Source organism: Blennius ocellaris (genome assembly GCF_963422515.1).
Source record: "Blennius ocellaris genome assembly, chromosome: 7".
Taxonomy (NCBI): domain Eukaryota; kingdom Metazoa; phylum Chordata; class Actinopteri; order Blenniiformes; family Blenniidae; genus Blennius; species Blennius ocellaris.
The window spans coordinates 5838614-5965843 of record NC_137656.1 but is presented as its reverse complement, the minus strand read 5'-3'; the positions used below and the strand labels follow the sequence as shown (position 1 = coordinate 5965843).

The window sequence follows — 127230 nt, the reverse complement described above, 5'->3', positions numbered from 1 at the left end:
TTGAGATCTGGATAAAATCGGTGTCCCGGGTTGCATCTAAAGGGGATAGATGGATATTTATTTAAAAAAAACGTAGTTAAGGACTAAAGAGGAAAATCTACAACGCCTTCTAAAAGCTGATCGCTCAGCAAGGAGTTTTAACCAAAAATGATAAATGATACATGATAAATGTACATTTATCATGTTGCTGGTAAGAAGTAGAGGAGGTGGAAACTGTCCATTTCACCGCATATCTATTAGACAGTCGCACATCATAATGGTTGCTAAACTGAGAAGATGAGTAGTCTTGAGTTTGTGTCTATTCTTCAATTTTCCTGAATTATTTCAATAGTTTGTCCAGCAATTATTTTATTAAATTTTTTTATTTAACGGGTTTATTTTTGGGTAGTTATATAAACTATAGACATTTAATTATGGTTAAGTGTTAAAGTTGATCTTATTTGTAAATGTATCATAAATTTAAGGACATGCCCCAGAAGAGTTTTGTAATTTTGTGCAACACAATTGCAACGATACTGCCTGGTGAAGACGGACAAGGTCTCCAAACGCCCTGCGGTTGCTGCAGATGAACCCCCGAGGTAAAGCTTGTTTGGAAACCCGTTGGGAAAGCAGATAAAGACACAGCTGCAGCAATAAATGTTTTTCAGTCACTGCTCTCACACATAATGGCCTCAGATCCAGCTCATATCTCCAACATGTAACTGTGGTCACAGTAGTTCTACAGAAACAAGATAAGACCTCAGTGTTGCATTCAGGACCCGACCCCACCCTTCTCCAAACATTTTCCTTCTGCCAACATGCCAAGCAGAGCATCAGTCATTTCTGTAGCTGGGCTTTGTGTCAGGCTTACTGCTGTTTTAGTAAACCTTGTATTTAAGAATGACAACCAAAAAAACCACTGACATTATTAGCAACAGAAAAGGAATCTTCACCAAAGACGAGAGACTTTTCACATTTGAATATATAGCCTTCAGTCACAAGTGAATGTTTTTGATTTGAATTTGAACAAAGAGTAAAGAGACTAATGTTGTGTAGTGAAGTAAAGCATTACACGGAACACTCATGTGAATACTCCTAAACCTCATTGTTATCCTCATTATCATTGTTGTGAGTAACACATGTTATAGTGACGTGTTGTTGCATTACATGAAAATCCATCCATCCATCTTCTATCTAAACCGCTTAATCCTGTGCCGGGTCGCAGTGCGCTGGAGCCGATCTCAACTGACCGCAGGCAAGGACAGGGTTCCCATGAAAATATGACGCACGCGTTGCCAAGCTGCAGAGCTGCTGTTTCTCTCTGTGCTGCTAACTGAGCCAACTCTTAGCTCCATCTTCATCTGAAGAGAAGCTCTGTTATTATCTCACTAAACTCTTGCTTACTGGACGAAAATTCTTCCTGCACTAACGTGGCCCTACTTGCAGGAACAGAAAAGAATTTCCAGAGGAGAGTAACGAGCTACAGTAGGTGTGATGTATGATGGTCGCGGGTTCAAATCAAGCTGACCGATTCTGTGTGCAGTTTGCATGTTCTCCCTGAGCGTACGGATGTTTCCTGAGTATGTCGCAAGGCATGCCTGTTGATTGATAATACTGGGATTTCCTGTTTGCCCTGGTGAAATATTTTCATGTTTTTAATGTATGATTTATGTGCGATTTGGAAAATACTACATGTAAGACGTCTTGTGAGAATACTGTATTATACCTTTTTAACCTATAAAACATTTAATTTAGTTTTTGGGCATGTTAGTCCTTCTGAAGAGGGCTGCAGTATGTTCGCTCTATGTTTGCTCAGTTTAAGTTTTTGATGGTGCACTTGTCATTTAGTGTATTTGGTGTTTAAATGAGTAAACTTCAAACTTTTTCGTGCTTGAGATGGTGGTGGAATATGAGTGTGTGGTTGGAATTCTCTGTGTATTTGGCCTGTGATGGACTAGTGACCTGTCCAGACTGCAGCCTGATTTTACTGATTTTTATTTTAGTCATTGGATAAAGCTGTATGGAAAATTGATTAAACCGATCTTAAGACTGGTGCAACGAGGCCTCACTTCAAAGTTTTTTTAAAGAAAGATAGAAAAAGACAAGTCACGTCCCAATCATGTCGTTTTCATCAATGCTTTGTGTGTTGCTGCGACCACTCGCTGTGTTAAACAAATGACAGAACAACTGTGTTTTAGTTGCGGCCATTAATCAATTCTTACCTGACTAATTGTACTTTGCAATAATTTCAATCAACTCCCTGTGGAAACATAATCAATGTCCTTGAGGATAATCAGTTGTCATACAGTGTCACACTGCTTAAAGTGTGAGCTGGAAATTTGTCCTAATTCCTTGGCTTTGTTTTGGACTTAATATGGAAATAAACCAGTGAAGTTAAAGTTCACAGGGGTATAATAAAAAAGGCAAAAAAACCCTGTTTTTTTTACCTTAGAATTGTGTGGAAAAAGATTCAATTAAAGAAGCGTTGTTGTATTTCAATACTAAACAACATTAATGCATCGGTGTAAGCATTGCGATCGGAATTGATCCACATAGTTTTAGTAAAGCAACCAAATTGCTGTATGATTTTTTTTTTTAAACTGGTGTTAACGTGGATGAACTTTAAGGAAAACATGATCATTTCATTCAAAACTTGTATTCAATCATCAAGAACAAAACTATTTCAAACAGTTTTTAAAAAGTGAATTATAACGCGTTTCATTAGTTTCATATGTGTGAATATGACACTGATTGATTGAAAAGAACAAAAAGTTCTTAATTACGACCAAACAGTTTAGAAATTGTGTAATTTCAAGTTACACAATAACATACTTACCATCTGATACAGCAACCACAAGAGAAGCCTAGCCTAAACGGATTTAAAATTCTCTGTTTCTATAAATGCAGATGTCTGATATCAATTAATTGATCAAAATAAAACACAATATTTGGCTGCCAGTTGTAGGACCTATTATGATTTGAAGCATTGTTATCACTTATAACCAAGGCCCCCGCCTGCATGCCGGGTGTTGTCCAAATGTAAATACGTTTTCAACCTGAAATGAACCCAGCAGCACCTCCGCAGCAGGCGGATGACGCACGTCGTACATTGTTGACATACCAGCCAGGGACCCGTCCCCCTGGGGACCATCAGACGACTCTAATAACTTTAGCATGTGCTACACTTTGTTTTTGTTGTACCAGTTGCTCATTGTTGTGCGGACATTCACACTTCCACAGGATGCAACAGGTGACCCATCCTCACATATCTACACTTTCGCAAGATGGACGTGGATTTTGTCGTTGGCACGTTGTCAATGAGGAAGCTCTGTAAGAGCTGAGGAAAAGGAGCATGTGGTGCCTCAGAGATTAATAAGGAAGCGGGAAAATTACAACTTTTGAACGGGGAAAATACGTCCGAGTGCTGTGATATTTTTTATGATTTAACTGGTAAAGTGGGAAGTTTCAGAAATCTCAGTGAAGTAAGCATGACAGATTATGTGTCAACTGATTTGACAGCTTATTCTTATTGTAGTCACGCTACCAACTGGGAGGCGGGACTTTTCCCCAACAGGATAACTATTAGAAATTATGATTCTCATTAGAAATTTAATTTACAGTATTTCTTCCACAGAAAGTGTGAGCTATTACATTTTGTGGTGCTTTTGATGACATTAAATGTAACAAATGTAGTTAGGAATGACAGGCTTGTGAATTCTACAGAAAACAAGTTCGGCCGGTTTCTGGTTTAAAAACTGCAGAACGAGTCAATCAGAGTATCTTTTTAATGCATACAGTGGTGATTTGGAGGCATTTTCATTTCTGCACACTAATTTCACAAATGTAATAATACCTCAATGTTAACACTGCTTGAATTTGGTTAGCACAGTTTGCTTTTTAGTTGTTTTAGATTAGGTTGGTTCCAAGACAGTAACAAAGGTCTCTTGGATGTAAATCATAATTCTTATCCCTCTTTATACTTCATCCTCTATCTTCCTACATTGCAGCTCCAATAACTACATCAGCCACAAGAGAGCAGCAAGCATACATTTAACCCTCTGGCATCCATATCCATATGAGTGAGAAGAAAATAGTCTCTTAATGACCATGTAGGTATTGATGTAGATGGATGAGAGACAAACCCTCTGCTAAAAAAAAAAAAAAATCAAACACATCATCGCTAAAGAGCCGAAATAATTGAGCTGAAGTAGCACTCTTCACTCCTTAACTCTCCCTGTAGCTTGACCAGTCCATTTTCAGATGACCTTGCTCTATTTGGTGATTACAGGTAATGGTCAGACCGGCTGAAGTGCAATACAAACTGAGACAATGTAATTCTGCTTTTTTGCTGATCAATAACAATTAAAGGGACATTGATTTTAGGGAAACCCTTGCTTCAGGGTTTTTTTCTTTTCTTTTGGTGTTAACAAAGTAAGACATATCGCACATATAAATACTTCTATCTTCTATATCACTGTCTTATAAAATACGATTCTTAAAAAGTTGGGTCAATGTGTAAAATTTAAATCAAATTTATGATGTAAAGTTATCAATTTTTTGCAATATATTTTACCAAATTGTACCAAAAAAATTAGGACTGGTCAGAAGAAAACAATAGATTTATAATATTTCGTTTGTTTTTGTTTTTTTATATCACTGTAACCAAATTGAGTTCACAAGAAAGATGCATAAAAAACTAAATGATGATGGGGCTTTTCAGTTACGAGGTCTGTAATGTCACTCAGCATGTAAGGACAACAAGGAAAAGTGCCTTTTCAAGTTCACAATAATGTTTAATTGTGATTGAGCTCTACAAACCATTACATCACTTAAAAAAAGAAATGCTGTTATACTTTGTCCCAATTCAAATTAGAGGTATAATTTAATATAGCAAAAAATCAACAGTCATGAAAGATTCTCACACTTTTTGAACACACTTTAAATATTGACATCGTCCAAAATAAATCTGAAAAACCATTGCATATTGCTTCAATACTGCCAATAAAACCTCAAAGTTTTCATTTTCATTCTCATCTAAATCACATAATAAACAAAGCTGTTTCCATTTCAGTATTTACAAGTAATTAAAGGGATACTAAAATAAAGTTCAAATGGGTTATTTCTGCTTATTGCAACCAGAAGCCTGTTCCACGCCTCAGCCTTGAGTCATGAAAAGACACTTTATTGTGATTTCTCTCTGTAATTCAAACAGAAACCGGTGTCATTACAGAGCTGAGAAAAAAACCAACAAAGATCTGACCCCATGTATTTCCACACATCTGCTGGCAGCATTACTGTGTACCTTCAAACGGGAGCGGAACCTTGACGTCTTATTCCCAGGTGCTTTGTTACACCATCAGCTGCGCCCTCATCCACCTGCTGAGGGGAGAAGACGTAGTCAATGAATCTACAATCCGTAACCTGACTTGAACTACTGATATTGTTAATCAATTATCGAAACCAGTGATTCTCAAACTGCCGTACAAGTATTGAAGTCTTGTTTAGTCTATTTTAATTATGTCCCCTTTTGAAATAAATTTCAATAAATATGAATATAAATGAAAGGCCGCCATTTTATTTTGAATGTAACGCCACTACATCAGTTGATTTTGGTAACGTGAACTCTTCATTAAGATTAAGATTAAGTAGTAGTCTTAGATAGTTACCCAAATTGTTGCAGAGTGTACTTCACTGTACATTGTGAGGTGAAAGAGGAGCCAATCAAGCGCCATAAACAAATACTCCCGCTCCAGCTGGCCAAATACCTTCTCTGTATAAAGTGAAAGCACAACGTCTGCTTGTATGAACCATAAATGCAATAATAACCAATTATATAAAAATTATAAATTTCGATGTAATGAAGCCCATTATGTAATAACTTGCCCATAATGAAATTGGTTATTGAAGGGATAATCATAATACATAAATAGAATTGCATTTCTTGAAAATAAAACTTTACCAGATTTTGTGCATTTTGCTCATCAAAAATAAGTAAAGTGCATGCAATAGGTGGCATACTCATTCATTGATTCATTGATAAAACAAACTATACTGTAGTTTATAAAAAATAAAAAACAAACTGGAGTATAATATTGCATTATTGGTTCCTACTTGCCTGCAGGGGTCAAAAGGTCACAATACAGCACTTAGAACAGATGTGTCATGTTATAAACCCTGTTTGATCTGCATCTATTATCTTGGGCATCCGTGATTCTAAGTGACGCGATAAACTTTCATGACTGTCCTGTGGTCACAGAACAGCTTTCTAATCAGAGGATAACATTCACAGTCTGGTAGATCCCTCATTTTGGGTTTTTTTTTTGTTTTTTAAATCTGACTGCATCAGGGAGACAATTTCCTGTTTGAAGTCATTTATTGAAACTGAAGACATAAAGAAGGTGGCCAACTTGGATGCAAACTGTATGGGAAATCCATCAGGACCAGAGGTGGAGACAGTGCATGGGAATTAAAAATGATTTGTGGAAATTTGATCAATTACTTCTTCATCCGCCCCAAGGACAAACACTCAGTTTGGGAACAGACATCGCAGCTTTTAATAGTGGATGACATAAAGTCTTGCTGACTTGATTTGCTGTTCAAGTTTGAGGTTTCTTGCATCAGATGGGTGTTTGTGAAGAGACGGGAAAGATGTCGTGGGAGTGTAATAATCCCACTGGGAAACATGGAGTTAGACACCTGCACTGAATCGACTCCACCCTGACCAGACACAAGTCACTCATCAGACACAGGCTCCAACGATAACGACTTTTAAGAGAAGGATTCAGACTGCAGCAGAATAATGAACTCAAGCACATCCGGGGAAGTACTTTAGGTCTATGGAGCGCTGACTGTCGTTTCCTTTTCTATATAGGTGTTTCATCTCAACTGCTCTAAACGTTTATGGAGGCACTTGAACACTGAGACGCACTCATAAGACAAGCAGATCTTTGGAGCATTGCATCATCCTCGCTGTGATAACATGAATTTTCAGGTTTTGCACAAACGTAAAGAAGTAGATCTGAGGGCTGCTCTCATTATGGACGAGAGGCGAAGATCCAGCTACTTTGCAGACGAACAACTTTTGACTAACGCAAACATATATAGAAACTATTTGTGTTCTTCATTAGACGCCATTGTTGAGAAAAACATAGTTCTTTATAATGTGTGGCCGCAATGGAACTACTTAAGACCAACACTACATTAGTAATTGAATGCCAATCTGAAATCGATTCTAAAGTTACCATCACAAAGGTTTCATTGCATCCGCTACTCATCGATTTAGTTTTCCATGAAAAGATTTGTCGAACTGCAGAGCTGCTGCCTCTCCCTCTGTTCTGCCAAACACTCACCTTCGGCATCAGCATTGTCTGAAGCTGCTGTGTCCAGCGACGAGCAGCTCTGTTACTGTTGAACTGTTTACTGGAAGAACAGCCTCCTTTAATCCGGAACTAACTCAACCCTTCAACCGGATATTATATGTAACACTGACACAAGCATTAGTCTTCATCCGCAGTACCTGTGATACATCAAGTTCCTTTAATGGGTGACTGTGGCTCAGGTGAGAGCTTCTTCCAGTTCGATCCTGAGTAAGACACTACACTGTTCCCAGAGGATGTTGAGCACTTATAGGAGCTGATACGTAAAGCACTCTGTGACTCTCGAAACAATGTTACTTCATATATACTTCACTTAAATAGTACCTTTCGATTGCGTGAGCAGCCCCAAAGTCTCACACATGGAGGCTGCGGCCATGCAAGGCGCTGTCACTCCAATGGGAGCAGTTTGGGGTTCTTCGGTATGGGGACAGGTCAACAGTGGTAGAGATGGGAATTGAACCCGCAAACGTCCAATTGGGAGACAATCCTCTACCAACTGAGCCATGCCGCCCCAGGTATGCTTATTGATCATTTACTATCAATGCTATTTAAGCAATCTGCTGCATGTCTGTACTTCATCTCACCTGTTTAATTGGAGCTTCTCATAAATGAGTATATACATCTGTTAATTGATGGACTTCTTCTATACGCTCATCATTTCGGCAGGTGTAACAAATGAGACAAACACATGTAATGTTTGTTAGTTAATTGCAAAAGTAAAGTAAATTCACTACTTTTGGAACAATTTTGTATCTTGAATATCTTGCACAACACGTTCTCCACTAGTATAATGGAGTATTCCTTTTTTGGTAGTCATTGTGAAATAAGGCTGCACAAGTTTACTTTTCCTGTTGGTTTTTACAACCAAGGAATTAAAGGACACTATATTATAGTTAAGCCATGCCACTCTGCTTTTCACTTTTTGTCAGGTTTACCTCTCTCATCCCAAATGACTGGATTTGAGTGGTTACAATAGTCCAAGCCAGTCATAGCTACATAAGACGTGCCACATCTCTAAAATATAACTTCTTCCCTTTTTTTTAATGAATGGAACATTGAAGCTCTGATGTTGTAAGAAAGCACACCTAATAGTGAACGGGATTGGTGCACAACATTAGAACACTAGTTCCTCCTGTGCACCATGAGATTAAATGATGAAAGTGTTGATCCACACTCACTATGCACAGAGGGAACAAAGGGGAAATTATGGCTAATTACCTAACACGGTTTCACCTCTTGCTGTCATTTCTCTGCAATCAGCTCTGATAGAGGGAAGTGATTTCATCAACGTGGCCCCATGATCATCCGCAACCATCACCTCCATTAAAAAGAAATTCCAGATCCCAGTTAATTGGTGGGTGTTTTTTGTTTTTTTTGCTGGTTGTATATATTTGCCTCCACGAATTTTTTTTTCGGTGGCTCTGAAACTCTCCTGCGAGGCGGGTACGGAGAGTGAGGCCGGGGTGGTCCGCCTGGTCCAGCCTGCAGCATCACATCCTGTCTGAGTGCGCAGCAGAGGAGCGGCTCCGCGCGTGACTCACTTTGGGAAGAGACGCTATATGGTGCAACTGCTTTCACTCACCGCCCTGCAAAACTTCATGACTTTGGATTATTATTTTGCAAAAAAAAAAAAAAGGGGGATAGAAGAAAAGGAAACATGACCACTTGGATTATCCGGACTTTTTCCCCGTGATGCTCAGAAGAAACTTTTATCGGACAATGTTTTCGCTCCTTTGGGGAGGCTCTCCATGTATGAAGTATATGCGCTTTTTTTTCTCTCTTTTAATTCCAACAGGCCATCACGTCTCATTTCACTGCCTCCAATATTTATACCCTAGCTGGTAATTAACATAATCTTGCATTCCTGTTAATTTCGACAAGTGAAGGACAACACGAATCCGGATTGCCACCCAAACGCAGAATTTTTGGCAGTTCATGAATGCAGCTGTAATCACGCTGGGGAGCCTCGAGTACATAAATTGGTCCATCACGAGAAAGAGACAATCAAGCTCCTTTATGTCTCAAGATCAGCTGCAGTTTCTGCACATTGTCTGTTATGAATAGACCGATCTCCAATTGAGCCTCTTCACTTAGGAGATCTTTTCGATTTTCGATTATACAGCTATTGAAATTAGGATGTGCCGCTCTTCTCCCTCCCTCAGCTTGGTGGCTCGGTTGGCATTTTTTGATTGACAGATGAAATTGACACTCGGGTTGCCTCTTATCAAGCGAAGCATTTCAATCCACCGCTAATTGCAGATATAGTGCCATCTTTTCTTTTCACTGCGTGTGATTGCATGGGAATACAGTCTACTATTGCGCACAAGAGCAATGATCGATCACATATAGTTTTTTTCTTCTTTTTTTTTAACACCCCCAACCCCCTCTCCCTCTCTCTCTCTCTCTTCTAATTGCTTCAAAATTTCTTTTGTTGCCAGGGTTTAAATGCAGGAGAAACTGTTATTCGTTGTTTTGGACCGGATATAATGTGGGTTGGGGCAGAGATGCGTAATGCGCCGAGCGAGCTCCATCTCATCTCCAAATAGGCAGCGTTCAAGACCCGAAAATGGTGAGTCACAAACATCTGGGCGAGTTTGAGCTGCATATCTTTTCATTTCTTTGTCTTACAGACGCTCTCACCAAACTTTTTTTTCCCTGCGTAACGTTATTCTCTGAGAGCGCAGGTTTGCTCGGTAGGAGACGGGGTTGCCGTTTTCAGACCACAGACGGAGAGCAAAAGGCGCAAAGATACATAATTTAAGATATGACGCAACAGCTTCAGGCTGTGATGTGTTAAGAGTGGAGCTGAAATCAAAAATGTGTACGCACTTTTACTGAACCAAGAAAGTGCATGTGCAAACAGGTAACCGTGACGGAATTAATAAATCAAGAGCTGTCACGGCAAATAAAATAATTTTCATCATCATGGAGTAATTTTCCAAATTAGCTCTACTGGACAGACAGAGAGGAAAGAACAACGGAAATTATTTTCGTGTAATATACATGACTGAAATGCCTTTTTCCTGGCTTCTTTCCCATTTTCCCGGAGCAGTCTAAATCCGAGGTGAAGAAGGAGTCCGGGGAGTGCAGCCCTTCCGAGGCCGCCTGTCTTTGCTCTCCGGCGGCCAAGAACCAGTGCGCCAATTGCGGTATGGATATCCAGGACCGATACCTGCTAAAGGTGAGAAATACACACATTAAAAAAAAAAACTTTTAAAAAAACCCTATATGTCTATTTGTTTTGGACGATTCATATTTTATTGTATTTGTTTAATAGCTACTTTGGCCTCACTTTCGCTTCTTAATCTGTCTGAAATTCTGACTCCTTTCATTTGCTCTTTTAAAAAAACACACAAAAAACTATATTGATTAAAAACTAATCACTGACATTAATTGAGGGTATTTAATGTGGTTTTTTAAATTTTATTCCCACTCTCACATTGATGGCCTTTTTGCGTGGATGTGAATTGGATGTTTGTGGCTCCGCAGGTCAACAACCTGAACTGGCATCTGGGCTGTTTGGAGTGCTCCGTGTGCAGAGCGTCTCTGCGCCAACAATCCAGCTGCTACGTGAAAAACAAGGAAATCTACTGTAAATTGGACTATTTCAGGTAGAGCACGACTCTGCCGCACGGATAACATCTTTTAAACAGAAACACACTTCGGAATCGCCACACTTGTACAGATAAATAGAAATTAACGCAGTCCTCCGATCATTTTCTTCTTCTTCTTCTTCTTCTTCTTCTTCTTCTTCTTCTTCTTCTTCTCCTTCTTCGTATTATTATGGGTCTTTAATTAAGAATTATTAAAACCTCTTTTAGTTGAGACTGCTAAATTTAATCAAATTAACCAAAATGTCATCATTACGCAATTCAGGTCATCTCGACATTTGCTCAATTCTATTACAACCATTTCTTTTATTTGATCGTTTTGAGTAATTTATTTACAAATATACCTCGTCAATTTTCTGGATGATCGAAGTTCCGATGACATTTAAACATCACATTTAAATATGGCGACGCGTGGCGATATAAAACTTAAATTAGATATAGCCAATTTGTATAGCTAATAATGTGATTTATATGAGGGCTAACGCACAGACAAATATTAGCAATGTAAATACACAGAGGAGATTAAATGCACTTAGAAATGTAAATACTGTAAATATAAACACACTTAAGTAACACAATCCTATAGAAGGCCCATTAACACATTTATAAAAACTAGTAATTAAATATACAAGCAACATTAAATACAATTCTAAAATTGAATGCTCTAAATGTAAATACAGGTAACACTGACCAGTATACTGATATAATGTCTATACAGAGAACAATCAGATTAATAAATGAACAGACAAAACACAAAGAAAAAACAAAGCAGAAGAAAGATTTTGAGGTACATTATGTAAAAATGTGGTCAGATTTCTCACAGTATGATTTGTCTATATTCAATTAATGTAATCTCCATTTTAATGTAAATTATTTCATTGATCTTTTAATGTAATATATGGCATTGCATTACATTTTTAAATAATTTTAAAATCTGTAAGACAATAATTTAAAAATGCAAAGATTTTGTGTTTTTACAGAATAATTCTTTGCATCATTCCTTTTTTTTTAACCTTGAATGAAAAGAAACAATTTTGCACTAAAGAAAAAATCTGTTCTGCTGTATTTTAACTATGTGATTAATTCTTCAACATAGTTTGACTTCTTTCTGGTTATTTTCACTGGTAATTGATCTTTTTTCTATCCAAGATTACGTTTGGTATGCAGCATAGCACCATTTGTCTTCAGCGGTGATTGAAGAATCTGTTCTTTCACTGTGACTCACTGAAACCACGGGCACCTTTGTGTTATTAAAATGAATTCTGTGTTCAAGCCAGTCAGACTTAATGAGCGCACCACTCCAGAGAAAAGAGCCGGATCACCAATCGGCTGTCATGTTGCATTTCAGGGCAGGCTCTGGACTTCTCATTCTTTTATCAACAAATCACAGAAGCTCAACATGAAATATGAATAATTGGTCATTTTATTTGATTGATTTATTTGTCATCTATGTTGATATAATATGTGATTTTTCCCCAAATTGACTTGATTAATTAAGAATGGAAAAAATGAATAGTTTCATCTTATTAGCTACTTTTATTGCGAAATATAAAACCTTATTAATACAGTTTTTAATTTGTTTATTCTTTCTGCTATTGAATTACCACTAAGAGGCAGGCACATGGGGAATGAGGATTAGTTTCCACTGGTGGACATGTGGAACATCTGACAATCTATTTTTTGCTTTTTGACTGAGTCATGATATTTACTGTTCAAAATGTCCTTTGATTAAGTCCTTTTAGTGCCAAACCAATGAAACGTTAATGCTTTTAAATGTGTTTGGGGGTTTTTGGGTTCTACCTTTTCAGGCACCATGTAAATCCTGTGACTCAACCCTGCAGCTTGTAACTGTTATGGGTTTGCTGTTATAATGTGAGATTGTTCCTTCCAAAGGTGATGAGATTAGTCAAAAACTCAGAACCTGCATTTGAACTCTGGAGATGAACTGAGATAATCGGCAGGTAGCTTTGAGCGTACTGTAGTTAGAAATCACAGCAGAGAGTTTGAATCCCTTTCATGGAAAAAAAGAAAAGATAAATGCGACACCGATATCACGGTCAAGGAAACCATGTAATTAAAATAAACTGAAGGCCTTTGTGCCAATACAGTGCATTGAGTGATGCTTTTGTTTCATGTGACCATACGGATGAGGCCTTCTGAGGCCTTCACAGTAATCAGGTGTTGAACCTTTCAGGGTTGCTCTTGAAATGTCTTTCTTATTGCCCCTCCCAACAGTCACATGGACCTTCCACCCTGATTATCGCGCTGCTCTGATTTAAAAGAGATTCGCTCCGTGACTCTCACCCGCTCTCGTCCTTCTCCCTCACAGTAGGTTCGGCACGAAGTGCGCACAGTGCGGCCGGCAGGTGTACGCCAGCGATTGGGTGCGGCGGGCCCGGGGCAGCGTGTACCACCTGGCCTGCTTTGCCTGTTTCTCCTGCAAGAGGCAGCTGTCAACCGGGGAGGAGTTCGGCCTGGTGGAGGGCCGGGTGCTCTGCCGCAGCCACTACGACATCATGCTGGACAATCTCCGCAGGGCGGCTGAGAATGGTAAGACCACCCATGGGTTCAGACCGGCAGGTTTAACCACCCTACATCGGAAGTTTACATCAATTCACATCAAATCTGGCTTCTCAGAAAATAAGTTTTATTAAAAATGCTGCAACATTTCTCTGGTCTGGCCAGCATGGTTAGGGGTTTTGACATAATAAGACGTACATTTGGAAATCATGCAATTACAATGCACATTTTCTGGTATTTTCAGACAGAAAATATAAATGAAACCAGGTTGATGGCTACTTGGATCTGGACTTATGCTGCCTGTTATAATGTATTTATTTCTGTTAAGTGTTATCTCCTCCATCCACTCTGACTCTCACCATACACAGACTTTGTCTCAAGCCTAATAGTCATGTTTGGTTGAATACTGGCTTTCCCCCCCATGTCTGGTAAATCTTTTCATTCAGGCTGGAAGCGTTGTAACTGTTTCTTTATGATTTTGCGTTGACATTTTTACGAAATCATGTCTCTCACACTCATCACAAATTCAGTTTTAAAAAGTGTGTTTTCATAAGCTAACTGATTGTTTGAACCTTTACTTGTAAAATCGTGCTGGGGAAAAAGTATCCCTCTGAGCCCAAGATGTTTCCCTGGTGCTGCACCCACTCAGAAGCTCTCTGGTTTGAAAACCTTAAATCACAATGGTTGCCATTCAACACTTACAGCAGGTGTATTCAACCTCAACATTTGGTTCCTCAAAGAATATTTATTATTTTAATAGGGTGACCAGGAGCTGTTTTGTAATCCTCCCTTGTAAAATATTTGATAAACGGTGAAGGTACGCTTAAAGCACCTTAATGGGGGTTTTCATAGTTTTGGATGAAGAGTTTAACTTCACATTGTGTTTCATTTTATAAGATATTATAGCTGTTTGGGTCTTTAGGTAATATAAAGCATAACTGTTCTACTGTGAGTTTAGTGTTTTGTGTTCGACATATCTAGTCTTTATTTATAACCTTCAATTGTTCCACCTGTGACACTCATGATTTTGACTTGTCTCCATTACATTACATCCTGTTATACAAATGTATGTTTTAAAAGAATAAGTGACAATTTCCCTCTCTAATAATTTCCTTTCAGCATGGTTTATTATCAGAAAATGAATGGAAATAAATGTGCTGGGGAAAAAAACACATGACCCCCTAAATTTCCCCCCTCAGAAGCTCTGGCACACTCTCAAGAGGAGAACTGTTCCACACTTTTAAAAACCAAATCGGCACAGGGACAACATGCAAACTCCACACGGAATAGCCTTTGAGCTCAGAAGCTAAGCCCAGCCAGCTCATATCTCACAGTCTCCAAAATGTCACTTTCAGTGTTGAAAAAGTTTCCCATGGTGTAAATACTTTGGATTGTGCGGCTGTTAGCAGGAAAACGGTCTAATTATACTCCACAAGCTGTTTGGATAAATCCTCGATTTTCATGAAACAAACTTTGAGGAGCAATCCCAAGATTTTTTTTTTTGTTACTTTGAAGTTGTGGAGCTGCACAATCTGAGTTTGGTGAATGATTTCTGTGTGCCTTCAGGCACGGGGCTGACTCTGGAGGGAGCGCTGCCCACTGATCAGGACTGCCAACCAAAACCGGCCAAGAGGGCGCGCACATCGTTCACTGCTGAGCAGCTGCAGGTACGTGCTGCCCGAGGTCCAAAGGTGTGTCTTCAAATAGGATCGTTTGTCTCATGTGTGTGGATTTGTTGACTTTCGCAGGTGATGCAGACTCAGTTCGCTCAGGACAATAACCCCGACGCTCAGACGCTGCAGAAACTGGCAGAAATGACAGGACTGAGCAGACGAGTCATACAGGTAGGTGGCAAATAAGCAAATGTGGTATCAATGGTAATTAATGAACATAACAAAAGGAGAAACATGTTTGATTTAGCTTTATAAAGTTAGCTGCATTTGACTGAGGGATTTTATTAGTCAATTATATCTTTATTATTTCAGGAAATTTGTTTGCAGTTGAGAAAAACTTTTAAAATCATAACATAATCAGTGAGTCATTTATATTTAAGCAAGAGCAACTTATAGAAATAAGGCAGTGTCAAGAGTCATAAGTGTAGAGTGCCATAAATGGTTGCCTTCTATCCTGGGGTCCCACACCTACAAATCACCTTCTATAATCCAGAGAAGTGCTTGGAGTATGCAAACTCTCCTCATACTTTAAAGTCTTGTGCTTTTATGAGATGGTAGGAGTGGGTGTTTAGCTTCACTGTAATGTGTTAGCAAATCATAGATGAAAGAGGAGGTTTGTTGCCCTTCTAGCAATCTGGGGGTTTCCAATGGGGAAAAGAAAAAGGTTGGGAATTCCTTGAAAATTAATCACAGAGATTGTAAATCAGCTCCATAGTTACTTCTACAAATCCATGTAATTTCTTGTGTCATGTTGTGGAAATCTGCTGACCTGATCAGTTGTTGAACTTGTTAAAATAATTCAAAACCGGTTTAAAAAAAAAAAAAAAGTTCAGAAGAATGAAGAAAAAGGGTAGATTTGTAATTTGTCTCCAATTCTAATCATATTATTTTGATTCAATTTAAAACAACATTGCATGTAATCACCACTTAAAGCTCATTCAAAAAACATGTCCAATATATTTTTCTCTCTCTACAAAGCTATACTATATATATATACATATGCAGCAACAATTTTAGAGGATTCATTAAGAAAATTGTAACGTTCAAACAAGCAATAAAGAGTTCTGTTCGCAGTCTTGCTGCAGCCCATGAAATCTTGTTCTCCCAGTGATCTGGGGAGCTCAGTGTATTGAGCGCAGCGGTCACGCTCGCTGGATGTTCACGTGTCCTGTCTTATCCCGGAGGTTTGGTTTCAGAACTGCCGCGCGCGGCACAAAAAGCAGCCCCCCCAGAACGGCTTCTCCCAGAGCGCACCGCTGTCCCGAATGCCGCCGTCGCTGCCAGACGATATCCACTACTCCCCGTTCAGCAGCCCGGACCGACCACACCTGCTTGCCCTGCACGGATACCTGGACAGTGAGTGTCTTCCCTCTGCTCTGTGTCACTGCATTCTCACAAAGCTTATTTTATGATCTCGCAACGTTTCAACCCCGTGATTTCATTACATCTTTATGACACACAACTGTTGCGCTCAAGTCAGAAATGATGAAGTTGAGTATGTTTTGTTTATGTTGTTCCACACTTATCAAAGGCTGAGGCTCATTTTCACCGACATCTGCAGTAGTTTTAGGGAAACTAATCAGAATTTGACATAAAAACATCTGGGATCAGTTTTGAAAACATGATGCACTCTTGTGAATTAAACCACCAATAATTTATGGTTCGAAAATGAGTCTAACACATTATGCTTCACATTAGCAGGAGCATTCTTCATAGTCTCCCTGTGACATCGTCCGAAAGAACAAAAATATGATTAAAGAAGGGCTGAAACTTTTGAAGCAGAACTCGACTCCTTCAAACCGAATATAAACAGTGAACATGTGACCGGGACTTTGAAACATCACCTGGATTCTTCAGAATAGACTCTGACTTCATACTGGAAGTCTTCAAATTCCACTTGAATTCCAAAAGAAAACTTGTTTCCTTTGAGATGCAGGCATAGATTGATTTAACCTACCTGAACCAGGGTTTGATTTCCAACCCCCAACCGGAACCAGGGTTTGAATCCCTTCCCCCCATCCTTGACCAAGGAAGTTTTTCTTTTCCACCATCACTTGCTTGCTCATGTGGAATTGTTGGGTTCTTCTCTGTAAAAGTCCCTTGAAACGACTGTGTTGTATTTAGGGCCATAGAAATAACATTTTATTTAATTGAGTATAATTAAAATTGGACCGTTTCAAACACCTCAAGTCATAAAACTGCACTGGGACTTTAAAGAATACATTTTTATTATTTCCACCATATCTGCACTGTTAATGTAGATGCGACAAACCAACCAAAATCCTTTAAACCTGATCTTTCACTAGGCTTTGGTCACACGTTATCTTCAACACATGATTGAATAGCATGTGAGAGAACCACAAAATCTTCAAAAGGCACAAGGTTCTCCCTCCACCTGATGTTTATTTTGTCCATTCAGAGCTACTGTAGAAACACGGTGGAGCAGCATGGCTGTCTTTCATGTAAGTTTGTAAAAACGATCATTTGCTTCCGGTCATGCTGCTGGAAGTGTAATTTTAAATATTACTTTTTTGCTCTAATTTGAATTGTTGCACTGCAATAGATGTTATTCAGAGAATTAATTAATGTATCTCTATAGCATCAACATTTAGCTCCGTAAATTCAGCATCTGGCCATATTTATATTTTTAATCACAAATACATTTTGAGAAATGTTTGTTTTGGTTTGGTGTGTCAGAGAGATTATAAATATATATGATGTTGCTATATGGAAATAGTTGACATTTTAGCTTAAAATATTCTTTATTTACTCATTTTAAGTTGAATAAATTGGTTTTCTTCAGTTTTAGATAGTGTAGATAGTGTTACTTTTCATGTAAAGTGAACATAATTATAAAATTTAATAAACGATTAGTTGCATGCAAAAAGTGCATTGCCGTGATTATCCGGCCTTCATATTTTTTTTTAAATGATATCTACTCGCGCAATTATGTAGAGAATTTAAAAATGTGTGGTAACTGGTGCAGGTGCAGTGGAAGAAAAAAAAAGGCTGCGGGGAAATTGGAAGCAAGCACATTTGAAATCAAATGAATTAACATCAAATGCATCTGTTGAAGAGTATCAGGTGTGAAAACTGAGCAAGTTTGACCTCTGTGGCGACCCCTGTGGAAAGGAGCAGCTGAATAGATGCTTGAGATCTGTGTCGCTGTTTTGGCAAATACCACATGCCTATGAGGTGACGGTGATGGAAGGAAAGTTTTGAAATATATTTTGGCTTTAAGGTGAAGGAGTAATGTAAAACCATTAAAACGGTCATGTGGGGGAACTCTGGAACTATCCATGTAATAGAAAAGTGCAGTGAAGGTTTGAATTAAACTCAGCCAGTCCCTGAAGAATCGAATGACCATGGTTGTTATTGTGTTTTAAAAAAAAAAATGTTGAGTGATTGATGATTTTGTGTATTATTTTGTTGATAATTTGCGGTGATAATTTAAAAGCCGTTATAATTTTTAGAGGAAGTGACAATAAATCAAGTACTTTAAACTGCTTTTTCTGTATTGTCAGTTATCGGTCAACTTCGATACAGGGGATTCAGGACAAACCTGTCTTATCATTTATGGGAGGCCTCTCTCAGTTGTAGAGAGAAAGGAATATCTTTCTCTCTAAAACTGACAAAGGCCTCCTTCTATTTGCTCTGGACAGATGTGTGACACATGTGTTTATTCCCAATCTTTCAGGAAAAAACAGCATTAAGGACTTGTTATTTTCTTACTTGAATGGGCAGAAAATCATGGTAGCTTGTTTTCTCTTGCTCTGCCCACATTTACCTACATGAGCAAATATTTTACTGGTACCTGAGGTAATAATAAATCAACCTATGCTGAAGGAGGTAAACTTTTTTGTTGACCATTTGAATGCTTTTCAGAGTTTGCATCACTCGTTGCTATTACTGTCTTCAGCTGAATCACCATAAACTTGCTCACGATGCTTCCCATGTCACTTCTCTCCCTCGTGCAGGCCATCCCTTCTCCGTCCTCGCCGGCCCGGGCCACTTGACCCACCCGTCCATGTCTCTGCCACAGCTTCCCATCAGCCGCTGACCCCGGTGCGTCTACGTGTCTGTCATCGCCAGTGCGACGGTGTTGTGAAGAAAATGTTGGTTTCGGGGATGTCCTGTCGGCCACATCTGCTCCGTTCGGGGAGCGGGGTCCTCGGGCGGCTGTTTCCAATCAGTGGGATTCTTCGTTGTGAGACTGCTGGTCCAAACTGTGGCGATGTCTGCGGGCTGACACAGGAGTTACTTTCATTTTGGGGGGGGGGGAATCAAGAAGAGGACCACTTTCCTTTTTCTTTTTCACGATAACACCAAACATTGCATCCAGTCTGGAGTCATTCCCTTTTGTTTCCACCTCTCATACCAGGCATTTTAATTGCTGCAACATGAGCTTTCACAGAGGCACAAAAGAGGAGTGTCGTAGCAGTATTCCAGTAAAACCTCAGCATTTTATTTTTTATTTTCATTATTTTTTTTATCAGTGATGGGCACATTTGCAGCTTTACTGTTGTTCGTTGTGGTATTGTTGTCAGAAAATGAAGATCCTTATTTATTCAAAAACAAGCTTCACTTTTTAAAAAAAAAAAAGCACTTTTAACTGTCTTGAAATGAAAAATGAAAAAAATAATTCAGTGATTGTACATTGTAAATACTGCTATGGTTTAATAAAATGTATCAGATCTGATGTGTTTGAATGACAGATGAACAATGGACTGTCGGGCTAGTGTGCGTGTGTGTGTGTGTGTGTGTGTGTGTGTGTGTGTGTGTGTGTGTGTGTGTGTGTGTGTGTGTGTGTGTGTGTGTGTGTGTGTGTGTGTGTGTGTGTGTGTGTGTGTGTGTGTGATAAATATACACACTTATTTTTACTCCCGCAGTCACTAAATCTAAAGGTCACCCGTCAGAGGCTAAGTACCTGCACTAACCCGTCATTGAGAGCAATATGCCGCCGCAAACCTGCACATCGTCTCCAATTTACACGCCGAGCTCGACAGGAAATGGCATCAATCCCACTGTGAAAAGCGATTATGGGCGTTTGCTCTCAAAGCGTGGCCATTGATCGGGCAGTTTGTTGGCCTTTGTGAGCTCTTTTACCACAGATTATCCACAGCTGTTAACATTGATTGACGGCACTTAAGCTGCTAATGTGATGGTATTGAATGGGCGAAAGGTAATCGTGAATCAATGTGCAGTTAGTTGTTTTTTTTTAAACAGCATGAAAGTCCACTCTTTCCAAGACACTGGTGTTCACTGATAAAATATTTCAAGTTCAGTACATTTGTGGGTCGTTGTTTTTTTTTCTGACATCACTATTATCTCCATTTACTGTTGAAAGCAACTGGTACATGTAAAAGAAAAAGCTTTTTCTTTTTTTTTTTTTTACATATCAAGATTATTTTTGATGCTACAACTCTAACCCAGTACTAATAGTATGCAGATGTTAGCTGCATTCTAAGAAAACAATCCTCTGTATAGAAGTCGTCAGCACTTTTCCTGTTCTCAGTGAGTTTACAGATGGCATTTCACTCACATGCAACCTGGCTGGTGGGGAAAGTAGTGAGCTTGTAACCCACGTCTGACAATGCAAACATACTGATCACGTGATCACTGGATAGCCTAGTTAGCTGATGGCCTGTATACTATCTGTTGCTTCTTCTTTTTTAACCTCACGTATGTAAGTCTCACTCAATTTTTGGTATAAAAGGGATTTAAGGGAGGAGTTTCTTTATGGTGTAGGTTTTTGTCTTTGTATTTAGCCTTTTCTTCTTCTTTGTCTTTGTGCAAAACCTCGACACCAGTGGGCTCACCTCTGCACTGACAGTTTCAGATGACAGTAGTGTTTCTCCTGTTGCTCTTGGAGGAGCAGAAGAGACAAATTGACCCTGATCTGCTTACCTCAGATAAAAACACACACACTGGTTTCTTTATTCTGCTTAGAGATTTAATTAAAGATGCCCAAATGTTGACTGGACCAGGTGTGTGCAAATGTTTGAATCGTCGTGTTTTTCAGGAGGCCTCTCTGTGTGTGTGTGTGTGTTTGTGTGCGTGCGCGTGTGTGATTCTGTGTATGACGACGGCTCTCAGATTTTCTGAGAACTTCACCTTTAGATCAAACTTTCTTTTCATCAATCACTCCCAATCAGTTCAGTCCAGGAGAAAAACCCGTTGAGGAACACGACGCCGCTCCCTGTAAGACATTTTAGAACAAAAGCCGTCTTCATGCTGAGCAGAGATGATTATCGGGCCGACACAGTTTGGGCCACCTGCCAGCACTACACTGCAGAAACGGCTTCGCCCTCTCAGATGCGAGCGCTCGAGGCAGCGCTCAGGCATGTCTCCTTCCCTGCACAAGCATCCCTGAGTGTTTAAGCCTCCCCGTTTTGTCATGCTGTCATGCGTCCGCCTCGGTGATTGGCAGCCTCAAGTGGTTGCAGATGAAAGCGGCCCCCCATGCTAATGAATAGGCCCCTGATTGCAGAGCTCGCTCGCTCACTGAATTACAGCGTCGGCCGCCTAATGAGCAGATACACTGCAGTGCCCCTCGTCTCCGCATATTCACATTTCTCCCCTTCACGCTGATGAGCTCTCTCCTGCACAACAGTCAACAAAACCTCTGTGGAAGATTGCAATATGAGCCATCTTCATCACCACCCACACCCCCTCCCTCTCCTCCTCCTCCTCGAGTTTATTTCAGATGCTGCCATATGCTGGCATGGCCTTCTGATTTTTTTTGTCAGGGTTTTTTTTTTGTTTTTCTTGCTTCACTTGTGGATATTATTTGACTATGCTGATGATGATATGCAAAGTGTCTGAATGGCTGATGAGCATGACAATGGCTCAAGTTTCTAAATTCAAATGTAAGAAACTGAGTGATAAATCTGCCCAGAAATGTATCCATCCATCTTCTATTCTCACTTTAACCAAGTTAGGATTGCAAGGAGCTGGATCACATCCCAGCTAAGATTAGGTGAAGGGCGTTACATTGTGACACACAATCACTCTTGCATATATTCATACCTTTAGGCAATAGATAAATCTAGCAAGCATGTCTTTGGATTATGAAGGAAAGCCATAGTATCCACACGTGCAACAGGGAGAATGTGCAAACACCAAGATGGGCTGTAAGGCAGAAATCAAATGTGGCTGTGTTGTGAGAGTACTAACCAAAACATCACTGTGCAGCTATTTGTCAAAATACACAAAAAGAAATTCATAAAAACCAAAAAAAAAAAAAAATGCAGCCACAGAAGTCCTGTGTTCAAATCCTCTTTAGCCGTTTCAGGAGCCAATTGTGACACAGTAAACCTCAATGCAGATGATACACAACATTACTCCCCCCCCCCCCCCAATAAGATCTACTGTTATAATAAGACAATGAAATATCTCTGATATGCTCTTACTCCACATAAGGCTTGACAAATATTTTATCCACTTAGACATCAGGATGTGAGAGAACATAAACAAACCACTTCCTCCTTGCACAATTACTTTGGCCAACTACTAAAAAAATAAAATCCCACCTACATTTGATATCATCTGTTCTTCTTACTTCCGTCTGAGAGGAGATAGAGACTCAACATACTAAAAAAAAAGTTTTAACCTTCAACCAGCCAAACTAATTCCATTCAGAAGACTTGGTTTTGAGGGCGGTATGGCTCGGTTGGGGTAGCGGTCGTCTCCGGAAGGTGGCCGGTTCAATCCCATCTCTGCCTGCCCACATGTCTAAGTGTCCTTGGGCAAGACACTGAAACCTGAACTGCCTGTGTGAATGCAGTGTGAGAGTGAATGGTTGGTGGTGGTCGGAGGGGCCGATGGTGCAAAATGGCAGCCTTGCTTCCAACAGTCTGCCCCAGGGCAGCTGTGGCTACAGACGTAGTTTACCACCATCCCGTATGGAATAAATGAATAATGCAATGTAAAGCATCTTTGAGTGCCCAGAAAAGCATTATATAAAACCAATGCATTATTATTAATAATGTACCCTGATCTCTGGGATCTTTTCTGCACTATTATTTCATAATTCACATATTTGTCCAAAATGCTGGAGCCTCCAAGCTTACCTTAAAATTACCAATAAAATGTTGCAGCTTTTTTGGGGCTTTTTTTAATTGAATTTAACTGGACTAAAAGTAACTTTAAGTTTTTTTTCTTTTTTTTTTCTAATAACTCTAGAGGCAAGAAATGTATCTGAAGAACCCATGTGTGTGTCTCAACCTCCACATGACTCTATTCTGGATAGAGCTGATATAGACAAACTCAATATAGTTAATGAACAAATTAAAAAGTATAGGTGAAATTCGTGAACAGTGCCTGAGGCTAATAAAAAATGGCGGCTTGGAGAAGTCGGAAGGACTCCGGGAGGGGAAGTGGAAGGCATTCACTAGACTCAAGGATGATGTAAAGAATTTATTACAGATTAAGTTAAGATACGTCTTAGGGAAGTCAGAGAGAGCAAAAGTACACAGAGGACTCCCTATCCCAATTCCGAGGAGCCGACCTTCAGGGAACGTATTCATGAAGAGGGCCATAGCAGACGAAATAGGAATTCAGATAAGGATGTGTGTGGATTGTGTGCGGATGCTTTGTCTCACAAAGCATCCGCATGGGACATGATGACTTGTTTTTCGGGATAAAGTAGAAGGTCTTCAGACTGTATGATTCCTGCCAATGTCACAAAGTGTATTTCCTGTGATAAACTAGACCAAGTCAGACCAAGTGTCACGGTCAGTTTTTCTCGTGATCTTGATGCACATATTCACAGACATAAAAACTCAAGAGTTGTCAATTGTAGATGATAAAGTTCTTATCAAAATAAAACGCAATGGTGCATTCTATATTCTGTTTCATAGATAAACCTTAAAACAGAATATAGAAACACATATTTAGTTTACTCCTGTCATGGTGTGACTTTTACATAAGAGTTTGAAATCCCACCTCCCCCTGCTAGTTTTCAACATCTTTTGCTGCATTTTCCTTCAAGCAGCAGCTGCTTCTCCCTCAAAGCGTCATGTCTGACTTTAATGCCATCCATCAGCTGTTCGCTGACACCGGCCTCAGCCTGACTTTGCCACTCAAGAACGAAGTAGTGTGTGAGGCTTCAGAGCTGAACCACGTCAACAAACAGTAGTGCGACGGTTGACACCACACCAGTGAACATTGCAGGCCATGCCTCCGTTCTTCAGGAAAACTGGACCACGGTGAATTTACTTTTGTGGCTTGGGGTGTTTGGTTTAAATGTGGATATTGCACAGGCCTACCATTTAACCCGGCTATAAAAGCTCCACACAACTGGATTCAGGATCGTGTTTCTAAACAAAAGCGAAACAAAGCAAAATGAATTGATTTGACTCTATACTATGGGCCAGGACATAGTGTGCTATAGAAATTCACTGGAATAAACAGAGAGCCTTTTCTCGTGTGTAAACTATGACTCTTACAGTAGCGCACAAGAGCAGGAGGGCTGACGAAAAGTAAGGAAATGGCTGCAACTTATGATTCACTTCGCCCAGGCCGACGGCCAGCCGTGCACTATGCAAAAATAAACACAGGACTCCACAGCAGGTTCCCAGAATGTGTTTATTTTGGGGGGACGACAACGGCTTTTGAAATATCACAGCACTTGAGTTTGATTCATACGAGGCCCAAGCTGGATCTGAATCACTCCCCTGAGGCATGTTGGAGGCAGAAAGTGCTGCAGGTCAAGGTACAGGTAGTGGTACTCCAGCACACCTGAGGATGCTGTGAATTACTGAAGTTTACTTTAACAGGGGCAAGAAACCCTCTGAACCTAACTGCTCATGAATACCAGCCTATTTACCTCTGTCTTTCTGCCAAATACAAATTTAGACTAATCGAATTGTGCTTGTACCGACAGAAAAGTCCGAAAAATCAACCGCTGGACTATAAACGTCCAACACAGGTCTGGCATTCACATTTTCTCCTGGTTAATATCCTGTCAAGTACATTCAGGCAAAGATAATAAACAAAATGTTCCCATTTTGTTGTTTTTTTTGCCTGAAATGTTTAAAATGTATGGACCCAAAGGACTATGTTAGTGCAAATGCATATATCATGAAAAAAAACACATAAAATATGTTATTATTTTATTATTATTGTACATTCCCATCAAACAGTCTTTTATCCGCCAATTATTGTGGCGCAGTTGGGCATCACTCTTCCTCACCCCCGTTTCACCCATCAGCTCGGTAACCTGATTTCAAGGATATACTGTACACAGTATTTACAAGCAGAAGCAGGTTTTCTGCCACATGGTGGACAAAGGTTTTAAAAAGACAGGAAATAGGAATATGGTGATAATAATAATGTAGATTTTAATAAAAGACAAAGCTTCCAAGCTAAAAGTTTAATCAAAAATGTATGTAGTAAATGGAAAGATTGTATAATGAATTGGGAGACGATAACACATCATACATCGAATAAAATTCTTCAAATAGCATTTTATTGCCAATGAATAAAATGTAAAAATATCTTTGCAGGCACATACTTGTTAACGTGAATATGTTTTTTTTAGTTTTGTGATATGTCAACTTCAACGATTACGACAAACTCCGGAGTTAGAAAAAGTATGTCATGTTTTAAAAAGACTTGTTGCCACATAATATAAAACTACTAAGTATAACTATCCAGGAATATGCAATGATGTGCAGTGATGTAGTTTGAGATTATAAGCATCAGTCTGGTATTTGGTAATCCAAGCATCTCCTACATTGAGACCATTTTCACACAAGCCGCACTTAAATTAGTGTTCATTATATTTTCAAAAAGCATCATTAGTTTGGATAGAAATGTGGAAGTTACTGAATATGGTGATTTAAGTTTAAACAAATCTTTGGTGTTACAGTGTCGGCTGAATTTGCAGGTCTTCAACTTTTCCAACATACAAAGATCTGTCTCCATACTTTGCCTCATAAAGCGAGTGGCAACAATGAAATCTGTTGTATTATTAACAGACCTGTAAGATGTAAGAAAATAATAGGCAAAAAACAGCTATTTCGTAACTTGAGGTTTTCCAAAGTTTTCCAAACCGAGCACCCCAAAAAATCTCCCTTTTTTTTAAAACTGGGGCCATCATCTTTAAAAACCCGTTGTTAATACAAAACCAAATGTGTTTTGGTGTCATGTGACATTGTAGTTTAAACAGTTTAAATGCACATGGGAAACATTTCGAAGCCGTGGATTGACATTCATATACATACTGTGCATGTAATGTATACTGAACGTACATTTTATTTCATGTCTGATAGTTTTGGAGCTTGTATTTTGTCTGCTGAGCTCTTTGTCTTTACATTCTGTGGGGGAAAAAATCTTATCTTGGTTTTGGGTTAAGCACCAGACATATGAGTCGTAATGACTATTGAGGAGGGGAAATATACAGCTTTTTCTTAATGTTTCCCCTTTGACTTTCCAATTTTACCTCTGGTAAAAAAACAAAAAACAAAAACAAACTTATTTGCACTCATTGTATGTTTACTTGTTTTGTGCATGTGTGGTGTATAGCCCATAGAGTCTGTCTTAAAGAATAGTTAGTGACACTTCCGAATATGTATGTAAATATATATTTACTTGGAGTAATATCCTAGTTTTTCAGGCCTTGAGCAGTCAAGGTCAAATTTGTCGCAACAGACCATCATTGTGTTTATGTGATGAAAACAATAAACTGCGATGCATATTATTGTATCCCATGTATACATTTATAGAATAACAAGTAGAAGGTTTTAAAGCGGCAAAATTAGTTCTGTTACGAATATAGTCATAATTTGGTATATATTATGTATCATGCATACATATTAACTATAATCATAAATGAAATATAATTCTAAACTCGTCCGTGGGACATTTTCATTGTGCAAATGTATAGGTCTTGAAAATTCTGTATTCTCATAATGTAGTACCACTTTTCTCCACATGGCAGCAGTGTATTCATATGACATCCTGGTGATCCTTGACAAATAATGGTAAAACAACTATAGTGGCCTTTGAGTAATGCCCCACGGATACTAACAAGAGTGAGAAAACACAATAGTTTCTATTTACTTCTTATATCCAGGCAACACACTTTATATTCTGAAATATTAAGATCTGTACACAGTGGTTCAAGTGCTACCATGCCAAAAATGTATATATATATATCGCACAGTTTTAGACAGAAGGCATTATACTTTTTGTATGTGCTTCCTGTGCCAGATGGTTAATGAATACTGGGATAATAAACAGCAGTGCAGAAGCATTGCACACAGTCAATGTAAAGGCTGGTGGAGTAGAATGTAAAAAGGAAGGCACTAAACCAGATCAGCGTCACCAGGTGAGGTGAGGCAGGAGATCTTCCCTTGAGGGTGATGATTTCAGGAATCAGGAGTCATGCACTACAGCGGCAGGGACTCACACACTGTATGACAGCACTGAGAGACGTTTGACCTTATAAAGTGTGTGTGCTGGTATGTGTGTGTGAACATGAAGCCAGGTTTCCAGTTCACCCACACCTCCGCCCTGCATTTCTCTATTCATTTCTCAGGGGTCTTCTCTTTCTTTTGACTCGGCCCCTGCATTGTTCCTGCCTCCTCCTGTTTCTCTCCAGCCCGCTGGGCCGTCCTCGGGTGAAACCAGCTTCGCACATGGTATCGCAGCGCATTGTGTGCATACTCAATTCTTGTGGAGAAGGCAGCACGGGCCCTGTTTCTGGCCTGCAGGCCACACCGCTTTCTCCAATCAGGTCAGACCAACACCTGAGGAGGGTGTTGTCATTGTTAGACAGTATGAGGCCAAATATAGCCCTTGCAGTCAGATCGTGCTCTTTCCAGGAGTGATTTGCTTGTTTTCAACCAAACCTAACATCTCTGTTAAAAAAAAAAAAAAAAAAAAAAAATACAAGCAATGTTTCTGTTTCTGGGCTTTTCATCCCTGTGGAAATTTAAAAAAGAAAAAAGAAAAGAAAATAAACAACTGCCTAAAAGCTGTTCAGTTAATGATTGACTCTCTAAATGAAAGGAGACACTGATTTAATTTAATTGAACTTAATTTAATTGTAATTGTATTCCCTTCCCTCTGAAGCCTCTGCAGAGTGTCGTGTTGCATCCTCTTCCTACCAGGATTGGACACCTCAGTGGCTCCTCCCTGCTCTGCAGAGTCAACAACCAGACTCACCTGTGAAATCTGGTCAAGCGAACACAGTCACTACTACCATCAGCCAGCGATCAAGCCAGGACCTTGTGGCCCAAGGCAACTGACAAACCAAGCCCCATGTAAGTACTCTTTAAATCTATTAATATCAGGTAAATATTCACCTTTTATTTTGACCTACCAACTAATGGCTGGATGCCATAAAGGCTACTGAATCTTTCTTGTTGTAAATGACATTCATAGGGAGCATTAAAGGGCCTTTTAGGAGGTCAGGCACAAGGACCCTAAGGGACCAGGATACTCCTTGGGGAGATCTACTGTTTGAAATACTAACCTTTTTTTGTTGGGGAAATTAAAAGCAGTGCCCACAGAGAGTCACAACAGGACAACAAGCAGACAAAACGTCTGGCATACAACAAAGAGACGACACCACAAATATGTCCAATATACTGGAAGAGCGGCACAAGGATCAAGTTTAACTGCTCTTTGTGAGACTCCCATGGGGGGGGCTTTGTTTGCTCTGAAGATGTGAATTTTTCCGCATGTGTTCAATAAAAGGCCCTTTCTGGGAAACCGGCTCTATTTTATTTTGAAAGACTCTGCTTTCATGTTAGGATTGTAATGTAGATAAGGAGCTGTAGCTTATAGCCGGGCTAATATTGATGTGAACTCCTGCAGTGCTCCACCATGGCCTCCACCATGTCCATGCGCAGCTACTCGGTGCGCCAGCCCTCCCTCTCCAGCATGTCAGTGAGGGACAGCAGCCGCAGCAGCATCCACTCCAAGTCCTCCATCTCCCCGCTCTCCACCATCGGCACGCTGTCCCTGTCCCGCTCCGTCTCCATGGGCAACGGCCTCAACATGCTGGGCTCCAGCCTCTCCCTCAACGGCATCGGCGCCAACGACAAGGAGACCATGCAGGGCCTGAACGACAGGCTGGCCAACTACCTGGACAAGGTGCGCTCGCTGGAGCGGTCCAATGCAGAGCTGGAGGTGAAGATCAAGCAACTCATGATGGAGAAGGCCCCCAAAGGCCACGACATCGAGGGGATGATGGCACAGGCGCATGCAATCGGGCAGGAGGTCGGTGTCCAATGCTTTGGGGTTCAGTGTGGTTCACTGATAAAACTGATGCCTCTATTTCTCTATTGTTACTCAGTGAAAGATACAGTAAGACATCTTTACTGTTGGATGGCATGTTGTGACGTGAAAGTTGGAAGAGCGAGGACAGACATTGTGCCTCAAAACTCAGAAGCCAACGAAATAACACAAATGTGTCATTGAGACTAAACGTATGATACCAACAAATTCTGCGCCTTGTTTTCCGGTTCAGGTGAGAAAGAAGACGCTGGAGAATGCCCGACTCATGCTGGAGATTGATAATGCCAAGCTGGCAGCGGACGACTTCAGGGTCAAGTGAGTGCCACACAGGGGTTTCTTTCTTTTACGTGCCGGCGATGTGTTCACATGAGAGCGCTAGACTGCGAAGCAATGTGAATAAATGACCTTTCTGTCAGGCTGTGAAACCGGAGCTCCATTCCCACGGTGCTGGGGCAACCGGGCAAAGCCAGCCATCGGGCCCATGTGGGATGTGATGGATCGTGTGGGTCAAAAAGATACTGTTTGTTTCCGGACAGTCCACAGTTGGCAGGGTGGGGGAGAGAAAAAAAATGCAACTTGAGGCAGGAAACACCCACTGCTGGTGCTTTTCTTCACAGTGTGCTGATGGTATGTTTTGTGGTCTGATGTGAAAAAGTGACCCGTCAATGACAGTGATTCACGGTATTAGCAGAGAAGTGCATTTGGACCTCGCATGCAAATCTTTGTATTAGTTTGGGTGGTATTTCTCACACGTGTGCATCAAGTCGGAGATTTGCCAAGTGGCTCCTGCACAGTTTGTGCTCCTCACATGTCTAATTAATCTAATTAAGGATGGGAATTTACTCCCAAGATTGTCTTCAAGTACAATTTTGATGTCATTTACTTGAACTCCTAGTTTGTGTTGTTAATAAGAAGTTTAAAGTAGATTAATCTTAAATGCTGCTGTTTGAGCCTTTGAATTGGTATTTCTAATCATTTTTACAATGCAGTCAAAAATCACACCTTTACCTCAAACATTCTGGTATATAAATGTATATATGTACTGTCACTTTTTAGATAACCCAAAGCATTTTTAGTCACGGATGAGGAGATACCTCAAATTGACCTCTTGAGTGTGGGACATCTTTTGAAAATGGGGAAAACACAAGATGCTGGTTTAGCGCTCCAGATCATAAACACTGTGGGCGAGTGAATGCAGGACTGAGGCCTAAGTCAAAACAAACACATCGAGATTCTGCTACTCATTGTGGGCAAACAAGAAAAACATCTCATTGTGAATCGTTTGGACCTCACTTTCTGTTGTTTTTTGACTTTGCCTGTGATGGCAGTATTGTGTTTGAGGTCATGTTTGGGAAAAACCCAGGTGGGCATTCAGTGATACTTTTTGTTTACATTTTTGTCTTGTGAAACATTTTCTGGCAATGCAGACCTCTGATTTTAATGTCGTATCCCCCCCAAAAAGTAAAAGGGAGTGCCATATAGACATTTCCTGTTTTGCACAAAATCCTAGCTTTTTCCTTTAGAAACTTCACCAGTGTGCAGGAGGTATACTCTGGTGGCTTATGTTAGCTGATGACCTTCTTTCCTTTTTATTTGAATCGTCCCCCCAGGTGGGAGGCGGAGGCCACCCTGTGCCAGTCTGTGGAGAGAGACTGTCAGGCTCTGAGGAGAGCGAAGTCAGACCATGACCAGATCATCGCCACTCTGCGAGGCGACCTGGACAGTCTGAAGGAGGAGCTGTACTTCCTCAAGAAGAATCATGACGAGGTGAGATTCCCATCAGCCTGCAGGTCGTGTCAGACACGATCAGTCAGTGTTCACTTATTCAATGGATCTCTTCAGCTAAGAGTAGTTCAACATCACATCTGGAAAAGGGAAGGGGAAAAAAAAGACTGAGAGAGCAGCTCTGTGCCCATGTTTGCTCTCTCTCTGTCAGTGCTCCATGTCTGAAACATGATAATGTTAAAGTGTACGGACACACCCTGCGTCTTAGTAACCAAGGTGCTCCAAGACGGCGAGATAACACCATTGTATGAACGCTTGAGCCCATCCAGGCTGTGTGTGTTTAGACAGTCAGGTGTGGTGTAATCCGGGATGTAGACTCCGAGTCTGACCTGAATAGAAACACTGGATTTTGTTTTGGAAAACTTGCTTATAAAAAGATGATGCAAAGTTTGTCAATGGGGAAGAATTATAAAGAGATATGGTGACAATAATGGACTCCATATATACTTTTCTTTATTAGTTACTATTAGTTACATTGTTTTGTTTAGTTTTTTTATTATTATATTGTGCTATTCTAAAAAACAAAGTAGAATTTTGGAATTCGGTGTATGATGAGAAAACCTTTGAAACCTGTGTTGTAATCTGTAGGCTAATGGCAGCATCCTACTCTAGTTATCCTGGACTTGTGGTTTTGTCAATATCCTTTTATATTCATGGTCTATTGTCTGTCCTCTCTGAATTCTTGCAGGAGATGAGTTCCCTGAAGCTGCGTCTTACCAATGAGCAGGTGAATGTGGAGGTGGATGCCGCTCAGGGTCCCGATCTCGGGGCCATCATGGCGGAGCTCAGGGTCCAGTACGAGGGCATCGCTCGTAAGAACAAAGAGGAGGCCGAGGTCTGGTACCTCAAGAAGGTCTGTCCCTGCACTCGCTCATGCTAATCTAGATTATTACAGTAGATATGAGAGTGGTGTGTTTTCACGCGTCTCCACAGTTGGACGCCGTACAATCCGAGGTCAAAGAAAGCAACGAGGCACTGCGATGTGCTCAAAGTGAGCTCAGCGAGAGGCGTCGCTTTCTGCAGGCTCTGGAGGTTGAGCTTGACAGTCTCCGCAAACAGGTAAAGGAACATCATATGCTATACACCGGCTTTTTCCTCTAGAAGAAGCTTGTAACCTTTCAGCAGTGTTTTTCAGGAGTAATTGTAAACTCTTTAAGAGGATGCAACATTGACCAGTCCTCAAATTCTCTATCTAAATGCGGTCCTTTTCCCCCTCCTCCTCCTCCTCTGCACATATGTCAATACTCTCTATAGATAACAGCTGCTTTCTCTTGGCCAACAAAAAGCTACTACTGCGTATAAGTACTGTGTACACTTCCCTTTTATTGTGTTCCTGTAATCAATCAGTGTGACAGCACATCGACTGAAATAGGCCTGTGCGTATGTGCACTGAGATCAAACACCACGAGCAGAAGACTACCATTGGTCTACGATGTTTGCTCAACCTGATGGCGAGCACACAAATGTCGCCTATGGAGAGATCATTGCGCTGACGGTCTCGAGTATCTGGATGAGTGGTGAGGATGTGAATGGATGAGCTCAACGGGTACATTCAAGGCAGCGCCGGATGATAAAAGTGGTAACCGTTGTTGTTACAGCTGTTGCATATGAAAGCAGTGCCCTAAAATAGTTTAAAACAGGAATATATGTGATAGGATTTTTCACTTAATATTTATCTCAGAGGTTGATAGGGTTTCTTATAAACCTACAAAGATTCACATGACTGAACATGTCACCTGAAAGACCTTGTGAATAATTATTGATGTTGTGAGACTCAACTCTGTTTTCTTATGACCATCATAACAACTGTTATGTTAATATCTTCTCATTCTGAACGCGTTCTCATTAATTGCGTTCCTAAAATGAGAGTCTGCATGGAGCAGTATAGATTCAATATTTTCGAGTTTCTCAGACTTAAGAAATTGTTTTTACCCATCAAGCCACATTTGAGTGATAAACGAAACATTGACCAGCATATAATTTTAGGTTATTTATTGACCTCGGACTACATGAATGATAATGGTTGAAATCATAACTTGATCAGAAGTAAATTTTCTTTGATCAAAATAAAACAAACAAGTGAAAGGTGATCAATATAGAGGCAGGTGTAGATTTATCAATGTTACTCTTCACTAAATTATTGTACTTTTCTAGTCACTCGTCTGGAATGAGACTGGATGTTTTTTTGGTTGTTTTTTTTCAGCAGCCAAGGTTGTGACCTCATGAATGTCACACATCCTTTGTTTAATTCTCACCAAAACATGAGAAATGAATGCAATGAAAGCCGTTATTCTGTCATAGTCTGTTCACACAATATCAGCAAATACTTTCCAACTCGCAGAAGTGGAAAGAATCAAAGTATTTGTTAATATTCCCAGCTCTCTTTACATTCTTTTTTGGAAAGGTTTTACATTTACTCCCTATATATAAACACAAATATCTGTACTTCCATATGCTTACCGACTCTAACCTGGCTTGCTATGTCTTCCAGTGGCTTTCATTTCAGAGTTGCAGAAAGAGCTTAAATCATTTGATGGTATCATGTGTTAATGCTGAAGGTGCAGACAACTGTGATAGTTGCTTCAATAAAAGTTGAATAAAGTCCTCCCACAAGAGAGGTTTTAGGTTAACAAGTTTCTTTTGTTTAATAGAAAATGGGCTTTTTAAGTTTTTTTAAAATCCTGATAAAAACATGGAATACCCTGGTTGGATTTTATGTTAAACTAATGATATACATTGACTTCTAATCTCAAGAAAAGTAACTCCTTCACACTTGATAATGCACATGGTAATATTAGATAAGTTTTGTTTGATATTGTGTGCAGTAGTGATGTACCTTAAGCCATATGAAAACCCATTCTCTAATACAAGGACAACATTTGACCTCTTGTCTGTCCTGGCCTGTTGGCAGGTCGCTGTATTGGAGGGAAATCTTGGAGAAACGGGACACAAGTACTCGGTGGAGATGGACCGTCTTCAGGCCACTCTGACGCAGCTGGAGGACGAGCTGTCCCAGCTGCGTCTCGACATGCAACGCAACAAGACCGACTACGAGCAGCTGCTGCGCATCAAACAGAACCTGGAGATGGAGATCGCGACCTACAGGAGGCTGCTGGAGGGAGAGGAAATGTAAGGAGAGATCTCAGACCAGACCATCACCAAAGCAGTGTGTCGTGTAATGTGCTAAACAGGGGGGGGAGTTTGAGGTTGAATCTGATCAGTGCACTTGTCCCACATTTTTTTGGAAACTATTGTTTTCCTGCATTAAACTTGTATGGAGAAGTACTACTCTCCTGTCTGTCAGCAACTCATTTGGTTAGGGTCAGCCTATGGTGTAAGGACTGTTAATATTAAGAAAAATAATGTGGCACCAATCAATATAAATTCAACATTAATTATCAGAGAAGTTGAGACATGCTCCATGAAGCCACGCCTGGCTATACTTTTATATCCATTTCGAACATGTTACTTTCTTTGTAAATGAGTGTTAATATTTCTCTTTGACTGGCACTCGGTCAATATGTGACACACATTTTCTCTTTATTTCTTTTAATCTTACAGGGTAAAGGAAACTCCTCCACCACCTAAAAGTAAGTCGAAATGGTTTATTACGTTTTGTCTTTTTTCGCTTTGTCTTGCTATTCTAACCAGATCATGTGTGTAGTCAAGACTTTTTTTTTTTTTTTTAGCATCTGAAAACTCAGCAATGTAAAACAGCAAGTACTTGACCTAAAAACCATTACCATTACAAACCGAGAAATGAATGGGATGGAAAATATACATTGATTAGACACTATATTTAAATAAAATCATTTATTGATTGCTTAACTATCGTACCTATTATAGATCCTGTTGATCAAATTGTATAGTAATGATGAACTGTCATCAAGGCTATAATTCGGATGGTAAAGAGTAGAACGCATGTGCGTTCACTTCCTCACCCTCAAGAGACGTCTCATTCCAAGCTAAAGTTTAAGTTGGCGGCCCATTTTAAATACAGATATTGGTTGGATTTATTGGAGTATTACAGAGTATGTCTGAGTGAAGTAGCTCTTAAGGAACACTCTACTCTGTCAGACAGGAATTGAAAAGAAGCTGCTGGCAAAAAGAAGGAATGATGACTCATTCAGTGAAAATCATATGTCAGAGACGAAAAGTACTTTAAGTACCGACGGCAATAATCTAGCAGATATTCCCATATGATGCAGTGGTTAGGATTCATGCTTTTCACCCAGGTGGCCTGGCTTTAACTCCTGATGTACGAATGTCTTTATTTGAATTGTATATCTAATTTTGCTCTGAGTAAATCTGTTTTTCCTCCCACGTTGCAGAGGACCCAGATGTGAGGACCAGGAAGATTGTGAAAGTGGTCACTCAGACCATGATCAACGGCAAAGTGGTGGATGAGTCCAGTGAGGTGGAGCAGATTGAGGAGCGCAAGAAATGAGCCGGGATGTCTCAGTGACCCAAAGTGCCTACTGACTGAGAATCAGGTTGTCTTTTTTCAGGCGTCAAGATTTAATGCCGCAAGCTTGTCAAATTTACCTACATCTTGGTCCAGAAACTGTTCGCCCACCACATAAAATCCATTTACCCTTTACTACAATTTTGAAACGGTTTTACTTCACTACACATTTTGTGCCACAGATTAAAAAAAATGAATAAATAAATAAAAAATTATGCAATGTACAGCTTTCCAGACATTAACTGAGGTCCTAAACTTGTATTTTCTTTTACAATTTAATTTAAATACATTATTTCTCACATTTTCAAAGAAAATTTGATTTACTACTTCAGTGGCTTTGTGCACAATTTTGAAAATACATTTTTAGGATTGTTTATGTAATTAACATCACAATGTAATTTGACAGAATAATCTGTTCTTTTCTTCTTGATGTTTCAACAAAGTACCTTTTGTTCCAGTTGGCCAGCGCACTGCTTTTAGGTGCAGGTTTAGAGTTAGTACACGGGTAAAGTTAATGGGTGACAGAAGACCACTGGAACCATTATTTCAACAAATAGTTCAGCATTTATTGAACAGTTTTCTCATTTAATCCAAAGTAACTGCAACCAAACTACAAATGTTTTAGTACTATACTTTCACCATGGTGTGTGTTTATTTACTGTTGTAGAGGTAAAAACTTCCCCCACAGGTGATTTGATGGACTGGTTAATAATGAAAGCTGTACTCTTGATGAAATATCCCATTGTCATTTAAATCAACAGGGATATTATTGCTTTGGCTATTGTTTTCTGCAAAACTGCAAGTCTTTTATCCCACAGGTGGAATGTTTGCATCCAGGAAGAGTCAACGTGAAGATTTTGGGGGCAAAGTTACAGTTTTAAATGTCAAAAAATGCTTAATTCTGAGCTTGAATCTGTTCATCATTTATAATTCTATGTTATTTCTAGTGTCTTTAATTCATTTAAACATTGAAGTGAAGAAAATGTGCCTATGCTAACAAGCTGCTGTAGCTTTATCTTTATCCCTTATCTTAATTTCGACAAAGACTAAACTGAAATGTTTTTCCTGATACGGATCACTAATTAAAATCCCTTGGACTTGATATGTGTTTGCTTGTGTGGAAAAGGCTAATGGGAATAGTGTTCTGGAGTTTTATTTTACATGTTAAATCAACCAAAGAGGCTGTAAAGTGCTGAATAAAATTAAATCAAGTGTTTCAAATGTGTTTCCTGGATTATTTTGCCTTTCATCCCAAACAGAAACGTTGACAGATACTGAGGGAGACAAAGCAGAAGGCAGAACAAAGAAAACTGTGATTTGTAGGCAGGAACTTGAGTCCATAAGCAGAAATATCAGGTAACAGGGTGTCGTGTTTTGTTTGTCACAGTGAGTTTGTACAGTAGGTCTTACAGTTATCAGTATTCCATACTGACACCAACAAAAAAACGTTTGAAACAAAGATCTGTACTGTTGTCGTTGGGGAAACGCTGTTGAAGTGGGTCAGTGTGACGCCGTCAGATGTTAAGGAAAGGCGGACAAAAGCAGTCATGGGAAATGTGTTAAACATTGTTCCTGTCAACTCTCCGAATAGAGCCTTATATTTTCAGGTGCTTACTTTGAGGATATTTGTGGGTTTGTTTGTTGTTTTTTTAAAGTGTCTTTTTCTATACCAGGTCTCACGAAACTCTATTTGACTCTTTCGTAACAAAACACTGAGTACAACCATGCTGTCATTAAGGGATTTCAGCCACTTTTTACCTGATCACTGAAGCATCAGGTAAAAATTCCATTGGTATTTGTGTGGTCCAGTTGCAGACAAGATTGCTTAAAATATTTCAAATTAGTCCTTTTCTATTACCTGATCTGCTTTAATGAAGCATGTTGTGTTGATCTCTAAATCGTTAATACATTACAAATCATCCTTTATTAGAAACATTTCAGTCTTGATTTTAAACCTCTTTGCAGGTCCACTTTTATTTTTGATTTTATTTCCCTGCATACAGATGAGCCCACTCTCACCATGAAGAGATGATCTGCCATTCTTTAGCAATGATTATTTCCAGCTGCTCTGTGCTACAGGGGACATTATATGGGATTCAAGTCAAGGGGAAATACTTGGTCAGATCACAGTGTTCATTTTTTTTTTTTCACTTTAAACACTCTTTGGTGATTGTTGCAGCATGTTTGGCATCATCTTCATGTGGAAAATCTCTCTCTCCTGCCGAGCTGCTCGAGCCCGGGAGTCATCATCTCATTCAGCCGGGTATACAAACATCATAGTGACATGTCTGAATGTCGTCTCCTCCACAACGTCTGCAGGGCTGAGTATCCGCTATCCTCCAAAACTTCAGGTTGATTTATTTGGGATTCACTGGAGAGAGGAAAGCAATATTTCCATCAATTCATCGGTTCACGTTAAAGATGAGCCTGATCAAGAGAAGCGGGTTAAAGGGCAGGACACCACATACACACACCGGCTACTCTGGAGTCACAAAACACACAAAGAGGAGATTTTTGTGGATGGATGGATGGATGGACACACAATTGTTTAGCAATGTGAATAAATGTCACTATACATGAGAGGCTCCCTGGCATTTTCATTGTGTAAAAGCAAGAAAATCCGGTTGAAGATCCTTTGAAAAAGGGAGTGAAAACATTCCTTTTTGATTGTTTTTATGATTTCGAATTACATTTATGGTTGTTTTTTTGTTGTTGTATAGTACATGCACAACAAAAAAATTAAGAAATACATGTATTTTTATTATGATTATCTCTTCAGAGAACTATCACTGTCCAGTTTGAATGAACAGCTTGAAGCAATTCCTCCACATATGAACTGATAGAATAATGATAGTTTAAGTCATTTGATCTGTTTTCTTAAACAATTGAATAAATCATTTGAGCTGATCCGTTAACATTGCACAGGCTACACAGAGGTGGGCATGCCACACTCTGTCAATCACGTCACCACTCTGACTTTAAGAGATGCTAATGATGGAAAGAGAAATAAAACATTTACTGTCCTGTCATGTCAGTGTGAGTCATCTGTTGCCCTTCACACACACACACACACACACACACACACACACACACACACACACACACACACACACACACACACACACACACACACACACACACACACACACACACACACACACACACACACACACAGTTGATGTCTCTCCAACCTGTTGTTTTGTCGCCCTGACGAGAAACTAGTAAACCGACAAACATAGACCTTTAACAGAGCAGTATCTTCCACATCACCCAATCACCTCGCATGAGATTCACAAGCCCACAGAGACGCTGCTGACTGTTTTGTGACAAAAAGCAAAACTGCACACAAATAGGTTGTGCTGTTGCAAAGCTTAGACATCCACCCTCTCGTGTCTGGTTCGGTCACTGGAAAAAGCCTTAACAAAATGTGTCACATTGCATTTCTACTGAAGTGATTTCGTGACATAATTCTATTCAAATGCTGGGCTAATTTAACCCTATATTTTTTTAAACCAGAGCTGAGCCTTTAAAAAGAGATTTAGTCCCCTGAAACAGATCCTTAAAATAGGCTTGGAATAATGTAATACACCTGGATTCATCAGATCTGGACTTTTTGAAACAAATGTCGGCTCTTTCAATTTATTTTACCTGGATTATTTGAACCAGGAACTTTAAACAAGCTCATTTCTCAGGGTTCTGGTCAAATTTTGCTCTACTAAATGAATAAACAACATCTCAAAGGGGCCATCACATAGTCAAGGGTTACAATGTAAGTGGTTCCTAACTCCATAGTAAAGTCAACATTGCCGTCTTGTGGTAAAAGACTTACACTGCAATGAACGCTGATAAAATACAATTTACATTTTCTTCAGAAGATTTTTTTAAAGAGAATATTCCAATAATGGAAGTACAGCCATGTTATAGAACAGAATAGCTTTATTGTGATGATACAGTATATCACATACAATTAAATTACAGGTGCTGCTCCCTTATTGCATCAGCTTAAAAAGTAGACAGATTGTAAACATAAGACAAATTATCAGGTAACATGACAGGATTACATGTGACGAAGCACTAAAACACTATTGATCGGGTTAACAGTTATTTATTGATCTGATGGAACAAGGTTAAATAATTCTATATTAATTATAATTTTGTATATGCAAAACTGTATTATCAGTGCACAAATCTGCTTTATCCTTAAATTATTGTTTATAACATATAATATGCCTCATTATCATTGTCTGCCTGACATTTTAGAGAAATTAAAACATTGAAATCAAAGATTTAACTTTATACTCAAATTCATGTATATATGTACATATAAAAGAATACATTTTATTTTTATTACGGAGCTAATTTAAATTAAACTAAAGTAAACATTTTTATGTAGTGATTTCCATTTTGATATTGACATTTTATTTATTTCTTTAGTTGTTTAGTTATGTATTTTATTATTTAACTACCAGTGCGCATGCGCGAGTTTACCACACCGCAATTATTATAATGTAAGTAAGATGTATAACCAGCATACTATAAATTTTTTCACGCTTTTAAGCGTTATAGTTCTGTTCTTATGGTATTAATTACGGGTTAAATGTTGCTTATAAACCTTCTTTGCTTAAATTTGCTAACTTCGTGGGAAGCTATTAGCTACTAGCTAAACATGCTAACGCGACTGCGATTTATGACTTTAATTTTCAAAGATGTTGTCAAATGAGTGATTTGACGAGCTAATCCGTAAACATTGTAAAACTTCAGTAAAATCTAAAGTTGCTATTGATGTGTTTGTGTGGTTCCCAGGTCTGAGGGGGGAATCAGTGCCTCGCCTGTTCTTTTCCCTGCTGGAAGATATGAGGCTTTTGAAGCTTTTGTCTTTGAGGTATTTGAAACAACACGATCGCTTTCAACGTGATTTTATCTCATTAAACCGTGTCCCATTTTATCTGTTCCTACATCAGAGCAGCACCAGGCTGAATGGGAGGGTGGGCCTGCTGGGACTGCCCACCCCTCACCTCCCAGATGATCTGTACCCCCACAGTGGGAAGCTGCAGGAGGAAGCCTACAGGACTCCGTGGGCCAGAGGTATGGCTGCCAAACATGGTGCTCCCATGATAACCAGAAATGATATCAGCAACTGATTATGTTTATGGTTTATAATTACAATACTAAAGTATGTGCTTCTTTGGATAGAAAAAGTGTTCTCTGCCTGCAAGCTCTCACTTGGCAGCTCTCCGTTTGAGGATTTGGAGGAGACAAAAGAGCCAGATGTTTCACTCGAAAGGTCCCATTATTTGCAGAACAATATGTTCATGACTTTAGCATTTGTGGAGAGTTGTGATGAATACTTTGGGTGTTTCAGATTAATAGTGTGGGATGACGTGGCGATAATACCCAGCTCTAATCCCGACTCACTGATGGGTTCAGACCTGGATGACTGTCGTTTTGAAGAGTCTCACACTTCTGATCCATGCCAAGAGTCTTTTGCAGAGTGCACACCTGAAAAGAAGAGTGAAGGTAATTCATTTTCAGACTACTCAAAAAAAAAAAAGATTAGCGTCAGATCATGTTGAGAAAGCCGGCTTTGCTTTATAAAACCTGACTGCATGTGTTAAAGATCACTTCTTGCCAGAAGAGATCTTGCCCGTCGATCACCTGGCACAGTTTAGGAGACATTTACCGACACTGAAAGCTAAATTGTCACGACTGAGGATTCTCCCGGTGGCCGACCCTCTGCTCAGCTCAACAGGAGGGCCCATCTCTGAAGACGCTGTGTTCAGGTTTTTCAATCAGATCCAGCGCTGTGGTTTCCTTTTACACCTTTTCTGTTTCATTTAACCCACCATGTCGATCCTATTGTATTCCAGCTATTTCCAGCACTGTGAATCCTATGAAAAACCTTCAGATGTGGACAGCACTCCCGTTGAAAACTGCGCTCATATTCGTCAAGAGTTTGTCAAAGAGCCGCTCATCGATGAAGAAGTGAGTCAAGCATAATCATGTCAGATTGTCTGATCTCGTTGATGCTAATCTTTATCGTCGGCCTCGGTCTGTAGTCGCTGCTGCTCCCTGACGTCTTGGAAACTGTTCAGCCGAACACAGAAAACTGTTTCAGCCTCTCGAGTATCTGCGATCATGAAGCTGTTTCAGCTGAACTCCTGCATGAGCCGCGTCAAGTTCTGCAGGAGCTTCAAGGTGAAGACATGACAAGAAAACAATCAAAACACCTGCAAGAAAGCAGAAAAATCATATCGGATGTTTGTGTTTTCTTTAGCTTCTTTTTCAAATGTTTCATTGGAGTGGATTTCAAAGTACGAGGCACCAGAAGATGCTGGTAAAGAGCGCACAGTGAAAAGAGACCCCACAGATTTGGCAGGTACATGCTCATGTTACACATCTTTTATTAAAAAAAAAAAGAGAGAGAGAGGAGGACTGAACTTAAAACAAGTGTACTGAGTAATTTTGAATGTCTATTTAAGAGCGTGTCAAACTTCTTCCTGAAATGGAGCTGGACGTGACATTTAGCCCGACTTTGAAGAAGAGTCTGAGCCGTGTCTGTTTGACCACCGCTGAGCTCCAGATAGAAGAGCTGCCTCCTTTATGTCAACTGTGAGTGGGAATACCAGCTCACACCGCCAACACACTTATAATCCAACACTCACACGACTTTTCTTTTTTTAACAAGCTTGACTGAGCACTGATCGTATAAATTGTCTCATTATGCATCTCTTCGATTTGTGTATGTAATGATCAGTCCAAACGTCATATCTCAGGACAGGAGAGATATTAACTACAGAGAACTATGCAAAACACAATTTTATTAAAACATTATGTACACTCGTACACACCTCACCGGTCTCCCGGTTCATATTAGCGTATTTATTTCAACAAAATAACAGAGATCACCTTTAATAACATTCCTAGACTCAATGACGTAAATTAACGAATCATTGCTTTTATATTTCAGGGAAATTACTTTTCTTTTAGTTAAGTCTTATTGACATTATATCTTGTAACTTGTGCAGTGCATTGCCTGCTCAACTTCTATAAAATGACGTCCCTGTGTGTTAAAAACGCTGTTGACTGTCACTCAGATCTTTGGTGTCAGCGAGAACTCAGGAGGAGATGCAGGCGGCACTTTGGAGAGCAGAGAAACATCCAGACTCCGTGGTGCGATTTCTCTTAGCAGGTAACTTACACACACTAACACGGATTTGCTCTTTAATGAACAGGAAGCATTTCATTCATTGTGAGTCATCTGCTGATAGATGAATTTGACAGATTCAGAGGGCCCATTCAAAACTCTTTTGGAAACATTTTAACCGGATACAAAATCAGAAGATACAAGGAATATTTTTTTTTAATGATCTCAGGCTTAAAATTCTTCAATTGAGTGAGGATACTTGACCCATACTTGTATTTTTAAAATATATTAATGGAATCCTTTTGTGTATTTCAGCTTATAACCAAGAGGCCTCCCAGATTTATTGTCTGCTCATATCAGCCATAACATTATAACCACTGAGAGTTGAAAGGATTAAGATCACTTTGATGGCAGCACTTTGTGGTTTGGCGTAAATAAACATTTTGCCTTCAAATGTGATGTGTTAGAAGAAGAAAAGCAGACCAATTTTTAAGGTTTGGAGTCTGAGTCAGAACATTTCCAAAACGGCAGCTGTTCTGGGGCGTTTATCTGTCAAAATTAATCCAAGGAAGCAAAACTGGTTAAATACCAAAAGAAGTACCACAGTTTGTTAGGCTGCAAAGGGGGTCATGTAATGAAACTTATTATTACAGTTCAATTGAAACCTGTTTAGGTGCTGCTATTTCCAGCCTGCTGGGAGATTTGTTGACCACTAGATGTCACTGTGCATCCTGTTTTAAACACTTCCCATCTCTTCATCCCCACTTCTATAACTGATACCGCTGTTCTGATTTTGCTGTGACTTCAGAGGAAGATTTAAAAAGAACGAATGTGGAGATCTGAATTGATCTGCAATATCAACAAGGTTCAATGTGATGTAAGGCAGTGATTTATAACTGGTGGAAACACCTTTTCAATGAATTGCAGGTTTTTGCAAACAGAATTTTATTTATTCATAAAATGAATCACACTATGTGTTAAAAGCTAAGGTTGCTGAAATGAATTTTCTTTATTTTAATTAAAATGCCCCAAATAGAGTATCAAAGTAAATATTTCCGACTCTGGCAATGCCACTTGCTGGGTATTTTGATTTACTACTATACATTTTTATATGTTGGTGTACTGTGATATTTAAGCTCATAACATCAGTTCAAACTGCACAGTGTTTTCATGGAATAAAGGTGTGGCTTGTCATTAAGTGACATTTCGGGGTCAGAGCAGTTGAGAAACGCTGCTGTCAATAGTCAGTCATTCTAATAAAACACAATTAAATGTTGGATATTATCTTCCACCCGTGTACACTCATTGTTAATCACAAATTATTTATCTTAGATTTATGTTTAAGAGAGCTACTTTAATTTTTGACATTGTATTATATGTGGTTTTTTTTAGTTCAGTTTCAAAATGTGTGACTTGTATGAACAGTTTAAAGACTTGGAGTAACTCCTGATTCTGTCGCAATAGACCCATTAAATACACCTCAGGGAGACAGAATACACAGAAATCAGAGAGTGATTTAAAAAGTTGATGACAATTTTATTAAATTATTCTTGCAAGATGAGACAATGTCACAGTACACCCTTTGCATGATTGTCCAGGAGTTTGTCTCACTATGAAGTCGAACAGCGCCTTCTTAAAGGCTGATTTGTTTTGAGAAAGATCCTCGCGCTTCCTGCACTGTTGACTCTCAAGGTTCCAAAAAGTAGTGCAGAGGTTCCAAAAGTGCTGACACGGGTCACCCTTGAAACTCAGACTGCAAAATTACACATCATTCTCGATGAGACAAAAAACAAGACTTCCCTAACAACTGTATTCACAAAGATTTCTGTTTTATCTCTCAGAGTCTGAAAAATATGAACCAGCAGTGGATTTCAAGCCCCTGCATGAAGCCTTGACAGCTTTTCAATTGGAGAAGAAAAGTTTTACGCACACTGGAGACCACCTTCAGTCACAGATGAAGACGGGGGACCTGCAGGAGGATTTGTGGTGCGGCCATGTGTTCACAGAGAGCATGAGGTCGGAGTCTAACCCTGAGAGGGAAGAACCGGTGGAGGTCTTCAGGAAACTTCCTCTGGAGCGTGTGGCGGGTAGGTGTCGCATGTTTGTACTTAGAGTTTGGTAAAGGACGGCCCTGTGCGCGGGAGCTACGTCACCTTATGATGGCAAAAACACAAATAGAACATAAGATACAGTTTTTAATTTAGTGGAAACGAGTCATAGAGTGGTAACTCCACTTCAGTTTTTTTTTTTAGTTTTAACTCTTTGCGCTGTATGTCTCTTCCATAGCAAGTTAAACATAATTTTCTTCAGTTTGTTTTGTTTGTTGTTATCTCAAATGTCAACAAAATCATTTATCTGTTACAGCCTCACAAATGTAGACATTGAAAGTGTAAGAAAGTGAAATGAATATAATCTTTGTAAAGTTGCTTTAATACATCAAAGATTTACATTGTGACATTTTGTTTTTCTAAAACTGTACAGATACAGCTGATAAATAATTGGGGAATATATATATTATTTTATTGTAGGCTTTAATAAACATGTGTGTTGTCTATTTTCAGTTAAAACATCACACTCATCTGTATGCCATTTCTTCGTTTTCTCCCTGGTTCCAGATTTCACTGTAAAGCTGAATTGCTCAGACAAAACCCAGCTGCAAAAAGACAGAAACGCCTCTCGCGTTAACACTGTTTACACAAACAACAAAGACGTAACACCTGCGACTACGACCAGCACCAGCATTTCAGATGAGAAGTTTTCGGGGGCTCCTCTCAGGCCTTTTGCTCCTGCCGACATCACCAACGGAAGCAGAGACGATGGGAGGGGAGAGCGGAGCGCCACCCTCTCTGGGCAGGCCGGGTCCACCAGGACCAGTATCCCCGATAATGACCGAAGAAAGCCGTTCACCAGACATCCACCAGAGATGGACTACGACCCCGTTTCTGCCTTCATGATGCTGAGATCTCAGCCGGTTGTCTCAGTTCCTGCAACTCCTCAGAGCTCAGCCAGCACTGCAGGTACTCCGTGGACACTCGTTCTTCTAAATAAGAGCCACCTCCTTAGGTTCCCTTATATTTACAGACTAAGTAGAAACTGTTTTAATGCAGGCCGGGCCTGAAAATAATCAACATTGTTCTTAAATGGAGATGGTGAACTTAACAAGACAATGAGAAGCAATCAGAGTGGGCTCGAGCTCACAAGAAAACAAAACAGTGTATTGCTTTGTTTTAGTAACAGCGGATAAAAAAAGTCCTGACAAGTCAGAGCTACCAGCATTTTTTTTTTACATTTCAGTGCATTTTGCTAAATATATTTCCTTAAACTATATTGTATGTATACGTCTTTTTATTAAAACAAAGGAAAACATTTGGAGCTTTGATCACAGCTTAGTTTTACTGGTTTAGCAGTTTTATTCCAGAATCTTTTGGAAATAATCAAGACAACCTCATGTCATGTTTGTGCCGACACTAGGAGAGGGGCCTGTGGAGCAGTCGCCGCTGCCACAGACGCCGCTTCCGCAGACGCCGCTTCCTACAGCCCACACACCAGATGAGAGGCCAGGCCACATGCGCACAGTCATATCAGGAAAGGCTACCAGAGAGCAGAATCCCACCCCACAGTGGACGGACAAAGTCCCCGGCTGTCGGTCGGACCACCAGGAGAGACGCGACAGCACAGTAGTGCAGGTTGACGCCACAGGTGGGACACATTCAGCACAGCGTGCAGTTAAACCACACCTCCAGCACAGAACGTTGACTTTCTCAAAGAGTATGATTGGCTGAATTGTTAGAGGTAATTACACATTTTCTGTAGTAATGAAAGAACCAAAACCAAACACAAGTATCTCTAAATGCTGTTAATAAAATGTAGATATTGTGAGATCCACTTTTTATTGGAGTTTCAGTGCAATATAAAAGTACAGATCAATTCAACTCCACTTTAAAATGTCTTGTATTTCCTCAAACAATCAACCAAACTCTAACAAATAAAAAAGGATCAGGAGGTGACTTGACAATGTATACACTTGAAGAGGATCTATCCAACTTTTTTTTATTTTTATTTTTTTTATTTGCCAATCAATTGTGTTTCTTTCCATGGCCATGATGTGGCTTTACCTCCCCATTCCATTTAGATGTTTCTGCACTTTTAAAGCGAAAACGAAAATGAACATTGTCTGATACCGCTGTGTTCTCCTGCAGACAGCCAAGCACGAGCCTACCGAGAGCTCCAGGCCTTCGCTCTGCCCTGTTTGAGCTCCGCCCGACAGCTTGGACTCAACATCCCGGCGTGGGGAGACTTCAGCTGCCTGGCCCCGGACCAAACTCACTTCTTCCTCAAGCAGCAAGAACGAGCACTCCACAGGAGCCCTGCCCAGGGCACAGAGCCCGGCAGAAGTATGAAAGGTCGTCTGAATGAGACGGGGGCGGGTTGTTGGTTTTGATTTGTTCTCCACATTGTTTGAAAGTTGTGAAGTGACACTGTGCTGCTTTTAGATCAGGAGCTGCTTCTCAACCAGGTGACTCTGATTCATTCTCTGGTGACGTTCAAGGAGCTGCTGGTCAAGTGTGACCTCAGGACTGCACTGGGTCAGTACCAACTGTCCACACTACGACATACTAACGATTCAACTTTGTAAGATATGTTTGGATAATTGTCCAAAACAAGCGTGACATGGTTTACAAGCCTGATCTTTAGTTTCCGGGGCTCCATATATGAGCATATTTGTCCCTGTGCACTGCAGACTATCTGAGCAGGGCAGCTGAAGGCTGCGCAGAGAAAAGTCTGCAGGAGCTGCTGAAGAGGCAGCAGATCATCTTCTTCCTCAGTCAGAGGAACCACGAGCCCAACCTCAAACTGCAGGAGCTGCAGCGGCTGCTGGCCGAGCAGCTGCAGAGCAGGAACACCGAACACAACGTCACGGGGAAAGTTAGTTGTTCATATCTGTGCAGACACTCTTTTTTTTTTTTTATGGCTTCATTCAGTTCAGATGTACGTTTTCACTGGTGAAACTCTTGTAAAGATCCTGATTAGCTTGTCTCTGTGTAGATTCTTGTGATAATATCAGCAGACTCTGACGACAGCGGCGCCGCGGTCGTCACCAGCTTGAAACAAGCAACTGGTAAGCAGCTGCTTTCGCTTGTTTTATTCTTGTCATTGAACTCGCAAATAACTTACAACCTTACTAATAAAAAAATAAATAAACTAACCAGAACAGCCACCATTTCCTCCTGCAGTTCATGCAACATTATATGTCTGCACAACTTCACTCTTGAGTCAGCAGATGTGTTTAATTTGGAGAGAAAAAAAGTGAACCTCTGCAAATATTGTGCAGATTTGATCAAATTGCATTATTTATAGACGTGTGTTTGATTCAGGTGCTGCTGTCACTGCTGTTTATCCTCAGAAGGGCATGAAAAAGCTGAATGGTGCCAGCATGGTCAGCAGGTAATGCAGGCTTTGTGTTAGTCATTATTATATTTTGCATAAATGCAAAAATCAGCTTGTGTAATATGACAATCAGAGTTTTGGTGTACAGGGGTAAATGCTGTGTTAAAGGCAGTATTTGAAGCTGCTGCGCAGTGTCGAGATGATGTTCTAACGCTCCCATCCCGCTCCACCAGCATGCAGGCCTGTGTGTGTGTGGTTGTGTGTGAGCAGCACATTGGCCCGGACTTCCCCTGGAGCTGCTTCTCCCTGCTGGTGGAGTACGACCACCCGGGCCACTCGCCGTGGTCCACAGTCTGCAGGCAGAGGAACATCGGCCACCTCGCCTTCAACACCTGCATCTCCGACGCCGGTCGGCTTCCACAACTCTCTCGTCACTCCCACCACGCGCAGCTTCATTTTCTCTAAATGTGTGTGTGTGTTTTTCCCACAAAGAGGATGACGGCAGCTCTTGGCGTCTGCAGGATAATGTTCCCTACGTGCTGCTTGTGACGGAGCGGCTCCTCAACTGTCCACTGCTGTTGCAGTCACTCGAGTCCAAGTGAGAGCTTTAACTCATCCACACATGTAGAAAGACGGTTGCGTTTATTGGTGAAACCATTAGTATCATGATTACATTGTGTAATTAGATGTCCATCAGTGTAAACATGTCAGTTATGGTCTATAACGTGATTCAATGCTGCATTCCTGAGACTCATGTTCACACACCAGTGTTATGATCGATGCTTTAGCTGAGTGGTTCTCACCTGGTCTGGCTTCACGGCTCACCGTCAAACCTGAACGGCCCAGCTCATGAAACAGTCAGGTTTTCAAATCTATCACATGAAAAGAGTTTGAAGTCAAAGATAGTTGAATAGAATATTCAGAATGAATCTCTTTTTTGCTCGGTCAGCTGCAGTTTGATTAAAAACAAAGCTCTTCACAACAAATATGGAATAAAAGTCACCTTTACTGAAATCTAGCTTCTAAATGAAGATCCACAGACACCAACGCTTCACACACACGATGTCTTTGTCATTGATGTAATAAAGTTAATATCCACCTTTCTTATTTGTACCTGTTTTGCTTTTTTAGCATATGTAAACAAGCTGTGTGGGTCTTGTTCAGTGTGATATGTGTGTGAAAGCAGGAAGGTGTCTGTTTCAGCTTTACCATTAGTGTGTTGGAGAGGAATTCCTCACCAGCCCTGCAGATGCTCGGGGGGATCCAGAAGTACGCCGTGATCACTGTGGATGAAAACACAGTCATCGTCATTCAGGTAGCAGGACACACACACACACACACACACTACACTGAGTTTTGCATGACAATGGAATCTGAGTCAGTTAAAGTGTGTGTTTGTCTGTGCAGGAGCAGGATGAACTGTGTCAGGAGCGAGTCAGTGAGAGTCTGGTGATGCGGCTCATTGCTCTCTCTCTTCAGTACAGCTGCTGCTGGCTCGTCCTGCACTGCCCCGGCAGCCAGAGTCCAGAGTCTGTGTCACACAACCACATCCATGAAACATTACACTCACATTCACATGACAGCAACATAAAACACGCGTCAAAAAAAAACCCCCAAAAAACTGAGAAGGCATTTGATTCCCTTATTTCATACTTGCAGATTGTACACAAAGACTCACTATGACTTTCTTTGTCTTGTGACAACAGATTTCACAGCGAAGCTTTCAGCAACTTGGTGTTGCTTTATTCGTCTCTGGTGGTCTTCAATATGAAGACTGAGTTTGATCTGGATGTGAAGGTAGAGCACACGACACAATGTTCATTTTTCTGACCGTTCTGATTCATCGTTTTCCATAAAGTGTCAAGGAAACATCAAGTCAGATGTTGTTATACTGCAATACTTCATCAGTGATGTTCTCCCATCAGTTTAAATGCTCTGGAGATTTCCTGGGTTTTCTTCCCAGCAAGATTCTTTGAATGGAACTATTAATTCAATTAAAACACATTTTTACGAAACCATAATTGTAAAAAAAAAAAAGTATATATAGCCTGCAAGACCTACTAAGAATAACGTTTTATGATGTAAAAAAACAGGATTTCTGGTATCCAACTGACAGTTTTCATAAAACTCAAAGAAGCTTTACTTTACAGTTTAAAAATGTAATTGTGTAAAAAAAAACTGTTGTACAATGTATTTTTTTTAAGTAACTATGCACCTCTTTTGTTGAACATGTTTAAGCTTTGCGAGTTGACACTCTTCGAAAACCTCCCATATTAATAAATGTGCCAAATGATCCAAACACATCAACAATTTTATCTCAGCACTATTTTAGAGTAAACACTTTCCATTAGGGTGTTTTCTTTTTTTTTTTAAGGAGAGTCTTCTTCTGTCCTCCAGGTGCTGATGGTGTCAGACATGTTGGAAATGGCCAAGTGGATCAGCCAGATCTGCTTCAGCAGTCTGATGCGCAGCGACAGGGATGCTTTCAGCTACCTGAGCAGAGACTGGCTGACTGTGATGCCTTCACAGGTGACGTGAACAACCCAAACCCCTGGTGTAGAAAAGAAGAAGAAAAAAAAAGAGCTGGCTTCCACAGTCTTTAAGATCAAAAACCTGCAGCTGCACGTGTGTAGGAAGAAAAACTGATGTATGAGCAGCTTTTATTTGTGCTTCATGTAATTAATAGAAAAGTTAATGTCAATAGGCAATAGGTTTTGGTTTTTTTTCTCATTTCAGTCACACTGAACATTTTTTTAAGCTTTCTCCAGCTTAACAAGGACAACGCTGAAATAACTGTTTGCTCCACCAGCCTAAGTTTATGCCAGCGAAATTAAACCAAGTAGAAAATAAGAATTTTTTCTCCTGCCGTAATCGTCGCAACTGCATTGAAAATACAAAACACAAAGTAGTCAGAGCAAAGTGATCTCCAATGTCTGAAACAATCACACGGTGCAAATGTGTTTCCCTCAAGCTGTGTACTTGATGATTATAAGGGTCATATTGTGCAAAAATTCACTTTCTAATGGCTTTGCAATCATAATGTGTGTCCCCATACTGGGGAACGACGCCGGGGAACGAAGTGAAGAAAATCTGTCATAGCTCTCCCTGGCTTGATTCAATTTTTAAAAACTGTGTACAACACCATCAGGAAATCAGTGTAGTGTCACACCATGAACCTGTAGCTAGTTGACTTTTGTCAGACTATTTAGTCATATTTTTGTTTTGCCTCTTCAGGATGAATTGTACTTGTCACAGTTCCCATGTATCAACCCCCTGGTCGCTCAGCTGATGCTGAGCAGAGCCCCGTCCCTCCAGTGGCTCCTGAGGGCCCCTCTGCCCCAGCTGGAGGAGCTGCTCCCTGAGGTTTCGCACAAGGTCCTCAAGGTGATCCACAGCCTGCCGCTGCAGTTAGATGACATTTGTTGGGTTTCAACATGTTGTGTTCTTCTGTAATCAATTGAGATGAATACTTTGTGCTTAATTTTTACACCACAAAAACATTTGTGATATGTTTTACAACAATTTTTAGATTCTTTCCATCAATCTCTAATCACCAAAACAAAAACAAAAAAAGCCTCAGCCAGTCAGATCTTTTCAACATCTCTTGTTTTCCCGGTTCCAGCTGTTCACAGACATCACTGCCCAGCACCTGCCCAATACAGACCAGAGCCCATCTGGGACGAGCCACCAGAGCAGCCCGCCGCTCAGCCTGTGGAGTCAAACCCTGGAGCACGGTAACCCTTCCCAGACGGACTCCATCAGCAGCTTCTTGTTTGGAGCTGGAGACGTGGCGGGCAGCTTCAGCGAGCCGGATCCAGACCCCGCAGGGCAGGACGACAACTCGGATCCCAGTCTGGACTTTCTGAGTTGCTCCTTTGGCAGCTGGACCAGCGGCGATCCGTGGAGAAAGAAGGAGGAGGAGAAGCTTCCTGTGTGGACGAGCAGAGCCGGAGCAGCGGGGGGCGTTGTTGAAAGACGAAACGGTGACCATGGGTTCTTCCTCCAGAACCCAGAAAGTCCTTTCACGCTGGACTCCACATTCAGCTGGAGCCCCGTCCAGCAGCTGCCACAAAGCTCCCACATGTCCACGCTGCCCGTCGTCTGCCGTGACCTCCAGCATCGTCCCCCAAGCCTTCAAAGCGCTAACTTCAGCGGAGGCGGAGGGACGACGGCGTCTTCAGTGAACTGTGGTTCCAGACGCTGGGCGGGGCGGGAGAGGAAGAGGAGTGGAGAGGAGGCCGGCCAGTTTGGATCAGGTAAACAGCAGCCGTTACACCCGTTTCCTTGAAAACAGATATTTCCATCACGTTTCCTCTCATTTTCTAACCAGTGAAGGCCTGAAGAACCACATGCTTCCAAAACGAGTTCGCTTGTTTGGCTGCAGTCATGTCGTTATTTAAAACTGCAGAAACGTGGGAGAAGGTGACATTCCATCAAATACAGAAGAGAGACACTAATGTCTAAAAACAACTGTCCGTAAAACCCCGCGGAATCAAATATTTTACAGATTTTTTGGGGGATTGTTGTTCAGTCTTTGCTTGATTTGTGCCAAATAGTGGTTTAAAAAAAAACATTTTCACTTGTCACGCCTCCGAAACAACCTCACTTCAATCAAATGTGGCCGTGTTTGATTTCAGTAGATTAAAATGACTGGTAGCAACGAGATTAAATGAGACTTAAATACACTAAATTGGACTTTTCTTTTGCCGACCGTCAAGACAACATTTCGAACGATTAGCCTGAGCAGATTTGTGTTTGCGTTGCAGTGTTGACGCCGCTGAAGAGAAAGAGGCTGAGCTACGAGAAGATTCCCGGGAGAAGTGACGGACAGACGAGGCTCCGATTGTTGTAGCCACGAAGGAAAGATAAGAATTAATTTCTTCACTGATACAAAAAACTCCAGTTTTGACAGTTTTACAGTTTTAAGCAATTATTTTACCTTTTGGGATCAAATGTACGCTTTTTTAGGTATTTTCTGCATCGTGAGCTGCAACGTTTTTATTCGTTCTGGGTTGGTTTTTTTTTGTGAGTCTGTAGTTTCCTGGAGGGATTTGCAATTGGTTACATCGTACAAGTGTTTAAGTGTTTTGTGAATGAACTGTCCCGCACTGTTCCCCCTCCTGTTCAGATACATAACCTGCTTATGAACGACTGTGTCATATTGTTACACGAGCTTGTCATGATAAAAACACTTAATACCTGAAATCTACTTACATCGGTCTTATATTGTTAATCAGTTGATTGTGTGTTCGTACACGGGTTCCAAGAAAGAGTGACCAGGTTTTTTTTTTTTCTTTCTTCCTTCTGCAAAATCTGATTAAATATAATTATAACTGCATGCATGTTTTGCTTCAGTGTCCCGCCAGTCTGAGCATGCTCAGTAGTGCCAAGAAACAAATAGTGATTTATGGTTGGAGGAGTGGGATCGGGGGTCTTTCCCAGCTCCACTGATAACGTCTCTCATTTTAGCAGCTCCGGTGGTGGGACTTCTTTTTTTCTCCCCTCCTGCCTTCTATAGTTTAGTGAAGCAATCCCCTTATCGTGCTCTCTCAGCATGTGGAGAGAGTGCTTATCTTCACGAGCCAGCAGAGTGAAGCCTGCTCCCTCAGGAATGATCCCCAGACAAAGAAGACCCCGGGGGACATCGACTCCAAGCCTCCCCTCCCCTCCCTCCCTCCCTCCCTCCCTCCCTCCCGCCCACCCGCCTCTGGACAGCCGCTCTCATCCAACACTGGCCAGCCACCATCAATAACCCACCAGATTTTTTTTTTTTTTTCCCTTTTCTTCTTCCTTTAAAACGTGTCTCTCTTTCTCCCTGCCTTCTGAGAAGCAGTGGACAAACAAAGAGAGAAATGTTTTGTTTTGGGTTTTTTTTTTTTTTTTAAGGCGCAGGAACAAAAGCAGTCAGCAGCCTGGTCAAAGAAGCGACTGTCCGAAGCCTAATGGGCCGGTAATGGCCTCTGAGTATACTGAAGCCTGGGAATGAATGGACCAGGGAAGATATTGTGGGAATTAACAGGCTGTTTAAACGGAGGCCTTCTTTAGATGGGATCCTGTAAAAGGTCACATCGCCGTTATCTGGAATCACAGGCAGCAATTAAGCATCACCTGTGTGTTTGCTCTCCTCCTCCCAGCCGCGGCACAGGCCATGAGAAGAAACGAGCTGCATGATGAGTTACTGGAGAGAAGGGGGGGAAAAAAACGATTAACACAGAAGCACATTAACACAGAAGCAGTGTATACGGAAAAAAATAAGCACAGATGTCTGCAGATTATAAAAACTTGACTTTTTTCATAATGTTTTACAGCATATTCCCATATTGATCAACATATTGGGTCTAATCTATTTAAAAGCTATTTCAATTTACTACAGCCAATTCATGGGCTCTAAATGGATTTTTTTTTTTTTTTTTTTTTTTTTTTTTTTTAATCTCCAGTAAGCAAATACTACTGAATCATCACCACAAAAGATGCTGGAAATAGGTCAGCTGTTAGTGCAAACTTTAAAAAAAACAACCCAAAAAACATTCCATTTAGTAGAAAATCTGCATATAAAACCTAAACGTTTTTAGCACATGATGTAGCTTTTTATTGTTAATTTATATTGTGCTTCTTTTTGCATTTACCTCGGACATTATCTTCACTCCATGGAAAATGTTTTGGGGATCAACAAAACTCCATATTATTACTACATGTTTAATGAATCAATAAAAGGTGAAATAGTGAAACGTATTAGCTTCATCTACCTGGAAAATCCACAAGAATGTTCCTTCATGTTCTTCAACTTTCGTTTCCAAAGAGTTCACACATGAATGTTATAGTACTTGTAAACATTTACGGTCAACTTTTCCTCGTTTGTTGTGCCGCAATCACACAGCCGAGGCTGAAGGGAGCAGCAGTTTTTATCCCGTAACAACCTGAATGGATAGATTTTTATTGTCATTATAAAATGTATCTAATAAGATCAGTTATTACAGCTCATCCTGAAGAGACCGTTAACTTTTCTTTTATTATTTCACCCAAAAATTGAACAATTCTGATATTTCTTTCAAAAATATAAACGATAGTGAGAACCAGGACCTCCCCAAAAATCTGAACAATGAATCCCTTGTGCACTTGGACTTTCTGTAAATATTGTGATGTAAAACAAGATTAATCAACACTTGTGGCTGGACTTTACATTTCTGAGGAAACCAATGTGTCGCCATATTTATGTAGCAGTACAAACCAGTTTCCTCTCCTGCTGTACAGAGTACGTCATGGAGGTGGTTTTAGTCGGATCAATAATCGTTCAAGGTTTCGATTGAACGGAGAAGGAGCCTTGAGATTAAAGACTGGAAGTTTGATGGTTTGCTCCCTGTGAAAGGACCTTACTGCGCAGCAGCCTGCAGCTCCTACCGTGTGTATTTAAGGTGATCTTAAATAGAAGGAGTTCCACGCGGTGAAATTGACAATGAAAGCAACTTGTGATCCTAAAGTTTCACTTTATCAGACTTGTTTTTAGGACCCGTTGCCTCCGAACGTTGTAGAAAACTTACATTTGACCCTGGAGTTTGAACCTGTGTGATAAACCACAACAGGTTTGACAGATAACAACCCGGCGGACAAAAGCGTGCAGCCGGGGGGGGGGGGGGGATGAGCGTGCGCAGAACCTGCGGTGGAGCCCGGCCACGGGCCTGCAGGTGCAGCCTCTTGGACGTGCAGTGGGGCCCATGAATGGCCGATTCAGAAGCCGGCCCCCGTCGGGCCCGTCCTCCAGGCCCGGGGGCTAATCCCGGCCCCTAATCGGATTATGTAAATTCCTACTCCACACAGAGACTTTTATGGAAGGCTGCATCTTTGAAACAACACTTGAAGGGTGTAAAAAGAGCAGTGACAATTGGTTAAACTAGACGTGTTTTTTTTTTTTTTTTTTTTTTTACGGGATGAAGGTTGAAAATGGGAGGCAAGAGAGGGGGAGATGGTGTGGGGATGGTGAGGCGGGGGGGGGGGGGGGGAGTAAGGAGTGGCTGCGGGGAGGTGAGTCAGATGCTGTGTCTCCGTGTTTCCTCTGTAATTTATGTGTGGCCCCTTGGAATGGCTAAACAAGATTACCATAGTCATAACAAATCCCATATTGTTCAACTGTCAGTCTGCATGTGGTATTTTTACCTTTTGTGGCCCAATCAGGACACAAATTCAAAAGCCGGGCAGCCAGCGGCATCAGAGCCCTTTTCGTCTGCGAGGGGACGGTGGGCCGTCCATGCCTAAATGTCGGGGAGGCAGAAAGGAATCAGTGTCCACGGCACTAAGGGAAGGATCAGAGAGACGGACGTCTCAGTTTCACTTCGACAGCAATTCATTTGTCACCTTTAGAGCTAACCTTCAAGGATTAAACGAGCAATGAATCTTAAAAAAAGCAGCACAAATGGCAACTTAAAAAGTCTTTTGAATCACGAGAGCTGCGGGAAGAATTTGAAATCCCATGTCGAATGTTGCGCAGAAACACCGCGGCTATTTCCGAGCTCAAAATTTACAGACGGCATCGTCGGGGAGCCACATCACTTTGCGCTCGGTGGTGAAGCGCGAGCGAATCTATGCGTGCGGGTGTTTCAACAAACCGCACCGACCTTCACACAATGAGCGCGGTGAGAGGCGGGGGGGGGGGGGGGGGGGGGTCTCCACGACAGCACACGTCACACAATAGGGGCTCACCCTGCTATAAAATGCGGGATGCGAGCATGCAGCACTCTCATCCCTTCTCTCCCACCCTCCCTCTCCCTCTCTCTCTCTCTCTCCGTCTGTCTGTCCTCCCCTCTCACTCACTCACTGACTTCAACTCGGCGAGCATGAGAAGACGCGACTGAGTGGACGCTCACGCCGATGACCAGCGGACAGCAGCGGCTCTGCCTGTGAGACTTCTGCACGTTTCCACACACGGACAGGTGAGACATTTTGTTTCTACTGCTGGAGGACTTTTCCCAGAGAGGCTGTGCACTTTCCTTGGACCTGCAGCCCAACAGGAAATAAATCAGACGGCTGTATTATTAAAAAAAAAAATATATATATATATTTAATGTTCAAGTTAGCAGCTGGAGGTGAAAAGTAATCGTGTAAACACGTTTAAGCTGATGTTTTAAATTAAAATCCAGTTAAAATATCTTGAATAATACGTGCAAAAACGTTAGGAAGCGTTCCGATCTTTTTGGCCATGTCGGTTTCTGATTTCCCCTCCCTCCGCCCGGACTCGTTGCAGCGGCGCTCGGCACCATGACCAGGAAGGTCTTCACCAACACCAGGGAGCGCTGGCGCCAGCACAACGTCAACACGGCCTTCGCCGAGCTCCGCAAGCTCATCCCCACGCACCCGCCGGAGAAGAAGCTGAGCAAGAACGAGATCCTGCGCCTCGCCATGCGCTACATCAACTTCCTGGTGCAGCTGCTGGAGAGCCAGAGCGGTCAGCCGGCCGCGCACGCCCCCGCCGCCCTGCTCACCTTCCTCAGGGGCAACATGGAACGCCTCCACTCCCCCCCGCACCCCTGGGCCCTCGCCAGCGACACCGAGGCCCCGTCACCCGGCTCGAGCTGCGACAGCTCCGAAGCCTGGTAGAAATGTACTCATGGATGGAGATGGAGGAAGGGGGGGGCGGGGGGGCGGCTTGTTTCAGGACCTTATTTATTGCCGCCACACCGCAGGGGGGGGAGGGGGGAGGGGAGAGGGGGGTCAATAATCACTGTTGACTTGTGAAATATACCTTGCAGGTGAAACTTAATTTTGTGTTCTGCATGGATGTGTTCGAACCTGGATGTACAATATTCCCGTCATGTCTTCATGTTAATGCTCCCGGAACTAATTCAGTTTCTCCGCGTTTTGCCAACGAGGGGAATGGAAAGGATTAAGGAATTTCTCATTTCCATTTCCAGCAAGAGATTGAGCCATTATCTATTCAAACGCTTCACACAGTCAATTCTACATCCCCACTGCAATCGACTTAAAACAGCCACAGGCACTTTTTTTTTTCTTCCACCATTTTCTTCCTCTATTGACATGCTGAAGGTTTCTTTTTGTTTTTTTGTTTTTTGCCTTGAGAAAACTAAAAAGGACTTGAATTGTCAAGGTTAAGAGACTTCAGAAGAATCAGCTGGAGGAAATATTCTCCCCATTTCACACGGCAGCGTTGAGTATTTGACGGGTGATTTCTGACTTTTCAATTGGAGCTGAAGAAACCGACAATCCTCTCAGCGACTCTCCTACACACACTCCCACGTGTTGTCCTGTAACATGTTTTTTTGTAAGATACGCATGTCCTATAGCCAAAGATAAGGAACTGATTGTTTACTGTGAAGAGCGTGCCAATTATCTTCTGATACCTCTTTTGTAACTTATTTTGATTTGCTTGTGCATATATAGTATGTTATTTATTTCAACTATTTATTTAATAAATGATTGGTTAATAAAAAAATCTTTCTGCTGGGTTTTTAAATGAATGGACTCATGACTGATGCGAGTTTCCTCACATACAGATTTGTCTGGAAGAAGAGTGGAGGAAATAGAAAATCGGATTGAAACAAGAAAACCTTATAATGACAAACCTCAAAATAGAGGAGGGTGGGGTGTAAAAGCAGGAACAAAATCGAGGAGTCAAGGGAATGCCTTTTACCTGTTATTTTGTTAAGAAATCATATGAAAGAAAAACTAAAGAGAAAAAGTCCATTAAAAAATACCCCCATTGCTTACCTCACTTTATGCAGGTACGATTGGTGCAATTTCTTTCATTTAGGCCGAAGTTGCAGGAATTCAACTATTCATCTTCTACATCCTCTATCAAATAAATGGCTTCTCCCAGACGTGACGGAGTAACCTGTAAAAACACACATATGCACAAGGAGAACATGCAACCATCTGGGAGTGTCATTACTGTACTAATCCAGCAACTTATACATTTTATACATTACTTTCCTCTGATAAGAATAACCTACAATTTCAATTAAGAAATTGGTTAGTGCACTCAAAAACTCACAACAAAAAACGGGTTCCATTCCAAGCAGGGACCTTCCGCAATCCAAAGACATGTTAAAGCTATTAGCAAGTGAAAGTATAAAAACACATTTCAGTATGCAATGGGCAGAGCATACAGTCAAAGTTGGAGGCTTAAATAACATGATCAACCACTCGACACCTAATGTAAAATGTCGAGGTTATTTTTTTCTAAACGTAAAAACAAGCAGAATCTTAATTTTTGTGTCATTTGTCTGATGATCTATCCAACAGGTCACCTACTTCAGAACCAAACGCTTTCCAACCGAGCAAGCAACAGCAGAGCTGAAGTTACGAGCGAAGCCGCAGCCTCTTTGTTTGGGCTCAATTAGCCCAAAAAGCATTTGTTCCCAGCAGCCCTGCGATGTTTGTGATTGTGTGGACACAGAGCTGACCTCTGCTCTCTGGCCACTGACCGGAGGCCTGAGAGAAACCGTGCTTAACTTCCCACCCCGGAGGTCAGAGGGTCGCTTCGGAGTCAAACGCTGGCCGGTTGACCGGCATGCAGATGGACTGTTCTGACGGAAAATTGTGCTTTTGTTGACGTGAGCAGCAGCTCTGAGTTCACAACCGAGTAAATTCTCTTTTAAACTCAAATACAAACAAAACATTCATAGCTTTTAGGTGTTGAAATATAATCTATCAACACAAATTTGCTTTCAATTAAAAATGTGCTAATCACTGATTGGTTGATTTGATACACTGATGTCAATAAAGATCTGAACATTTTCGAAAGGATATGCAGCGACATCTTTTGATGTTTCTTTAAAACGTATTTGTCCTAAATCAATTATCTAAATAGCTGGATTTGTCCACAAAAAGGTTTTACGATGAGAAGAAATTAATCCACACCTTCTCAGTCCGGCTCCTGTGTGCGTTCATCTGTTTGCCAGTCGGGTAAACCGAGGTCAGACACTAACAGGCCTAATCGCCTTTTGTGGCTGCAGAAACTGTTTCCATGCAGAAAAGGCTGCAACAAACTGAGCTGAAGAGCAAACAGTGAGCGAAGGTTTCACCCCGGCTGTTAAAACTCTGGCTAATGGTGTGTAAACGGAGCAGAGGGCAGCTGGACGCTCTCGCTGGAGGCCTGCGGGAAGTGACAGGTGACTCTTTGTGATCCAGAGAAAATACTACGTAAATCATATTGAAGCGAGAGAGCGATAACTCCTGTGACTCTGATTCAGAGGAGTGCTTACCTCTTGTGCAAACATCATGAATAAATGAAAGATTGGGTTTGTGTTTTTTTTGGTTGTTTTTTTTTAACCAGCTTCTCTACACGTTCTAATGCGACACAGTGTCATCCTGAACGCTGGGTTGAAAAGGAGCCTCCATCGTATTTGCTTATACGACCATTTTAAAACAGACAGCGCCTGCAAACATGAAAAGCGTTTTGCTGATACACCTTATTTCCAAGAACGCTCCCAATCACATCGCAAGCATTTTTTCTGACCTCAACTTTCCGGCAGGATTATGAAACCCGGCCATGAAAATAATAACAAATCTCTACGCTTCCACAGAGTATATTTGCCTGATTGACTATTCTCTTCCAAGTATGTGGGTAATCGTCTATTGAGAGCACATTTCCTTATCAGCGTCTAGCACACTGTCTGAATCCGTTATCACAATGGGCCAGATCAGTGCAGGCAGCCCCTCGCTCTCTCGGCTGAGGCGCCCATGAAAAAGAATTTCTGGAGTTGGGTGCCAACCGATAGGCCCTGAGCTCTTTATCCCCTTAAAGCCAATTCACACTCTGCATGTTTAAATATCTCAGCTCAACCCCTGCCCTCCCACTCCCGTCATTGCACTCGAGCCCCCGCCCTTCCTCTCTCTCTCTCTCTCTCCCTCTCTTTCTCTCTCAGCCCTCTGCAGGCCTGCGAGTCCGAGCGTGGAGCCTGACCTGGTGCATCGGGTGTCTGGGTGGGTTGGGATGCAGGTGCAGAGATGGATGGATGGTGAGAGAGGAGGGGAGTCCTCCATTGTTGTGCTGGACAGCACCCTCTCTCCTCTGGAGCACCCTCTGATGGGAAGGCCCACTGACAATCACGCATCCTAATCTGATTATGCAAATATCTACTTCAAAAAGCAACACGCTGTAACCCTCGCCCCATGGTGGAGAGACGGCGCGGTGGGGAAGCAGCAGGAATGCCGAGGAGAAAACAGTTGCAGGCTCCATCTCAGGAAAAAAAAGATCCAACAGAAATACTAAATGACTCGATGCCGTTCTATAAGCAACATTTAGTCAGCCCCACGTGTTCCGCAGCACCAGGGGAGGTCCAAGTATGAAAAAAAAAATCTCTGTTCACTCTGAATGGCTACAGACTCTCAGACAGGCATCAAAGCCAATATTCAAATGCTCATTGTTTTTCAAGTCGTTCCTTAATCCAGCGTCAAAGGGAATTTACAATGTTAATGAGGGGGGGGGGGGGGGGACAAAGTACCTCACAGTTAAAATGTAAGATGCCCAAACAGTCCGAGGTGACATTTTCCCCAAGAACAACACAGGTTCCTGGAGGCACGTTAGCCGAGTCCCGCCTCCCAAACACTCCCTGTGAGTGTACACCGCTGGCTTCAGCTGCCAGGCAGGACACAACATTTTTTCTTCTCATCATGAATACCTGCAACATAGACGCTATTCAAAGTTTATCCCAAAATAACTTGTGTTACTACATGCTCTGCTGAGAAACACGTTGGCGTAAGAGCAACCAAAAAGTTAAAGGACATCATATGGAGCCAAACCAACCTGGAAGATGTTGGGATAATCATTGACAAGTGAAATTAAATTGTCCAGTTGAAGGGATTAGATGAAGATTTTTAGAATCTGACATAAATCTCCCTCAGGTCGTCTAGTTTCTGCGTCCATCACTTCAGAAGTTGAAAAGTCAAATGTCTTTATAAGCTTTACACTGTTAAAGTCACCAAGATACGCACACCAATGGTGACTGCTGCCATACAATGTGCTCGAACACCATTGGGAGCAACCTTGAACATATGAATCAGAATACAACCTAAAGGTTAAAAAAAGAAAACAAATATTGTGCAACCAGACTGAAGAACTCGGCCAATTCGACTTTGTATGTTCCAAGATATTCAAACACATTTCAACACATTACAGATCAAATACTGTATATTTCAGCATTAAGACTTTTTTTTGTATTTTTAGCTTTTGTAACCATCTTAGATGTTCTGCATTATCAAACCATTTTAAGTGGATTAATTTGTTTTGATCCTTTGAGTTTTTTTAGTAATTTTCTCCTTTTTTAGGTATTTGCTTAATTTCCCCATTTTGCTTGTTTTTCTTTGCTAACCTTTCTAGTGATTAAGTGTTGAAGCCATTCTAGTTACTTTAACTGTTTAAACAGTTGAGAGTTTTAGCTTTTTTTTTTTTTTTGCCATAACACAAGGGTAAATCAGCATCACTGTGAAAACAATTTAATTTCTCCACACTGAAATTCTGCATTTGCTTTCGAGACTTCTTTCTTATCGTGGAAAGTGAAATTAGTGTCCTGCTGACATTTATCGCAGTGGAGAAACCTTTGAACTAAATGTCACATTTGTCACCTTCAACTGTCAGATAAGAGTCCCTTGTAAGGCAAACATTTTTATATAATTTACAAACCAGTTTATTACCATATGTTCTAAAAGCTTTAGGGAGCTTATTCTTGATATTGATTTGCAAGGAGAAAACGACAAAAGAAATCAGAACTCTTATTCATATTCACATTTATTCTTAGTCTCTCTCTTGCTGGCATGCAGGGGAAATTCTTGCACAAACGCCAGCCTTAGATTATGCAAGAGTTTTCAAGACCTCCAATATTTTCTCCTCAATTAAATGAATTTCTCTAAAGTAACAGCGAGAGGGTAGAGGTCTGAAAGTGCTTGATACATTTCTGGATCTCTAGAGAGGTTAGACATTACTTGTTCAAATAGAAATTTTACAATAATGCACCCTTTTACAGAGAGACATTTGCCTGGGATGACCCCGTTATCTAAAAAGGTTATGCAGCATAAAAGTCAAAGTGGCCAGAGTTCAGATGTATTTAGTTAATGATTATCTCTCAACCTCCACCTGAAAAAGGAGCATCAGGCTGCAGCTCCTTTTCAGACGCCGACGCTCAGCAATGGAGCTGCGTTTCTCCGCTCGTCTCCTGCTGGTACTGTGTGCGACATGGGGAGCCGACGGAGGGAACGTCTTGGTGTGGTTCACTGATGGCAGCCACTGGATTAACATGAAGCCGATGCTGGAGATGCTGGTGGACAGGGGACACCGGGTGACGGTGCTGGTCCCCAGCGCATCCATGTTCATGGACAGCAAAGAACCCTCCCGTTTCCAATACCAACCCTTCAACGTCTCCCATTCACTAACGGAGATTGAGGCGTTCATGGAGGAGTTCCTTCAGTTCTCCATTTACGAGATGGATTATATGAACTACCTACAGTTGTACCTGCGATTCATGGATCTGATGACGACTGACTTAAAGTATTCTCTGGCGTATTTGGATGGTGTGGTGAAATCTGACGAAGTCATGACAAAGCTGAAAGAGGGGAACTTCGACGTTCTCCTGTCCGATCCCCTCATGCCGGGCAGCGACTTGGTGGCAGATATCTTGGGCATTCCTCTGGTCTTCTCCTTGCGCTTTTCCATGGCTAATAACTGGGAGAGGCACTGTGGGCAGGTACCCGCTCCACCTTCCTTTGTCCCCGGTGCCATGAGCAAACTGACGGACCGCATGGACTTCTCAGAACGACTGTGGAACTTTATATTCTACGCCGTGCAGGATGTTGTAATAAATCACATTCTTTGGAAGCCCATGGATGCGTATTACTCTGCAGTGAGAGGCAAGTCGCCAGTTGTTAAAAAGCCCAATTGTGTCTTTAACTGTTGCCATTGGTTTGGATGACTCAAAATTGTGAATTCAGAAAAGTAGTTGAATATTCAACTACTTTTGTCTTTCACAGGAAAGCCCACCAGTGCTTGTGAGCTAATGGGTAAGGCCGACATATGGTTAATACGAACCTACTGGGATTTTGATTTCCCTCGACCTTTACTCCCCAACTTTAAATATGTTGGTGGGATCCACTGTAAACCTGCTAACCCATTACCAAAGGTAAGATTGTCTTCACTACAACAGGTCTATTTTTTGGAGGGCTTTGACATTTATGTACTGAAAAATTTCAAACTAATTTGTGATGTAATTATGGCACTAAGTTGATAAAAGTTGCTTTTTTTTAATGTGAATGAAACAAAAAAAATTCCAATGAATTCTCCAAAATATACTTCATGCTTGAACTTCCTCATATTACAATTGATCCGTTGCTATAGCTTTCCCCAATCAAAACTCTCTTTTCCATGAGGATATGGAAGAATTTGTGCAGAGTTCTGGAGACGCCGGCGTCGTCATCTTCACTCTGGGATCCTTCATCAAGAACATTACCACAGAAAAGGGAAACATGATAGCGTCAGCTCTCGCTCAGATCCCTCAAAAGGTGAGAAGACTATATACAAGAGTAAATCAGAAGTGGAGCTTTAAATGGATGTGAACAGGTGTCTGCTATCCATGTGGCAAAGAATGGACATTTTTGATCTTTGCGTCACTGCCATGTTTTGAAGAAAGCAATTCACTTTTAACACCGTTTCACTGTTTGTTTTTGTTAGGTGCTGTGGAGATACAGCGGACAAAAACCAGAAACTCTTGGTCCCAACACCAAAATATTCAACTGGATCCCTCAGAACGACCTCCTGGGTGAGTGCAATTTCATTTATTATATGGTTTGAAACGCTCGTATTTCTCAAAAACATGCCTATATTCAAGATAATTTAACATCTGGAATTTAAACTGGTTAAAAGTAATCTAGATGTCAACATATGTTTGAAATGCAGAGTAATCTGCGCCAAATATCTTTAATGAAAGGTCTTCAGACGAGACTGCCGTTACAGCAGAGCAATGTTGAATATCCAGATATTTCCTGAACAAAAGGCCACAAGTAAATATTTTTAAGACATAACATTACAACATCATAATGCCAAGAGTCTGTTGGTATACTGGTGCTGATGTGAGATGACAAAGTCCCGTCATGTCCTCGAGTGACACACATTGAGGGTTTGTGGGGAAATACAGATGCACCTAAATTAATTATACCATTGAAAAGTCAATTTCAGTGATTAGGTTCAAAATGGGAAATTTGACATATTAGAGATTTAATCCACACAGGTTGATGAGTCTGCGTGATTTATCATTTTAAATCTTGATTATTGATTACAGCAAATTAAAACCTAAAATCTATGGTGCTGGAGCCAATGCCAGCTAACATCCTGGACAGGTCTTCAGTGAATCACAGAGTAAACAGAGACAGACAAGCACACAGACTCACATTCACACCTCAGGGCAATTCAGGGTCACCAATTAATCTCTCATGCATGTTCTTGGTCTTTGGGAGGAAAATAAAGTCCTCAGACTCCGTCACACTCCAATCAAACACTTACAAAGCCGTATGGAGAAGTACCTGTACATCTTCACCTAAATCAGATCCGTCACGTAACACTCATCCTCCGTTGGCGACAGTTGGAGTCTTTTTTGTTACCGATATAGAAAGATATACCGACATATTGTAAATATCATCAATTATAGCGAACTGCTGTTCTAAAAAGAACTGCAAGCTTTACGTTGAACAAACCATTTCTGTTACCGCGTCATTATTGACCCGGCTCAGGTCACCCGAAGACCAGAGCGTTCGTCACCCACGGCGGCACAAATGGGATCTACGAGGCGATCTACCACGGCGTTCCCATCGTGGGAATTCCCATGTTTGCTGATCAGCCACACAACTTGATCCACATGAAGGCCAAAGGAGCTGGAGTCAAGTTGAACCTGAACTTCATGACAGCCGAGGACCTGAGAGACGCCATCAACACCGTGATCAGTGACAAATCGTGAGTTCTCACTTGCTTTGCCGTTTTTTTGAAACGTTTTGAATTTTTGCCTATGCATGGCTTTTAGCTTCAGAGTAGAGTTCAATTGAATACATTTTAAGATTCTGGATAATGATTGTCAAAATTGCAACAGAATTTTACAACAACTAAAGGGTCAAGGACGATACTGAAACAACAAGTTACTAGGCAGTAGGTTTAATTATTAGCATAGCCCATGACACAAGCGTACAGATTTTTTTGTCATTCGTATTAAAACATGAATTTGTACATTATCCTTTGTAAATATTTTGGATGTTGGACAAAAAAACTGAGATTGGAAAACATCACGTTGACTCTATGTTGTAAACATGATGTGAAAAGGTTTCAGTGCCAGTCCAGTATTCCAGGGAGGGTTTTTATTTATGCAGACTATAAAATCCAAAAGGTTTTCAAAAACCTTGAATTGTCTTGTGTGAATGGGAAGTAGTTCTGAGGGCAAATCTCTACATTGTAATACATTGTGGCACAATGCAATGATAACTTTCATTACATTATGTTAATGCCAATTTAGCGGATTTTGTTCAAAAGGCTGTTACAGCAAACTCGGAGCTACCTCTATAGCATGTCATATGAATAACTCTCCTCTCCATTTTCAACTTAACACATTAAAAAGAATGAACACGGGATGACAGTGTGGAAATGATTGATATCAGAGAAAGTCCTGGGAGATAATCAAAGTTAATATGCTTCAATTTGACGGTGAAAGTATAAAGTTGAAAGCCTAACATTCCCATGAATTCATGCACCCATTATCAGGTACAAGGAAAACGCCATGCAGCTGTCTCGTATCCACCACGACAGACCGATAAGTCCCCTTGAGGAGGGGGTATTCTGGACCGAGTACACCATGAGAAACAAAGGGGCCGGACACCTGAGGGTGCAGGCCCACGAGCTCACTTGGTACCAGTACCACAGCCTGGACGTCTTCGCCTTCCTGCTCGCCATAACCCTGACCCTCGTTCTGATCTTCATTAAGACCTGTAGTTTCTGCTTGAGGAAATGCTGCAGCAGAAAAAGAAAGACAAAGTCGGAGTAAAAGCGTTGATTGACATTGACTTCATAAAGTATTGAGTAAACAAACGTGACTTACAATGATTCCGGTCTGAAGTGCTGTGACCTCCAAGACCTTCCCTCAAGTAGGACGTTCATTGTAGCCAGGTGTACCCGTTTTTCTAATTGCAAACACCAGTTGGCCAATCAGGATCTGAAAGGAGACTGCTCATTGGCTAATTTAAGAAAAAAAATAAATAAATCACAAGAAATTTCCTTGAGTGCCTTTATTTTGAACCAAACTTTAACCACAGAACAGTAACCACGAACAAAAGTCATGTCACACAGACTAACACAAACATTTTTGTGTCAATTATTTTTGCTGAAGCTCTTTTAATAAGTATTCAGTATATTTGTTTTATTTCTTCAGTTTTCCATCTTCTTTGGCCTTCCACAGCATCAGCTCCATGCAGGCTTCAGCGTCCTCTGCAGTGTCATGGCCACAAACTGAGAGAAACGGTGCAAAATGTGTATCGTGTCAAAGAGCTTCAATTGTATTTTCATGAACAAAAATGCCACACGTGTTTCATAAGGTTATACTAAAATGTGATTTCTTTTTCTTCCTTTAATCAGATAGTGTGGAATTGATGAACTCAGTAACACAAAAGCAGATATTTGAACTGTGGCGACCCACCACTCTCTTGGATGATCTTCCTGAGGTGGTCGGCAGTGAGTTTGTTGAGGGAAAGCTTGTTTGGGGGACCGAGACGGTGGGGAAACACCTCCGATGTGTCCACTATCGTACTGTGGACTAACTGCAGAAGAGAGACAAACCCGTATATGCCAGAATCAGGCATTTCTACGTGGGCCACAATCCATGATTTCGACACGCGAGTAGCTTAGGTTTTCTGCCGAACGCCATGGAACATTCAGTCAATCCAGCCCCATTGCATTGAAAACAAATCAGGGGTGTCCACCTCTGTTCTTATAAAAAGTAAGTGACTGAATTTTGTACAATAAAAAGAAAATTCAAAGGAAAGTGGCCATACATATTGCTCGAACAAGGTTAAAATATCTATATAGTACAGTGACAAACAGCATTCACAATACAAAAATCATCTCGTTTCATCTGAAAATCTTTTTTTTTTTTACAGTAGGCTCCTTCTAATCATCTGAGGAAGATCAGAATGAGAGACATGTGAAAGGAGCTGTTCAACTAAGAAAGCTGATGTTTAGGCATCACCTTCAGTAAACAAAGCGCCATTTGCAGGCCGTGTCCAATGAGAATGGTGTCGGCACTGATGAAACTCAGCAAGGTCTCTTGGACCTCTTTGAAGGAAGTGCCGTTACCCTTCACATCCTCTTCACTGACGCCTGAAAACCTGCACAGTGAAGGGTTACACAGGCAGGCAACAGCTGAAACAAATACAGAACTTCAAACCCACCCATAGAAATAATGAATCTTTAGATTTTAAATTTCACTCATCCAAAACTCCAGTTCTTTTAACAAAGCGGGAATACAATCAGGATAGACTCAGTAGCCTTATATCCACACCAGATTGTAATGGGTGGATACTGTCTGGTTATGACATAGTGACCTTTGTCTTGAACGGTGTGATTTACAATACTATAATCAAGAATGTGACTTCATAAACATCTAGTAAAGGTTACAGTCCATTTCACTGCATGTTTCCTTCCCAAACTGCAGGTCTGCCTATACTGACTAGGAACTGATCCATTTACCTATTCAATAATAAAGTATTGCAGTACCACCCTGTAGTTTTTTATTCTCCCACTTTTTCAGACCCAAACTGGGTGATTACTATAAAGGAGGATTAAATGTACGATATATAGGGTGACATCACAGATATGAATACATTACCTGGTATTATAGTCTATGACTTCACTGGTGGGTTTGACAAATGTGTCATAGAAAACTTGAAGATTGGAGTTGACCACGGTCACTCTGGACAGTTCCAGTCCATGAACGGTATAACACTGAAGACAAGATAGTGTCACAGCAAACAATACTTGAAACGCACACTCAAAACAGAGCTTAAACTGTTTACATAAGAGACGAGATGTCCGAACTAAATAGGATTCAAATCTGCACCCAGTCTTGGACTTAAAAGTAAAAAAAAAAAATCTGAAAACATTCTGCAACAAATGAGACTTTTCTAGAACACACACACACACACACACACACACACACACACAACAGAACACCACTGACATTACCATTTCACAATCCAAGGAGAAGACTCCAGTACAGCTGGTGTCTGAGGGACAACTGGGAGCGGTCGACAAAAACCCATCCAGGCTGAGGAAATCGTGGACATGCAACTAGTGAAGAGGATACAAAGATTCAGTAGCAACTCTAAATTAAAACTTCTTGAGCACTGAATGGTGCCTAGTACCTTAAATACTTGACACCCCGGGGCACCCATGACTCCCTCACAGCAGCTGTAGCGGGTCTCCACTCCACCTGGAACTGTAACGTTCCACATGGTCAGCCTGTCAAAACTTCGACAATGTCTCTTCGCTTGAGGCTGCTTCACCAGCTGAAGAAGGCCTGACCATAGCTATCAAACTGCATAAACAGTAATTAGTTCTGGGAAATAATTTCCCTCCTTTTTCAAGATGTTGAAATCCACAAGTTGTATAAAGTGATACAGAAAATGGATGCAAGTGAAAGCAACGAACCCTGAGAAATGCTAAACCAAGCCAAGAGAAAGGAATCGCTCACCTCTCTTTGTAACTCCTTTCCCATAGTGGTAAGTACACTCTTCCTGACGAACGTGTTTGCCTGCTCGGTTCACAGAGTATGTAGCTCCACATCGGCAGCAGATCCTCTTGAAGGCTTTAACCATCATAACAGAAGAAGCTCATCACCACAGGAACGCTTCTGATTCAAATGCTTCCTCATATATAGCAGTTCAGTGCCCTCCAGTGAAATAATATGAGAACTGCAGGGTGGGGGGGGTGATCTGACTTACGGTCTGCGTTCACCCTCTTACTGCCAGAAAGCAGAACAGCACACCCACTTTTCTCAGGGTTCAGGATCGGAAAGTTGTTCTCAATCAGCCCGTCATCGGTCAAAATATAATCTTTCAGACACTTGTACAAGTCCACATCGTCTGCTGGGAAGAAAAAAAATCATCAAGATAAACTATCAAAATAATAGAGTAGAGGTGAAATGTATTTTGAGGAATTGTCTCATCACCGTTGCTTTTAAGCCTCTTTAAGTTAAGAGGTATGTTGCCTTTCAGCCTTCCGCTCTTCACTTCCTTATTATCTGCATCAGAAACGGTGTTAATGGCTTACATTAATCAAATTGCACTACGTTTGACAGCTGCTTTTCTTCTGCCCCCACCCATCTCACCATTGGGACAGGCTTTTTGGTGTCTTAGTTTCTTCAGAGCATTCACAGCAACGCTCTGATATTTGACTTGGTTTACACTGCGATTGTACACCAGCTTCTCCTCCGCAAGAGCCTGTGAAATACAGTACGATGGAATATAAACGCCCAGGCTTAAGGGTGTCATGAGTGTCAATACTTGAGGTAAATCTCACCTTCTTAAATGCCTCGTCAACATTGGGAATCGTTTTGACGAACTCCTCTGTGAACATGTTGACGTAGCGCTGACGGACATCATGTGGAACTTTGTCTTTGGCCTCATGAGCTTGCTTCAGTTTACGCTTACCAGGCACTGACTGGAATCACATTCAGTGTTAAATGCAGAATTCATTATTCGTGACTTTTAACGGCTATGTTCAGACCAAACCAAATCATATTTTCTGTTCTCTTGCCTTGGCAGTGGATGGAAAACTTTGACTGGGGCCTGCAGGTGCTGAACCACAACCCGATGAGAGTGGAGGTTTCTGTGCCGGAGCAGGGATGAGCACAGGTGCTCCAGAGCAGCCTCTTTGTACTATGGCAACTGCAGGATTGCACATTTGACTGCCTCTGAAGGCGCTCGTCGGGGCTAGACCTATGGGCTTGAGTACTGAAGCGGGGAGGACACCCTCGGGGACAAGCAAGCGCAGATTGTTGCCCATTCTAATAACAGCCCCTGCGATGGGTATGTGGTTTAAATAAGCTGTGGAATAAGAACAGCAGCACATTTTTCCATAAACAAAGATATACTGCACTGAGTAAGTTCTCTTTGAAGTGATAGTAATAAAAAAATATTCAACATATTCACCATTATGAGGAGGAGCCATATTCAAGGTTGTTGTCAAAGCAGGGGTTGTGTTGTGTGTCTCTGGCTTCTTACGAGTTGAAGAGGCTGAGGTCTGACCACAGTTAACTGAAGCTGCCTGCACAGGTGACCTCTGTTCTCTCTGCTGGATCTTGGAAGCGAATGAGGGCTGGGAGCCAAAACCTGAGGCTGCTGGGCCACGGAAGGGGAACAAAACCTGAGGCTGAGGTCTGCACTTCGCCACTGGCTGGAAGGAGGTGAATCGCAAGCACTTAAAAACATGTTGCATAGAGTAACAATCATCTGTATCAGGCATGAAAATTGCACCTCATTTGTGGGCTCATGAGCCACCCTCTTCTTTCCTGCCAATGGTTGCGGTGTCATGTTTATTGCCGGCTTTGCCTCATCCTCAGGTCTCATCTGAAAATCACAAGTAGAAACTAGTATCAGACTTGTGTTAAATAAATGGTTCCTTCATTGTGGATCTGGAATTTGTACAAGAAACTTGCATCATTTTCACTCGGGATTTCTCCTCCGTTTGCTTCCATGAAGATCTTATAGCATTCCTCCATCGTGTCGCCGTCCGACACCTCCATGTCTGAATAGTTGAGCTCTTCATCTTCCGAGCTGATTATTATGACCTCACCCTCAGTCTTCGCCAAAGGCTGGTCAGTGAGCTCAGATGAGGATTTCACTTCATCAGTTAAAACCACGTTTGAAGATGTTGCGCAAACCTGCTGAGACGGAAAGCTGGAGCACGAGGCTGCCTCTGTATCCACCTGGTGGATTACCGATGAAGTGCAGGTCAGTGTAGCGTGACCCTGCATCTGTCTTGGAACTTCACTGGACATTTTCTTGCCGTCCAGCACCAGTAACTGAGCACTTCTCTCAGAAGTGTGGCTGTGAACTCCGTCTTGGGCAGGTTGCGCTTGCGGCTGGACTTCCTTGTTTTGGCGCCTGTGTGGTGAATTAGTGGCTGAAGTCTTAAGAGAAAGTGAAGCGGTCAATGGCTGCAGTGCATGCTTTATCTCTGCGATATTGGGTAGCTCACATCCAGTACTTTTCAGAGTGAAGTCATGGACAGACTTGGCAGAAAGATTTGATGACTGAGAAAACTTCCCTTCTCCAGTTCCAGTAGCCTTTTTAAGGGTTCTCATTTGCCTGACACGCTGAGGGGCTTCTACTGTATTTTCACCAGCTCTGCCAGCATTTATACAAAACGGATCTCGATTGATTTTGCCGCCACCTTCACGGTCAGGATTTTTAGTTGCATCGATCTTGGAAGACAAAGGTGTAAGCGTGAACATCTCAGACTTCCCCAGAGGCTGTGATGGAGCATCGAGCAAAGTGGGCACCGTTGAGGCTTCCTTTATTTGTTCTACTTCGTCATGAGAGGATCCCCCAGACAACAAACAAGCTGGCGTTTGAGCAGGATCACTCTCTTTAGTCAGCACGGGAACATCAATGATCAGAACACGGTCGTCGTCGTCATCATCATCATCATGAACATCCCATGTGACGGTCTTCTTTGGGTGATAAGCTGTTGTGCTCGTTGCTGGTTTTAAATCTGCTAGGTTTTTGACTTTCTGTCCCTCAGCTGAAGAGCTGTGACACCATAAATCTGCAGAAAAGTTGGACAGAGGGTCATACTCCAAATCAGTCTTCGGTTTCGAGTTGTCGACCACGTACTTTGTTGCATTAGCCTGTGTTTTAGACACGTTTAAAGTGCCTCTGTCAACTTTGGTATCATCCTTTATGAAAAATTGACCTGCTTTAGAGTTTTCCTGTACGATCTGGCAGCCCGATAGCCGTCTCCTCTCCACTTCAACCTCTTGCCTCACAGTTTCTATCGCCTTGTTGATCCGCTCCAGCTCATGGAAACTGTCATCCTGGGTCTCAATATCCACAGGCGCTCCAGAGGATGCATACAGATGTATGCCCTGGACTCCTGTTAGACAAATAAACAACATAGTGGTGTTAGTATTTCAGTGGGCAAACAAATAGTTCAAAATTGTTTGCAAATTAAAAATAGGCGATTCAAGTTCAAATTTACATACTGAAAAAAAAAAAAAAACTACTGCTTGCTCTTTAACATGGCTAAACTTAACAGCAGAACGACAATTTTACTTCTGTAGATAAAACCATGACCAAAATCTGAGGAATTCAAAGTACAAGTGGCTATACCGTCCATAGAAATTATTTAATTTCAGGTGCATTCTGCCTTTTCAGTCCATTCATTTTCACAATTAGCCATTAAATTTAAGTGTCACTAATCTAAGAATTCAGTTTTATTTTAAATAATATGAGGTTAGTTTATAAAGAACAGGCCCTCAATGAGGTCATGTAAAGAAAAACTAAGCTTACTCAAAAAACTCCAGGTTCTGTTTGATGGATCGAGATACATCCAAGTTGAAAATAATTCAGGGTATATTTTTAAAAAGAAAAACAGTGGAGTTTAAAAAAAAAAAGTAAAAACTCCCCTTCAAGAGGCCAATTCTTAATTGAATAACCCAAGGTTTGTTTAAAGAATCTGTCAGAGTTCGATATGAATTTAGAGTCCCGGTCAGGTCTGAAGGATTAAAACGTAAACTTCTGAGTTGATTTAAAGACTCAAATCACAGTTTTCAAACAAACAAATCCAGGTTATAAAAGCGGTTTGTAGTTTAAAGTCCTGGAAGCCCAGTGTCCTGCATGTTCCAAGTTTCCTCCTGCTGAAAACTTCTGATTGCAATGAGCTTATTGGGTTTGTTCACGAGCCATGGGACAACGCAGGAATTTAATTCACGAGAGTTCAAGCTCTGAAAGGAGCACCACACTGAATCAAAAGATCAAGATTGGAAACGATTTGTTTACATTCAAGAGAGCAACTGCCCTGCATATCGGTCTCTTCCTGCTGCAACACACGTGCCTGCAATAATGGATGATTAGACCGATAAAATTCATTGGAGTCAAACCACTAGTTTTAGAGAGGTCGGCCCTGGTGTGAGGAATTATATTTAAATGGAATTGTATTAAATAGAAAAAAGAAAAAAAAAGACTGACAATGAGCTACAGTTGGTAAATAGCTAGCTTAAAGACTGACCTGCGGAACCTACTGTAGAGGCGTCAAACTCCTCCCTCGATCCAGCGGCATGTTTAAAAAAACAATGCGGCCTCTCACAACGCCCACGGAGGGCAAGAGGACAGCTGATGTTGGCGAAAAGACCACTGAACGGAAACATGGACGACAAAACTCCACTTTTCACCCCCAAACGTTAACTTCAGTAAACTTGAAGGCTCGGCCACAAACAGGTAACTGACGTTAAAGACGTCACCCTGCCTTTTCAAGGCAACGAGGGCATGCGCGAGCACCGAGGGGACGATTCTATTGGACGACATGCAAGGGAGAAAACTCCGCACGTGCGGATCCAGATAAGTACAGAAGTTTAAAGAAATAAAATAAAATAAAACAATCGCTTTGAGATGGAGTGCCACCCATCTACTGAGTGGGGGGGAAAAAATTATATTGTATTTATTTTTCCATCTTGATTTATTCACTAAGTTCATTCAAATGTCAATTTACACTACCAATATTACTATTATTTCATAAACTGGTGCAGTAGTTTGACACTACAACTTGAAGGATGATTAAATGAATTTGTTAAAGTGCCTTTCAATCCAAGAGCTAAAAAAAATACTAATCTATACTTTTAAAGAGGAGAATCCAGTCCAAACTGAGGCCCATCCTAATCAATGCCTCTCATTCTCTCCGTGATGCCTTGATCAACAGCAAGAACATCTTTGTTTACAGACTAATAAAGTATAGTACAGGGATAATCCTTCCATCCTGTGGCTATAAGATTGTACAACTTGTCTTTGTAAATAGTGTTTGTTGCTTTTTCTGTTCATTTCATTCCCTAGTCTTGGATCACTGCTTAGTCCTGTAGATATAAATATTTAATGTTACGTATTTAAATGTTATTGTCTTATTTATAGTTTAACTCCTATTTATTTTGTGAGGAACCACACAACAAAGAATTTCCCCTCTGGAAAGAAGGTATTTCTATTCTATTCTATTCTATTCTATTCTATTCTATTCTATTACCCATTAATCCATTCATTCTTCCCAACTGTGACCTTTTTAATTTTCATTGTGTTGTGACTATGTATGTGCCTATTTCCAAGCCAACCCAGAGCCTAAAGCATGGTATGTTGCCATTGCAGGAATGACATATAAACTTATAATTCCTTCTGCAATTTCAGCAATTAAATAGTTTAAAAGTAGCATACTTATTATGGAAAAATATATTTGCACTAGTATCAGTAATCAAAAACTAAGAAGTATACTTTTTAAAAGTGTTGTAAATATGAAGGTAAATGCTGCCATGCATCAGATAATGAGAAGTGAACAATGTAATTTGCACCCACCGTTTGAAAATCTGTGTTATTATACAATTATTGAAATATAATAACACATTATTAGAGCTAAATGGGCCTGGAGTGTCCCCCAACTTAGTTTGAGTTTGAGACCTTGGCTTAAGTGTTCAAAGGAAAAAATAAATTTTTTAGAATTCTCAGTTATCAGATTTTTTTTCAAAAGTCCTACAGAGAAAATCATGTAAAATGATCCTTATAGATAAATCAAGGACATAAAGAGTCTACACTTACTTCTTAGCTTATTAGCTTTCAGGTTATGAAGCTAATTCCCTTTTGAAAAACATGCGAGGATGGCGGGCCTTGAAAAAAAACTCTGGAGAGGAGTTGGAAAAATATTCCTGAGGTCAGTCCTGTTGAGAGTTTATTCCAGAGAAAGTTTAGCTATATATCTTAGCGGGTATGAAACAGGAGTACTGCAAAGAGGACTCACTTTCCTTAATTCTGAGGAGCCCACCTTGAATGTATTCATGAAAGACAGAAAACAAACTTACGATTGGTCTTATCCAGATATTTATAAACAACTTGCAGGTGCCTTCGTATCTCTGTAAAAACATGAAGGATATGAAAAAAAATTGGTGTGAAATAGACCTTTAACAGTCAGCAGATTTGAGTGGCCTTCAGACTAATCGTCTGAGAGTGAAGTGATCTGTCTTCTCTGTGAGAAAATACTAGTCTTTAGTTGAAAGCCCTGGAAGTGTAGTGTTTGGGTGAAACATATAGAATGGCTTGGGATAGCTTCAGTTTGTCTTAGAAATAGCTACATATATGTAATGTCAAATACTTCATCAATCTCACTTCACTAAAGAACAGCATGCAAAAATATTTAATAAAGTATTTCAAGTTTTTTTTAAACATAAACCATAGTTTTTACACCAAAGATTCATTTGCTTTTTTTTTTTAAGACAATAAAGAATATTGGTTAAGTTCGTTCTCATTGAATGTTGTCCTTGTTTGACCAATAACCATAACAATGACAAATTAATTTTGGGGAAAAAATAAGTAAATTGGTGTCTAATTTGATGTCAGTAACATTTATTTCATGCTTGTATATTTAAACAACACAGTTGGTTGGATGGATGAATGGGTGTATGGCTGCAGGATGGGTAGAAGGAAGGAAGGATTGATAAAATATTGTTTCCTTGTGCTATACTCACGGAACCGTGATACTATCTTGAATAAAAGTACATTTGTGTTGTTTTAACCAGTGTCAAAGAGTACATGTTTAAAACGTGTTTTCTCTTTTACCATGGAGAGCGTGTCGTTGAGCTGCTGTAACTCCTCCACTTATGTAGGTGGCGCTGCAGCGCTGCACCGAGTTTCGACCTGCAGCCAAAACAAGCCTAACACAGAAACCTGTCACATCGAGAGAAAAAGCCTCAGAGCATTTTTTTTTTTTAAACTAAAAACTAAATAACATCGCTTTAAATGGACAACAGCGGGGATGACATGGAGGAGGATGACACCGAGTGGAAGAGCGGCTTTGTGGACACAGCTGTTCTCGCTTCCGCTGTTGCTTCAGGTAATGAAATACGCGGACTTTAGACAGAGAAACAGTCCCAAACATGAACACGTGTTACTTGTGTTTGCTACAGGATCAGTCACGAGTGCAACAACAACAACAACACATCCTCACAGAGTCATTCTGCATTTTGACCTGGACTGCTTCTACGCGCAAGTGGAAATGATTAGAAACCCAACACTGAGACAAGTCCCTTTAGGTACTAAAGATTATATGACACAGAACAGGTGAAAACTTTGTAGTGTTTTTATCTGATCTTCAATCAATACCTGTCATGTCTTTTTCAGGTATTCAGCAGAAATACATAATCGTTACCTGTAACTATGTGGCGAGGGAGCGAGGTGTCACCAAGCTGATGTCTGTGACTGACGCTCAGGAGAAATGTCCTGAGCTGGTGCTGGTCAGGGGAGAAGACCTGACACACTACAGGGAAATGTCCTACAAGGTCACAGGTATGAAGCAGAGTCCATCTCAAAGGACACCCTACGTTACACTCTACGCATATGCTTAGCAAGCATGTTCTTGCTCAGTAGTTATGAGAATCTCAGAGTATTTCTCTATTTTTTTTTTTAGAAAAGATGTTTCAGATAATAGTTTTGAACTATGTGCCAGAAGTGTTTCAACAAAAGTGCTCAAATTGTTTCGTGCTTATTGTCGAAATAACTCACAAAACAACCAGTTTTCTATTTGTTTTCTAATTTTCTGAACTTGTGATGCAGTCCCATGTGCTGCTCATTGGTGGCATCCTGAGTTATACATGACATCACAAGCTATTTTGAGCCTGCAGCAAACAAATTCTCATAAGAGGAAGAGGAAAAAAGTACAGCAAATTTTTGCCAGTATTTTAACTCATTGCCAAGGAGCAGTGAGACTGTGCAGTTCCCGAGTTATATTTCATCCCAACAAAATCAATGAACTACACATGTCACACATAAACAAGAAAGAACAAGATGCCACTTTTCCAGAAATAATTGCTCTAATTGAATATAATTCACTTTCAAAGTTTAGTGCCTAAACTAGATGTTTTGCAGTTTGACAGCCCTGGAGGTGGGACATATGAAATACAGATACTTCCACTGTCATTGATTTTTCTTTTGTCGTATCTGCACTTGATATCTATTTAAGATGGCATGCTGCAAAATTCTCTAAGGTCCAATAACGATCGTTCTTGCTGATTTAGCTTGTACAAATACCTTAAATTTTTGTTTTCTTCTCTCGTCATTTAATTGTTTTGCCAAGATCTTTTTCTTCTTAAACACCCAGCTGATATACCCAGACACTCAGCTGATTCAACAGACTTTGTTTAAGATGTCAGCAGAGCAGGAATTTTGACTGAGCTGCATTCAAGATGTCTCAAAAGAACTGTTGTGCATCAGCATCAGTGATTCGATTTTACCTTTGTACCTTACAGATTCTATACATTTGACTTTTACTTGAGTAAAGCAGTTGAATTAGTGAATTAGTTTATGTCTTTTGACATGAGCTATGTGTATTCTGACTTGAGAGATCATAACCACAATCATCCTTGAGTGGTACAGAGCAACTCGGGCTGTTACATTAATTGAAATACACAGGAATGGATCAGCATGTAAGACGGTTTAAGTTGAAATGAAAAAAATAAAACGTACGTAGATTTTTAATACAAGAACACAGTTATCTGTAAGAGAGCTTCGCAGTGTCTCTTACCTTCATGTTCACACAGAAACACACTGATCACTGATCTCCAAGAAAGTTACTGTGATGTCATATCGCGTATATTTTCCATGTCCGTGCTCAACTTTACCCTTCATTTGATCTTTCCTCATCCAGAACTGCTGTTGTCCTACTGTCCACTAGTAGAACGACTCGGATTTGATGAAAACTTCATGGACGTCACAGAGATGGTCGAGAGAAGGTTGGGACATGCAGCGGAGTCCAACAGCTTCTCATTTACCGGGCATGTCTACAGTCATATCGGTAGGCCTCTGCTGGTGTACACATCTGGCTCACAGAAACTAGGAAATGTCAATGAAACAAGCCAAGAAAGTGAAACCTGTGAGATATTTGCATTGCCCCTCACAGTTTCATGTTGCATATTTGTTTTTTCTCTTCCTCCCACAAAGCTGCAGATGTCAAAGCCAGTGACCACCAGAGGTTGGCTTCAGGCTCACACATTGCGGCCGAGCTGAGAGACGCGATTCACAGCAAACTGGGCCTGACCGGCTGCGCCGGCATCGCCAACAACAAACTGCTGGCCAAACTGGTTTCAGGCACCCACAAACCCAACCAGCAAACCGCCCTGCTCCCAGGAAACATTCGAGACATCATGGACTCCCTCAGTGGGCTCCGCCAAGTACCAGGTAGTGTTGTTTTCCTGTAAACAGACACATACATTGTTGAGCTTAAATACAAATAACAGATCCCCAGACTGCTTCTCTTCATTTTCACTCTTTTGAAACAGTTTTGTTAAATCTATATTTCAGTTGAAACCTCTGTAGTATTTTTTGTTATACGTCATTTGGATGATAGCCTTTGCCCATCTATCCTCAGGGGTGGGCCACCAAACTGCAAAAAGACTCCAGGCTTTGGGATTGGTCACCGTCAAAGACCTGCAGCTCTGCTCGCTGAATGACCTGGTGAGAGAGTTCGGCGGCCCCACTGCTCAGCGCTTGAAGAATCTGGCCCTCGGTGTTGATGACTCGCCTGTCACCCCTACAGGAGCTCCCCAGGTAGGAACATCTCGCTGTTTTGTTTTCTTTCCTCAACTACCATTGCTCTTAATATGTCACATTATAATAAAAATTTACAGAAATACGCATCATTTTTGTGCAGATTTGAATAATGATGGATGTGGTAGTTTTGCTTTAGAAATGAGCTTGCCTAAAGAGAATATTCCCATTATAAAAGGCTGGTAATACCATAGGGTCACTTCAGGATTAAATATTTGTATTATTTCAGAAGTACACAAATGGAACATATTGCACAGTCCCAGTTTTGACAGCCTTTTTGTGTATCCTGAAGTAACACATTTATGAAGAAGTGTAACAATTATTCTTTGGTTTTACTTGTTTGCAAAGTGTGTCAACATATTTTCCATTTTAGTCTCTCAGTGATGAAGACTCCTTCAAAAAAATGTCTTCAACTAAAGAAGTTCTGGAGAAGATTCGGCAGCTGCTGACCAGCCTGGTGGAAAGGTCGGCGCCAGCTTCACAATCTCCTCACAAAATCTCTCATTGTGTTCGCCGAACTTACTGAATCTAATCTTTATCTCTGCGTTTGTAAATCAGAATGCACAAAGACGGCCGCCAGCCTCAAACGTTCAGGCTCACAATCCGTAAATACTCAGCGGCCAACAAGTGGTTCAATCGAGAGAGCCGGCAGTGTCCGATTTTGAACCACATCGGACAGAAGATCACATCTGGTAGGAGAAAAAAACAACAACAAAAAAACACCTTTTATTATCTGCATTTACATTCGGTATGAAAAACTGTCCTTTTAATCATTTTGGTCTCTGCAGGCTGCGCAGCCGAGCCAGTAGATCAGTTGATCCCTGTCGCCATGAAGCTCTTCCAGAAGATGGTGGACGCTGGCACCGCCTTCCACCTCACCCTGATTAACGTCTGCTTCAGCAATCTGCAGTCCAGGACGGCAGCCGTCAGCGGGAAGGGCTCGATCGAATCGTTCTTCACACACAGTACATCTCCCAGAAAGCCACCGAGCACTTCATCACAGAGCCAGGTAACGCAGGATTGTTTTTGTCTCCGAGTGGAATTGTTTCAGGCCTCTAAGAAGCTTCACCCTCCAAAAAAATATGTTGATTCACAATAAATATTTGGGATTCAAACAATCATATCAATGTGGCTGCTGAATGTACCAATGAGCAGCATCACATTTTGAAGTTATCTAGTTGTCGTTGTTTTTTTGACCCAACTTTGTATTTCGTACAATAACTAACTAGTAACAGCTTTATTATATAGCTATATTATTGCTGTTAAAATTATCCTGAACTGTGTTTTTTTTTTTTTAGGTTTAGGGTTAGGCTGTTTCTTTCAAGAGTTTCTAAGAGCCAGATCATCGAGTGTCTTCCTTCCATTAACTGATGTAACTTTAGTGGAACTTAATCAAACATAAAACTGACTCACATGGTGCAACACTTGAATAAAACAGCTGCATATGCATGGATATGATATCCAGACAGTTAAAAAGTTATTTTCCAATTTAAATTGTTACTTTTAGTTACAAAGTAACAATTAACTGCAATTAGTCAGTTATGCATGAGTAACCTTCAGTGATTACTAGTATAAGTAACATCTACTAAAAAGTAAAGCTGGGCAATAATGGTGTGTGAGTGAATACTCATATATGTGACTGAGAATTAAAAGGCTGCTATCAAAAAAAAAATTTACAAACAAAAATTGTGTGAAATCAGTGTAGCATAACAGTGACATGGTGTTTCCAGAGCATCAGTTCTCATGCATGTGATATGATGCCATACCTCTGTGATGCTGAGTTTTCCCTTCTTGGATCTCTGCTTCTCTGAAAAGCCACAAACCCATTCATTCTGTTCTCGTCCAATAGGACGGTTTCTCTCATGGGGGATGTCGTCACTTCACGGATCATCGGTTCGGCCCACCCTCCACGGATGCTCAGCACAAAAAACAACTCACCACAAAAAGCTCGTCTGGCCCTGGGGCACCATTACTTGGCTCGAAAAGTGAACAAAAGTTAGTTGTTGGAAAAGAAAAGACACTGAAAGCATCCTGCAGCTCAACGACGTGTGACCCTGGTGACACAAATAACCCTGTGTTACATCAGTTGCCCCCGAATGTTGACCGAGAAATCTTCAAGCTGCTTCCAGAGGAAATCCAGAAGGAACTCTTATCTCCTGCTTACATACACTCTCTTTCCAGTAATTTTACAAATAAGTCAGTCTCTGATGTTGCACACGGCTATAAGAACAGCTCACCACAGACAATGACACACTCCAGAAGTTTTAAAGATGACATTAAGGCACCAGCCGAATTGGATTCGGCTGATAGAGGGAGCACTGTGGCTCATCGGTGTCCAGGGGGCACAAGCATAGTTCCTGGAGAAAATGACTCTGTTGAAGGGACTCTGCCTTCCCCTTGGTCTTCTGACTGTGAGTGTCCTGGAAACGTGGACCCTGAGGTGTTTTCTGAGCTCCCTCCAGACGTTCAGAGGGAGCTGACGTCCGAGTGGAAGCAGCAGAAGCTCATCCCGAAGACCCCCTCGTCCAAGAAACCAGTGAGAAACTCGACGAGCAGAGACCGGAAGGCTGCAGGAAGAGGCAGCCAGGCCAACAGCTTGTTCAAGTATTTCAAACCCAGTTAGAAGAGAACATTTTTGTTGTTTTCTGCAGTATTTCTTTACTGTGGCTTCTTGTCATGTGATCAGAAAAGAAAAGTGCTTTGCAGCGACTGTTTAGCTAAAGTGGTGAATAATGTGAAGCATTACCTTAATAACTATTCTGGTTATACTGACTTGTGGCTCTTGTTTTCCTCTCTTATAACGTTCTTAAAAAACACTAATATTGTTATTTTTTTTAATAAATTGAGATTATTTTAATATTGCTGACTTGATTATTAATAGTGGAGAAAATAACATTATAGTATTTCACATTAAGCCTTGCACCTCTTTACTTTGCACAGATATTTTTCCACTCTCTTTACATCTACAGTGATGTATTCTGCCCATCGTTGACTTCCTTTTACTGCTTGGCTTAAAATTCCAGAAAAGTTCAGACTATTAAGCAGTCATTCCTGTTACTTTAGTGACACAGGTTTTTATCGAATCACTTTGAACTTTTACAAGCCTTTTTGCCTTCTGACTGAACAGGTAAGTAAAGAAAGGTGATGTTTACTTTGTAAGCTCAGTTTGGAGGATAGTGCAGTTATATATCATGGTCTCAAAATATGCTACAGTAATGCCACCTGGATTGAAAAAAATGCTATTCTCTCTTCTTACTATTAATGTGTTATTAACTCAGTATCTCTATGGAGGATCACAATGATTTAACAAAGCCTGTAAGTGTGAAAAAAACATCAAGTGCACTAATGTGTAACTGGACAGAAAGATTTCAATAACAATTTCATTATTCCATAGAAACATTTGATAAATTGATTACAGACATCTGTTGATTCCTGATTCTGTCCAGTTAAAAGTCAGTCAAAAATCAGAAAATGTACTTGACCCAAAGAAGCAATACTATCCGATTCAATAGAAATGTTTTATTTACTAATGTAAAGGAAAATATGTTACAAAACTAAGAAAATGTCAAGGAGACCATTCACATCAGATGACGCAGTTAATTTGCTGATGCATGATTATGTTGATTCATATCATACTATTAAAAAAAATGCAACTAAATCTCTGATCTTCAGCTTTCCTGCAGTATTAGAAATATCTTTGTTCACCCTGCTGATCGATCAACAACTGCTGATTGTTGGACTGATTTATGGGTCATGACACTTGTAAGCATCCAGAGAATCTACACGTCACCTGACTGTTTGTCTGACTGTCAAGACTTGATGTTCACTGTTTGGCTTTGTGTTGTTTTCTTAAAGTTTTTTTTCCAGAAGCAGGATTACTTCTCCTGACCCTCGGAGACTGAGGCCCATTCTCCTCCTATTGGATGGTTTCCACTTAAATCCACAGTTATTTGTCGACACATTCCAGCTTTTAAAGAGCCTCTTAATTTTTTCCAACCCTCCAGAGAAACAGGAGGTTTGTCGGCACAGCACCAGTTGGATCTCTCAGGCCTGAAACTCCTCCCTGGATCACATGAAAGACGGGAGGAATGGTTCAGTGCTCGCAACACATCCTGACAGTGGTTATTGTGTTTGGTGCAGAGGAGACTAGAAACTTCTGAATGGACGCTGGCACTTTCTGTAGATGAACTGGTAAGGTTTTTGAGCTTTTGCTCTGTCTGTGGATACTTTGAGGAGGCAGAGGAAATAATGTTGGGCTGCTTGTGTTGATCTTTGACAGGATATTTGTCAGGTAGAGATTCTCTGCGTGGTGAAAGCTGGATTATTTGACAATTTCGCCAAAGACATAAAATTGATCATAGACATAAAAAAATTTATTCCATGGCAATTTTTGGGTGATAAACAGCAGAAAAGTAGATTTTCATCCTCACACACTCATCTTACTTGACAAAATCTGATTTTCAATGCTGGCCCAAGTGTAACTGGAGCGTTGCAGTGACCTGGGCGCCTTCATGCTGTGTTAAGCTGTCCGCCTGTAGCCCTTAAACTTGATAATAGGAGTTCTGTCTGCCAAACAAAGCTTTTTTTCCCATGTAAAGTCGGAGAGAACATTGGAGAGGCATTTGACTGCTCATGCGGAAGCCGGCTCCAGTCATGTGCTCGTCTCTGATCAGCTCATAATGAGGTGGAAGTTATGACTTCTATCTGAAAGTCTGTGTGATGATGGTCCTGCAGGCGCAGACTGAAAGGGTCCAGCTGAGGTGAAGGAATTTCACCTTTTCCTTTCAGCCTGGCTCCTCCTGTATGTACTGACTGAGCACTGACCATCCTGTGTCCACACTGTCATGGTTCACAAGAGGAGGAGACGGATCAGTAGCAGTGTCGTTGATCTGTGTGGCAGGTTCAGGCTGCAGGATGGCTGAATGGGACTACGACTATCTGATCAAGCTCCTGGCGCTTGGCGACTCCGGGGTGGGGAAGACCACCTTCCTCTACAGGTACACCGACAACAAGTTCAACCGCAAGTTCACAACCACAGTCGGCATTGACTTCAGGGAAAAGAGAGTGGTGAGTTGTGTCCCGCATTGCATTGTTCTTCACTTGTGGCTCCGACTTTACCATTCACTCATAAACTGTATGGGAAATCTCTGCTTTCTATTCTATTAGTTACACAATTTGAATTTAACATGTAAACAAAATCTGGTTGACAATTTGTGTGTGCAAGACTTTTCTCTGGATACTCCAATTTGTTCCCACAGTCCAAAAGCAATTATTGGAAGTACAAATTGTCTGTAAATGTGAATATCAATGTGTTTCTCCTTTGATGGATCAGTGATCTGTCCAGGGTGTATCCTTATAACACAATACAGTAATACATTTTTCCCCACACTACCTAAACACAACTTTACACTTGAAAACAAAAATCAAAAGACAAAGTACAATAAATGTAACTAAGAAATGTTTCAACTGTGACCCTAATTAAATTACTCACAAAAACACAATAAAAGAAATGGTTTTGCTTTCATCAAATAAGATTTCTATTTATTCTTTCCTTCTTCTTAGAATCTGTTAATAAACAGGTACACCCACACAAAGCGTTTGTACCTGCTTCAAGCGTGGTACTAATGATTTCCAAAATAATCTACTTTGTGATACAAAAATACACTAAAAAAAAAAAAAAATTATATAAGAAAAACGGTTGAAGGCATCACAGAAATTGGATATATAAAGCAATTGTTGTACACAACAGTGCACTGCTTTTTTGAAGCAGATGTGTTCTAATGTTAAGTGAGTGATCAATCCAGATGTTTACATTTAAATCACGATTATCTGTTCCATCAGTTAGCCAGGTTTGTAACCATTGGCAGCCCTCTTTTGCCTCATTTCATGGATTTTCATAGAAATAAACAAAAAATGTGAAACTAAAAAAACAAATGTTAATTTCAGGCTGTATTATTGAGCTGTCTGGTTTTGTGCAGGTGTACACGGGGAAAGATACTGATGGAGCCACTGACAAGAACTTCAGAGTCCACCTTCAGCTTTGGGACACAGCAGGTCAAGAGAGGTGAGTCCGTCACGATGTCCCTGTTGGGTTATCTATCAGTGGGTCGTGGTTCAATCCATACAAGTCAGAATCAATTCTGATGTTGAAAGGGCAGAAAATAATGAAAATAATGAGAATAATTTGTAATGCGACCGTCAAGCTAAACGATAAATGTTAATTTCGCTTTGGCGACCTTTAGCCTACTGCCAACCACTAAGTACAGCTGAGACTGATTTATTTGTTTGTTTGGGGGTTGTTTTTTTTCCGTCCAAACCACTCGTGTTTTACCACCATGGGGTTATAAAAGCACTGCAGTTCACCCTCTTCAGACTGTGTTTACTTGAGTCCGCCCTTGGACCAAACAGTGCACAGCTTGACCACTAACATTGTTAGACGTCTGCATGTTTTTCAGGTTTCGCAGCCTCACGACAGCCTTCTTCCGAGATGCCATGGGCTTCCTTTTAATGTTCGACCTGACCAACCAGCAGAGTTTTCTTAACGTGAGGAACTGGATGAGTATGTGTCATCTCTGCCTTCCGCACCACATCAGATTAATATGCCCCCCCCCCACCCCCCTTTCTATTTAAGCTACGTCATCAATAACCTTGACTAAAGCTGAGTCACAGCTCAATAATTGCACATCATGAGTTTAAAGAACGTCCTCTGTGTTGGCTCAGGTCAGCTCCAGGCCAACGCATACTGCGATAGTCCGGATGTGGTTCTGGTGGGGACCAAAGCCGACCTCGGAGACTTGAGGGACGTTCATGCCAGGCAGGCCAGAGATCTGGCAGATAGATATGGGTGAGGCATCACATACAAACATCACACGCAAACATAGTTTGCTATCCACAGCAAGTATAGTTTCTTGTAATCAAAGACTGGGTTTGTTTTGCTTTGGCAGCTGATATGAATGTGCTCAGCTTGTTTAAAAAGCCTGTTCTCGCTTTCTGTTAGCCTTAGAGATATGGAGAGTCACAGTGCAACTTTTTAACCAAGCGTATCTAGACAATATTGAGTTAATAACGTTTGGAGTTTTCTTTGCTGAAGAGGATTTCTAGGTTGTGATTCTTTAATAAGCAGTAACATAATGTACGGGGACATTATGTGAAGTTTTAAATATATTTTTCTAAATGTTTATTAAGTCATTTGATGTTAAGACTCAAGCAGAGAAAAACCTAGTAAATAGCAGAAGTATTTGATAGCAGAGATCAGAGGGGCTCATTAGCTGTAGCTCCTCAGATAGATTTGTTAGAAGTGCTCACACAGTGGTTATTCAGGAGTGTTAACAGACAAAGGTTTGAAAATATGCGCACGCTGCAGCATTCATTATAATTCAGAACATAACAGGGTTTTTTTCAGATCTGATTTCAAAGACCATTTACATTGATCACAAAGATTCTCCAACTTTTGAGTGTGTGTACTGTGTATACACACCAATCCATTATTATAGCCACTAACAGTTGAAGTGAATAACCTCAATTAGGTCAAATGCAGGATTTATGGATTTATGTGGCAGGAAGGGAACAGCTGGGTCTTCAAGTTGAAAGATTTGCTTCTTTTAAGGTTGTGCACAACGTCATCAATGACCACAAAGTTAATAGACAACTGGAAAAAACTAAATCTCAAGTGTCTCGGTTGTCCAGGGAAGAAAACTGACGATGTGGATCGTGATTCGTCGAAGCTTGAGACAGAATGATTCCCCCAGTGTAGAAATAGTTAAAAACCCTGAAGCTGTTGCTACAGATGAGTTGGTGCAGGAGCATTTAAGACAGACTGTGCATATCAATCTAGGTCTAATCCTGGAATCTCCTGCAGTGGGTAAATGAGCACTCGATGATAGTTTAGTCTTTTCTTTCTTACATCAAGTTTTGACTTGATTAAGAAATACCTGTACTACACCTCAACTCCCACATCTTTTTGAAATCATAGGAAGTCATAGTTATATAATTTTTTATAAGAATTTACTGATTGAACTCGAAGATGAACCACACCCGTCAATAACAAAAGGCCAATTGTAATTCAAGGAGGTGGTCTGATGTGACCTGTGATAAATAATTAGGTTTCACATCTTGTTTACAGTATTTTGTATTCAAACATCATTCAAGAGGATTCAAAATATTTATATAGATCTGGCATTATAATTTTTTGATAAAAAAAATTGTTTTAACTCTTACTTTTCTTTGATTTTCTCACATCGTCAGAAAGTTTGGTTTAGTTTGGCAATAGATGGTGCCATTTCACCCTTTTCTCTCCCATCCAAACCCGCATCTAAATGCCAATAACAATGCAATGTATTTACATGTTCTGGAAAAAAAAATAATTCTTTGAGGGGTCCATCCTCTGACATAAACTCTCACAATGGTTGCAAGCAGATAATACTAACATTAAACATTAAGTATTAAACACTGATTTGCTTGACTTATGGTAAAAGGTTTTGGACAAGTCCCCATTTATCAAACTTTAATCAATTAAAGTTGGATGTGAGAAGGTTGTGGGTAAAAGGGTTCTGAGAAGCTCATGCGAAGAGTTTCCTTTACACCAACTCACCCAAACACACATTTTAGGAAGCTCAAAGTCACAACATAATGTGATTATAGGGTTCTAAGAGTCAACAAGTCTCAAACCATTTGCAAAACTCACTCTAACCACACAGGAAAACACTCAATACTGCAAGTTTTAGAGCTTGAGAGTCACGAGAAATCTTCTTTTATTTTTAAATAGAATTGGAATGAAAATTACTCATGTTAAACAAACTGTATGCGTTTCTACTCTAATAATTCAATTGCTCTGTGTTTTATTTTATTTTCAATTGTAAATTTCAATAAAACAGATGTATTTTGAAATGTTTAACTGGCTCCATCTCTCCATTCTCCTCAGCATCCCATACTTTGAGACAAGTGCCATGACGGGTGTGGACGTGGACCAGGCGGTGACCACTCTGCTGGGGCTGGTGATGAAGAGGATGGAGCAGAGCACGTGCGGCGGCAACGGTGCTGAACCCAACGGGAGTGTCACTGCCAGTCACGAGGTGGAGGAGGCCCCGGTGAGGAGGAGGTGTGCCTGCTGATGTAACCACCGAGCAGCAGCAGCAGCAGCAGCAGCAGCAGCAGCAGCAGCAGCTTTTCATGCATCTCTTGTGAACCTGCTGTGTGTTTTTAAAGTTGAACAAGTGTGCCTGTTATATGAAGAGGTCAAGATCCCTAAATTGAATAAGCGCTCATCTTGAGAGGAGGGATTCTTTTTTTTTTATATATCAATGTTGCTGTTACAGTATGAATTCACTTCATAGTGTTATTTATTCACGGTCTGTGCATTGTTATATGAGAAGCATAAAGACTTTAAACATTAAGTTATTCAACGTCTTGTCAACTTTTTACATTTTAGAAATAGTTAAACATGCGAGCAACTTTGAAACAGTGCAGTTTAATAAAAGATTAGTGAAAACATTTGACATTTGTAGTCACTGATATGATTATAAACATAGATATAGTTGGTATAATGAAGGACAAGTTAAGTACAAATTAGCAGACTCTGACTTATAATTTGAGCACAAGTTCTATAGGGAGTTTTGAACATTTAGGTTAGTCACTGGCCTCGCAGTGAGTTGATCTGGGTTTTCGTCTATGCATCTTCCTGTGATGGATTGATTTGCATGTTCTCCATGTGCCTGCATAGATTTTCTCTGTGTATTTTGTTACAGGCTTTATGTCTCGTAACTGTAATATAGATAGAACCCAAACACAGGATAGTGTCGATGGACGTGGCCTCTGATGTGCTATGTATGAATAAGGTGCAGGGTGTCCCAAAAGAGAGGTTTTGGGATGCCTCAAAGTTAACTATTATGAGCAGATCTTTCAACTTGTTGATTCCCCTTTATAAAAAAAAAAAAAAAAGTTGCTCAACTGGCCTCAACAACATTAGGCCTGTTAGCTGATATCAAAAACTACATGTGAGGCAAAGGGCCTAAAACTGACTGTGTTACCTTTCTGACATAATGAAGAAAGTTTGAAGATAATGGAAATATATTGTAGTTTGGAAACAACAAGTAGACCTGATAAACAAGAGCAGAATTATAACCCAAAGCAAAGAAAAAAACCAGGGGGATTTAAATTAAGGATAATTATTAATCCACCATTTATCCATCTGTTCAGTTACCCTATGAGCAAATTCGTGCAAATCAAAATTCAAAAATCTTCTGATTTAAGTAATTTTCTTGTTTAAGGTCATTTTTAAGAAATCCCCCAAAGTGAACACTTTACCAGTTGATATTTCTGGTAAAGTGGAGCTAGTTTTCAAGTTCCCCAGAGGAGAATTTTACATCTTTTGATACTTTTGTTGGTCAAATAATTAAAAAAGCTTGTTCTCTTTTCATTTGCATTCAACCACATTACATGTATCTACAGGGACTGGTTCATAGAAAGATAAATAATTGCTCGTCCATATACAAGCCAGCACTTTCCACAGTATGTACCTGTTCTTACACATGACTATAAGCAAAACCATTTTTCCAAATATGCCATATCAGAGAAAAATACCATTTTTATTGGACACGTTGAGGCATTGATGGAATATGCAGGCACATAATGCATATATATATATATATCATGATGTGTAATCATAAGACATTAAAGACATGGTTTCTTACATGGATGCTTGCTTTTGTTTTGCCTGGTTTCCGTAAATGATTCATGACTTTTATATGGCATGTATATAAGCAGCCAAGCTTTTTTATGCTTTATGGAACTAAGTTGCCATGCAAATCGAACACAAGTGCAAGTGTGTTAAAGGGTTGTTGGAACGAATCATGTACAGGGCTGTATTTGGAATAAAGACGTTTTATGTTTACGCATGGCACCAGTCTGGTAATTTGAACATACTGCAATGCACAAAGAAGCTTCGCTGTTATTCCGACAGTAATTACAATCCTCACAGCCTTTGTCAGCAATGTAGCTTTTACACACATTCTAAACATTGCTGTTGAACATCAAGATAAAGTTTTAGTTTGAGGAAAATGTCCAGCAGAGCCAGTGGACATTTCAAACATTTCAATCTAAAAAAAGAAGACATTCATGGAGTCACAAATAAAATCCACCACAATCACTTTGGCAAGAGCCACAGGAACATCAAATTCAACATCACAAAGGGATTCCTTTTATAACATACCTGATATTAGTCTTTTAAACAGATTCCAAAACCCCAAATTAATCTCTAAAATGTCTGCTTTGAACACCTGGTCTTTGGTGTACCTACGAAAGGGGCTACAGAAAGTATTCCTATATATCTATGACATCAGTTATATAGCCTAAATATAGATATTTCAATACTTTATCACCAAATACGAGTTTTCATGAAGTGATTGTGTAAAGCACTTTTGGGCGATTTGCGTGATGTAACGATTGCACTGCCTAATCCTCACCCTTAGCAATGCCTGATCGACCAATATGCGCGCTAATCAAAGATCCCTTATTTGAACAGCTCAATCGCTAGATCGCGCCCATCACTCAAACGCATCGGACAATAGTACTGTGATTTAAAGACAGGACACACTAGCTGATAACCCTAAAATGTAGCCTGAGGACACAGACGAAAAAAATTATTTGTGTGAGACGGGATGGCGAATCAATGCCTGCCATGATAAATCTGAAAGAGAACAACAACAACAACAAAAAAAAACTCACTCATGAATGAGTGTGAATGACTGCATTGATCTGTATTGTAAACCTCAGCCAAAGCCCCAATTTCCAACAAGGAGCACATGTTGCAGAGTCAGGAGACGGTCATGTGGCTAGCTTTCAATGTCGGGATCAGTCATCCTAAGCCCCGTGTCTACTGGTCTGCTTCAGTCTGGTGTCACAAGATTATCTACAGGTTTAAAAAAATAAAGCTTGCTCATTTTTTACGTTTATCTGTCGAGGTTTGGTCCCACGTGTTAATATAGCAGTAGGGTTCTTATTAAGCCTTCAAACAACTCTCATATAAAGGTATTGATGATATTCTTAAGGAATACACCATCAGGAATATAAACAATAGCAAAGAACTCCATTTTATTTTATTTTTTTTAATTTTTTTTTACCCCAAAGCAATTTTCAAAAAGGTAGTATAAAACTAGCCTAAAAGATTTGTTAGTGCCTCACATGCAATGTCATTTTTATGGACCATGCTCTTTATACAAGATGCAGTAATTCATTCTCTAGTTACCATACAAACATGATGGTTACGTGGTGAATCTATACCTTTAACTCTGTTACTGAGAGCTCTGCAATAAACATATTCTCTTCAATATTGGTATTTGAAATTAAGGTAAACCTCAAGATTAGTTGTTCATTATAGACAGTCTGTCTGAAATTTGGCATTTCCGGATTTTTCTAGCTATGCCAGCTCAACAAATTAGGTCACAGGTTGTTTCAGGCTGTAAAATAAAAATGTAGGCTTTGCTTGCTGTACTATTTGGAAATGTATTTAGGTGGAGATTCAATAATTGAAACGAATGTTCTCACAAATGCTACTTGTTAAATATTTGTATATAAATACTGAATATTAATCATTTTGGTTATAAAATATTGACATCAACTGCTGTTTGTATTGTGTTTTGCTGACATGGGACAGCTTTGAGTAGTTCGTCCACTTGAAAACCTGACTTATTATTTCCACAAAATTATTAGCCCAAATCAAATGTCATGCTTTTCAATTCACTAAAACCATTAAATCTGCCAGCTACTAAATCCACAGTAACTGTACGTGCTAAAATCTTATCGTTGGAAGTGTTGCTAAAGTTTTGAAAAAAAAAAAAAGGTTGAGTTTATAAATCTGGTTAGCACAAAGACTGTAAACAGAGGAAAAGGTAGCCTGGTTCTCCCCAAAGATAACAAACTTTCCAAAATGCAACAATTAACTAACATTTGATGCATTTTCATTTTTGGTTCTATAAGAAAAAAGTGAGTGGTTATAGAAAGAGTATAGTGCATCTTCTGGGGCGTTTTCAGTGACGGTCAGATCTTGGATTTGAAACTACATTTTAGCAACAATTTATCAAAACTTTTCAGAAATATTGAGGTGTTGCAACATTCGCCGGGTCTGTGTGTCCTGTGTATTGCGGTTGCTGTCACAGAATCAGTAAAGCAAAAGATCTGTGACTTTAAAATTGCCGCTAGTGTGGCTACATAATAGTCGTCTTGTTGGATGATGATTGAAGCATCTCTGAACCTAATGTAGGCTGATATTACTCTGCGTACTTCTGTGCTGCACTGAAAACATGTTGTCCATGATCTGTGTATGTCTTTATGGCTTTTTGTTGGAATGTTGATTAGAATTCCCAAATATTTTAAGAATCTTAACAAAATTTGAAGTGGACAGTCAAACTGTCGACAGAGAATAAAAGACACACACGTATATGTATATAGATATAGATATATATACTTAGATAGCCTAAAGTCTTGTAAACAAATACCATCTTCCAGAGTAGTGCAGATTGTCTGACACCTCTTGGGGGGGGGGGGGGGCTGAAAACAGGAACTGCACCTCTCTTGAGGCATTGAATCTGATTACAAAAACACACTGATCTAACTCCGTCCCTGAGATTAGGCAGTGATTTCAGTGTACAGAATCATTCTACTATCATAAAGGTGATTGACCGATCTATAATAAGCAAGAACTGGAAGATTGAACTATTTGTGTCTCCTCGTCTGAAAGGAACCTGCGGAGTCCACAGCTAAAAGAGACGCTTTTGTTCTGTTCGAACCATGTCGCCACAGCCAGCAGCCATGCAAAGGAGAGTAATGGAAGCAACTGAGCAGCATGAATGCCCTGAATGTAGTACCCAACACAACATGTCAAATGAACCACAACGCTGTGAGCCTGACATCTTCACGTGGAGCTACGAGTATGACGTGAGTGTGTGTTCGCAGAATGGGAATAAATTGCCTTAACACTTATCATGCTTATCGTGTGTGTGTGTGTGTGTGTGTGTGTGTGTGTCACAACAGAAGTGTGGAGTGAGGTGATGGATGCTGGTCGCGGTCTCTGGAGCCGTCCCGACGACCGTCCGCCTCCGGCCGCACGTCTAAGAGCAGTGTGTCAGGCTGAGTTTGGTCACGCCGTCCCGGTGCAGCTTGTAGAGCAGCTTGAACTCGCTGGGCAGCTGGTGGGTTTCCTGCCACTTGGTGGTGAATTTGGTCCCTTTCTTGTCGTAGTAGTGGTAAGGCAGGTCCTTGCCCGTGTTGGGGTCCCAGCCGAAGGGCCAGAAGCCGTAGAGGTGGATCTCGTCACACATGGCGTAGGCCAGCGTGTACATGAGGATCCCGGTGCTGAGACGTTTCGGACCGAGGTTCTTCGTCTTCCAGTATCTGACAAGAGAAGTGACAAGTTTACTGGTCAGAAATTGAATATCCCTGACTTATCTCTTATCAATATGTACCAAAACCTCACCGTACTATTTGCATCTGACCCAAATTTGGCAAATTTGCCAATTTTCCAACAAATATAAACAACCATGGATGAAGTCCACAGAGACATATCAATCCCCTCCCAGTGGCTCTGATCCCAGTTAAAATACTAAATGAAGAACCCACCTGCTTTTTAAGCCAGAAACTCTGGGATTTTTGCTGACAAGTCAAACAAAGTGTTCCCCGTGTAAAATCTACAGCTCAACAGCAGAGCGTAGGCCCTTTTCAAAACATGTGACTCTGGTTTTAAGTCAGGGGACGAGGGAGCAGCGGAAAATCAGGCAGTTCATTGTGCCACAAAAGTTCAGGATGGGACATCACACACCATCAACCAGGCATACTACAGGAATGTGCCAGCAGACTCTTCTTCTCCTGTGTGAAGTCAAAAACCTGAAGATTAACACTACAAAAACCAAAGACACGGAGAATAAAAGAAGGCCATCGGTACTTCAAAGGATTCCACCCACACTGGACATGACCTGTTCTACCCGATTCCCCCAGAAGGAAAAACAGACTCCTCAAACCATCAAATAATTCAGTAGAAAAGAAAAAAAGGAAATTTGTTCCCCAAGCAACCAGATTGTTTGTCTGTGTTCGTCCTGTGATGAACTGGTGACCACTTCAGCTTTAATGGAGTTGTTGTTTTTAGCCTTCAGGTCAAAACACAGACTTTAAATTCATAACACACCGAGCCCAACTTTTATGATTACCGAGCATCAGTTTTTACAGCAACGATCGGTGAACCCTCACTTGTTTACGTCGTGCATGATGTTTCCCGGCCAGGCCAACTCCACCTTCAGTTGACCCTTGTGCTCCACAAAGAAGTCCACCAGGGTCCGGGTGACTGTGGCTGAGGTATGAAGGAAGAAAGCCGGGATCCACAGGATGGCCCCCTCCAGCTTCTTTAGGTTGAGGAAGAAGTTATTCCTGTCTTGAATGGTCAGCAGGTTATTGTAGTACCTCTCCAGGATGCTGGGGTTGAAGGTGGTCAGGTTGGTCTTCCTGCCCACGTCCTTGGAGTACACCTCCGTGGGGGCGAAGTTGCAGCGGAAGACGAAGTCGGCCTGGTCGATTTCTGGGCCGCAGTGGCTGCCCGTCAGGATGCCACTGTTTCCCACAACGGCGCACACGCTGTAGTGCTTGTTGTGGATGGGGGAAGTCTCTGGGAGCAGGGACTTTAAGTTATTACTGATGGAGAAGACATACTTGTGGCTGGAGTAGTCAAAGTGCATCAGCTGGCCAACTCGAACGCTGTTCTTTGTGAGGGAGAAGTTGTTGGGAATGTCAATGTAGCTGAAGATATCTTTCCTGAGAAATGAAGAAAAAAAAAAAACCCAAACCAAAACACATCACCGCTATTGTTTATATCAATAAAGATATACATCAATATATATTGGTGCATATTTCTGCAATTTTCTGTTGCGTAATGCAATTTTTAGACATGTTTTATAACAACATCCAAAGATGAAACATCTCCAAAACGTCACAATTGCACATCTTAATCAAATGATTAAAATCAAATGATTAAAATGTGATGCAGCCACAAGACAAAGTTCCTGATCTGTTATGACTGGCCAACTTATAACCCTTGAAATGCCACCGTCTGCCAGAAAGAAGACTATCCTCAGTTGTAAGTTTTTAAAATTTCAATTCCTCAAATCTACCTCTGCTGATAAAACGCCGTCTTGTTGAACTTCCATTTGGACGGTTTTCCCTGGAGCTCCTCATTCAAGGCGCTCGTTAATGGGATAAAGGAAGGGTCCAGGAAGTTCATGGCAAACTGCGACCTGAAAACACACATAAAAATAACAAGATGAGTAATCATGTGGCTGAGATAAAGTAGTTACTGGGTCACTGTGGTCCTGGCCAGTTTCCTACTTTTCAAACTTTTTTTCTGCTACATGGATTTTTTACTTTTTTCAGCCAAAGGCAACTTCCAGATTTACAAGTAGTGTCATTTGATACAAAGAAAACACAAAGTGTTTTAAGACTGGACTCATTTGAAGGTCAACTGGAACCGATTTCCTGCATGCAGTTAATACAGATTTCAGACATTGATAACCTGTATAGTTATTGAATAGGTAGGCAGAAGAGATTTCCTGAAAAATGTGCCTATATTAGAAAGTAGGATGTCTTTGAGAGCAAGGGCACAAACAGGCTAAAGCTAAATCGTATAGTTTCAGACAGAGCCTGGCTTAAATAGCTGCATAAATGACCTTTATAGTCTCAGAAAATAAAAACTTTTACATGACTTTTGTGCTCACAGGTTTTGCACCTCAAAAGGTGAGTAAAACAAGAACACACAGAGAAGTACAGTGAAGTGAAGGTACACCTAAACTTGTTTTCTTACGTTAACTGTTAGTTAACCTTCATTCTAATAATGTGTATCTGTGTCTCACTGTAAAGTAAAGCTTTGTCTCATTAAGTCTGTTACAGTGACAAACATATATGGTGGGGGGAATTCCCATTGCATGCCATAGTAGTTTAACCTAAGCCTTAAACATCAAAAGTGAGTACCTTACCTTAACCCAAATGTAACTTCAGACTTAAACCCACATGTTTATCATCAAATAGATGTGAATCACTGTGGAGTCCCGCAGGGCAGCATTAGAGTGACAATTGGGCGCTCCCAGTGTGTGTTGTCCACATACACACACACACACACACACACACACACACACTCATGTTAAGAAATGTTTTAATATTACACACTTACTGTTACTTACTGAACTGAGGTGCTTTAATCAAAACCTTTGGCCACAAGCCTATAAAATCAGGCACACAATTATGTGCATTCAAACTTTACACAGTATGATGGAAGGCCCTTTTCTATTTCAACACGAATGTGCTCACGGTGCAAAGCAAAGTCCATGAAGGATGATGCCCCGCAGAAACTAGGAAAGCTTTCCAAGAAGCATCAAAAGGTCTCCATCTCCATTTTTAAGCGTAAACATCTGAGAACAAAATCAATACAGTAGAACCATTTGGAATCTGGTGAAACTGCTCCGGTGGATGGATGGATGTGCAGTGATCGGGAGGCTGAGGGCCACAACATCAGCACTCCGGACAGTTCACTGCTTGATTGACAGGCGGAGGGATGCGCACGGCTCGCGCACACCAGGCCACTCTTGTGTTTATATTTCCGCCCAGCCTCCAGTGCGTCTCCTCGGAGGAGGGGGGGGGGATAAAAAAAAAAATTAAAGATAGATCAATACTCACCGAAAGCCTGCGTGGAACATGATCCTCGGGCCTCCCATGTCATATTTGGAGGAGGAGAAGAGGCTGTCTTTTCTCAGGGACACGTAGCTGATGAGCGACAGGATGAGCACGGCGACGCACAGGATGACCAAGCCCAGGGCCTTGGCGATGCGGACCATCTTGGGAGCGTTCTCATTCCCCGCGCGTCTCCGCGGCGGCGAGGTGTCGGCCTAGCCTGTCGTCGCTGCCGGCACACACACACACGCACTCTCTCTCTTTCACTGGCGCACATCCGAGCATCACATGCTCGCGCAAAATGGTCGGCCGGTGGTCGTGGGCTGCACGCGCGCAGAGGGTGCCTCGGCTCCGTCCGCTCTCATTCCACCGCCGCCGCCCGCCTCCTCCTCCGCTCCGCAGGCTGCTCTGATCCGGGAGATGGAGCGCGGGTGTGTGTCAACGCATCCAGCCGCATGCACGACCAGCACCGACCAGCACCAGCAGCAGCAGCATCAGAGAGCATCAGAGAGCATCAGAGAGCATCCCCACACAGCCCCCTCCTCTCTCACTCGCTCACACTGATGCCTCCCTGCAGATTGCAGAAGCTCTCTGCACAAAGCAGGGCTTGTCTCTTAATGAAGAGAGAGAGAGAGAGAGAGAGAAAAGATTACTGTCCCTAAACCCTATGATGTTTTAATCTCGCTTCTAATGAGCATCAGCAAATCTGAGTCACTTCACATTTAGAGGAGAAAACAAATAATTCAATAAATTCAATATTTGTACTCATGATGCAGGGTCATGTATGGATTTCCTCTCATTCATTTGATGTACTATTCTTCTTCTTCCACTTTCCACCCATAGACATGAATCTGATTGTATACTGTATGTTTACACTGTGCTGGACTGGGATCAGTTGTGTCCTATGAATACGATGGATGAATGGATGGAGGAGGAGATATCATGAAGACATGCACATGCTGCAAATGACTCATGGGCATATTTCAGGACCAATATAAACAATGGGCACAGCTTGGAAATGCCAGTTTTTCCTTTAATTTCGATAGTGCTCATCGGTTTTGTCATTACATCAACTACAAGGCAAGCTTTATGGCACCATCTAGTGGTCAGATTGGTTCTGACATAAGCAAGTGCAGCAGAGAATGTAGTGCAAACAGGCCGAATGCTGGAGTTTTTTGGCAGGTCAGGTAGGAAGGATTTACGCACAACAACAGACCACCAGCGGCAGAACTGCACCTCTATCTTTTATTGATCTCTCTAAATGCCATTTAGTTTTTATAAAGAAGTTTGAGTGATGCACCAAGATCAGGTCAGGTTATATGGCAAGTTCTTCAGAGAAATTTTGGGGCTGCAAATACATTTCAAGCACTTGTGGGGACAAAATAAAGTAATCTATTGCTAAAGCTAACAGATTCAGTGAGAGCGAAACTGCAGAGTTTTCATCTACAGTGAATGTAAATTTCAAGGATCCTCCAATAATCGGAAATGGTGTTTTTACTTAATTCGATTGTGTAATGAAGAAAACCTTTCAATATTTCCACAGCCCCCTTCTGAATATCTGTGTGTATATTTTTAAATAGTGGGGGAGCTAGCGCACGTAGAGGATACTGCTTTTAAACTACTCAAGCGAGCCAGAAAAATCAGTGTTTCAACTTGGCTCTGGTAAATAAACATCTATTATTCATATTGCTGACTTCTTTTAGTGCAGCTCCCCCAGTTTTAAATTCTCCGATATAAAAAAAGCAAATAAAAAATAACCTCATAAGATATTTAAAATACAAACAAGTGACCCGAAAGTGATAGCTTGTTTTTTATTTGGAGGTTGTTTTTTTTTTTTTAAACCTGCCAAGGTATTTCACATTATATTCAGACATAAACATTATGCAGCTTTCACAAAACTTTTTTTCCTCATTTTTTACATGTTATGTACATTATTTTTTATACAGGAAGCTTATCTCAGTAAACAAAAACCAATATGCATTCATTGTAACATTTTTAAACATATCCATGCATATAGTCACTTTTTTTTTTCCTCCACACACTAGGATGTGAAATGGTTTGTCACGTTAGAAGAGGCTGTATATGTACGCACAATAACAGCTGCAGAATACTGTTCATGTTTATAAAAACGGTTGTAAAAAAAAAAAAGAAAAAGACTTGAGGATGTGCTAAAGTGTTAGCTGGCATTAAACAGTTGAGTGTCACTCTTGGTCGGCGTCCTTAAAAGTTCTTCCTTGTGCTTCGCTGTAATTCCTGGAATGTGTCGAGCTCAGACACAAACAAACACAAAGGGAACATCTCGGAAACAGACGTTCAAAATGTATTGCCATCAAGCTGCCATAATATTGCGATTTTTTTTTTTTTTTTTTTCCATTTTGCATCCTTGCGATATGTTTGCTTTGACATCAGACCAAACAGACGGTTAAAGTAAATCAACACAGGCACTTAATGATCAAAACCCGTCAACCGGCATACCATACTATATACGATACACACAGGCGAAACACACAACTCTGCCCTGGAGAACATTCGCGTGGACAAACACGGGCGTGTGGCTGCTGCAGGACGACACGTCACTTCCTGTCGCCGAGGAAGCCGCAGGGGAAGAAGGCTCCCTCGCCATCGCTTCCCAGCGAGCCGCACGGACTGTCCTCTCCACTGCTCAGGTCCTCACAAGAGTCCTCACTGCAAGACAAGAGGAAGCCATTAACAGTCAACTTATACACCGTTCATAATTGTTACATGACTTCTTCCCCCTGCTGGTCATATGAGGAACACATGTACAAATCATTCTTGATGAATTTCTAGACATCTAATAAACAAACACAAATGAATGAATGATTCATTATAGATATCATCAATTAATTGCAAGTCTTAAAGGGGATGGAAGGAGATGCAAAAACAAAGCCTGAAAGATGTACTGAGGAAAACTGCTCAAAAAACTAATTAAGGACATTTCGATGACCGTTTTTTTTTTTTAATAGATCTTCTGTCTTTATACAGTTCAGACTTTGGAAAAGTGCCAGAGTACCAGGGGAAAATAAAATAATGCATGCACAGGAAGAACATGTAAACTTCACACAGAAGCGTAACTCAGAGGGGAACTGGGGGGGCTCCGGGGCAAAAGTGCCAACAACTACACCACCATCCAATCCATATTTAAACATAATATGTCTTGTTGATAGGCGTCAGAAACAACGGTGGAATGAAGAGAAAGAAACTGCACTATTAACCTTTCACTCTCATCCCAGCTCCTCTCAGGAATAGTTGGCAGGCTGGGTACGCTAAAGTGACAGGCCTGGAGATTCTGCGCTGTTCTCCTGGAAACGATCCAAACAAGCTTTTTGTTGTTGGGTTTGTTACATTCGCTCGAGCGGTACTCGGACATGCACTTGGCCACCAGGTCCTTCCAGTGGAGCAGCTCGCCGTCGCCGATCTACAAAGGAGACGAGACGGAAGCAAGTGAGAGGGGCTGCAGGCGGAAATAGCTTTCAAATATTTTCAGCCGCAAGTTGAGTCTTGTTCCTGTTTTTCTCGGTACACATACTGAACGTGTTGGATGTCACTGCTTGACAGTGACATCAGTCATGCCAAGTCATACATTTTCAGCATATTTCATTTTAGATTTTTTTTTAAACTAGTGTATTGCTACAATATTGGTAGGAATAATGAAATAAGTAATTTCTCAGCTTTTCATGTTTGTCCAAATGGGACTGGCAAATAAAATTAGAAAAGAACCCAAAATAGTAATACTGTAAGGATACATGGCTCAGAATGCAGTTATTCTTTAAATTCTAATAACTATGGGTATTTTAATAAACACAAAAGGTAGATACTGAAACTGTATTAACATCAATTTTGAGACATATTATTTTTAACTCTAAAAAATGTGGATTATTATTTGATTGTTTCTATACTCAGTACCCAAGAACCCTGTTTCTGGCAAGGCAAGGCAAATGTATTTATGGAGCACCCCTCAAGCACAAGGCAATTCACAGTGCTTTACAGAGAATTAAAAGGAATCTAATAATAAAAGACATACTATAAAGCTTTAAAAGAAATGCATTAAAGGAAGCAATGAAGAATCTTAATCTTGACTCGGACTCATCACTTCACTTGTCATAACCGCCTCTTTTTACCTTCAGAAGTCTTTGGAATTGTGGGACAATCTTCACCAGCTTGACTGACTGGAGGGCGTCAAACTCCAGAGCAATGAGCGCCAGCGCCAACACAGAGGGCTGAAAGAGGGAGGAAAAAAGTAATTTCAATCAGATTGGACACTCAAAAAAACAAAGGCTGTAAAGATCACCTGAGAACGATCCTTACTTTTGCTTTAGAGAAAACAAGCCGACATAAGCAGGCTTTTAGCTGGGCTTCCAGTCTCCCAATGCTTGGGATCTCCTCCCTTAAAATATAGAGGGAATCCTAATGTGATCCGCCAGTAGCAACCGAAGTAGAATCTTTTTTGACCAGCCTCAATCAAACATCAGAAACAGCCACAAGTTGAACAAAACAGCACCGCTTACCTTGCAGCAGCGAGGCACGTGAAGGCTGCGTAGTAGAGGTGAAGTAAGGTTAAGGCCGTCACTGCTTTGGGATCCACGCAGAGCTTCTCAGAAATGATCTTCTCCATGCGACACAGGTCTGACACAGTGAACTTGCTTTGGCTGATGCGAATGAGTTCGTGGGTAGGTGAGACATTACTCTCTTCCTCAACCATTTTGGCAGCAATGTGAAAACAGCAGACGCCAATACAGGGCAAGTGTTTAGGCTGCACCTGCCACAATAACAGACGGATGAGTGGGTCAACACACGGGGATTAAAAGGTCAAAGACTGACAGAAAAGTGACGCCCAGTGTGGTTAGGAGAACAAAACATCACAAGGGAAATTCTTACCTTCATAATGGCAAGGAATCTATCCAGCAGATTGACGGCTTGAACAAAGGTTTGGGTGCTGTAGCCAAAGAAGCTGGTCAGGCTCCACAGTTCTTCCACTCGGTTGTCTCTGCATTTTGCAGATACTCCGGTGTAATTCTAAAAATAGCAACAACAAAAACAAACAATCTATCAACACCGCATCCCTGGAAGCTACAAGTATTTTTAGCAGACCCATATGGCAAGTCAAAGCTGTGGAAGTGGGTTAGTGGGTTATACCTCTGTGGAAGAAGCCTCCATCAGCTTCAGGCCTGCCTCTCTTGGAAGAAAGTTGCACTCTTTGGCGCAACATGTCTTCAACTCTTTCAAGAGCAGGCTGTCAACCCCCTGGAGATCCCTCATCCTGGAAAAAAACATGTTTCAATTGCGCTGCCTTAGCAGCCTGGAAAACATCCACAGCGGGAATGTCTGTAAGGTCTGATGAGGAGAAGAGGATATGTAAAGCCTGTTTGTTAAACCACACCTACAAGGTGTCAGGTGTCACTTTGAGAAGTTCTAGACTTTCTCAGAAAGGCTCACTGTTGTATGATCAACAACACTGCCCTAAAGGTATTATATTCTAATCGATTGTATAAATTTGTGAAAATATGCGGCGTTAAAAAAAAAAAAATACATCACAACTAAGTGAAAGTGGATGTTTACAATTTGAGATAAACGCCCACCAAAAAATAGAAACTAGGTCAATCTGGACAATCCATATTATGGCCCGATATAACACATTTTAAAAGGAGGTCAATGAGTAATAACGAGACAGAAAACTTCCCAGACTCTTAATATGTGTGGTTTAGTGAAAAATAAATCTGAAGAGGGCGTTAAACAGAGAGACAGCCTCAGTGTTGGCTAACTACTTCAGCTAGCCGATGTCAACAAGACGTCGTCTTGGTCTTACCTCGTACAGAAGCCGCCAATGTGCAGGATAATAACAGTTCTGCCGGTTAATTATTCATCTCTGCTTTTCAGGTTGCCATTTCTCCAAGGAAAGTGACCAGATAGCGTTGAAAACCTTTAGTCCCCGCTGAAAGGCGACGACCCGCCCCTGAATAAACAAGCTCCGTCTCGGCCTCTGGAGAACTTCATTGACCGGCATGCACCTCGTCGTGCGTCATTACCGACTGCGGAAAAAGGCGGAAGTTGAAATATTTCAAAGAATAGGCGCTAAAAGAGACTTTTAATTCTTCGAACCAATTTCCACTGTTAATATATATTTATATATTTAAAAAGTCAACGAACTTATCTATCTGTCAACATGAATTTGTATTCACGCCAGCCAGGAATTAGCTGAAGAGGCTACGGATGTTGTTTCCATGGTGGGGAAACTTTGTTGACACCTGCTGAGCTAGCTTGTATGGTTAGCTTGGCGTAATTCTGTCTTTCTTAGTTTCATTGCGGTTTTATATTACGAACCTTCATCAGTGCAACGATATGTCATCGGCGGTCAGGCCCTCTCAGCTTCGGATGTATGGACTTCCCATCAATAATGACGGAATACGCTTTGACCCGTCACCCAACGGTGTAAAACCAACACAAACAGCTGGAGCAGGAACATCTGGTAAGAAAGTTAGTGTGTCAATTACCGAAACGTTTTGCATACCGTCTGGTCCAGTTAACTCAACTGCTTTTTATTTACTTGAAAGCGTCTCCCTCTGTGGAAACCAGAGACACTTCAACCAGGCTGAGATTCACGAGTTTGACACTGGAAGAGCTGAGGTAATGATACTGGTTTACTTTTGTTTTACTTTTAATTGAACAAATGAACTCATTAGCTTCTTCTTAACACAATTCCTAGATGTTTTCACTTTTTACGCTTGTCATCTTGCAGATCTGTAATGTTATTACCCAATTCCTCGTAGTTATAGCCTACTTGTGAGTTAAGTTTTTTGCTATTGTTGTCTTTGATCAGTTTTGACAATGACCGGTTTTTATGCTTGCATGAAAACTAGAATAGAAATACTTTATTAATCTCAGAGAGAAATTACTTTTACCAATGGATCAAACATATAACCTTCCGATTGAAGGACCACCTCTCTACCAACACAGCCACTCCAAAAACGAATTGGCTTATGAAAGATGCTGAGTTTGAGTTTTACTCCTTGTTAGTGAGGAGCTTGACCGACGCACTAAGGAAACCCAATTGTTGCAAGAGGAGGTGGAAAATGCAACCAAAGTGGCGTTGGAGAGGTTCGGATGCACATCTAACGGCTCGCCTGGACAAAGCTCTCACAGTCATGGGTTCCTTGCTTGTGAGTGTAATCCTGGGTATCTACAATAACTTAGAATACGCACAATGGCAAAAGTGAAACATCATCCATTATCATTCATCTACACTTGAAGCAAAATGGATTTTAAAATAATCTATGGTAAGCAGAGGCGCAGTGATTTTTAAAACATTTTATGCAGATGGCGTGAATGTTATTCTTACTGTTCCTTTAGCACTTCAGCAGAGAGGGGCTCATCCTCTGGTCTTTGACGTGGATGAATTAAACCAGAAGTGTTGCCAAAGAGACATGAGCTCTCCATCAATGGAGGCAATAGAAAGCGCAATAGATGACTGTCTTCAACAGCTGTCTGACCTGCAGCTGGACAAGGTCATCATTTAGTTTCAACTATAACTCTTATGCTGTTTATGTTTTAATTCCCTCCGAATTATTCTGTTAAGTGATATATCTATTTCACTTTCTGAAACACAGACACAAAATCAATCTGAACAAGAAACATCTAATCTCCAAGGAGCTCGTATGAACTTGCAGGTTCAACTGCACAATGTCCAGGTGGAAAAGGAGTTCCTGTCCGACCGGAGGTGAACACAAAGAGAAAGTTTCAATTGTGAAATGAAAGTGGCCCAAATCCATTTGAACCACAGGTCTTTTTATTTGCAGATTAAAAGAGTCACAGAAACATGTTGATCAGATGGAAAAGATGCTGTGCATCTTGGAGGAGCTCCAGAAAATCAAACGGTCAGCAGACCAGAAAGTGCAGGAGACGGCAAATGAGGCAAAAGATGTAGAAACACTGAAAGAGACTGTAAAGGATCATACATTCTGTGGAATACCACGTGGAGGCAACCAAATATTCTGTGCTGAAAATGCAAATGGTTCAAAACTACAATCTGTGGCTGCAAACCTGAGTGGGAGTTTCAACAATGAGACAGAAACTGCACGAGAGCAACGAATTTTGGTAAGTGACAGAAGTTGATTGTTTTTCTTGTTATTTAATGTTGACTACGTTGTTTTCCCCATATTCGTAATGCCATGTTTTCTATTTTTCATGTCAGACAGAAGAACAGCCTACGGTTCATGAATACTACAAAGAAAACCAACAAGAAAGGTATTAAAAGTTTTAGTTTGTGTCAAATTTGTGAAAGGCAAACAGAAATTACTGTAATGATTAAAAATAAAAAAAGACTCTTTATTTTTATTCCATAGATTCTTTTTTAAAGGTGAATAATGCTCCCAAGCATCACAAATGTATTTTATGACCTTATGGGACCAATTAAAATTTTCATCTGACCTATGAATTTGACATTCTTACTAGATGTGATCAACCTGATGCAGATGACATCTCAGAATTTATTCCATAATCTCTCATGTCACTTTTTTCACAATAATAGAGTCAATATTGAGAGACTTTTCAAACACGTTATATTATCCACAACGGTTTGGGTATTAACAGCTCTGCACATTGCTGCGTTCTAGGATGGAGGACCTTATTACGCACCTTGGCCACGAGATGGCGATATTGACCGATAAACTGAGTTCATCCAAAGACAGCGGAGTCAGTTTAATTGTCAAACTGGAACTGCTCAAGTAAGTATTTCACAAATCATCATCACTCATGAGGATTTGCAAACATGATATTTGTGTATGTTTAAATTAAAATTTTCTTTGTGATGAATTTCACTATAATTACAATGAATTGTTGGTTAACTAAAACCAATTCCACTTTACAGAAAACTTGCAGAAAGACAGAAATTATTACATGAGCGCCACATCAGTGATCTAGAATCAACCATCTCCCACCGTAAAGACAAGGTAAAGATGATTGGGTCAGTATGAAGGCTGGATAGCATCTTGTCTAGATTCATACTCCAGGATGAAGGCTTTCTTTGGTGTGTGCGTGTTCTGGGTTTGTTGTGTGGACAATCAGCTTGTTGCGGTTCATACTCAGTTATGTAATGTCCTGGGAGAGAAAGATCAATCACAACAACAAGCCAAGGAGCTTCAGTCACGACTCAGCCAACTTCAAGTGCAATAATAATCTCATTAATTTTAATGTCTGACCACAGTTTTGTCTATGCTGTTTCACTGTCTGACGATACTGGTCGTTGCACAGTGCACAGTGGTTAAATCTTGCCTCACATTAATCATACTCCCGGATTCACATCAGGATTGAAGGGCTTTTCTTTGTGGAGTCTGCATGTTTGTGCGATGCAGAACATCTTTGTTCAATCACCTGTTTAATAACAACATGAGATGAGGTGTGGAGCCAGTTTCAGTTCCATCAGTCAGATTTTATTTCTTTACGCTGCAAAAGACACTTGATTGTATTTTGCTCTTTCTGAAACAATGAGCCTACTATTGCCCCACTTTATCCAGAGTTGCTGTGAGGAGCAGCAGTGTGGACACTGGGAGGAGGTAAAGGTCCTGAAAGGACAGCTGGAATCAACCAGGGAGCAGCTTCGTAACGCTGAGGAGGAGACATCTCGCCTGCTGGAGCAAAGGGCCCATGAGGGGAGCCAGTCCCAGGAACTCCTGAGAGCCAAAGGCGGGGAACTCCGGCTCAGGCAGCAGGGAACCCAGCAGGTAATGAACCCAAGTGTGTATGGGTGTACGAGGCAAAGGTCACTTATGCAACGTGATTTGGTAACTACTGTACTGACATTTACTTTTAATTGTTGGTTCAAGTTTTCTGTTGTTTTTATTTTTCAGTATCTTGCCAGATTGGAGGAGCTTCAGAGTCAGTTCCAGACTCTGCTGGCCGAGCAAAAGACACTGTCTCTGAAGGTGAATGACAAAGAGCAGACGATTGGCGTTCTGAGGTTGCAGATGGAGAGCAGCATCCAGACGGCAGCACAGCACAAGCGTACCGTCGACGGTCTTAACCGGGAGAACAGCCTCCTCAGCAACCAGCTGAACCAACGCAAACTGGAGATTCAGCACCTCAGGGTCAGGAGCATAAAATAAAGATGACACCTACAGCATCTTCATGTCTTACCATTGATTTCCCTTCCCGTCATACTGGTCTGACTTGGTTGTTTTTGTTTGGGGGTTGTTGTTTTTTTTTTTTGTCATCAGGCTGAGTTAGCCCAGCACAAATCAGACGTGGCTGCTGCGGCGTTCGAGAAGCGAGAGCTGCAGGCCTCAGTGGCTGAGCAGAGTCAGCGTGCGCGGGAGCAGAATCTGGAGAAACAGCAGCTCAATACTCAACTGGAGCTGCAGCGTGTGCAGTTACACACTGTTACCCGTGAGTTACACGTACATGACGCCCTCCACTCTTCCATACATACGTGCATTCATACAGCTGAGGGAGACGTGGCCTCGTCTCACAGGGCAAAAGGCAGCTTCCAACTGATCAGATCACTAATACAGAGACAAACAGTTGCTTAAGCACACACTCACACCTATGGACTTTCCAGAGCTATTTAATCTATCAAGTAGGTCTTTGGCTGTAAAAAAAAAAAAAAAAACCCCAACAAAAACAAAACCTTAAGGTTTAATTAATAAATGGTCTTACTATGAGGTAACAGTGCCAACCACTACACTAACATGCCACCTAATAATTTCCCTTTAATCTAACATTCCCGTCACTAGAATGATGGGAAACAAGCTGTAACTTGAATCTTAAAAGATAGTGCAGCGTTGGTTGAGTAAGAATTTAAACTAAAATGCTTTGAACAAACAGCATCAAAGTGTTCAGTTACCTCAAATAGGGTTTGGCTCATATGATGGATCTGTTTTCTTTTCTTGGATCTGAGACAATTCTGGATTATTCAGTGACACGTTTGCAGTTACAACCTTCCTCTCCCAGCTATTCCTGGTTTTAATCTTCCAGGATATATGGACCAATATGTTAACTGCACGCAATATATTGTTTTTACTGCATGCATTAAATGATTTTCATCCGTGGGATCTCAGGCCAGATAGCCAGTGTCTGTAGTCTGTCTCTCCATTCACCAGGATTTAGAGTGCAGGTCACAGCGGTGTTTCTCGAAAGAGTTCAGCCTTCATGGGTCTTTTGTCAAATCAAATGATCCTCTTGTCCTGCTGTGTTAAGAAAGCAAAGAACCATGTTTGGTATGTTTACACTGTCAACCAAGCCTTTCTGTCGCTGCTTGTGTTTGCTTGTCTCTCAACGTGTATTGCTCTACGTGGATATAACTTATGTGTTTATGTGGGCACGATTTCAGAGGAGCACAAGGAGCTGCAAAGGCTCTTCAGCTGCAAGCAGGAGGAGAACAAGGGTGTGGTGCTGAAACTGCAGAGTGAGCTGAGGAACGCCCAGGATGAACTGGACCGGATCAGGGGCGCCCGGAGGACGCTTGAAGGAGCTGACGGACATGGTTCGAGCCACTTTTCTCGTTCAGAATGTAACCACATCAAAAGGCATAGTGGACAAAAACTACTCTGAGACAACCAGTGACTTATTACTAATCTGTGATGAAGTATGCAGATGACAATGAATCACTGTAATCTTAATGAAATCTCGAAGAGCAGATAATAGTTTGTATTTTATATCGTCCTGCTCTTCATTTTTGTCTGAGATTTTAATCTGACAAATTACAGTTCCCCCCCACCCCCAAATTAAAGCTTTGTCATTTGCCCGATACTCCTCTCATTTGTTCATGTCCCAGCCATTTTCCTATCCCCTCCTCAGGCCTCCAGGTAGCCCAGGACATGCAGAGGGAAGTCACTGCCAGAAGAGATCAAGTGGACTCCATGCAGAGCAGAATCCAACATCTGGAGGAGAGTGTAGTGAAGCTGCGCCTGGTGAGCGAGATTCAGAGTGTTTGCCTTTCATCTCCATGGAATCTACATGCTTGTAATAAGTTATTCATCGTATCAGTCTCAGGTTTTCAGGTCAGATGTTTCCAAAGCTTGAGAGGAATAAGGAACGATAATTCAGACATTGTGATTTTATTTCATTTTTTTCCCCCATCCTGGTTTTTATAGTTACACATATACAGTACATTTCTTTGCTCTCTGTGTTCAGGAGAAACGTCAACAGAATCTGGAGGCCCAGCGTCAGCTCCAGAAGCTCTCTTTGGTTAGAGAGGAGAGGAAACAGCTCACTCTTGAATTGGAGGCCCTTCGTGCCAAAGACCAACGGTTACAAGAGCACATCAGCGAGCTGAAGGCAATCCTTCACAAGGTGGCGGTATTTTCATTTTCTATACGTCATCACAAAATATATGGTGACTAACTGAAACTTATACTTATGGTGATGTTGAGGTAAAGGAGGGAACGTTTGGTGCTTGTTATTTGCTTGTCTGTGTTTATTTACTGTCATCTATCAGAAGTATATGGTTAAAAAAGATGTAAAGTATCTATTGTATTAATTTCCCCCAGTTTACTTTGATCTCACATTGGAGCTAAACAAAAAAGGGAAGTTTGGATATTCAAGTGGAAAAGAAGCTTAATCAATCCTGTTCTGTTTTTTCTTTTCTTGCATGTCTTATCATAGATGTCAGAGAGCTTTGCAAACTGTCAGGATTTCATCCAGCTGCGCGAGCAAGAATTTTTCTGTCTGAAGCTCCAACACGCCCTGGACCTTAAGGTAGATTCCAGGAGAAGTCTGGTTTTAAAAAAATACAAAAATAAAACAAAAGAACTGGGTTAGCCATACCTCACAAGGTGTATCTAGAAATGCAATTAAGTGTTGATTTTCAAGTGTGTCTTGACACATTCCCAACTTTTTCTGTAGGAGCTCCAAAGTCCAAATCTGAACACAGCTCTGAATGATTCCCCGACATCATCTGCACTCACCACCCCGCCTTCTTCCAAGCACCCCTCCTCTCCTCAGATCAAGGTACCCTCAGGAACTCTCTGTCCCTGTCTCATCTATCCCCCACACTGTAGATTCCGCCCATGAAGTGCCTCTGTTAACCTTTTTTTTTGGCAACACAGACACAAACGCAGCACATCTGCTCGACCTTTAAATCCAAAACACACACTGCACTGGATTCCTGTGGCAAGAAGAGAAGGATTGTAAATAATGTCAACACCCCAGTGCAATACTGTTTGTTTTGTCTTCCAGAGTCAGACTATTTTGATTGATTGATGGACTGCTGGTGATAGTCACTGATACAGAGTTCATAAGACAGTCCCACGGTTTCACTGTTCAAGCGTTCCACCGTCACTGTAGCGCTGCATTCACATCGTCTTTCCTCTGTCCTCCTTTGGCCCGCGCGATCTCAGGGACAGCAGGGGAGCGCCACCCGTGAGCTCAGGTCTCCCGTCAAAGACATGCGGGGAGTGGCGAGTTCAGAGAACCACGGACCACACACCGGCAACAGCAGCGGCTCCCACCGGAGGAGGTCTGCGCCGGAGAGAGTGCACAGAATCACATTGTACGTCTGGCTCCTTTCCCACACGCTGCAAGGATTAGCTTTGCTCTTATGTCAAAAGAGGTCACTCCTGATAACCATGTGACGCTACTCAATGACTAGTCACTATCGCTGAAGGGGGATAAAAGGCCTGTGGTCATGGGTGCATTCACTGACCACACTGTATTAAAGGTTCTACTGTAATGCACAGAGCGGGAACCTTGTAATTTGGAAACTCTGCCACCCAATATTCATGTTCACCTTATTTTTCTTGCCCCCTGCTAAAGCGCTGACGAGGCTGAAGAGGCAACGACTGGCCCCAGGCTGAGGAGGAAGATGTGTGGCAGGTAGGGAGAGGGACCAAAACAAGTCATTTTGTGGGGGGGTGGTTTGTTCATTTAAATGACTCTCTGACCGGAGGCTATGACATGGTCAGTGTAACCTTTGGCTCCTTAAACAACACACAAGGTACCATTAAGAATGACAAACTGTGTAAAAGCATGTAACATGTCCCTGTGTGTGTATGCTGGCCAGTGAGCCGCTGATCCCGAGAACAACTGAGCCAAGCAAGAACACAATTCACGCATCCTTCAATCAGAGTGAGTTTCATAACTTTTTCCTGTTATTAGTTTTTTTTAAAAAGCCTCATCATGTGAATGAAATGTCATATCTGCAACATTCAATCTGAAATACAGCACATGATCATCACTGTACTGGTTGTATATTCAAGCTGTCTGAGTAAGATATTAAGAAGCTGCTGCCATAACAAATCCGGACTCAAATATGTAACGGACACTGTTCTCTTTTAGGCCACGCTGCATCCAGTAGTGCAGTGAAGTACACGTCATTCCTGCAGCTTCTTTCCCCGGGCCGCAGGTCACCCGTCTATTCCCTCCTCACCTCTAACCCCACCAGCTAGCAGCAACACTACATGTCCTAACGCAGGCTGCTGGCAGTAAGTTGCATCAATTTAAAAATATATGCCCATCATACTACACTTTTTTTTTTTTTTTTTAATCGAATAACAACAATAGATCAAATAGCTCGTGTTTGTTTACAGGTGAGGTTTATTTGAGGAAAACCGTTAAAAATGTTCCAAAGACAATCACATCATGGGTTAAATGATATTAGTTTATCAAGAACAAATGAAACAAACACTATGTTCAACTGATTGTTTCTGAGATGTTTTGCTAATTGCTAAAAATATTATTGTGGTAAAATAACTAACCAGTTCATTCGTTCTGCCTTGCAGCAAAACAATGGGCAAGATGAAGTTTGACGTCAGAAGATCTGCAGAAAATCAAGTGTATGATTTATTTATTTGTATCGTGATTTAATGTTCCAATAAAACTTTTCTTTTTCAACATTCAAGTGTTTATTAATTACTTGAAGCCAGACCAGAAACGTCAAAAAACTGCATTAACCATACTGTAGATTTAGTAAACATGAGCACATTTGAAGGTTTGCATTCTTCCTGCATTTTGATGAAGCAAACCAGAGTGAAGTAATCATTGTGACCTAGACTGATACAGATAAAGTTAAATTGGAGTTACTGTGGTTTAAAGCTCTTTGCTCCTTTGGCTTGAACACTTTCTCACCACAGTCCTTTTTTTCCTGCTGCTTTGACTGGATTTCATTATTGATTTGTAGCACTAATCTTGATGAGGAAAGTTGATGACACTGTCACATCGTCTCCTCACCCTGCAAGAGGCAAACATAAGCTTCCCGTATCGTCATATTGTGCAACTTTTCACAGCTGCTCTGTTTGCTCAAACCTGGTCTTACTGGATGGACACAACCTTTCCTGATAAGGGTGACGGCTTTTCTCGTGGTCCTGGCGGGTGTTCAGGTGATTCACTGTGGCCTCCTGCTCTTTCTTAATACTATGTGATCTCATTTGTAGAATGTAAGGATTTCTCAGATTGTGATTTTTTTTTTGGCCATCAGGGCTGCTGTGAAATGATCGAAAGGGCCTTAATACATAGAGAATTTATTATTCATGTTCCTGCTTTCAATTTCAAGTATTTATAGTTCAACAATAATTATAAGTAGCTTAGTTTTCAGCGACGCCAGTCACATTTCCGGCATACTTCAATGATGGATTTAGAAGATTCTCCTCCCCCTTTTGCAGCCCTGCACGTTGTTCCTCATCGTTGTCATCTGTGTGGTCTGTAGAAGGGGCGTAGGTGTTATTTACACACACATCTGGATCCAAAATGGACAGCACCTGATCAAATAACTGGAGAGAAAGAAAGATCTAGTTATGCAAGTACATGTTAACACAGTATGAAATTAGTGTCATTCAGCATGCAGCAGCTTACCTCTGGGGTCATGTGATCCTTGTAATGTGGGTACATAACCAGAGGATGCTGTTTGAGTTTTTCCTCCAGAGACGATACGTACTCTCTGCGCGTCTGCTTTCGGATCATCTGCTTTGAGAAGCAAGCGTACTCTTTAGGGATACTTTTTCTAGGAGTTTGACCGGACCAGCTCTGTGGACCTCCCAGAGAGTAAAGTGCTGCGGCACCTCTCTGCTCCTCGAGCAAAACTGACGAGTCATTGAAGCTCGGGTTCGCAAAGCTCTGATGACCGCTGACTGCCAGCAGCGTGTTTGTTGGAGGTTTGCCATACTTTGTCCGCAGCCTCTCCTTGTACCTGAGAATTGTGAGACAAAGAGATCTTGACTAACTTGATGAAAACCATTACGCGCTGTGCAAGCATGGGCCAAACTGTATGAAATATTATAGATACAATGGGGTGATTGATGAAATACAAATTCAACGTAGCACGTAGACCTATCACCCCAGCCTCAGGGAAGCTAAGACAGAAGAGCAGACAGACGAGTCTCTCTTGTTGAAGAGGTCACAATACGTCTGAACCATAATTACCCTCAAGCACAAGATTTTATGACACACCCATAAACTAAGACACAAGGATTCTGGCTCATGCTTGTACCGTCCGTGTCTATTCTGCGCATGTTAACTGCAGAGTATAATTTGAATTAAAAAAATGTATTTCTAACTTTTCTCTTGAACAAAATTTGAGGTGCTTTTGAGCTTCTGATGTGCTCTCCCGGTGCATCGCCTCCATTTATTCTGCTAGATGGCACTTGCTCCAGCTCCAACTCCTACTTAGTGAGGCCACTATGATACCATTAAATTAAAAAACAAAACAACAACATTCTTCTACTTAGGGACTCTTATCTGTCTTTGTAAACTGTGGCTATTTTAACTGGTTTCTTGTTTCACAACATCACAGCACAGATTAAACTCTGGTCAAGAGTCACTTTCTTCTTTATAAACCAGAGAAAAATCAAACTGCACAATACTAACATGAACTAAGTGCATAAATAAATAACAAAGGTCGGCTGTCATTTAAAATAGCAGCCGAGATGAAGGTAGTCTTAACATGTTTGTCTCACGTATTCCTGCCTCTTCCTTTCCATCCTCAATGTTTCTCACCTCTTTCTATGTTTTATGGTTCAGTTTGTTTGAACAAAGTAGCAATACAATATATATTTAATGTTCATGAGAAAGACATCAGACTAAGTGAAGGAGAGAAAATACAACAAGTACCGACATGGGACTTCATGGCAATTTTGTGAGGAGTCACTTTATTTTGGCAATATTCTCACCTGAAGCTCAACTTGGAGGTATTTGAATTCTCACAGTTAACATAATGTCAAGCAGTGTTCTAAATAAAACTGCCCAACACTACGGAGACAGTGGTGCGGTGAAGTTGCATTTCTTATAGAAGGCGTTACAACATCGGAAAATAGATATAACGTTCAAATCTCACTTACCAAGGAAATAGAGGCTTCTTCTCCATCCTGCTCAGTTACTTTCCTTATTTTGGAAACAGCAACGGTGAACTGTTTGTTGATGTGTAACTATGGCAATGGTGGAGGAGTAGACGGGAAGTTACAATAGTGAGAAACTCTTCAAACACAAACATTGCTGCTGTAGAAATATGATGTATTTTAGATGACACTTTACAATACCGAATCTAATTTGCTGCTTTTTAATCATAAAATCGTTGTGTACATTATTTTTCCACAATTTGTACACATTTTCAATCTGATCTTTGATCTGCATTTTTTTTTAAGCCAGCAAGTCTTTCCCGTGAAGGTTAGAATCCCAAATTGCCAATATATAGCTTTTCTTTTTAAATTAACTTTGTCTGCCAAATGTGCTTTAAACACAGGTAAATTGGAACAAATCGCTGCAATTACCAAAACAATTAAATGTGGTTAAAAGTAATCAATGCTCAGAATAATCTTTGAGAGGAGTACTCCATATGTTTTCTCAAGTCTTTTTTTTTTTTACCAGCCCTTTCACTTGTAATTATGAATAATTTGAAACACTAATTGTACACAGTCACCTTTCTACATTTATCTATGTATAGGAACACTAATTAGATAACAATAAAGTGTCATTTTTGTTTTTCTAAATGCTTTAAAATAAAGTTTATATGTAAAAAAAAAAAAAAAAAAGTGTTATAATTTATTTATTTACTTATTTATTTTGAGGGGGGGCTGTGTCATGTTTTATGACAACACAAACTTAAAAAGCAACCGTGATCTATTGTTAGGGCGTTTGAACACCAGAGGGCTCTCCTTGTTAGATCTTCTGTTGAGCAGTCCACCCAGAACTGCTTAGAAAGGAACCAGATTCATAGAAAAATGTCACTCCTCATAAACTACTTCATGTTTTTGGGTGAAATTGTACTGAGGAAAAGTTACATAACAACTGTATAAGACCAAAAGTCACAATGGATCTTATATAATAGATTTGAATAAATAACATGCAACTGCAAAGAAAACTTAAATAAACTGGACATCAAGACTTTATTGTGGGGGTAAATATAATATTTAAGTCTAGTAACTCGAATGAACCCAAGGTGTTGTTGTTGTTGTTGTTGTTCTGCTGTTTACAGCCTTTTTTCAGCCCAGCTGCTGTGTTCATCGCAGATGTAAAGAAGTGCTCCCATTCAGGGGGAAATTCCAAACAACTGCCGTGCCATAGTGATTGTTGACTGAATTTAATCACATGTTATTCCCTTCTGGGCTGGTGAATTAACTAATTAGCCTGGGTTCAGGTCCCCAGACTCTCCTGCTGTTCAGACATCAGGGGAAAACACTGCAGGGACAGTGGGACTACTGTTTGCCTACGTTCAGCTCTGGTGATCTCTATTGATAATGTCAACATAACGTAGTAAACAGTTCCAATGCCGTTAGTGAGGCGGCTAAGGCACCAGAATATATTTGCCAACAACATATCTATAGCACACACACACACACACACACACACACACACACACACACACACACACACACACACACACACACACACACACACACACACACACACACACACAGCCATTGTCATTCAAGAATGTAAGGAAGCATGGATGTGAAATGTCCAGTTAATTTTGTCCATTTTGCCCTTCAAGAATTTCCTTTTAAGGAAAAATTATATTGGTTATGAACACAAACAATAGAAACAAACAAAAGCTCAGATCCTCAAGCCATCTCAAAGACTCGAAGGTTGGCTTGACAACTACTGTCAAAAGAAGTCAGATGGAATCAGTTTTACATATTCTATTTAGTCCAACTCCTGTAAAAGGTTTCTTTTTCTATCAAAAGATATTTTTTCAATAACACAAATCTCCTAAACAATGTCAAACTATTCATTGATGGTGGCCGGTTCTCTTTTTAACCACTTCCTTGTGATGGTTCTTCTTACTGTCTGCCAGTATGACAGCGAGAAGTTTTTTGTCTTCGTCCTTTCATATCTCAGTCACAGCAAATATCCCAGATCCTTCGAACTGGGATATTTGCCCCAGACATTTTTAAACATTATTATATCGCAGTCCCAGGTACATTCACAGTAGTTCTAACTTTTTACGTGTCTCTTCTGTCGGCGTTGGCGTACTGAAAATATTGACATGTATGGAGTTTGAATGAATTTAGAGTGAATTGCAAATAACATTTACAGAAAGAAGCTTTATTGGAGCTATTTGACGCCATCAGCTGAGGGGAACAGCTGACAGTGTGCTTTCTACTGTTTCTTACTGTCTCTTCTGTTGCTGGTCAAGCACCAACCATAAAATTAAAAAAAAAGCCGGCACTTGTATTTTGGAGTCGGCAGCTATCGCCTCCAGTGAGATCAGTGTTGTTGCTGATACGGACTGTGAATGGAGTTGTTTGTCACTCCGTTCATCCTCGGCCTCCTCTCGCCGTATAGGCTCCTGGAGCTGTCACAGGACTGCTCTGGAGTGATGACGTGACTAATGCAGCTTCCTCATTGTTACGTCTGGAGTGATTTTCAGTCTTGCATTATAGATGAAGTCTTACTCACGTGAACCAGCTCCTCCCAGCAAAGTGCTTTATCAGCCCCCATACTTCACTCGACGTGCTGTACAGTGACCTGCAATGGTTCCTTGAATCCTGAGTTTCTGCCACATGGGTCAAAACCACAAACTGTGCCGATGCCTATTAGAAGGAGTGACAATTGAAACTGCTTGGTTTGAACTCATATTTTAATCAGTGTTTGGTGATTTGTTGTCATTCAAATGCTTAAAACAATATTTTTGCAAAGGATGAACAGCAAGGCACGTCTCTCTGAGTGCAGTCAACTTCAGGAAAAGCATAGAGCTGCAACACGGGTTGTTTTGAATGTTTTACTGGTAAAAACATTACCAGTCCTCATAAAAGATGGGGATATCCTGCTTTGGTTGTGCCAATAAAAAATATATAATTTTTGTCTTAAGAATACATTTTTGTAAAAAGTGTATTAAAGCTAAATATAGCTTTTGTGCTATTAATAAACCAGCATTTATTTTTAATGTATGTGCTCCAACCAGTAGCAAGAAGAGCACACAGTTGATGGAATTGTTTTATTTTTAGATTGCTTTTTCTTTTTTCTTTTTTAAACTGTGATCTCATTTTCCAATCCGGCCCCCAATGTGCAGCGAGGAAACACCTGAAACTTTGTGTGCTTCTGCACATTAAACACTGCAACCTTTCTTTCCTCTTCAGAAGGATTTCCTTCCCATGCACCCCAACCTATAAATATGGAAGTATGACACTTGTGTAATTGGTCATTGTGTGCAAGCAGCTCTCTAAATGGTTGCAATGGGATGGTGTGACTTTCAAAAGTTCAGCCCCTTGGGGGGGGGGGGTTACTTTAAGTTGTGAAGTAGCATAAACTTCGAGGCATTGTGTCTGCTGATATGTGATCAATGCAGAGCTTATATGGGTTGATTTGATAACACGTCTTCAAAATGTATATATATTCATTCAGTCAGAAATGACGCATATATCATTTACAATATTCTCTACTTTAATTAAAAATGAAGGAAACCACTTTTGACTGCAGATTGGCTTCAGTGCAATTATCTTGTTTATTTATTGCACACTCAGAATAGCATAAAAAAAAAAAAAACCATAACAGCAGGATATTATTTTCCTCAGGAGACTTTCTACTCCTGGTTGATAGTATGAGCACAATTGGGGGAAACTGGTGAAATACACAGGAAATGTTTGTTTATGCAATAATCAGAGGGGTTGAAAGCACGCTGGCTTTCCAGTGCAAAAGAGTTACCAACCAATCCGTAACAATGTTTTAAAGCCTTTAGGGTGTTGATCAACCATAGCAAACAATACACCGAAGAGGATATGTTTACCTCCATAACACAGGATGTATTCCTGGTTTGGCACGATAGGCTTTCCTCACCTATTCTGACTGCCAACATCCAGGTTCCGGCTAGTTTTTTTTTTTTGTTTTTTTTAACTTAATTTTTATTGAAATTTTTCAGTTTTCACAGTTCAGGGCAAAACAAATATACAACCATCTTTCTAGGTTCCGGCTAGTTTTAGTGAACCTTGTGTCGATGACCTTTATCAAACTTAAAGTCCATCACACGCAGACCGAATACATAACTGATGTTGCTTCTTTACATATTGTCACATGGACTGAAAGGCAAGTTTTGGACGTCACTTAACCAATCTTGCTCCTCACTCATTCTTTTATTTTCTCCTGCTGATAATCATTATGGAACCTGTTAGACATTTTGTTGATATACACTTATAATTCTTTTATTGATTAAAATGAATGTAAAACTTGACGTTCAGATTGTTCCCTATGACCAAACAAAACCTATGTGCGTGTAATGACCCCACAGGGGTACACGTTAGAGAAGTGGAATTGTGGTCTTGATGGACATTTGCAGGTTTAAATCCCACTGGTGACAGGTCACCACTGTGAGTCTCTGAGCAAGATTCTTGCAAGCTCGATTGTTCCCAGCATGTATAGTTCAGTATGAATTGGGTTAAAAGCAGGTGCGTAATCTCCCCAAGGGGATTAAGAAAGGTTTCTTTCCTCTTTTTGTAAATGATATCTAGAGAAGCAAGAATATGTCTTATGGGAAGTTTTGGTAACTTAAACTATGGTCAGGGGCCTTAGATGTCTGACTCATCTAATCTAATTTGTTGATCTACTGGATCTGCATAGACATCTTTTTTTTTTTATACCTTTGGTGTCACTCAGAGATGAATATATCTGATTTTGGTTGTCAACAGTGATGATCATTGTCATTTCGTGCAAATTCTGTCAACTAAAACTATTGTGAGGTTGCATAGTGTGGGTGCTGAATCCCTCTTGGGTCTTTGATATGGCAAAATATTACAGTGATAATTAAAGAAATGTCCAAGTTTTTCTCTTGTTCTACAAGTACAAAGGTTAATGCACAGTGAGCATACCACCTCTATATAGAAATGCCTACTAAACCAACCTTGGGTCAATTACATTCTTGCTATGAGGTGAAAATATAACCAATACAACACTGTTCAACCCACTCACTGTTGTACAATGTCCAAAAGCACATAATGATGTCTACACGATGCTGATTTGGTGCAACCAACGGTCTACAACTAAGAAAGTTCAACTGATTCAGAAGCTGATTTCACATTTGTACACTTGACTTTGAGAGTGACGTGTGTTTTAGCACTGTGAGTTGGATGACTGTTATCCTGCATGAAATTGAAATTATTCCTGACATAAACCCTGATGCAGCTATAAGCTTTTTTACCTCTTCCTCTCACTGTCCCATGACTTCATTTGGTTATTTACAGCCACTGCCTCACAAAGCCCGAGTACTTCTTGCAATCTTGCAAACTAATGAATGAAGCAAATTGTGGGCTGGCTTTGTCAGGCTATGCTTTAATGCACAATGCATACATTGTTGCATAACTCTCTCCTCTGAAGCCCGAAGGACAGCGGGGCTATGCAGGGTCGCCCGGACACTTTAGAAGTTTTTTTTTCTTCCAAGAGACTCTGAAGATTATTATTTCTGCCATTGTGATGTGGTGTGACAGCGGTGCCTCCTTGAATTCTTAAATTAACACTTTGTTGTGCCGTGCGGGAACAATGAGCCCCTGTCTCCTGTTACAAAACACGCCGGCTGAATGGTGGGAAATAAGCCACACCTAGGTAGACAAAGGAATGCTATGGCCGGTCCATCACTTAACCCCTGCCGAGTAAATAAACTCCAAAGTCATGCCATTAGAATGCATATACAGTACGTACCGTGACAAATAAACATGCTTATTGTTCTGTACCATGCAGTTACTGTGAAACAAGTGGTGGAGGAAATTTGGTATGTGCAAGTAAAAGTAATACATTCTAGAAAAGCACCACCTGAAACTCATTTGCTGCGTAATCCTTTTAGCTTTGACTGGATCACCCATATGTACTGTCAGTCGTTTTTCTCCTGGTGTCAATTGCATCAATGGCGCTTGTTTAATATACTTCATATAAACAGTCAGATTGTTTCAGCTCAATCTGAGGTTCCATCGAACCATTCTATCGATCAAACTCCAGGATCCAGTTGAGGTGGTTCAGACATCTGATTTGGACGCCTCCCTTATGAAGTCTAGCAAACAGAGGGCCCAGGGTTGGCCCAGTATCTGCTGGCGAGATTACATCCCTATTTTGGTCCTGGAGCAGTTTGGGATTCCCGCAGCTGGAGGACGTCGCAGGGGAAAGAGATGTCTGAGCTTCTTTGGTCTCATTACTGCCGCCGCGACCCCATGTGGTCTAAGTGGGAAAGATGAATGAAAGTGGGAAAAATGAATGAATGGATGAATTGACTGTATTTTTCCCCCTATGCTTAACCCAAACTTTTGCTGCTTTTGTCTTTTCTCGAAAGAGACAAAGTATTTGTCTATAAAAGTAACTCCTGAGGTAAAACGTATTGCATTTTACTGCAAAATATAAAAGAAATTGGCAGTGTGGAGTTCCAAAAATATGAGGAAGACATCAGAATTGTGCCTCAGTGCCTAATGGTATTTTTACCCGGATGCAATCTCCGATATCTGGTCTTTACTTATGCAACACGGGGTGGATTTCTTGAAATACCTAACATTTTCTTCAGCAACCGGGCAAGTTTTGCTCACTGTGATCCTCTCCAAGGACAACAAAGAATGGATTATCCCAGAAATAAATTTTGTGTGGTGTCTTCTTGCCATAGAGTTTAATGACTCCATTTGCATTAATCACCTCCAGTGAAAAGGTCTGCCGCTCCTCACAAAGTCTCCACTCCCACAACTATGTCTGTATATCAGAGCCCTGGCCTCACAAAGACCGTCTCAGCCTCCCAACCACCGTGGCTTAATGTTTGGTACCAGGCTCCACCGCGGTGCAGCCCCCGTCGGGGGGAGGACACGGCTTACCACATCAAACTGTATTCACAGAAAGAGTTGATGTTGTGTAGATTTAAGGAGGGGGCTGAAGATAAGGAGGACATATGCTGGAATGTGTCTGATAAATCATTTTACATTTTTCCATGTTGTGTAGGTTCCAGCTTCAAGTGAAACTGCACCTCTTTAAAAATGCTACGTTTAAGGCAATAATAACTTTTATTACACTTGGTTGGTTGGATTAGTTTAGAGTTGGTAAACATTTTACTGACAAAAAAAAAAAAAACACAAGAAATTTCATAGCTGTCATCAAGGTCAATATTCATTTTTCTTGACAGTATCATGACACTTCTACATACTGAGGAATGCTCTAATAATCAAGCCCATTACAAGCAAGTTCAATAAATGCAATTTAAGCTTATCACAGACTGATATAACTCTACTCATACAGTGTCTGGTTGAACACTGCTACTCTGGCTAACTGCACGGATCCTCATGAATCTGGGCTTTTGACAAGATTTCTAAACAGCCACTTTCTAAACAGCCCATCATGGAATGCTAAACAAATGGGTCATCTGGATTTGAACCCACAAGTTTTTCAGTATTAGCTACATGCACTTACTACTGTGTCACAATGCACCGTATGAGTCTTCTGACTTTTGTTTGACTGTTTTTGTTTTTGTGAGACTGTGGTTGAACAAGTGAACAAACTAAAACAAATCATGGATCGAAAGATTGGCTGTCTTGACATTAAGCCCCTGAGGTGTGACTACTTTTTGGCCTAAAAGAGTTTCCATTGATTACATTCAACCCTGAACAATTAAAAGAGTAGTGTTCAATTATAATGAACAAAGAGTTTAAACTTATGTGCTTTTTGTTGCGTTACTTTTCCCCCCCAAAAATGTAAGCAAACCATTGGCTTTTTGTTAAAGGAACCAGAACGATGCTAGCTTCCCTGTTGACCAACACACATCAATCATCCCTGGTTCACTGCATCGGGAACTGTCTCCCATCTGACAGTATTTGTTCGATTGTGATGCACAAAGTTACAAGCTGCTCGAGACATGATATACAGAAATGAGCCAAATACACCAAAATGTTTGATGTGAAGGATGTGTCAGTATGACACGCATGAATCATTGTTTGCCTATTACGTGTGTCAGTTAGAGTATTCTGTAACAGACAGAAGATGTTTACTTTTGTCTGTTTCAGAGTTAACAATGAATCCACCCATCAAATATCATCCAGGATTTAGTGCTCAGACCCACGTGCTAGCAACTTGATGTGAAGCTGGAGAGTTACTGCCTCCCAGCTGAAGTTATTATAATTACTGGGCGTGTGAGTATGATGACCTTAGACTGCACCCAAACACAATCTGAAGTGAAGCCCACACGAGTTAGCACATAACCCCATTCTGTGCGCTCTTGTCGCAGATGACTCCAAAAAGCTGACTGTGCAGATTGTATGAAGCACTCACAGAATACTTTTTTTTTTTTCTCAAAAAACGAGTCATGAATGGCTGTTTGTGTTTTTATAAATGTGCTTGCTGTTAAGCGTCGTTTGCGCTTCAGCCCTGCCTTCTAACCAAACAACGCGGGTGTATTTTTGTATACATATATAATTCATGACGGAACAAAACTTGTTCAAACACAAACAATAATTTGTAATATGATTTAACTCCACCATGAAAAGTGTTTTACTCCTTTTTGAAGTACTTCGAAATGGTTGCTATATTCTCGGTACAACTTGTAAAAAAAATGTTTCAAAAAAGTTGTCCATGCAGGCCTTCATAGCTGGGTGTCTGCAGCTTCCAACAAGCCCAACAACAAAAAAACAAACCAAAAAAAAAAAGAAGAAAAGAAAGAAAAAGACATCAGTGTCGCTCTGCTGACCAAACATAAAAAGAGACCATTACAAAGGTTGAACTGTTTTACCCCTCTTTACCCTCCCACCCTTTTCTTTTGGCAGAAACAATGTTGCTGCATTACTTGACTGTTATCCTTTCCCCCCTGATGATTTTCTTTAGCATTTTTTTTGCTCCTCTTGTTTGAACAGATGCCGCCCCCCCTCCCGCAGCCCCCCATCCTCCGGGATTACCATACGGCTTGAGCACAATGAAGTAACACTCAATTTCATTAGTAGTGAGAGTCCAGCCCACTCAAGTTCCTTCCAGTAAGGGGCATCAAACGATATGATGTGTATCACTTCCCAAGGAAAACTTGTGGTCTTTTGTCCTACTTTATTTCTGAATGGATTACAAAAGAGGCGGCTTCATGACCGCGCTCACCTTTGCGTGTGTTTATTACTGCCCCATGTAGCATTTTATTGCAGGATGTACCCAAACTTGTTGGCCCCGGCCAAAAGCTTGAGTAAAGTGTGATCAATGAGACAGGATCGCTCTCATGATAGGATCACTTTCAGATACATAGCAGAAAAAAAAAAAAGAGCTGCAATCAGTGCGATGGATCTGTGAATGGCTAGTGGAGCTTAGGAGTTACAAGGAGATCTGAGCCAGCCTTCTCATCTCATTAGACCAGCTCATATATGAACGGGCATCTCCTCCACTTGAATTCTGGGTAAATTTCTGCTCTTGAGATCAACAGCTGGTGTTGTCTGTAAATAAACGGCGGTTGCTCACGGTTTCCAGTTTCAACTTTAGACTGCTTATGTGCGTTGAGTGCTGCGATAACCAAACGCCATTGAGAAATCCCAGACAAACAATATGAATGACATTTTCTGAGTTAAACCCGCTTCTGACTTGAACTTTTGGAATTACTTCAATTTTACTGCACTATAGCAATAAAAATAGTAAAATAAAAATTTAAAAAAAACTCAAAATTTTGTGTTTTTGATGGATCTTGTCTAAGATTGAACAATGGTAACATGGTGGTTCTGCTGCCCATTGTTTAATCAGCAATCCATTTCTTTGCTTTGCTGGATTTTATAAACAAAAATAGAAATTTTATATGTAAGAAGCCAACAAGCGGAATTCTGTCAGCCACGTCACAGAAAGAAAATGAGTCAAAAAATGTTGTACCAAACTCCAACAACACTTCTAGTGTCACATTGTGGAGACCAGGCATTTAAGCAGGTGTGAAACAGCTTTAACTTCAACATGCACAAGACCACACAGGTTGACAGTCGACTTTAATTTGACCTCCACATCTCGTTTGTTATTTTATCTACTTGTGTTATAATCTTGCCATCATCCTATAGATGTTTTCCGTGCTCATGCTTCTTTGAATTTCATAGCTAATTCATAAATAATCAATTTTCTTTGAACCGAAACTAATATTCACGTGACACAAGCTATGAGGAAACAGTCGAACCGGCAGGCTAACTCTGCATGGCATTGACTGACGTCAAACTGTGCTGAAACACAGTTTGCTTGTTGTATTTTACTCTGCGTGTCGCATTAAGATTTCACACTATCTCTGCTACCATTGAAATATTGCAGGTTAAAACACATTTGTGCCGAATTCTTCACCCATGCAGTCATAATTGCAGTTATTATTTCAAAAGCAACTGTGTTCATATTTGCTGAACATGCCTGCAGGACACAAAGAACTAAAAGTGACTTTGGATTACCAGAACAAGCCTGGCCTCTTTGCTTATTGAGTCACCTTTTGGAGCATTTTGTTTGTACAACAGTCAAATAAAACCTAGGACCAGGGAAAAGTATTGTATGCTCTCATTCAGAGCTACTAATTGTTAAATTGTTTTGAAAATGTGATATCAAATTAAATTGTTCTGTACCTAACAATCTATTATTGTTTCATTAGATTGGATTGCTAAAATAATCAAGTATTGATCCAACTTTTGTAATGAGATCTTGGAATAAATTGCACACATCTCAAAGCATCTCCATAAAAACTCCTGTTACATAACCACTATCATCTTTGGACTCTTGTAGGGCAGTTCTGTGGGCCACATATAGCCACATTGTATGGCGTCAGTTGGAATTACTCAAGACCACTGTGTTAAAGTCAAGATTTGAACAAACATATCAAATGCATGCATATTGATTAAAATCAGAGACATACAATTTGTCATTTTCATTAAATAACATTCGATTGTGCTCATAAATCCTTGTAGTAGAACTGCTTGATCACAGTTTCACCCATGCGGTAATGAGGGTGACATTTTTGCTCTCACAATGATCAAACCTGCCCCGTTCTGATGTGGGGAGTTATTCATTATAGGAGCAAACTGAAAAACACTTTCAGACCCTTTGCTGCAACTTCCTGTTGCGCAACTGCACAGGTTTAGCAAGATGACATTGCCTCTACTGCAAGAAAACCCTGGTTTGTTTCCCATCAGCTTAGATTACCTGCAACCAACGGCAAAGTTAAGGTAGATAAAGTGGAGACACACGATGGATGAAGGAGCTCAACATTCAGTCATTTGTGTAAAGTTACTGTCATGTATCTTTTCTATGTGAAGGTTGGGCAACCACGCAGTAACCACAATAAATTGGTGGCGCTCGATCATTCTGGTGTGTTACGAAAGCTGCACGGAACTCCCTGTGGTATTAACCCCTGCAGTGTACTTATTGTATATACCAAGCACACCCTGTGTGGCATCTTGTATTAACGTGAATTAGTCATATGTGGAACACTTGGTGAACTGTTATATTCTTCTTTGAATTAGTCTGCTTGGCTGCAGTTTTTATTAAAGTTTCAGTGTTACTATTGTCAGCATAAGGCCTTCCCTTACATGATGATACTTGTATCAATGATGTGATGTTCTCCTATGTGTAATACATTATACATCAGAAAAAGCAGGAGTGAATGGAGACAACGAAGGAGGCTGTAAACATCCAGATATGCAACAAACTATTGCATATTTAGGCACTGCATTTTCTTGGGTGTTAAATTAAAACCAGAAAATCCCAGAGGAAATTTGGTGTGCCTTCCTCTCCATTGATCTTAGCATCTCCCTGGCAACAGATGCTGATCTCCTTTCTATCTCCTCTATGAGATGCCTCTCCCACCCACTTAGTATGGGAAATTTTTTATAATTTTTTTGCGGATTTTTTGTGATTAATTAATTGATTAATGTGTCAAATATACTACGAAATCCAATCCTTCAAATCAATAATACTTAAAAAAAAATGTGTCGTGGATGAGATGGGTTTGCAGTTTTGTGGAGGAGTTGTCTGTGGCCGAGTAACTCTGAGGGGGGAAAAGGCAGAAAAAAAAACCAAATATAATAACAAAGTAGCCTTGGATAGCAATATTTGCACCTTGCAACTAAAGGAACAAGAATAATACAATTAAAAGGCAGCCTAGGATAATAATCTGCACCTTGCCACCAGGGCAGGCACAGTAATTATATTTCTATTGATTTAG

At 40.8% G+C, this 127230-nt stretch overlaps 11 protein-coding genes across 11 annotated transcripts; 8 read left to right on the top strand and 3 right to left on the bottom strand.

The window, feature by feature from the left end:
- Positions 1 to 7858: 7858 nt before the first annotated feature.
- lhx6b (LIM homeobox 6b) lies at positions 7859 to 19219 on the top strand (the record flags this gene model as incomplete). The annotated part of the gene is made up of 8 exons (XM_080499949.1): positions 7859 to 7870; positions 10408 to 10536; positions 10845 to 10966; positions 13296 to 13516; positions 15053 to 15153; positions 15235 to 15330; positions 16344 to 16515; positions 19137 to 19219. 8 exons carry the CDS (start codon positions 7859 to 7861, stop codon positions 19217 to 19219), a joined length of 936 nt encoding a protein of 311 aa, XP_080356075.1.
- Positions 19220 to 28368: 9149 nt separating this feature from the next.
- Positions 28369 to 35901, top strand: krt1-c5 (keratin, type 1, gene c5). The gene is made up of 9 exons (XM_080498965.1): positions 28369 to 28430; positions 28987 to 29391; positions 29642 to 29724; positions 31020 to 31176; positions 31883 to 32047; positions 32128 to 32253; positions 34106 to 34323; positions 34756 to 34784; positions 35526 to 35901. The coding sequence occupies exons 2-9, from the start codon at positions 28996 to 28998 to the stop codon at positions 35639 to 35641; spliced, it is 1290 nt and encodes a 429-aa protein (XP_080355091.1). The 5' UTR covers positions 28369 to 28430; positions 28987 to 28995; the 3' UTR covers positions 35642 to 35901.
- A 3659-nt stretch (positions 35902 to 39560) lies between these two features.
- Positions 39561 to 53043, top strand: shoc1 (shortage in chiasmata 1; the record flags this gene model as incomplete). Its single annotated transcript, XM_080499948.1, has 25 exons — positions 39561 to 39566; positions 40621 to 40744; positions 41277 to 41439; positions 41527 to 41641; positions 41801 to 41854; positions 41960 to 42035; positions 42139 to 42268; positions 42754 to 42848; positions 44645 to 44890; positions 45419 to 45820; positions 46275 to 46502; positions 47003 to 47197; positions 47297 to 47389; positions 47545 to 47729; positions 47850 to 47922; positions 48179 to 48248; positions 48425 to 48600; positions 48684 to 48789; positions 49395 to 49506; positions 49599 to 49720; positions 49898 to 49988; positions 50589 to 50720; positions 51426 to 51575; positions 51814 to 52432; positions 52958 to 53043. 25 exons carry the CDS (start codon positions 39561 to 39563, stop codon positions 53041 to 53043), a joined length of 3849 nt encoding a protein of 1282 aa, XP_080356074.1.
- Positions 53044 to 57440: 4397 nt separating this feature from the next.
- On the top strand, positions 57441 to 57779 carry tal2 (T-cell acute lymphocytic leukemia 2; the record flags this gene model as incomplete). The annotated part of the gene is made up of 1 exon (XM_080499707.1): positions 57441 to 57779. One exon carries the CDS (start codon positions 57441 to 57443, stop codon positions 57777 to 57779), a length of 339 nt encoding a protein of 112 aa, XP_080355833.1.
- A 5546-nt stretch (positions 57780 to 63325) lies between these two features.
- LOC308132314 (UDP-glucuronosyltransferase 2A2) lies at positions 63326 to 67210 on the top strand (the record flags this gene model as incomplete). The annotated part of the gene is made up of 6 exons (XM_080499370.1): positions 63326 to 64043; positions 64164 to 64312; positions 64560 to 64691; positions 64861 to 64948; positions 65916 to 66135; positions 66931 to 67210. The coding sequence occupies 6 exons, from the start codon at positions 63326 to 63328 to the stop codon at positions 67208 to 67210; spliced, it is 1587 nt and encodes a 528-aa protein (XP_080355496.1).
- A 372-nt stretch (positions 67211 to 67582) lies between these two features.
- LOC308132765 (uncharacterized protein) lies at positions 67583 to 74587 on the bottom strand (the record flags this gene model as incomplete). Its single annotated transcript, XM_080499947.1, has 15 exons — positions 67583 to 67671; positions 67859 to 67979; positions 68408 to 68546; positions 69047 to 69162; positions 69403 to 69507; positions 69582 to 69655; positions 69911 to 70024; positions 70161 to 70304; positions 70388 to 70459; positions 70547 to 70658; positions 70738 to 70878; positions 70975 to 71171; positions 71466 to 71613; positions 71819 to 73314; positions 74449 to 74587. 15 exons carry the CDS (start codon positions 74585 to 74587, stop codon positions 67583 to 67585), a joined length of 3207 nt encoding a protein of 1068 aa, XP_080356073.1.
- A 2620-nt stretch (positions 74588 to 77207) lies between these two features.
- On the top strand, positions 77208 to 82632 carry poli (polymerase (DNA directed) iota; the record flags this gene model as incomplete). The annotated part of the gene is made up of 10 exons (XM_080499946.1): positions 77208 to 77301; positions 77375 to 77500; positions 77589 to 77753; positions 79111 to 79257; positions 79404 to 79640; positions 79831 to 80009; positions 80383 to 80474; positions 80568 to 80701; positions 80798 to 81018; positions 81859 to 82632. 10 exons carry the CDS (start codon positions 77208 to 77210, stop codon positions 82630 to 82632), a joined length of 2169 nt encoding a protein of 722 aa, XP_080356072.1.
- A 1479-nt stretch (positions 82633 to 84111) lies between these two features.
- Positions 84112 to 91094, top strand: LOC308132169 (ras-related protein Rab-27B-like). The gene is made up of 6 exons (XM_080499166.1): positions 84112 to 84200; positions 84910 to 85076; positions 85988 to 86073; positions 86465 to 86568; positions 86730 to 86853; positions 88930 to 91094. The coding sequence occupies exons 2-6, from the start codon at positions 84924 to 84926 to the stop codon at positions 89117 to 89119; spliced, it is 657 nt and encodes a 218-aa protein (XP_080355292.1). The 5' UTR covers positions 84112 to 84200; positions 84910 to 84923; the 3' UTR covers positions 89120 to 91094.
- A 3017-nt stretch (positions 91095 to 94111) lies between these two features.
- On the bottom strand, positions 94112 to 97870 carry LOC308132281 (alpha-N-acetylneuraminate alpha-2,8-sialyltransferase ST8SIA3-like; the record flags this gene model as incomplete). The annotated part of the gene is made up of 4 exons (XM_080499310.1): positions 94112 to 94394; positions 95244 to 95801; positions 96158 to 96280; positions 97713 to 97870. The coding sequence occupies 4 exons, from the start codon at positions 97868 to 97870 to the stop codon at positions 94112 to 94114; spliced, it is 1122 nt and encodes a 373-aa protein (XP_080355436.1).
- A 1639-nt stretch (positions 97871 to 99509) lies between these two features.
- On the bottom strand, positions 99510 to 102998 carry LOC308131919 (cyclin-G2-like; the record flags this gene model as incomplete). The annotated part of the gene is made up of 7 exons (XM_080498812.1): positions 99510 to 100391; positions 100940 to 101142; positions 101846 to 101944; positions 102033 to 102111; positions 102233 to 102483; positions 102603 to 102740; positions 102861 to 102998. 7 exons carry the CDS (start codon positions 102996 to 102998, stop codon positions 100280 to 100282), a joined length of 1020 nt encoding a protein of 339 aa, XP_080354938.1. The 3' UTR covers positions 99510 to 100279.
- A 1096-nt stretch (positions 102999 to 104094) lies between these two features.
- Positions 104095 to 112124, top strand: LOC308132763 (coiled-coil domain-containing protein 158-like). Its single transcript, XM_080499945.1, has 21 exons — positions 104095 to 104190; positions 104276 to 104348; positions 104739 to 104881; positions 105072 to 105226; positions 105329 to 105438; positions 105518 to 105815; positions 105913 to 105965; positions 106334 to 106444; positions 106588 to 106669; positions 107234 to 107440; positions 107567 to 107803; positions 107933 to 108101; positions 109045 to 109197; positions 109512 to 109624; positions 109848 to 110006; positions 110319 to 110411; positions 110559 to 110663; positions 111053 to 111204; positions 111468 to 111527; positions 111715 to 111779; positions 111990 to 112124. The coding sequence occupies exons 1-21, from the start codon at positions 104097 to 104099 to the stop codon at positions 112097 to 112099; spliced, it is 2742 nt and encodes a 913-aa protein (XP_080356071.1). The 5' UTR covers positions 104095 to 104096; the 3' UTR covers positions 112100 to 112124.
- Positions 112125 to 127230: the final 15106 nt, after the last annotated feature.

Bases quoted from the DNA above. Each gene is read 5' to 3' on its own strand.
- krt1-c5 (XM_080498965.1), top strand. From the start codon at position 28,996: ATGGCCTCCACCATGTCCATGCGCAGCTACTCGGTGCGCCAGCCCTCC. The intron at 34,324-34,755 runs GTAAGGAGAGAT...TTAATCTTACAG, and splicing joins CTGCTGGAGGGAGAGGAAAT to GGTAAAGGAAACTCCTCCAC. The intron at 34,785-35,525 runs GTAAGTCGAAAT...CCCACGTTGCAG, and splicing joins AACTCCTCCACCACCTAAAA to AGGACCCAGATGTGAGGACC.
- LOC308132169 (XM_080499166.1), top strand. From the start codon at position 84,924: ATGGCTGAATGGGACTACGACTATCTGATCAAGCTCCTGGCGCTTGGC. The intron at 85,077-85,987 runs GTGAGTTGTGTC...GGTTTTGTGCAG, and splicing joins ACTTCAGGGAAAAGAGAGTG to GTGTACACGGGGAAAGATAC. The intron at 86,074-86,464 runs GTGAGTCCGTCA...CATGTTTTTCAG, and splicing joins GACACAGCAGGTCAAGAGAG to GTTTCGCAGCCTCACGACAG.
- LOC308132763 (XM_080499945.1), top strand. From the start codon at position 104,097: ATGTATGGACTTCCCATCAATAATGACGGAATACGCTTTGACCCGTCA. The intron at 106,445-106,587 runs GTAAGTATTTCA...TCCACTTTACAG, and splicing joins GTCAAACTGGAACTGCTCAA to AAAACTTGCAGAAAGACAGA. The intron at 109,625-109,847 runs GTGAGCGAGATT...CTCTGTGTTCAG, and splicing joins GTGTAGTGAAGCTGCGCCTG to GAGAAACGTCAACAGAATCT.